The 144,179-nt window shown below is 45.7% G+C and overlaps 1 protein-coding gene and 2 long non-coding RNA genes across 5 annotated transcripts; 1 reads left to right on the top strand and 2 right to left on the bottom strand.

Moving 5' to 3' along the window:
* Window positions 1-18,455: 18,455 nt before the first annotated feature.
* LOC131480193 (uncharacterized) lies at window positions 18,456-115,347 on the bottom strand. 3 transcript variants are annotated; one of them, XR_009245319.1, is made up of 3 exons: window positions 114,877-115,347; window positions 112,876-112,967; window positions 18,456-18,492 (listed from the first exon to the last, which is right to left on the bottom strand). It is a non-coding gene; the product is annotated as an uncharacterized LOC131480193 (long non-coding RNA). The 3 variants fall into 3 exon arrangements; XR_009245318.1 differs by lacking the exon at window positions 18,456-18,492 and adding an exon at window positions 19,299-19,334; XR_009245317.1 differs by lacking the exon at window positions 18,456-18,492 and adding an exon at window positions 108,277-108,392.
* Window positions 115,348-122,597: 7,250 nt separating this feature from the next.
* On the top strand, window positions 122,598-123,265 carry LOC131480191 (splicing factor 3B subunit 6-like). The gene has a single exon (XM_058663384.1). It carries the CDS (start codon window positions 122,718-122,720, stop codon window positions 123,093-123,095), a length of 378 nt encoding a protein of 125 aa, XP_058519367.1. The 5' UTR covers window positions 122,598-122,717; the 3' UTR covers window positions 123,096-123,265.
* A 17,051-nt stretch (window positions 123,266-140,316) lies between these two features.
* Window positions 140,317-141,640, bottom strand: LOC131480192 (uncharacterized). The gene is made up of 2 exons (XR_009245316.1): window positions 141,552-141,640; window positions 140,317-140,545 (listed from the first exon to the last, which is right to left on the bottom strand). It is a non-coding gene; the product is annotated as an uncharacterized LOC131480192 (long non-coding RNA).
* Window positions 141,641-144,179: the final 2,539 nt, after the last annotated feature.

A 144,179-nucleotide genomic window follows, 5' to 3' on the forward strand; every position in this document is an offset into this window, starting at 1 on the left:
TGGATTAATGGATACTTATTCCAGCTGGCTACATTGACTGCACACAAATAATAGAGAAATAAAAGGATATTTATGTACATACTGAATATTGAGATTCCCAGCCTCTTTCCCCATATGATTTCTATTAAGCCAGGCTCATACCCTTAAGGCAGGAGACAAGAATATTTTCCAGGAAATTAGACTAGTCCAAGAGAGAGGCCAAAAACTAGGATATTAAGGGATCCAATTAACTAGCTAGCACAACTACCCTATCCTGAGGCCCAGAGTTGGTGAGTCCAAACCATGAACAGAGAGACAAGAATCTCCAAATATGTGAGGAATGCCTGTGGTCTGGAGACAGATAGGGAAAGAGGAACTTAGAAGAGACTATACAGGACAAGGAAAACATTCAAATATCTATTGATAATCACCCTACCATGGCATCTGAAGATTTTGGATTCACTGGATTAGAATAGACTGCTACTAAAAAAAAAAAAAAAAAAAAGACAGGCCAAGTATTTAGTACAGTAGTTAAATCACCACTTCTGGTGTCCATACCCCATACTGCAGGGTCTGGTGTGAATCCCAGCAACTCTGCTTCTGATCCTTCCTCCCAGGAAGCAGTAAACCATGGCTCAAGTGTCTGTGCCTGCCACCCACCCATCAGGCAGATCCTCGCTTTGGTCTAGCCCAAAACTGGCTGATAAGGACATTTGGGTGAAGAATCAGAGGATGGAAGATCTCTGTCTCTCAGTATCTCAAATACAATTAAAATAAATATTTTTTTAAAAGAAGTAAATGGTAACAAAAAAGAACTTTTGGAAAATGGCAAACAATAAATGAGTGTGTGGTGTCAGAGTTCTCGCCTTGGTCTCATGACAATAATCCTTCTTCCCCACACGCCCACTCAACGCAGCAACCTGATATGGGCCATGCTGGGAACTCCCGCACGTCCACATCGGCTGTCTTTGTTGTGAAATCTTTACAACAATGACATATGGTAGATGTCATCATCCTCATTTTATAGATGTGGAAACCAAGGATCAGAGAGATAAACTGCTTTGCCCAAGGACATATTGCCAATAAATGATGGAGTTAGGATTCAAGCCCAGACTCTGTATGGTATAGAACTTTTTTTACCATAATATTTCGCATTTTCTCCCTCGGAAATGCAGACTTGCTGTTGGGAGATGGGATGGAGGTAAGAGGCGGGTGGTAGTCGTTTTTTTCAGCTGGTTCCAGGCAGAAGGAACTCCTCCTAATGGCATTTCCATAATTAGAAAGCATTTTTTTCTGATTGTTATAATTTAGGCAATTGCAGTGACATTCAGCTGAAACCTGGCATGCAAGATGTTCGTTTCTCTCAAAAGTTCACTTCTAATTGGCCTCAGTTCTTTCCAAGTCAGGAAGAAGTACGGAATGTGTGCTGCTGACATGCCTAACGTTGAAGTCTCCATGACACACGGACTCAGTCCCTGGAGTTCATTCTGGACTCTCAGAGGAGGGACAGGGGATAAAGTAGAAAAGGAAGAGAACCAGAGAGGGGGCAAATAAAGGGGGGAGGGGAGACACTTGACAGGCAAAGGAACAACTCCTACAGAAAACACTAGACTTCTGACTACATTCCTTAAGCCACATGAAGTGGGAAAACATCAAAAATTGTTCATTTCCTCCTCCACCACAGGCCTTCAAGGACACCTGGGCTATAACTGTGAAATCCACTTTATCCATTTGGATGGTCCTATTGGGTAATCCACCTTAACAGACATGGGCACTCCTAGCAAAATCTCAACACTTCTGACAAGTGAGGGCAGAATTAAAGCCAGACTCATCTGGAAATTTCAAAACACTTCAAGGCTTCGGGAATAGCCCAAAGAGTCCTAGAAATAACTGGAAGAGAGAAAATCCAGAGAACCAGAGTAGCAGTGGTGAGACCACAAAGCATGAGAAGGGATTCAAAAGGTGGAGACTTAGTCCCATCTCTGCTCCATCAGTTGCTGTTTAGGTACCTTCTTATTTAAAATATATATATATATATATATATATATATATATATATATATATATATATATTTTATGGAAAGGCAGATATACAAAGAGGAGAAGAGACAAAGAGGAAGATCTTCAGTTCAATGGTTCACTCCCCAAGCAACTGCAATGGCTGGAGCTGAGCCAATCCAAAGCCAGGAACCAGGAGACTCTTCCGGGTCGCCAATGCGGATGCAGGGTCCCAAGGCTTTGGGCAGTCCTCGACTGCTTTCCCAGGCCACTAGCAGGGAGCAGGGCTGGAACAGGGACCGCTGGGATTAGAACCAGTGCCTATATGGAATCCAGGCAAGCGCAGGATGAAGACTTTAGCCACTAGGCTATAACACCAGGTCCACAAATGCCATTTTACTATTATTGTTAGCCAGTATGAAGCAGAGAGGGCACACTCCAAAAAATAGGAGAAGACAAAATGACAGCAGAGGGACACTTGGAGACTGACAGACACAGGAGAGCAGCAAAAACAACGATGTGGTGTTGCAGTGACTGCTACCCCAGCACCATTCAGCAAACGGCAATCTGAACTCCACCAGCAACAGATGGGAAGGGAAGTTTACTGGGAGCTCCGGAGGTAAACTCAGACAAATAACTGCCCATCCTGCTCATCTGTTTGATTGGACCAGGAGCAAAGAAAGAAAGAGCAGCAAGTCCCAGACGGGCAGTGTGGGAACAGGGTGGATTTCACAGCCCAGTCCACACCCTAGAGAGGAATTAGGTGCCATTTTGTTTAAAGAGTCAAGGGCTATGGGACAGGACTGAGCATGCATGGAGCTGGCAGTGAACTCACTTCTGGCTCAGTGAACTGCAACAATGTGAAATCCTACAGGTTCCACCCAAGACAGGTCCAAACAACCCTCAGACCTGACAGCCAAAAGATCAAGAATGCTAGTAGTGGCACATCTGGTGCCATTTTGTACAGTGTGACAAAGAATTTAAGACTGCAGAGACAACAGTGAGCTGCGCATGTGCTGAGCCAGCAAGAACTCACTGAACTCAGTGCATTACACTGGTCCCACAAGAAAATAATACTGACTTTGGCATTGTACAGGTCAAAGTAGGTCTGTGTGGCCCTCAAAACGAATGGCCAATGGGTTCCTGCAAGATTACCATCAACAACAACCTAACTATATGGGACACCTGGTGTCTTCCTAATCCTGGGAACTGTTCCAAACAGAAGTGGGAGAAAGGTTGTACAGACAATGGTGCAGCCTCAGCAGTGTGTCACAGGAGGTAAAGAGTGGTGAGCCAGGAGCTGGGGCTACCGAGACCATGGTGAAAATCTAACATAAGAACCTAGACCTGGAACTCGCTGGAGGGGGTGGCACCACTGACTGCAGACAAAGAGCTGTGTACCAACTGCATTAACTAAAATCAAACTGTAGACCTGTGGGTGACACAGCTTAGAACCTGACCCAAGGAGAAGATTCTGATAACCAGAAGTACAATGACCAAGAGTAAAAGCAGAGACAAAGGCACAATGAATATTACTGAAGACTTGCCTGCAAAGGAGCAAAAACCCGTTAACAAACTCAGAGGAAGACATCGAGAAAATGGGAGACACAGAATTCAAAACTCTTGTTACAAAACTTCTTCTCAACAACGAGAAGCACGTAAAGCAGGCATTCAAGGAATTTAAAGAATATGTCACACTGGAAACGCATCAAATGAAAGCTGATATATCAGAAATGAAGAGTACAGTGGAGCAAATTAAAAGTACATTGGAGACTATCCAAAATAAAATGAAGGAAACAGAAGAAAGAAAGAATCTCAGAATTAGAAGATATTTCCTGTCAAAATGGGAAAACAAACAAAAAGCTGGAAGCAGAGCTGGATCAAGCTAAAAAATGTATTCAAGAATTGAAAGACACTATTAAGAGGCCAAATATAAGAGTTATGAAAGTCCCAGAAGGTGCAGAAAGAGAAATTGGGATTAAAGGTGTGTTTTATGAAATAATAAGGGGAAATTTCCCTAATCTAGAGAAAGAATTGGGAAACAACATCCAGCAGGGGCACAGAACTCCCAACAGGCTTGACCAACATGGTTGCGATCTTCACCAAGAAACATGATCATCAAGCTCTCTTCATTCGAACATAAGGAAAAGAGCCTTAAATGTGCACGTGAAAATAGTCAATTGACATATAAAGGAATGCCAATCCAACTCACAGGAGACCTTTCACTGGAAACTCTACAGGCAAAAAGGGAATGGAATGACATATTCCAGATTCTAGAAGAAAAAAAATTCAGCCCAGGATAACATATCCAGCAAAGCTTGCTTTGTCTTTGAAAATGAAATAAAATTTTTCCACATTCAAGAAAAGTTAAAAGAATATGTCTCTTCCAAATCTGCCCTACAAAGGATACTTAAAGATGTTCTTTTGACAGAAGAGAATTAGCACCCACCAAAACCAAAGGCAAATGTGAAGAACATCCCAGTAAAATGACAGCAGAAGACCAAATCAATGAACAACCAATTGCTAAAATGACAGGGCCAAATTACTACCCGTTCGTTTAACCCTGAATGTACATGGCTTAAGCTCAATCAAACATCATGGATAGGCAGACTGGATTAAAAGGCAAAACACATCTCTTTGTTGCCTACAGGAGACATAGCTCACCAACAAAGACCTGTGGGAAGTATATTTCATGGATTTTGATAGTTTTTTTTTTTTTAGTTTCATCTCTTCAAACATTTTTCTCATTAAATTCTTCATTGACTCATAGATCATAGAGTAGCATCATGTTCTTCAAGAAGATTCTTGATTTTCTTTTTCACTTCTTCAGCGACACATTAGTCACTCAGTAGCATGTTATTTAACTTCATGATGTTATAAGTCTCTGTTTTTCCTCTTGTTCTTGATTTTGTATTGTGGCTTTTCATTTAAGGGGATCTATAGTAAGTGTGTAATGGAGACTGTCATATCCAGATGTCAGGATACAATGCAGTATGCATCTGTACTTCCAGATGAAAGATGGACTCCCAATGAAATTGTTTACTATATCTTGACAATAAGATGCTGGAGTCTCTGTCATATGACTGTTCATGAAGAACTATACTATAGTAATAATACACGGGAATTCAGTGACGGAGCGAGGGGACTTGGGGAGGGGGAAGGAAATCCCAGGGCATATGGAACTGTGTCATAAAATGATAATAATAATTTTCAAAAGAAGCAAGAAAAAGAAATCAAATGTCTTAAGAAACATGTGGAAGGCATAAAGGAGAACCCAAAGAAATTATCTACAACCAAAAATTTAAATGAGAAAATACAAACCCCAATGAATGGGCTCAACAGCAGAATTGAATGGACAGATGGGAGGAATCAGTGAGATGGAGGACAGAAAAATACAAATTATCCAATCTTCTAATAGACAGAAAATTGACTGAAAAACAGAAGACAACAGAGGAGGAAGACAATAAGGACAATGTTGAAGAAGATTAGAAAATAGGAAAGGGAGAATGACGAGCAGAGGGAGGAAAAGCAGGAGACAGAAAAGAAGGTGGACGGAAAGAATTGGAAGTGAGAGTAGATGGAAGAGGAGAAACAACTCAGGAACCTCGTATCACTGGAGTCTCAGAAAGAGATGAAAACAGGGAGAGAGATCTAAGACACGCTTACTTCAGTAATGGCTGAAAATTTCCCGAATTTGACATAAGACATAAATCTGCAGATTGAAGAAACTAAATACAGCTCAAACTGGAAAAAAATAAGTAAAAATAATAAATAATTTTAAAAAATATTTTAATGTTGGTTAAAAATTCATTGTAGACAGTATAATAAAATATTTAACCATTCTAAAAAAAAAAAATTACATAAACTCTGATATTAGATCTCTCCTCCAAAACCATGTAGGCCAAATGGAAGTGGGACAACGTTTCTAAAAGGTTGCTTTTAAAAAAACACTTACATCCAGGATCCTTCACACTGTGAAAATATCCTTCAAGAATAAAGAGGAAATTGGGCTTGGCGGCGTGGCCTAGTGGCTAAGGTCCTCACCTTGATCCCATATGGCCGCTGGTTCTAATCCCAGCAGCTCCACTTCCTCTCTATCTCTCCTCCTCTCAGTATATCTGACTTTGTAATGAAAATAAAAAATAAATCTTAAAAAAAAAAAAAAGAATAAAGAGGAAACCAATACATCCTTAGATTAAATAAGGTTAAGAGCATTTGTCACCAGCTTATCTATCCTTTAAAAATAATGAAAATATATTTTAAACTAGCAGGAATTCATAAAAGCATAAATTCTGGACTTAAAGGATAAAAAAAGGAACATCAAATATAAAAATATAGATTAGTACACTTGAGTTTCTTTCTCCTCGAGTGTTCTAGATTATATCTGAGTTCTGAATACACATGGAAATAATATCTATAGACAATCATATTGTAAATAAGAGAAGGAAAAGGGACATAAAGACCAGTAAGCTTTCTATACTTCTTTCAAAGTAGTAAAACAGGGATACCAGTAGACCATGGTAGTTACATAGATATAGTACGGTTTATAATAAATCATTTAAAATAGCCACCACATGGAAATACACTAAAAACAATGTAAATAAATAAAGCACAGGGCCCGGCACGATAGCTCAGTGGCTAAATCATCCCCTTGCACACTGGGATCCCATGGGGAGCTGGTTTATGTCCTGGCTGCTCCACTTCCCTTCCAGCTTATTGCTTGTGACCTGGGAAAGTAGTATAGAATGGCCCAAAGCCTTGGAACCCTACCTCTGAGTCTCCCAAAAAAGCACTGGGAGACCCAGAGGAGGCCCCTGGTTCCTGTCTTCAGAGCAGCTCAGTTCTGGTTGTTGCAGATACTTGGGGAGTGAACCAGCAGGTGCAAGATCTTTTTCCGGGCCCGGCAGCATGGCCTAGTGGCTAAAGTCCTCGCCTTGAACGCCCCGGGATCCCATATGGGCACTGGTTCTAATCCCAGCAGCTCCACTTCCCATCCAGCTCCCTGCTTGTGGCCTGGGAAAGCAGTCGAGGACAGCCCAATGCTTTGGGACCCTGCACCCACGTGGGAGACCTGGAAGAGGTTCCTGGTTCCCGGCTTCGAATTGGCGCGCACTGGCCGTTGCGGCTCATTTGGGGAGTGAATCATCGGACGGAAGATCTTCCTCTCTGTCTCTCCTCCTCTCTGTATATCTGACTGTAATAAAAAATAAAATAAATCTTCAAAAAAAAATAAAAGAGCTTTTTCCATGTCTCTCCTTCTCTCTGTAAATCTGCCTTTCCCATAAAAATAAAAAAAAATCTCTTTTGTAAAAGTATAATTTTAAATATTCAAGAAACCATGAGGAAGGGAAAAAAGATGAAAAATGGGTAAAAATAAGTAAAGCAAAGTAACAATAGACTTAAATTTTAACATAACAGTAATTACAGTGTAAATGGTTGAGATGCATAAATTAACAGACACAGATTATCAGAATGGATTAAAATGGCTCCTATGCTATCTGTGAGAGATTACTTCATGCAAAGGTGTTTGGCAAGGCCAGTAAGAGACCACTGCGAATGTCAACATCCCACATAGCAGAGTCAAGTCCCTGCTGCTTTACTGCAGATCCAACTTCCTTTCGGTGCACACCATAGAAGGCTGCAGGTGATGGTTCCAGTACTAGCTTGAGTTCACACCACCCACAAGGGAGACTGAATTCCAAGCTCCTAGATTCAGCCTAGCCCAGCCTAGATTTTGCAGACATTTGGGGAGTGAACCAGCAAATAGAAGATCTCTCCATAGTTGTGTGTGTGTGTGTGTGTGTGTGTGTGTGTGTGAGCCTTTCAAATAAAGGAAAAATAAATAAATATTTTAGTGAAGAAAACCACTTCTAGTATAATGATATAAATGGGGGTAGAGAAAAATAAAATAACCAGAAAAGATATGTGGCAGTATATTTTTAAAGTTCATGGGAAATGAAATTAAAAGATAATTTTCAAAAACGTCTCGAATTCTATGCATAGTTTTCTATAATGCATATTTTCCCATTTAATTTTTTAATATATTTGTATTATACAAATATAAAGTAAAGGAAAGCAAATATTGATTTTACATAGAGTAGCTATGTAATATGATAAAAATGAATTATTAGAGATATTTAATGATAAAAGGATTGATCTATTAGGAAGATAGAATCATTATAAATGTGTGCACAGCAGAATAGAGCTACAAAATATGTAAAGCAAATGATAAAACAATTGAAAGTAGAAAAAGACAAATCCATTATTACAGTTGTACATTTCAATACTTTCTTTTCAACCATAAACAGAAGTAGACAAAAAAGTCATGAAAAACAAATAAAAACTCAAGAATATCAGCAGCCAAAGGGATCCAATCAAAAATCACTTATCATGACTCCATGAAATGTATACTAAAAGTGACCCTACACTGGACCACATAACAAGCATAACAAAATTTTTTTTGAATTTTTAAATGATACAAAGAATCTTCTCTGACCACATTTGAATAAAATTTGAAATCAATAACAGGAAGGTAACAGGAAAATCTCAACACTTGGGAAACAACACTTTTCTAAATACTTCTTTGCCAAAGAGGAACTCTCAAAGAAAAGTTTTAAAGGAAACTGAATCAAATGAAAACAAAATTCATGGATCACAAATAAAATAGTGCTCAGTTAAAAATGCAGAGCACAAAGTATTACATCAGAGCAAAATTCTCCCATGAATCCTTTAAACTTTGATATTAAAAACCTAGAAAAATAAGGCAAAACAAACCCAAACTAAGCCTAGGAAGGAAATCATAACAGTAATACTTAAAATCATTAAAAACAAAAATACAATAAGAGTAAAATTAATGAAACAAAGAGATGATATTTTGAAAAGATTAATATCACTGGCAAATTTTGAGCAAGAATAACTAAGGAAAAAAGAGAAAGAGGACACAAATTATCAGTACTGGAAATTAAACAAAAGACATTACTACAGATCCTGTGTACATCCAGGAATAACGCGAGGACACCAAGAACAACACTAACAGACTGATTTGATAAATTAGGCAAACATAATCAATTCTCTGAAAAACATTCGTTTCTACACCTGACTCAATAAAAATTAAAATAGACAAATGAAATAAAATTATGATCATCAAGAAAACATCCAGACCAGTGAAAGACAGTACAAAAAGAAAATTAAAGAACCAGTATCCTTTAGTCAAGGGATACATAAAAGATTCATACATCATGACCAACCATAATTTATTCCAGGGATGTCAGCTTCAATATTGAAAATTAACCAACATAATCTACAATATTAAAGGGCAAAAATAAAAAAAAATGCATGATCATATCAATCAGTACAGAAAAAAATATTGAACAAAGAAAATTCAACATCCATTCATGAATATAAAGAAAAAACAATGGAGGCTGGGATTGTGGTATAGTAAGTTAAGCTGTCACCTTTAATACTAGCATCTCATGTGGGCACAGGTTCAAGTCCCGGCTGCTCCACTTTTGATCCAACTCCCTGTTAATGGCCTAGGAAACGAGCAGAAAACGGCAGACATGTCTGGGCCCCTGCACCTATGTGGGAGACTGGGGAGCAGCTCTTGGTTCTTGGCTTCAGCCTGACCTAGCACCCACCACTGCAGCCATTTAGGGAGTGAACCAGCAGATGGAAGATCACTCTGGAAGACCTCTCTTCCTCTGCCTCTGTAATGCTGCCTTCCGAATGAATAAAATAAATTTATTTTTAAAAAGACTCTCAGGAAAATAATAAAAGCAGAAATTTCTCAACTTGATACAGTACAACGACCAAAAACCTATAGCTAGCATAGTATTTAGTGCTTAAAAGTAATAATAATAATAACCTAATACTTTCTTCCTAAATTGGGAACATGGCAAGAATATCTACTGTTAGCCTGGTTATTTAACATAAGGGCATTAAAAAAAATCGGTCCTGACAGTTCTTGTAGTTCAACAAGGCAAGCACAGGGAAAGAAAAAGCAGAGGGAGGAGCAAGAGGGGCGGGATAAAGAAGGCTTCTGGCGTGAGGATAGCATAATTGCCTAGACATAAGAAATCTGTAAATAACCCCTAAACTGACAAGTGAGTTCAGCAAGAACTCAAGGTGAACATAAAAATCACTGTATTTCTATAGAAATAATGAACCCATGGATATAGAAATTTAAGGCATAACATTCAGTCATTCAAAACTGAAATATTTAGGCAAAAATCCAATAGAACATGTGCAGGAGGTACATACTAAAAACTACTGATGAAAAAAACCAAAGATGAAGTAAATAAATGGAGAGCTCTTTCATATTCATAGATTGGAAAACTAGCAAAGATGTCAATTCTTCCCCAGCTGGTATACAGGTATAATGAGATTCTTACCAAAATTCCAACAAGGTTTGTAAAAGATACATGTATAAAAGATAAAAGGATTGTCAGAGGGATGAGAAAATGGAAGGAATCAGTGTTATTTAATTTTAAAACTTATTCTCTCACAGCAAAGAATGGTCCAAAGCCTCAGGACCCTACACCCGTGTGGGAGACCCAGAGGAAGCTCCTGGCTCCTGGCTTTGGATTGACCCAGCAGCAGTCACTGGAGCCGTTTGGGGAGTAAAAACGTGAATGGAAGATCTTTCTGTCTCTCCTATTCTCTATAAACCCACATTTCAAACAAAAATAAATCTTTTTTTGAAAAGATTTATTTATTTTTTTTATTACAAAGTCAGATATACAGAGAGGAAGATCTTCCATCCGATGGTTCACTCCCCAAGTTAGCACAACGGCCAGTGCTGCACCAATCTGAAGCCAGGAGCCAGGAGCTTTTCCAGGTCTCCCATCCGGGTGCAGGGTCCCAAGGCTTTGAGCCATCCTCGACTGCTTTCCCAGGCCACAAGCTGGATGGGAAGCAGGGCTGCCAGGATTAGAACCAGCGACCATATGGGATCCTGGCACGGGCAAGGCAAGGACTTTAACCACTACGCTATTGCACCGGTCCCAAAAATAAATCTTTAAAGGACAAAAAAACTATGGTATGGCATGGCAGAGGGTTAGACACAGAGATCAATGAAACACAATAGGAACCCAATACAAGACCCACACAAAATGCCCCATTGATTTTTTCTTACAAAAGAAACAAAACAATGAAATGACAGCAAGATTATCTTTTCAAAAATGGAGCTGATGTAATAACATACCTACAGACCAAGAAAAAGAAACTGTTGATTGACATCTTACAGGTCACACAAAAACTATCTCAAAATGAATCATGGATGTGACTTTAAATCAAAAAACCACAAAACTTATTTTAAGAGAAAGAAACACCCTTGAAGGTTTGGGAGATCAAGGGCAGACAACAGGTCAAACCATAAAAGGAAGCCTGTCGCAAGTGTTTGGCCTAAAGACCGACACAGTCCACTTAACTACTGGATCAGTCTCCAGATTCTAGCTCCCTGCTAGCGCAGACCCTTTCCAGGCAGCAATGATTTCTCAAAATTATTGAGGTCCTGTCATCCACAGGGAGACCTGAATTGAATTCCCATTTCCCATCTTCAACCCCATGGACATTTGGGGAGTGAACCACAAATGGAAAACTTCTCTCTGTTTCTCTCTCTATGCTTCTCAAATACACACATTAATTTTTAATAAATTAGTCTTCATCCACATTAAAAATGTCTGTTCTGTGAAACTTCTATTAAGAAGGTTAGGGGAGAAAAACTATGAACTAGGAGACCAGGAGAAAATATTTGCCAGTCTTTGCCAGTCATCGCCAGTCTTTTGTTTAACAGATTGTATGTGGAAAAATTAAATAAAGAAAGAACTCTCAAACTCAGCAGTATTCAAACAACCCAATTGGAAAATGGGTAAAAGACATTGAAGAGTTATGACACCAAAGAGAATATAGTAAATACGTTTTATTAACATCATTACCCATTAGAGAAAAGCAAATCAAAACCACAATAAGCTATCACTACACACCCATCAGAGTATCTTAGAACAATTAGGAGTGACCACACCAAATGTTAGTGATAAACCACATCACTCAAACATTGTTGGTGGGGATGCACAATGGCTCACATATGATGGGCAAGTCTGGCAGCACCTTTCAAAAGCCAATGCATAGGGCCCGGCAGCGTGGCCTAGCGGCTAAAGTCCTCACCTTGAAAGCCCCGGGATCCCATATGGGCGCCGGTTCTAATCCTGGCAGCTCCACTTCCCATCCAGCTCCCCACTTGTGGCCTGGGAAAGCAGTCGAGGACGGCCCAATGCATTGGGACCCTGCACCCGCGTGGGAGACCCGGAAGAGGTTCCAGGTTCCCGGCATCGGATCGGCGCGCACCGGCCCGTTGCAGCTCACTTGGGGAGTGAATCATCGGATGGAAAATCTTCCTCTCTGTCTCTCTTGCTCTCTGTATATCCGGCTTTCCAATAACAATAAAATCTTTAAAAAAAAAAAAGCCAATGCATAATCATCATGCGTTTGTTACTGCACTGCTGTACATTTATCCCAGAGAAAAGGAGACTTACACTCACACAAAAACCTGGATGCGAATGTTTATATAGTAGCTTTATCCAGGACAGCCCCAACTGGCAACGGCTCGAATGTCCTGCAATGAGTGAATAATTACATCATTTATGGTACATCTGTGCATGGAACCCTGTTCAACAATAGTAAGAGATAAACTATTGATACACACAACAGCCTGGATGATTCTCCATAGAATTATGCTGAACGGGGGAAAAATCAATTCCCACAAGTTACAGACTGTGTGATTCCATTTATACAGCATTCTTAAAGTGAAAAAATTACAGGAGAGCAAAGGAGTGGTTGCCGTGAGTATAGCAGTGTGATAGAAAGAGGGCAGCTAGAGTGACTGTAAAATGAAAACTCAAGGGACCCTCGTGGACAGGAAGCTGGCTGTTACCTTGACAGCAACATCCATGTCCTAGCCTTGACACCACCCTGTAGTTTTGAGAGCTGTTACCATTGATCACAGTAAAGAAGACATGAGAATTCTGTGTATTATTTCTTTGCACGGGAATCTACAGATATGCCACCACAGAAATTCAAACTAAAAGATAAAAACAACCATCCCCATTTCTAGTACCGCCTACATGTGGTCATTGCCCAGCCTTTCCTGCTAAGCTCAAGCTAGACAGCTGGAAGGCAGCCCTAAATTCGTCCTCTTGGCACATTTTTCATCAATGAGGCCAAGGGCAGCCAGCTGACAACAGGTCTGTCACAAAAGACTGACTTCAACAAGGCAGAGTGCAGGGGAGGAAGTCAGCAAGCCTAGCAGGGCATCTTGGAGCAGTAGATTCTCCATCCCTGGCATTTTCTAGTGCTTACCAGAAAGGCAGCAGGTCCTTGGTGGCATGAAACAGGGCACTGCCTGATCTTCCAGCTTTGTCCCAACAGCCAAATGCAAAATGAGGCCTTGACACCTTGGGCCTGTATTTTATGGATGTCTAGAATAGTGGAGTGTCTTGGCATTGTCTGTTTCTTTGCCATCCAGCTGGGGACAGATGCATAGCAAAGTCCCTCCTCAAAGGGTTAAAAGTTGGAGAGGTAACTGAGTGATAGTTAGATGTGGTCTAAGTTTTTTTAATCCCCTGAAGCTCATTAACACTGTCAGCACCGGATTCTCTGGGGGCACCTAGCACTTCCCTTTGCCACGTGTTCTTATGGTATGTTTCATCTAAGTGAGCCTAGTGTGGCTGCAGACCCTGGAGTCCAGGGAGTCTTTCTCTGTCGGTGGTTGGGGTTGGAGTTGCTCCCCAGACAATATCTGCTGGCCGTTCATGGTGTCTGGACCCAAGTCCTAGCACTCCTAAGGCATCATGGGGAGTCTTCTACCCTGAGTAGAAGGCTGACAGGCAGCTGTACATCCAGAAATACCTGCAGATCAGAGAGAGGTGACGTAACTGTGGCTATCTAACCTGGGTGGATGCCTTGGGGCCACGCTTAATCTACCTTCAGAAATCTGAGGGTGACTTTGGAGAAAGGGCCTTGTTTTCTGATGTGTTCCCTAATGGACAGCTGGCACAGCTTGAAAGAGACTGCATTTTGTTTTTTTTAATAGCTGAGTAGTATTCCATGGAGTAGATGAACCATAGCTTTCTTATCCAATCTTTGTGGCCAAATGGGCCAAACTGGAAACCATAATGCTAAGGGAAATGAGCCAATCACAAAAGGTTAAATACCACATGTTTGCCTTAATTTAAGATGATATGATGTTATGTATAACATGTTATGTTTTGAATGTTATATGTTGTGTATAAACTAAAATTGAAGTATAGGTGAGGTGGTCACAGAAGGTGGCTGGGAACTCGCATTTACTTTTAACATATTAGTTACTCATTACTATGTCAATTAATTCCATAATGATGTAAATTTTTGCTGATGGTATGTTGGAGCTTTCAATTGACTGGGATGATACTCTGCTGGCTCTGTCATCAGACCAGAGAGGGTATACCTAAGAAGCCGTTGAACTTGACGGGACAATAAGATGCTGGACTCTATGTTTGGTATACGCTTGCAATGGGGGAATCTCAGCTGAACTTGAGCTGTGGTTGTGCAACAAGGTGGAGGAGTCCACCATGGTGGGAGGGTTTGGGGAGGGGTGGGGAGAACCCAAGTATCTATGTAACTGTGTCACATAATACAATGTAATTACTGAAGTTAAATAATAAATAATTAAAAAAAAAAAAAAAGAAAGAGACTGAAAACCTTTCCGTGGATCCTCAAAGTGGTGGAATGAGCAATAGCAAGATCTCACAGTTAAGGGAGGGAGGTTTAAGATTTCAGATGATGTAAAGATTTTCAGAGGAAGAGTCAAGCTAGAATAGTTCATTCTTGGATCCTTCCAGCACTAATTCTATGACGCCAAGAACCTAGACCAGGGATCAGGCTGTTGGGAAGTCGGGATTCACGCAGCAGGGAGGAGGGGTATACCTTTAGCCATGCGTCTTGACAACTCTCAGGATCCACCACAGAGAACGCCTAGGGTCAGATCTTTGCTTTCTCCAGACCCAGGTACTGTGCTGACAACCCCTGGGGTCATGCTTGGCACAGCACGCTAAACTTCAATCTGCAGTGCTGGCATCCCATATCGATGTTGGTTCGTGTCCCAGCTGCTCCACTTCCCATCCAGCTCCCTGTTGATGGCCTGGGAAGGCAGCAGAGGATGGCCCAAGTGTTTCAGCTACTGTCCCCACATGTAAGACCCAGAAAAAAAATCCAGGATCCCGGTTCCAGACCAACCCAGTTCTAGCTGTTGCAGCCATTTGGGGAGTGAAACAGTGGATGGAAGATCTCTTTCTTTCTCTCTCTCTCTCTCTCTCTCTCTCTCTCTCTCTCTATGGACTTAAAAAAAAAAATTTTTTTTAATTTTTTTTTTAGAAGGAGAAAACTTCACTTGAGGAAAGTCCTTGTTGCTCTCCCACAACAGAGGACCCAGGTGCCTGGGGATTTAAAGATATCCAAAATAAGGGCCTCTGTCATCACGCTATAAGGGCAAGCTCTCTGGAGCTCCATTCAGTATTTCAACAGGCAGGCTAAGGCCAGGGACCAATAAAGTCTGCTCAGCTGACTCCAAATCCAGCTTGACCCACACTAACCTGGGCAAAGACTGCCCTGTAAGTTCCCCTACAGAACATACATGCTAGCCAGCCTGGCCACCTGACCTCCTAACCCTGACATCCGCTGGGCAATATGTGTGCCTAGTACCCAGTCCTGGGCTGGGTGGGTGCCAGCAATGACAAAGAGGACAGTTTGATAATGAGTCGATCAATGGCTGGACCACAACTCCTGGCCTCCTGCAGGGAGGGGCTGTGCTCGGCATGTGTCTCTCCTGCACATGACCCTGGAGCATTGAATAATCATCCCCCCCACAGCCTCTCTGCAAGTCTCTCTTCACATGTGGCTCTCTCTTGGTAAGAGTGGGAAAATCACTTGGCTTGGCCCTGTCAAAGCAGGACTTGAGAGTCAATAAATCCATAGCAGACTTCCCGTACCGCCTGTAACTGATGTATAAATACCCAGATAGCCCTTAGCAGGAAAAAAAAAAGGAGGGCAGGGGGATTCTTCACCCCTGCTACATCATGGAAGCTATGTGCATCTCCTTCCTCTCTGGGCTTCAGGAAATCCCTATCCCTCTGCCACCTCAGCCCCTCCTCAGAGGCGAGCCTTTCTCTTTGCAGAGATGATCAGAGCTCAAACATTGCTTCTCTGAGAATAAATAAGAACTTGCCACATCTGGGAGCACCATCACCATGAAGAAGATGCTCTGTTGAGTCCAATCAGGAGAGCCTGTGGGTGCCAAGAGGCTGGCAGAGAAAGAAGGAAAATTTGAGTCAAGATTCCTACCACACAGCACAGTGCTTAAGAGGCAGACAGAAATAGCAGAGCCAGTTAGAGAGTTGACCGGCCTGGGCCAGCCCCTCCCAGCTGTAGGCACACGAGCAAGACAGATGCACATCAAGCCCAGGACAGTCCTTGAGCTTTCCCAAATCAGGATGCGAAGGGCAGAAGGCTCAGCCTCAAAATCAACTGGGCCTAGATCTCTCTAGAACCCAGCCTCCCCCAAAACTTGTGAACTACCCCCCGAACTCCTATCACGTTAACACAAGCCATATGACTGTACTTCTGCCTCTGTCTCTTTCCCAACGTGTCAAGTCTCAGGCTGTGTCCTGAGCCCTGGTCTCTTAGGTTACAGTAAAGCTTCTGGCCTGTCTCCTGCCAATACTTTCATGGGGTCCAGGCTCGTCCTCCTGCACTCTTTGCTGTTGTCATTCATCTGACATAGACAGCAATGCCAGCACATACAAAGGACTCTTTGCAGGGCCATTTTGATCCTCTCAAGCTTACCGCTTCCACAAGATGCCTGCTGACTTTTTCACTCAGCCCTGAAGAGTTCACTTCATACAGATCTCTGGCAGCCACCACAGACGGCAGTTCCACACCCATGCCATGTCAGTCCTGAGCTGTCCTGGCACCTGTTCTGCTCACAGGCCAGTCGTCCTATGCATCCAGGGTCCTCCTGCCAAGCTATCAGTTATACTAGCCAGGTGCTCTGCTGAAGAAGGACGAGCAAGTAGGTAGTATCCCTCTTAAAGTTTTTTTAAGGGTGGAAAGTGGCTCTTTCGGGAGAAGATATAACTCTTTGAGCCCTGAAACTGTACCCTGCAGCCCATTCCACTTGCTCCCAGGGCCTGTAGCTCCTCTGGATTTGACCACGCCCTACCCCACCAAGGGCAGAGGGAGGTAACTGTCAGGTCTTTAGGGAACAACCCCCTGACAGAAACCCCAACAGTACCAACCTAATGGTCTGAGACATCAATGGAACAGCATTGATCCCACCATGCACCATGTACCAACTACACACTGAGCTACATCCATTGCCCTCAGACTGGAAGCAGGGTGAGAAGATGTTGAAGATTATGGAGTGGATTGGAAGCTATCAAGATCCAGGCAGGGTTTGTGTAGGAGGCTGCCCTTCCAGCCATCCCCTAACCCCATGCCTCTTCTCAGCCCAGAGCAGTTAGCTGAGATGTAAGGATGAGAAAGGATGGGACACCCAAGCCTGTAATCAGAGCAAATGTGATCTGTAGGCCAGGTTGCAGAGGAACACAAGACAGAAACAGCCTGGCCGCGAAGAGCCAAGGCATCTTCCAACCCAGACCAAGCTGCTTCTTTGGGCCTGCCACTGTACTAGGAGATCTCTGGCCTTCCTGTCGTCCACAACAAATTGAATTTCTTTTTTTATTATTATTTATTTTTAAAATAAGATTTATTTATTTGAAGGGCAGAGCCAGGGTGAGTAATAGAGAGATCTCCATTCTCTGTCGATGCCCCAAATGGCCACAATGGCCACTGCTGGACCCATTCAAAGCCAGAAGCCAGGAGCTTCTTCCAGGTTTTCCACATGGGTGCAAGGACCCAAACACTTGGGGCATCCCCCATTACTTTCCCAGGTCATTAGCAGGGAGCTGGATCAGATGTGGAGCAATTAAGACTCAAACCAGCACGCAAATGGGATGCCACCATTGCAGACAGAGGTTTAACCTGTTACAGCATGGTACTAGCTCCCTCACCTCCCACCACTTCCCAATTTAATTTCTGACTCCTGACTTCAGTTTGACCCAACCTGGCTGTTGTGGGAATTTAGAAAGTGAACTAAGAGATAAATGACCTCCCCACCTCTTGGGCAAAAATTCAAGATTGACAGCAAATTTTAGTGGTGAAACTAAGGAGGAACAGGCCTCCTTATACATTCCTGATGAGAATATAAAAGGTTATGCATAGCTCCCATGGAGGGGGATTAGGGAATGTTCAGAAAAATTATATATTCAATTATAAGCCAGAATCTATTCTAGAGGAACACTGGAAAATATAAAGGGTAAAATGATTGAATGGGTTTATCCCAACAGCTTTTATAAAGGCAAAAGATTAAACCCCTTCTTACCTCCTGGAGGGACTGGCCCCATATTGTGGGGAGGAATGTCAGCACCTGCGAAAAGAAAGGAAAAACATCACTAGCTGCTAATACGGAATGGAGTTCTCGCTAAGACAACAGGTTAAGTCAAGAAAGCAAACTTGAGGGAGTTGGCATTATGGTACAGGTGAGTACAGGTTTGATTCTTGTCTGCTCCACTTCTGATCCAGCTCCCTAATGCATTTAGGAAAGCAGTGGGATGAGGCCCACGTACTTGGCCCCTGCCTCTCACATGGGAAGCACAGATGGAGTTCCTGGCTCCTGAACCTGCAGCTGGTACCTGCTTTGGCTCAGAAGCAGACAACAGGTTACCTGCCCTCCCCTGCCCCTGGGATGGGGCAATCCTTAGCCAATGACAAGAGCACAGGGGTCAAAGATAATACTGTCATGAGCAGACAGCTCTGAACACATCACTCACTGTCCCCTAGAGGTCCCGTGGGTCTGAACCCACGGCCCTAATAGGCACCAGCTCAGTAACTCACACTGGCTCTCCTCCCTCTGTTCTCTCTTCCTTCATCTCTCATCACTGCCCCCCTGGAGTCATGTCCTAGAATGAATTATCGATGCAAAGCCATTACCTCAGACTCTATAAAAACCCAAACTAGAGCAAAAGGTAAATCATCAGAAAGGAATATAGAAAGAAGGCAGAAGAAATACAAATAGAAACTTAGCCTAGTGGTTAAGACACCCACATCCAAATTTGCTTGCTGGGGCTCAACACCCAGTTCCTGACTCCAGCTTCCTGCCAATGAAGTCCCTGAGAGGAGCAGTGATGGGTCAAGGACATGGGCCCCTGCACCCAAGGGGGAGAGCAGACTCAGCTCCCAGTCCCTGACTTCTGCCTCGCTCAGCCCTTGCTGTGGTGGAGCATTTGGGGACTGAACCAGAGGAAAGGAGGTATTTCATGCATTTAAATATTTTATCTAACTATAAAATAAAGTTCAGAAGGTAACCCTTTAAACAAAGTAAAATTAAACAAATTTAAATGTATATCACCTTGGGCATAATCACTATTCCAAATGTCTTCAAAATATATTATTTAAATTAAAACTTTATTTCAGTACTTTTTGCATTAGTGTTGAGATTTCAACCAGCATTCTGAAATTGTTTCATGCAAATGCTATAGGACAAAACTATAGGCATTTATACTGAGATGTCACTAAGGGCCTATATTTTTATACATGTGGGAGGAGATATAGATGTGAGATTAATAATACTTTTAAAAATTGAGCACACTTGTAATTATTTATTTTTAAATATTTATTTATTTTTATTTAAAAGGCAGAGTTACAGAGAGAGTAGGAGACAGAGAGGTTGCCAGTCCCGCCTGGATAGACAGCTGGACAGAATTCAGACAACCCCCTGTGCTTTCTGTGTGGGCTAGCTGGCCTGTAGGAACTGGGACTCACACTGGCCTCTAAGCCTTGGCGGAACTCAGGACCTAGATCTGAAGGCACAGGCAGACAACTGCTACAGGCATTGAGCTCAGGCAAGTCCACCCCAGAATAGGGCACAGAGACCTTTGGAAAGACAACCAGCCCCTGGATGGAAACAGCCAACTGTCTGGACTAGACGTCTTGCACTTAAGTGTTCTGTTTCCCTTTCTTAGCAAATGGTGAAATGCAGCTGAAAAGATGTCTACACAGATTCGGGGAAAACAGAGGCAGACACCAACAGGCACAAAGCAGCACCAAATGCCAGCTGGCTGCACCTGCCCCACCCACACTCTTCCTCCTGCAATGACAGGAAAGTCGAAAGACAGAAGTTAATCCTTGGGTAGCTGCATGAGCTGGAGATGTTGTGTGCTGGGTAGCAAGTGTGTCTGTCTCCATTTTACCATCCAGGAGCTGCAGCTGGCCTGGCTCAGTACTGCTTGGTGAAATGGGAGGAGCCCGCCTGTGAACCCAGGACCTATCTGGCTCCCATGCCCAGGCGGGGTATTCAGGTCTCCACTGCTGATTCTCTTCCACCCCCAGCGACCCATTCCCAGTTCCCACAAGAGCCCTCACATCTTGAAAAGCCACCACAGTTGCCCAGGGAACTTTTGCTCCCAAGTACAACGCAGCCACACATCTTCGCAACTTTCTTTTTTTTTTTTTTTTTACTTTTTTTTTATTAATTATTATGCATTATGTGACAGTTTCATAGGCTCTGGGAATCCCCCCACCCCTCGCACGCCCCTTCCCCCCGGTGGATTCCTCCACCTTGGTGCAGTATTACAGTTCAAATTCAATCAAGATTCTTTCCTTGCAAACATATACCAAACATAGAGTCCAGCTACTTATTGTCCAGATGGGTTGAACAGTTTCTTGGGGAGACCATTTCTGGTCCAAAGTTAGAGCTGGTAGAATATCATCCCAGTCAATTAAGAGTCCCAATATAACATTAACAGCAATTTGTAACATTATGGAATTGACATGGTTTTGCGTAACCAGTATGTTAAAAAAAAAAAAAAAGCAAGTTATTAACCACAACCTATGATTTGCTCATTGACATTTCAATTTTAGTTTGTATACAGGACCGGCTGCTATATACCTTAAAATGGCTATAAGGTACCATTCAGCTGTCTCGTGTCTATTTCATTTTAGTATTTAGCCATTTGTTGTGTTGAAGTATAATTTTACTGATCTTGGCAGATTTTAGGATAATCTAGACTGGCTTGTAACTCTAACAAGACATTTGTCAACAATTAAGGTGCAGAACATTTTTTGGGGGGGGTGCAGGAAAGTCCCCAACACCACGGTGAAGAGTGACTAATCTTCGTGTCCCACCCAGCGAGGCATGAGCAAATCCATGCCAGCTCTTTCCTGTCAGATTCCAAGCTCTACTTTTTGTTGTTTGTCTATTTATTTGGACCCCCACCCTCCCTTGCAATGACCATCAGGATCGCTCCGAAAACCCCTCATAGCAAACAAACAATCATACAAACTAAAAAAACCTAAAATAAATAGACAAACAACAAAAAGTAGAGCTTCGCAATTTTCTTGCCTATGTTCCAATTTGCCCAAATCTGCGTAAACAACACGTCAGACCTCGCAGTGGACAGAGATTTCTCAGATCGGAGCTGATGGGCTGACCAAAGCGCAGCCCGCGGGGGATTATCTCCGGCTTTGATCTGGAACGGAACTGCCAGCACACTGCTCAGGAGGGGTTCATTAGCTCTGTTGCCAGCCTGGTGCAGAGCTGGCCGGTAATGAGCGTCCCCTCCGCTCGCACTCCCCGGAGTTGCGCCCTGGCCTCCGCTAAACCAGTCTTCCTCTTCCTACACTGCAGCAACGTGCTGTTTTGAATCTCGATTCCGGATTTTTCCATCACTGCTTTCAGTTCCTTTGAACCAACAGCCACTGAGCCAGGCACAAGTGCTGGTTGCTAGGGGAGCTAGGCGGTCCAGGAATGCCGGGGAGTTCTCTGCAACCCATTTTCCAGAGGAGTCTCTGCTCAGACCATCCCCATCTCCCTTGCCTCCTCTGGAGACCTGGTTCCCACCGTGCCTTTCTGCTGCACTTTCCTCAAGTGCAAAGCCATGCCATGGCCATCGCCAGGGCTAGGCAAGGGCTTTGGGGTGGCTAGGGCTGTGCCAAGCAGGGCGCTGTGTGAATGAGTGAGCCAGCGAGCAGCTGCTCAGAACATTCCAAGGAGGATTTTTCTCCTTCTCCAGGGGATGTTTACATAGGCCTGTCTGTTCCCTCTCCGAAAAACCTGTCACTGTGATCAGAGAAGCCTGTTTGTCTGAAGGAAGAAACTTGCATCTTATTTTGCCACACGGGAAATGTTTTCCCACTTGCCCAGGGGACATGTTCCAAGGACTGGAACTGGAGATGGAGGTGGAGGCACAGGGGGTCTTGCAATGACCCAGACCTAGACCCTATGCAGAGGTCACATATAACCTGAGGTGCCATTTGTTACCCGTGAATCCCACCAAGTTGGTGGGCCTGGGCCTGAAATGTTTACCCGCCCCCCCTTTCAAATTAGCCAGCTTGCAGTTTGAGTTGGAGCAAAAACATCTTAAGACTTATTTTGATGTACATGGTGCCACATGGGATTGTGACAAGAGCTCTGAGCTGGGAGGCAGAAAACCTGGATCTGGGTTTAAACTCTACCTCCATCCAGCCACATGGCCTTGTCCAAGTCATTAACACCACTGGGGCTTCAGTCTTTACCTGCCACACCCAGAGGGAGGGCTCATAGCCAGGATTCCCAAGGGTCCTCAAATGATGATACCCTAGAGCACCATGGGTTATGTGCCTGAGCACCTGGGTTTACACCAAGCAAGTCTCTCGGGCTCTTTAAATCTTAGTTTCCTCTTCTGGGGATCATCCTAGCACTTGAGTCACAGGATTGAACAGGCACCATGGTGCTAAGAATGGGGCCTGACATGCACATAGATGTTCCATAGCTGGGGGTGATGCCTTGGTTCTTGCTCTTACTGTGAATTCCCACTCTGATCCCAGCCTCACATGTGTAGACCTTGACAGGCAACAGCAGAGGCTTTATGCATGCAGATGTTCCTGCGACACAGGTTCCTGGCAGGGTGAAACCAAGAGAGAAGATGGCGCCTATAACTCTGGAAGCCCCAGGATGGACAAGGCACCACACCTTTGTACAGGATCTGGGATCCCCGAAGTTTGCTCAACCAAGTATAGCAGGACCAGGGAAAGCCCACAGTCCCAGACTCAGCTTGGTGATCAGCTGGATTAGGACACACGCCAGTTTCAAGAGGACTCTTCTCCAAATGTCTGTGCTGGGCCAGAGAGGCAGCTTCCCCCAGGCATATCCCAAAGTGGATCCCATTCCACAGGGATCTCTGCGGGAGGCAAGAGGCTGTTTCCTCCCCCTTGAAAAGATGGTAGCAAGATAGAGCAAAGAGCTTCCCCGTTGCTGGCCTGGCCACTGCTGGCCAGCTGCACTCTGGACACACCAGGAAGACCTTGCAATTCACCATCATGGCCTTCCTTGACACTCAGGTCTGCCCCTAGGGCTACTTCCAGGACGGCGCCTGGGATGCTAATGGGCATAGTCGCTCCAATCTTGCTGATTTTTGCCTACATCAGATTCAAGGGAGACCCGTACTCACCAGGGCTGATTTCCAAGCTAAAGCCTCAGCTGAGAGAGAGGGAACAGGATGTGGAGAACTAGAGAGATGAAGACGCCAACACAGGCAATCCAGGCTTGAGCAAGCAGCCACAAAGGGCTTCACAAGCCAGATGGGGCCTCTGTCCAGTTACAAGCAACACTGGCCATCCTTGGGCCCCCTTCGTGAGGAAGAGCTTACTATCCAAGGCAACATAGCCAGATTCATGATTCTCACGGGCAGCGCACCCATGTCCTTGTTGTACCTACAACAGGTAAGATGGAAACCAGGAGTTGTGCTGAGTAGTCCTGCACACAGAAGCCAGCATCACCTGGGCAGAGGAAGTGCTCCCTCCAACACCACTTCCTCCCGTGCCACATCCTCTCACCCTCACCCTGTGACTCTGGACCATCACAAACCTGTGCCCCACTGAAGAGTAAGACCTGGAGAGCTGCTAGGACCTCTATCTCCACAGCATCACCTGCTGACTGGGCCAGCACAAGCTGGCGGCTTTGCACAAATCACTCCACCACATCCTGGGCTAACACAAGAGGATCTGGATTCCTCTGGAATCATCTTCAGCTCTGACTCCAGCCTCCTGCAGTCACAGACCCTGGGAGGCTGCACTGCTGGCATGAGTAGCTGGGTGTTTACCACCATGTGGGAGACCAGGAGTTGGCCACAGGCACTTTGGAGGTTTGGAGAATGAACCAGTGGATGGAGCATTCTCTCTGATGCTCAAATAGATAAATAAGTTTAAAAATATGTGGGGGCCAGCACTGTGGCATAACAGGCAAAGCCACAGCATGGCGTCAGCATCCCATACGTGTGCAGGTTCGAGCCCGGTTGCTCCACTTCTAGGCCAGATACCTGTTAATATTCCTGGGAAATCACTGGAGGGTGGTTCAAGTGTTTTCACCCCTGTAACCATGTGGGAGACCTGGAAAAAGCTCCTGGCTTCAGCCTGATTAAGCCCCAGCCTTTGTGGCCATGTGGGATAAATTAGTACTTGAAAGATCTCTTAAGACCTCTTTCTCTCCCTCTCTCTATGTAACTCTGCCTTTCAAGTAAATATACAGATCTTTAAAAATATATGTTAACATCTGTTAAACCAAGTGATGCCTGCCCCCCCACTCCGTACAAGTCCCAGTGCTCCTGGCTCCCAGAGCTCTCAAAAGGATTCCCACGTGCTGGGAAACAGACCTTCAGGGCAATTAAAGATTCAGACCTCTGGAAGGACACTGCACTCAAGCAGCCCCCCTGACCAAGGCCTTTAGGACTTCCTCGAATCAAACAAAGGGTACAAGAGGACCTGGGATCCTGTCACCCATGGGTGATGAGGTTGGCTGAGATAGACACCCCCAGCACTCACCCTCCAGTCTCAGCCTGTTCCCTGCTGAGAAGCCAAGGGTCTGAGCATGGTGATAACTTAAAACAAACCTGACCACCTGACCCACAGCTTGGGAGACGGGAATATGGGCGGGGGGGGGGGGTGTTGTTTCCTGCAAAAACAGCCATCCTGGCAGCATCCTGTCTTCTCTTCTGAACAAAATCTGTGAAACTGAGGACAACAGGAAAGCCAGTAACTGAGGTCCAAGGTCAAGTGGGGACTCTCTGGGACCAGAACAAACCCAGCCCTGGACATGCCCCAAGGCTGAGGCTCCTCACCCCAGCACCAAGCTCTCCTCACCCCAAACTTAGGCAGCCTCCTGGGCTCAAGGAGTGGCCAGGTACATCTGGGCAACCCCCCAAACCCAGACCCCAAGCCCCTAGTCACCAGGCAATTTTACTTGCCTTTGATTGTGGCCCTGAGGGTTATAAACAAGCGGCCTGCCAGACGGGTCATTCCTTAGACTACTGCTTCATTGGCTTTAAGGGACCCTTGGCAGTCAAGAATTTCAAAGCTGCTAACTCCATAGTATATTAAAGTGGAATAAATTCCTCAGAATGGTCCTCAGGTGAGAACCACCGCTTAGCAAACACCTGCCTTCCTCTAGCAGGACCCAAGACTGACCCCTGGTGGCCTCTGAGGCCAGCTGGAGGCCAGCACTCTGTGCCCTTGTGCTGTGCTGCCCTGCCTCTGTCTGTCTCTTTCTGTGCATCTCCGTATGTCTGTCTTTCCATGTCTGTCTCTCCCAAGAGGCTCCACATCCCTTAGAAATACAGATGAATTCAAGCCTTATTGAAAAATAACAAGGAAAAAAAAGAGACTTTTCAGGGAAAGAAGATTCACTATATATTTGATTTGTTTAAAGAATGAACTTTAAAATGTAATGTTTCTATGGCTACATTTTTCTTTTATAATAGACTCTACCATCTTTTTCTGTTAATTCAGTTAATAAGCACTACATCCATGAAATCTAGTTAACAAGTTCATCAGCATAAGGGTTCAGGTTAAATAAAGAGAATGAGATCAACCTTCTGCAGAAAATATGGTTTATAGCTTTAAGGAAAGAAAAAAAGCAAGTGCCCACAAAAAATGCAATAAATCTTTATTATGATAAAGCCATTCTAATCAGGTTTGTTTCCTATAATAGAATTTTAGACTGAGGCTCTAAAACAATCCTTGGAAGCCCCTTTGTCCATTTTAATAAACTTAGCAACTTGGCTTCACGCTGACAAAACCTGGAGGAAGCGCAGACCTGAACTGACGGGTGCAGAACGTGGGAGTAGCTGCTGAGAGCGCCACCAGCTCGCCCGCTGCATCTTGCTGCGTGAGAACATTCTTGCCGTGCAGCACAAGAGAGTTAGCACTCTCATCCCATCCTCTAAGTATCAGGGACACCCCAGCCCCTTGTTCAGTCTAATTAATGACCAAGGACATTCCCACACACTTTCAAATACACCCTAATACAGAGTCCAGGTCTTACATTAGCCATGCCCAAACTTTTCTTTCATTGTCATTTTGAGGAGCCCTTGTAGAAGAGTTCATTTCCTTCTAACCCCACTCTGGTGACATTTTAATATCATAGATGGGGCATTTATCTACCTACTGTAAGTACATATGCCTATCTGCATAGGCCTATCTGTATGACTAAATGCTGCAGCCCTTTGGAGACCCAGCAGCAAAATATTGAAGAGCTTTTTCCACCTGCACAGTATTGCTCCCTGAGGCACTTAAAATGTCAGCATTGCCTGTCCGAGTCAGTCTGAGTTTCAGCTGCTCTGCCTCCAACTTGACTTCTTGTTAATACACATGGGAAAGCATGGGGAGTCTCAAGTTCTCCATGTAGGAGACCGACCCTGCATGGTGTTCTAGAATCCTGTAACTCAACCTGACCCAGCTTTGACTGTTGTAGCCATTTGGGGAGTGAACCAGCAGATGGAAGATCTCTCTCTCTCTCTCTCTCTCTCTCTCTCTCTCTCTCTCTCATTCTGTTTATCTCTCTTGTTCACTATTGCTCCAGAGTTCAAATAAATCTTTTTTGGGCCCAGCATCATAACCTAGTGGTTGGATCCTCGCCTTGCACATGCCAGAATCCCATATGGGCACCGATTCATGTCCTGTCCGCTCCACTTCCCTTCCAGCTCCTTGCTTGTCACCTGGGAAAGCAGTAGAGGATGGCCTAACACCTTAGGACCCTGCACCTGTGTAGGAGACCTGGAAGAAGCTCCTGGCCCCTGGCTTCGGATCAGCTCAATTCAAGCTGCTGCAGCCACTTGAAGAGTGAACAAGAAAATGGAAGATCTCTCTGTCTCTCCTCTCCGTAAATCTGGCTTCCCAATTTAAAAAAAAATCAATAAATAAATCTCTTTAAAACATCACTAATCTAAACAAAGTTTAGCTCTTACCCAGGGCTCTGTGTTCTCAGTGCAGGGCAACAGATAGCTCTTTAAAGTTTCTCTCGTGGTTTTTGCCAAGAAAAAAGCATCTTGGGGTCTGGGGATTTAATTTAATTTAACTTTTACGGCGTTAAAAGTTATTGCAAGACCACCTGCACTTGCAGGTAATCAGAGATATGCTTTGGGTACTTTGCCCAGTTTCCCACAGTAATAACACTTTAGGTTTCATTTTTGCTAAACTGCACACACCACCATTACATGACACTGAGTCAATCCGCTCATCATATTCTGCTTTTCATAGAGTTCCAGTCAGGTGTGTTACGTGTCTTGAGCTCAACACAACGTTGTAACCTGTTTGGGATTACATATCCATCACCTGTCAGGAGTAGTGTGTCAAAACATAACAGCGCAAAGATCTCTCAGTCCCCCTTTCCTTTTTTTTTTAGACTTTTTTTTTTTTTTTTTTTTATTGGAAAGCCAGATATACAGAGAGGAGGAGAGACAGAGGGGAAGATCTTCCGTCCGATGTTTCACTCCCCAAGTGAGCCGCAACGGGCCGGTACGCGCCAATCCGAAGCCGGGAACCAGGAACCTCTTCCGGGTCTCCCACGCGGGTGCAGGGTCCCAATGCATTGGGCCGTCCTCGACTGCTTTCCCAGGCTACAAGCAGGGAGCTGGATGGGAAGTGGAGCTGCCGGGATTAGAACCGGCGCCCATATGGGATCCCGGGGCATTCAAGGCGAGGACTTTAGCCGCTAGGCCACACCGCCGGGCCCAGTCCCCCTTTCCTAACCACACTGCCCTCCTCCCTTACCTTTCCCTCTCCCCACCCCCAATGCCTAGCCCTGGTAGCCACTCATTTGTCTCCACATATGAAGTTTTCTCACTACAGTCATGTTATACAAGTGGAATCATGTGACATGCAACTTTTGGGGAGTGGTGTCTTCCACTCAACAAAATTCCTGCAGAATCAGCCAAGCTGTTATGTGCATCAAGAGTTTGGTCTTGGGACCAGCATGGTGGCACATCAGGTTAATCCTCCACAAGCAATGCCAGTTCGAGCTCCAGCGACTCTACTTCTAATCCAGCTCCATGCTAATGGCCTGGAAAAACAGCAAAGAACAGTCTAAGTCCTTGGGCCCCTGAACCCGTGTGGGAGATCCAGAGGAATCTTCTGCTTTCTGGCTTGGGACCTGCCCAGCAGCCATTGCAGCCATTTGGGGGCGGGGAGTGAATCAGTGGATAGAGGATCCCTCTCTGTATCTCCTTCTTTCTTGGTAACTCTTTCAAATAAAAATAAATAAACCTTTAAAAAATAGTAAAGTTTGGCCCTTTCATGGTTGGCCAGTATTCCCGATGTGTAGGTACCACAGCTAGCTTAACCTATCACCTGTAGAAGTATATCGTTTCACACACAGAAGAAAACAGCATCATCACTCAAAACAAGCTCACACATTTACAGCCAGTTACTCACCATGTAAAACACTGTTAGTAAATCTTTTTTTCAGGAGAAACATTTACAACACACATCGCAGTTAAAGGTCTAATATCCATAATATACAAGAAACTCTTAAAAGCTGAATAAACAGGGTCTAAGCACCTGATAAAAAAATGAGCAAAAATCAAGAGCAGACAATTCACCCCTACACACAAAAGAAGGATTCAAACTGGCCCTTCTATTTACAAGAAGTTGTTCAACTCATAATAAGAGACGTACATATTAAAACTATTCTTAAACGTTGTTTACCACCTATGAAAGTGGCAAAGATTTTTTTTTTCCCTAGGGAAAAAAATGCACTCTCATGCATTGCTGGTAGGAATGCAAAATGCCACGGACTATGCAGGAGAAGCTGCAGGAGTTAGCAAATATCTACCTTTTGCTGCACAAGCCCCACTTTTAAGGATTCAATCTGAAAATACACCGCGACAATGCCAGAGAGAAGGAGAGACAAAGAGAGGGAGAGAGCTCTTCCATCTGCTGGTTCACTCTCCCAGATGAATGAAATACCAGGGCTGGGGCAGGCCCAAGACAGGAGCCAAGAGCCAGGAACTTCTTCCAGGTATCCCACGCATGCAGAGGCCAAAGTGCCTGGGCCATCTTCCACTGTTTTTCTGAGGCCATTGGCAGGGAGCTGAGTCGAAAGTAGAAGAGCCAGGACTCAAACCAAATGCCAGCAACACAAGTGGTGGCTTTAGCTGCTACCTACAGTGCTTGCCCTGATTTTATAAAGTGATGTGAAATGATATAAATATATATAAACAAGCAAAATTTAAAAGAGTGTATACAATATTCTATCTTTTGTGTGGGAGGAAATAAGAAGATTGTGTGTACTCATTTACTTAATTTCTCCCATCCAAGTACTAACCAGGCCCAACCCTGCTTAGCTTCTGAGATCAGACGAGATCAGGCGCGTTGAGGGTGGTATGGCTGTAGACTCAGGTACTGATGAGAATGGTTCTCCGCAGGAGTGGAAGGAACAGTAGAGAGGCAAGGGACATTTCAGTGAGAATGACTTTACCTTTGATTGGAATTTGAAATCATGCTTGTGTTTTAAATACTTAATAAGGATGTCAGTTTTAAAATTCTAAGATGGAATCTACACAGAAAAAATGAACTTGGTCAGGATTTGACATTACTATCATAAAGGGGAAAGCAAAAGAACCAACCCAACTAATTTTTGAACCCTGTACTTCGACAGGAACCTCAATCAAAAGACAAAAGGAATTGTAAAGTAAATCTACCCACTGGTTCAGTGCTATGGGTTAGCCAAGTCTAAAACCGCTTTCTGTGAAAAATAAGATTGGCAAAAATGAATAAATGTATTGAAATAATGGTGATGCAGCTATTGTAAATATGGAATGGGAAACACTTAGGATAAACCCTGTAGTGTAGGATTAAAATTCAAGGTTATCAGACAGACAGAAAGATGCAAGTGTATGTGTGTGCTCGTGTGTATTTTCCCCATTCATAAGTTGAAAAGACATCGAAGTTATAATATTCATGGGGCCAGCACTGTGGCTCAACAGCCTAGTCCTCTGCCTACAAGCACCAGCATCCTATGTGGACACCAGTCCTAGTCCCAACTTTCAATGAAGAAGAAATCTGGAAGACAGCAACTTAACCACAAATGGTTCTACCTCCACCAGAAAAGAGGCACAGTAGCTTCACTTGCCTTCTAATTCCAGGCTCACATCTGTGATATTCAAGCTAAAAAAGAAGAAAGAAATATGACTTAATCTCATCATAAGGAAACAACAGACAAGCCCAAATTCAGAGGAAATTGATAAAACATTGGCCTATACACTTCAAAAATGTCAAGGCCAAAAGATGAGGAAAGGCTCCAAAATCAAGAGAACAGAAGAAACATGACAACTAAATGTGAGGTGCGGACCTGGATCAGATCCTGAAGCAGAAGAGAGAAAAACTACACTAAAGACATTGGATAATATCTGCACTTGGGCTGTGCATTAGATGACAGCATTTTGTCAATGTTAAATTTCCTGATTTTCATGATTACACTGTGGTTAAGTAATAAAATGCCCTTGTTCTTATAAATCATGCACTGGCACATTGAGAGATAAGCGGATATGATGCCTTCTCATGCTCCAAGCTTGAGAAAAAAATTGATTTTTACTTAGACAAAATCGTGTTGGGGCCCAGCCCAGCACAATAGCCTAGTGGCTACATCCTCGCCTTGCATCCAATGGGATCCAATATGAGTACTGATTCATGCCTCAGCTACTCCACTTCCCATCCAGCATCCTGCTTACAGCCTAGGAAAACAACAGAGGGTGCCTCAAAGCCTTGGGACCTTGCACCCACACGGAAAACAAGGAAGAAGCTCCTGAATCCTAGCTTCAGATCAGCTCAGTTCTGGGCATTGCAACCACCTGGGGAGCAAACCAGTGGATGAAAGACTTTTTCTCTTTCCATCTCCCTCTCTCTGTATACCTGCTTTTCTAAATAAATAAATAAATAAATAAATAAGAGTAAATGACCTGCCAAACTGGGCCACAGCACCCACCAGATCAAGATCCCAGGCTGGGAGTAAGTCTAATGGGGGAGCCACTGTGGGGGCTCCCCAGCTGAGCCATGAGAACTAGGGTTGTGGGTGAACCACACTAGGCAGGGCTGAAATAACTGCCAGCCTGCATAGAAGCTGTATATCAGGGAGGGACGGACTGGGTTGGACTGGGCCAGGCTACCACATCCACTGATGCATGCAAAGACCAGGATAAGTGCTTAGTGACCAGGCTTTGCTGGTAGCACCCACTGGCAAGTGCCAGGGCAGACGCTAATCAAGTTGTATTAGACTGGCCCACAGTACTCCTTGGAAAATGAAATATTCGGGACTGGGAGTGGGCTTAGTAGGAAAACTGTGGACATCTTTTGCTGATTTGCAACTCTCACTGTTGGGTATGAGAGCCAGGGCTGGAGGCAGACCAGGTTACACAAGGAACAGCATCTGTTGGCATACGTATGGACTGGCTCATATGATGGGGTAAGCTGAGCTAAGTTGCAACACCCATAGATGTATACAAGAGCTCGAATGGGCTACAGCACAGACCAGACTAATGTGCTGCTCATACTGGCATGTGCAGGAACCAGAGTTGAAGGCACATCTGGTGAGGGTTTTTGGGGGTCACCCCAACAAGGCTACAGTTCATTCTGACAAGTGCAAGGGCCAGGTCTGTGATATGCTGGGTTGGGCCACAGCTCCCGTTGGTTTGCATGGGATGTGGAACTGGGGATGGAACTGACCAGTGTGTGGGAGGCTGATTCAGGAAACAGACCGAACCTGACCCTGTGCTGGCCAGCACATGCAAGAGTTAGGTCTGGGGTCACAGGTGAGGTTTCCTGAGGTAATATCCGACTGAACCACTGGACTCAAAACTCCAGACACAGGAAGAATCACAGAATTTGTGGTCTAACCTTGGAATGTATTTATTGGGACTTAAAGCATTTTCCTATCTACCTTCCCCCATGCCTCAATCCTCCACATCCTATTCAGTGGTCCTCACTGTTGTGCATTCTTTTTTTTTCCAATATCTGCTTTTTTGGTTTTTTTAATTTTTGATGATGTTTCATACTCGGTTAGGGCACAAAAGGTCAAGGGCTTGAGGAAAGTAGATAAGAACATTGTTTCTACATTCCCTTTTTTCCTTCCTGTATCTGGCAGAAGGGGGAAGATAAAGGGAGAAGCCACACCTAGCCTCCCACCCATGCCCTGAGAGTCCTGCTCAAGTGGCCTTGATAGTTCAACAGTTCTGAATTGATGCCAATTGATGCCGATCTTGCCACTCCAATCTCTGCTTCAATCACCACATTGCTTTCTCCTGTCTGATCTCTCTCTCTGATACCTTTCTATAAAGATATCTGTGATTACATTTAGGAGATACCTACATACTACAGAATAATCTTCCTCTCAAGATGATTAATTTTATCCCATCTGTAAAGTCCATTTTTGACATATAATTAACTGTGTTTGGAGGCCACTCTTCAGCCCACCAGAGCCCAAAATTGATTGCTGCCCAAATGTTTTTCTGTATTACTCAAACACCCAAGGCTTCATGATTATTTGTTATCATTTACTTAATTATCCACTGCCTCCCCCCACACACACCAAGTATATTAATTTGAGTTCAAAACTGTTCATTTAAGGGCTGGGATTGTGGCACAGTGGGTTAAGCCCTTGTCTACAATGCCGGTATCTCGTTATAAGTGTTTATTTCAGTGGTGGCTGATCCATTTCTGATCCAGCTCTCTGCTAATGCACCAGAAAAGCAGAAGGTGATCCAAGTTTTTGGGACCCTGGCACCTACACGGGAGACCCAAATGCAATTCCAGGTTCCTGGCTTCAGCCAGGCTGCTGTGACCATCTCTCTCCCTCCCTCTCTCTGAAATAAATGCTTTTTTGAAAGGACCATTCATTTGAGGATGCCGTTTTCCTTTGCTGCTCTGCTCTATGATGCCTCCTGCTGGCAGGTATCGTTACAGGGCTTGTGTCTGCATAGCTATCACCTGAATGGATGGATTGCATTGATCTTGCCCAGCCCCGGCCCTGGATTGAAGCCTGCAAATGCAACAGAAAGAAGGCTGGCTGCTTCCTGTGGCTGGAGTGGACTAAGGCCTCCTGGGAGCACTCATCAGCAACCAGTTGACAGTATTTCCTCCCATGCATTAGGAGGGAGTGAGTCACAGTGGTTTAGGCTGATTCCAAAACCTAAGGGAAGGAAAGCTTTAGTGGTGACGAATTTCCCTTTAATGCTGTCGGCATCTGTGGTCCTGGAGGTTTCACCTCTGGTTTCAAGCCATAAAACCAACATTATTTCTGCAAACTTGACAGCAGATGCCGCAGGGGAAGGACAGCTAAAGTGATAAAAATCTATTTAACAGATTTAGCCAAGCAAATACAAACTAACTAACAATTTTAGAATTGGGATTAAACACTAATTCTTTTAAACATAAAAACTGAAATGAACAAAAGCGGGGGAAATGTTCTTCCTCTGAGTAACTCAAAGGAGCCATCTGTTTGTCATTGAGGAATTGGGCCAACTGATAAATTTTGAACAAATTCTGGCCCTTTTTTTTTCTGGGTTTGAATGCATTATGGACAATCACCCCAGAAAAGGGAATAGAATTTCCTGATTAATGTGTCAATCTGCACTTCCCCCAGAACACAACACTTAGAATGAAGAGAGAATGCAATGGTGCTGCAGCCACATGGTTCTGGGCATCCTCAAGCAAAGGCAGCCTGCTACTCTCAGGTGACAGCTCCTCCACTGAGTCTCCCAGGTGGGCTCCCACCGTGGGTTAAACGGCCTGGATAACTGTCCCTCGGACACTCACCGAGTTTGTGAGTTGATGGTGGGAAATGGACTTGCCCAGCAGGAAGTCTGGTTCTGGAACACAGGCACGAATCATCCTGATCATGATGGAGACAGATTCTACCTGTGATGGCCCCAGATTCAGTGGATTTGGCATCAGATCAGTCTGTTGGTCCCACTCTGAGTGACTGGCAAGAAGACTTATGATCTGCTGTAAACTGCTTGAGAATAGGGATTCTGATTTCCACGGTGCCTCGCCCAAAGGTCTGTGTATATTAGTTCTCAACCAATAATTATAAATTACCACATATTAAGTGTTGCTTATTGTTAGACACTGCTACCTCATCTAGTCCTCCCCACATTACAAAATAGATATGATTATGATCCCTAAATTACGGATAATAAGGAAAAGCCTAAAAAGATGTAATCTAAGATTATATAGCTCCAAAAGGCAAGACAAAGTTTAAAACTCAGGCATAATTCCAGAACTGATCCTGTTAGGGTCTGAAATCGTCCCTCTGTTGGACAGCAAAGAACCAGACACGGATGCAATCAGCAAGCAGAGTTTATTGAGCTAGCTAGCCAGGGTCAAGCTCCTCACACGGACACACAGGACCAGTGGATGAAGAAAGACCCTGAGCTAGGGACAAGTCAGATTTTTATAGGCCAGTATGGCTGTTACAGCAAAGCCTGCGCCCGCGAAAAACACTCCAATCATTTTAAAGCAAATATGAAACACTCCAATCAAATACAGGCAAGACCAAAGGCCTGCTAAATGCCTCAAGTTCCTATTCATCATGACAAGACAAAACTATTCTAAGCTAAGGGGTTACAGATGCAAAGCAATAGGTAACACATCTGTGAAATACAGACCATGGGGCTATTTTATTTTTACCCTTATCAGGGCCACTGACCCTTACATCCTGAGCCTGGATTCGGTGAACAATGGGCTCTTGCTCTTATTCTTATCAGTGCCTGCAAAAGACCCACTGATCCTTACATCCTGAGTCTGGGTGAAGGGTCCAAGTTAGCCTGAATTATTATGAAACTTCTCTTTTTACATTAAGCTGCATCTGGCTTATTTAAACTACTTCTAGTAATTAGGCCTTTTAACATTTTGGTTGCCTCTAACAATCCCTAACCACTACACAGATCCTACCCTAGGTGGATACAAAGTCATTCATTTACAACATACATTAAATACATTTGCAAGTACTTTACAGATATATAGCCAGCATATCTTAGTTGAGAGTGTTTCTGGGGAAGGTAAGAATAGAAAGTTCAGATTGTTCAGTGATTCCTCAGTCCAGATGGGGTAGGTGGAAGCACTCTAGGAACATCTGGAAGCAGTTTTGAGGCTTGTTACCTGGGCTCCTGAGGCATCAGGCCTGGAGACAATGGGCTCCAGGAAGCAAGAAGTCCATTATAGGCTCTGGTCACTGCTTATAGACTGACAAACACCATGGACGATGTTGCAGGTAAACCAAGCCTGACCAGGCAACAGGGACCCAGAAAACTGCCTCCACAAACCCCAAATAGACCTAAATATAGAAGCTGAGGACACCTGGAACCACAACAGAGGACAGAACAAATTGATCAACTATCTCAGCCTAGTAATGGCAGTGAATATCTAGGCAAATGGAGACTCTAAGATGGACTATGTCAACCAGTGGATTCTGGAGAGATTTCATCGTGCTTGGAGTGATGAGATCGGCAGCAATTCAGAACTGTTGAACTATCAACGCCACTTGGAGCATGGACCCTCAGAGCATGTCCACATCGGGGACCCTGGGATGATTGGGAGGCTGGGTGTGGCCTCTTCCCTTATCTTCCCTCTTCCCCAGATACAGGAAGGAAAAAAAGAGAATGTGAAAATGGTGATTTCACCCACCTTTCTGTAGGCCTTGACTCTTGTTATCCTAATCAAATATGCAAAAATCATCAAAAATGAAAAATAAAATGTAGAGGCTAAAATCAAGTTTCAACAGCCAATCACAATTCTTTATTGGGTTTACAGATTATCACTGCCAATCAAAGAACAGTCTACCTTCCCAACCTGTCAAAAGCAGCCAAGCTCATGGGTTTCCTTGGTCCCTAGTTCTTAACTCTGAAAGTTCCTTTCCAATCAGAAATGTATGCCAGGATCTCAGTGCAATGGCCAATTAGCTAATCCTCCCCCTTACAAAGTGTCTGAATCCTATATGGGCACTAATTTGTGTCCCGGCTGCTCCACTCCTCGTCCAGCTCCCTGCTTACAGCCTAGGAAAACAACAGAGAGTGGCTCAAAGCCTTGGGACCCTGCACCTGCGTGGGAGACTTACAGGAGGCTCCTAGCTTCAGATTGGCTCAGCTCCAACCATTGCAGTCACTTGGGGAGTGAACCAGCAGATGGAAGATCTTTGTCTCTCCTTCTCTCTGTAAATCTTCCTTTCCAATAAAAGTAAATGTCTTAAAAGAAAGAAATCTATGCCATTATCTTGAGTCCCCCTAATGGCTATTATTTAAAATCCTACTGATAACAAACATAGACATTCAATCATTAAAATAGCATGACGATGAATGACCAGATGCCACCATGTGGCATCTCCCCTTATCCCCCTGGGTCACCATTAGTACACTCAGCATAAGACACCAAGGCCAGTAAGTACCATCAGGGAAGGATGGCAGCACAAAGCCAGACCCAGGACACTAGCTGAGGAGCACAATTCGAGGAGTTGAGCCGCCTCAGTTTCCCTAGTAACTCATAGAACAGATCAGTACTGAGGAGTTGTAGATTTGGGTAGATAAAACATGACGCGGTGACCGCCTGAATGAGAAGCCTCTAGTCCTTCTTCCCATTTTCCCTGTCCATGCCAAGGGCTGATGCGTCCTTTCATGCTAGGACAGCTCAAACTGTACTCTTGGCATGTTTTATCCGAGTTTATGAGCTTTAGACAGTTTTTTTTTTTTTTTTCATTTTTGTGGCTTTTTGCGGACCAACTCAATGACCATCTCAAACTACAGAATTCCTGTTACCATGTAGGTTTGTGTTTCTGGTAGCACTGGGGCCCAACAGAATGGCTTAGCGTCTCGGGCTCAAAAAAGTCAATGGAATGCACTTCGACACGAATGACATGGTCATTGGCAGCCAAACAGTGACCTCACAACATCCTGTACAAGCAAAGGTGTCACAATACTTAGAGTGGAGGAAAATGGTAGCTATGCTGAGTCATCCATCGATGCAGCACATCCAGCAGAATTGTGGCCAGCTCACAAGGACCTGTTCCTTGGCTGTCAGGCCATGTTCACGTGGCCATAATGATTTTGTTTTAGCAAATGACCATTATTCATCATAGTAAATAAAGATGAGTCTGAATAGTATTGATTTTGTAAATTTGTATTTTATACATTTGTAAAAGTTTATCTAAATGTTAATGATTGCATAGTATTGTTTATGCTTATATTTATACATCTGCTTTTATTTTAAAGAGATTACACTTAGCCTGATGCATGCGCATATTTAAGGGTGATAATACTTTTTTTTTAGCATTTTCCATTTAAGAAGAGCCTCTACATCATTCAAGCTTGAAGTACTAATGCTCCTGGAACATTACATCATCAATTTCTCTCCTACAAGGGCATATCAACAAGTCTATTTTGATACAAAAAAAAAAAAAACCTTTGAAATCCATGCACAATTTTTCCCCACAATATACATCTTCCACTTTTTTATGACCCCTCATAAGTGGAATTTGGCTTCTATGGGTAAGTATGGTTAAAATATTTTATTGTTCAGGCTACTTTTTTATGATGTCCTTGTTTAGAATCTGTTCCTTTTTGTTGAAAGGACCCATGACCTGATTTGAAAAACTGTCCATCTGACCACATTAACTGTCTAAACAGGAAGAAAACAGGTTCTAGAAGGTCCCTGGGCAAGTCCTCAAGGGCTAGCAGTTGGTCAGAGGCACAAAGCGGAAGTCCACTCCAGATGTGAGTAGAATTAGATCCAGCAGAGAAGTCCAAAGGTCTATCCCCAGAGATTCTCCTCCTCCTCCTACCTGCCCACCTAGGACAGGATGGGCTCCAGGCCCTGGAGTGGCCACAACCACAGCTGAGAAGTTCATTGTCCCCAGCCAGGAAGAGTTGAAGGCTGAGGGGAAGAGGCCAGGCTGATAAACTCACAAATCAACTGGTTGTCTACAGAGAAAATAATTTATTTTACACATAATTGACTGTAGACAATAAACACCAAAACCACTCAAATAAAACATCTAATTACTTCTGACTTGAGTTAGATGCTTTCATCAGAAGGAAGTGTTGACCGATGAAGGCTTTGCCCTCACAGCCCATCTATGTCCTGTTAAGTTGGTCCAGGCTGTTTAGAGGGCAGAGCTGAGATCTGGGAAAGGATAAAAATCAAGGTCAATAATGCCTGCTCTGGAACACTGCTTACCAGTCAACTCTAGAACAAATTACTCACAAAGTCCTAGATGTGAATGAAGGAGAGAGACAAGCTCGAAGACACAACCATGTGGTATATGTATTGACAGGCAGGAAGACTGTGTAATCCCACAGGAAATGCAATGATCACCCATTCCCATCACCTTCCACCATTTTTCTTGAAACATGGAACCCCTTTCAGTCGACCTTTTTGTTCATTGTAGTGTTGCTGAAAGCATGGAAACAGACTCTATCACAATGAAAACAATAGTACAAGGATAACAAAGAGAAGGAGGCACAATTTAAACTCAAGAGATGTTAGAGCAGCAGGAAACCATGCTGAACTGAAGATCACTCACTCTGAAAACAGCAAGCCCACCTTAGGCCTGCCACAATCACTTTATTCTTTGCTAAGACAAACATCAGTTCTGCCCAACATTAATCCCAAGCAACTGCGAAGAGAATGAATGACTACTGTTAAAAGGCTTTCCGTCCTTCACTTTGAGCGAAGCACCAACCAATTTAAGCAGATTTTTTGCTGGGCATGTTTTCCTATAATCCATATACCAATTAGCAAACTGTAACAGGTAATAGAGCTGGAGTCCCAGTGCAGAATACCATTATGGGTCTGGACACATGTAATGAGGCCATTCCCACATCTTGGCCAACGGCCCACATTAACTCGGCTCTGCTGATGCAGGCATAACAGATTCTATTAAGTGAAAAACCCAACATAATGACAGCTATGAATACTTTCTAGTATTGATGGGAAGCATTAATCTCATGTAATAGAATCTGTCTACACAGCAGGCACTTCATTTCACAGCTCTTCTCAGTCCTTACATGGTCTTCTCTCCACCCTGATGAAAGTCTACTAGACATTCTTAGGTTGGTCATCACCACAAATGTAAGAGCTACGGAGACAGCACAGGAAAAAGAGCCCTCATCAGGGCTGAAGGGCTCACCTCTTCTCTCACCTACATCTAGCCTGAGAAGAGGATGAACAAGAGACATTATTTCATTTGGTATAACATACTCTTACTGTCTGTCCTGCTGACCTCAGCTGTGTGCCACTGCCTTCAGAACTCTTTGCTGGCTGTGTTCTCCACCTCAACAAGCACCACCTGATTAAGTGCACTCGGACAAGAGCCCCAACACCACGGCTTTCACTGTATTTACTGGCACTTTCTGGGAGCTCATTCCAAAAACAGGGCTGGCATCTCACAGACCAATCATAGAAGGCACTCAATGAATGTTGAGTAAGCAAATGATTGGTTATTGGATGAATAAATGGATAGGTAGGTGGGTGGAAGGAGGAAGGGCTGGCTGGATGGCTGGATGGGCAGAGGGAGGGTGTGTGAGCAGGAAGATGGGAGTGGGGGAGGTAGGGGTGGAGCTTCTCCAGGTCTGTAGAGGTTCTATGGGAGGAGTACTCCCTAGTTAAGGGAGCTCTCTCCACAAGATGGCGCTCATTGTTTTCTTAATTTATGATTTATACAGGAAATTTCCATACGTCAAATTTGAAACTTAGAGTCACTACATATGTTTCACAGTTGTTTCACCAGCTGTCCTTACTTCATGTTCCATCACATTTCACACAATTACAAACATGTTCTTTCCCCTGCAGCGTTCTGCTTTGATGTTGAGAAGCTTGCTTTGTGGTTTGTACAGCTGTTGCAGGTACAGGGGACAACATCAGGCCTGGAGAGCACAGGAAATGAAAGTGCTGTCCTACCACTGCATCCCCAGCAACAGAGTCAGCAGGAAGACAAAACCCTGCAGCAGTCGCTAACCTTTGGAACTGTGAATCTTAATAAAAGAACAGCCTCTTACTGTCGTGTGGTGCTTTATGTTACACAAAGCAATTTCGCATCACAAGGACAGTTTCAAAGTACCTAAGATTGATGCCAGGTCCTTCCAATTTAATGTCACCATATAATTCTCATGCCGCCCCTGTGAGTTAGAACTTAACACCTCCCATTTTAGAGACAATAAAATGGAGGATCTGAGAGAGGTGACTGACCAGAACTGTCTGGTTTGTACCCAGGTTTCTTCCTGTTATTTGCTGTGATAAAAGCCAAGTTTGTGTGAAGAAGACAGTAGCATGCAGAGGAGTGAGAAGAACTTCTGTCGACTGATGCTCTTTTGTAGCTGTTATGTGCCTGTATTTATGTGTTCTCATGCATGCTAGCATGCACACACAGCCCCAAGCAGCTCTACAAGGGGATTAGCAATGACTGTATTCAAAGAATCCCAGCCTGTTAGGCACAAGTGATTTCCCATACATCCTTTCATTGCATCCTCATCGACTTCTTTGAGGAAGATGCTACTATCCCCCATTTCACAGATGAGAGCATTATTCCTCAGAAAAGTTAAATGCCCTAGGCTCTATCAGAGGACTCCAGAGCCAGGATTCAGAATCATATTCAGTTCCACCTGACATTAGCTCTGGACCTTTCTTTGGTACCCTGGGATGTTGCCAGGGGCTCTTGGATGGGGTTAACCTGGGGAATTCTGGACAGGATTCCTCGAGTTGCAACTCTACTCTTTCTGCTCCTAACTGCCCACAGTGACTATACATTCTTCTGGGCCCTGGCACATCCAGTTCCTCTGCCAAGGATGCCCCTCCTCATATAGGCTGCCAACACCTTTCAAAACCCAAGCCAGGCCAATCCTCCGACGGTCCCCACAAATCTACACACACACTCATTGTCCATCTTCGCGTTCTCACTACATGGTATCAAGAACTGTAAAGGGATTGAGATGCTGCTTCAAGGCCAAGGCCACATGGAGAGAGGCTGGGGAAAGTCAAGGGGAGAGAGAAGAGAGAACACAGGAGAGCTTTTGCTGTTCCAGCCCAGCTGCCTTTGTCTTCCCAGCCCTGATTCTCATCTCAGCGGAAACCTTCGAGATGATGCCAGCACCCACCACCACCAGGAGAAATCCTAAGAACTGACCACCCAGTTGAACTCAGGCAACTCCCATATTCACGAGCAAAACAGACAGTTTCAGGTCAGTGTTCTGAAACGGTTTGCTGGGCCACAATTAGAGATGACTGACCTAAGTTGGCTTTCCTGTTTGGTGCTGGTGCCATGGTTGGTCCAGAGCCCAAGCCCTCAACCACTGCTCTGATCCGCCTCTCCACTTAGCCTATAAAATGAAACCAAGCAGACAATCCTGGACCTATGCCAGCCTCCCAAGTCACAACAGCCTGCTAATGATGCCCGTGTGTCACCGAACTGTCTGCTGATGTTCTGTGGCTGTTTGCAGTGTATGGAGCCAAGAAACAGCCATTCTAGCATTGCAGTACATTCACCTCTTCCAAAGCATGAACCCAGACAGGCTGAGTGAAGCCCGTAAAGGTCTATACAGCTCACAGTTAAACAAAAATGGAAGCAGACAGAAGGCCACTGGTCAGGCATCAGCCTCAACTGATAGCAACCAGAAGCCTTCACAATACAGTGCACTCCAGAGCAAAGCAAGCCTGTGGAGTAGATTCTCTATCAGAGATACAGTCTTGTTTTTACAGTGTTAATTATGAGTTCTTAAAATCTACAGAAGGAGCCAGTGTGTTGGCGGTGTCATAGGTTTTAAGCCAGTTCCTGCAATGTCAGTATCACTGGTACAAGTTCTGGCTGTCCCACTTCTAATCCAGCTCCCTGATAATTGTGCCTGAGAAAGCAATGGGGGTGACCTGAGTGCTTGAGTAACTACAACCCACATGATAGACCTAGCTGGAGCTCCAAGTTCCTGGCTTCAGCCTGGCCCAGGCCTGGTCATCACAATCATTTAGGGAATAAATTAGTTGATAGTAAGTCAATAAACCTCCCCTTGTTTCTCTCTCTCTCTCTGTGTGTGTTTCTTTCTCTCTCTCTCTCTCTCTCTCTCTCTCTCTCTCTCTCTCTCCATCCCTCTGTAACTCTTCCTTTCAAAATAACAAATAAATAATCTTTTTTTTTAAGCCTACAGAAGATAAGGCTGAATAGTAACTCCTTTATGCAAGAGAGCATCTAGGTTCATGGAAACTTTGCAATTTTGTAAAGGTTTATTTATTTTTGTTGGAAAGACAGATATACAGATAGAAGGAGAGACAAAAAGAATAATCTTTCATCCGCTGGGTCACTCCCCAAGTGGCCACAACAGCCAAAGCTAAGCCAATCCAAAGCCAGGAGCCAGGAACCACCTCTGGTTCTCCCAAACGGGTGCAGGGTCTCAAGACTTTGGACCATTCTCTGCTGCGTTCCCAGGCCTCAACTCCCTTTCCCAGGGAGTTGAAAGGGAAATGGAGCAGCCAGGGTATGAACTGGTGCCCACCTGGGATCCCAGTGCACACAAGGCAAGGATCCAGCCACTAGGCCATCATGCCAGGCTCCGCATTATCTTTTAATTCCATTTTTAGGAGCTTTCAGAATCCCCCTCATATGGTGAACCGCTTGAACAGGTATTAGTTAACATTGTGCTGTATTTGCTCCAACTCAGCTCAGAGATGAAAAACAAAGCATAAATACACATGCAGCTAGAGTTTCCCTAACCCTTTCCTTCCCTCTGGGGAGGTTATTTGAAGTTGGAGTACTTTATACTATCTGTACTCCTACTACAAACTTACACACCTGCTACAGGCTTGAGTGCTTTGGACATAAGCACTATCATACAGACTGTCTTTTGGCAGCACTGCTCCATTCTATGCTACATTCTGATATTTATGGATATTGATACATGTGTGAATTGCATTATGGCATTCCATTCCAGGAACAAATCAGCTTCTATAACACAGTAGTGCTACAGCCTAATGAGGGACAATTTGCTTCTTCTTTTTCTGTTATTCACAGTGTTGCAATAAACATCTTCATAGTCTTCCCTCTTGGTGTGTGACAGTTTCCCTAGGGTATGCTCCTCAGACAGCAATAACCCAAGTGGAATTAACTCTTTCCCATTCACCCTTCCAGAGTCCACTTGACTCCTTTACCATCTTGCTCTGGGTCCCAGGAGGCTGAATTCTGTGCACTAACTACCAGGTGGGTGTTGAGGGGTAGCTAGTGAAGCCACCACTCAAGACACCTACATCCCATATCCAAGTGTCTTAGTCCATGCTTTGTCTCTGTTGATGACCCACCCTCTTGCCAATGCATCCTCTGGGAGGCAGCAGGTAACAGTGCCAGTAAATAGTTCCCTGTCAGCCACTGGGTGGAGTTCCAATCTCCTGGTTTCAGCCTGACCCAGCTCTGGCTATTACAGAGTGAACCAGTGGATGGAAGAGAAGAGTCCTCACACTTGTATTCTCTCTCTGTCTGTCTGTCTCTCTCTCTCTCTGTTTCTCTCCCTTTCAAATAAAGGAATGTAGATAGAGACAAATAAATTTGAAAAAGTCACCAGCAGGCTCCCTGGCCTTCCATTTCTTCTCATGTTTAGACAGTGAAAAGGCCCAATGAGAAATTGGATAGGGAAGGATACTATATGTCACAGACAGCCTACCTGGGGGATTATAGAGGCGGCTAGCCCCCTCCACGGATGGCCACAGGTCACCTACCCCTCTGGCCATGTCTGTCTCTGGCTTCCAGTGGCTAGCATCTGAGCTTTGCCTCTCAGGCTTCAGTAATGCTGATTCCCCTGGTGCTTTCCCTGCACCTCATCCATACCTTTCTAAAGTGTCCCACCATTAAACTCTTCCTGCGACCAGATTCGAAAGGCCCACCAGAACTCTGGCTGGTGCAGCATACACCTTCCAATTCAAAGCCCTGGTAACTTGTTCCCCCAAATTAGTGCACAGTCTACTTGTCCGCAGATCTGTGTGTGAGACCCACTGCCCCCATATGAGCCCCAGAACCTGATGTGATCTGCCTCCTCAGGCTTGCCAAGGAGGCCAAGGAGGGTCACATCTCTTTATCTTTGAGTTGATCACCTGATCATCTGTTGACTGCCACTCAGACTCCCAATTCTCTGATTTCTTCTGTTCTGACTTGTTATGTTTCTTATTTGTTTAATGGGTCCTCTTTGTAAACTAATGTTAAATCTTATCAGACTGGACAGGCAGGTGGGGTGGGTGGGGGGCGGTGAGGAAAAAGAAAAATAACCTTCTAATCCAGGTCTGGTCACTTCCTGTGGCTTATGGTTGTGACTTTAGTTTTAAGATGGTCAACAAAGTCCATCTTGTTCTGATTTTGCTTTCTGTAACTTTCTTAAGAAATTCTTTCCAAACCCTCTATCTTAAAGAGATTTTCTTATATTCTCTTTTGAAAGTTCTACACATTTTTGCACCCCCCCCTCCATTAGATCTTTGGCCTATCTGCACCAGGCTTTTGCACTTGTATGTACAGTCATTGATGGATGGCTAGTCCCTCCCGTCTTCACCAATTTGTAATGCTCCATCCGCTGTAGTTTGTGACATCCTGTGAATCCAGCTCTGGGCTGAGTTTGTTCCATGACTCTTATTTATATTATTTTTCTAAATAAATGTCTGGTTTAATCTAGATTTTGTGTATTCATGTTATTAAGCGAGATTGCTGTAAAAGCGACTTCTTATATTATCTGTGTCTACTTTTGGTTAAACAGCTGTCAAGTAATAGGTCTCCCTCCCATTGTCTAAATAAGTTGAACAGGTTATCTGAATATTTTTGAAGATTCATTAAAACTGCCATGTAAAGAGCCCAGCACAATAGTCTAGTGACTGGATCCTCACTTTGTATGTGCCAGGATCCCATGTGGGTGCCAATTCAAGTCCCAGCAGTCCCGCTTCCCATTCAGCTGCCTGCTTGTGGTCTGGGAAAGCAGTCGAGAACAGCCCAAAGCCTTGGGACCCTGCACCTGCGTGGGAGTCCTGGAAGAAGCTCCTAACTCCTGGCTCCGGATCAGCTCAGCTCCAGCCATCGCAGCCACTTGGGGAGTGAACCAGTGGACAGAAGATCTTTGTATCTCCGTCTCTATGTAAATCTGTTTCTGCTTTTCCAATAAAAAATGAACAAATCTTTAAAAACAAACAAAAAACTGTCCTATAAAAGCACCTGCATCTGGTGGCATTTGAATTAGAGTATTCATTAGAGTATTCATTATTTATTTGTATTCATTATTGTTTTAATTGTTATAAATCTCATCAATTTCCTGATTCTTGATTCGTTTTTAGCAGCATCCATCTTTCTTTGTATCCCTTTCACTAAAGTCATCAAACACGCTGAGAGGAGAAGAGTAGTTTGGCCATGGCACCAACATGGCCTCACCCACATCCGTATAGGTCACAAAGCACAAACACCTTCTGACCTGAATCCTGGACGAATCCTTGTCATCCTCCCTGAAATTTGGCATGCTGGGCCGCCCTTTGAGGAGCTGTCACCAGGGTGCTGAGCGCCCACTCCTCTAAAAGGCCCCCAATTTTGCCAGAGGTTTCCATGAAACGGTTCCCCATCCGCCTGTCTAGCTCTGGTGAAGTTGGAGCTCTCAACCTCAACACTCCACCCTCTCCCTCAGACCCAGCTACAGGCTATGAAATGGCCTAGTTGTAACTTAGCATTAGTGCCCCTGTATAGGCGCAGCCTGGCCCTCCTGTCACCTGCCATCTGGCCCCTTTTGTTTCGGTGTCATCTGGTCGGACCGGTGCCCAGAAAGCTGACACTGCACTGACCTTGATTTTGCTGACTAACTACGAAGTCACACTTGCCTGTGTCTGTGCAGGCTTGTCCTTAACAACTCAATTCCAACAGAGTTCAAGTCCTCCCAGCCACTACAGAGGTCACCGCTGCTTGATACATTGGCCTGATATTGCAAAAACACACATCTTGATTTTTAAAGCCAAAACTCCATCTATATTCTAATATCACCTTGAGACTTTCAGTTCTTGTCCTCTTATTCAATCATGTTAAAAGTGTGTCTATTTGATTATCTTTTTCAAAAACCAGTTTTGGTTTTATAGATCTTCCTTTTTTTTTTTTTTTTTTTGGTGTTTGTAATTTATGATTTTCAGGTCTTATCTGTATTTTTTTCTTTTTATTTTCTTTAGACTTGTTTGATTCCTTTTCATATTTCTTGCAGTGGAAATTTAATGCATTATTTTTTAATATTCCTTTCCCTAATATTTGTTCACAGGCTATGAAAGTCTCTAAAGCACTTTTTTACTTCCATCTCACAAGCTTGAATTTCTATAGGATTTTTTTCTCATTTTGTTCTTTAAAAATGCTCATTTGGGCTCTTTCCTCAGGGTAACTACACCATGAGGGAACTTGGGAACTGGGTTAAAATTCCTAGCTCCACCCAGCTGCTAATATCTTGCAGCTAGGTGAGTTTGGGAGGGGTTCGGGCCTTGGGTTTGGGGGCAAGTGCCGCTCCTCACAGTGTGGCGGCTGTGGGGGGTGCCCCTGCTGGGTCGGACCCAATGCTGGGGGCTCACGCCAAAGACACTGCCGCAAGGCAGTGAACGAGTCCTCGGCCTCACCCAGGGCGGCCAGTGCACCATGTGGTGCCAGGCTTTGCCTGCTGGCGGCCCAGCGGCCTGCTCTGGGGTTTTTTAAGATATGTTTGCTGCCTGGGGACACCCATGACTAAGTCCAATTTTAGTGTAGGTGAGTAGTGAATCTTGGGTGATTCCCAGTGACAGGGTCATGGAAGTTTTAGACATGTGTGGGGACTGAGACCTGGTGGTTTGGAGGGAAGTACCCAGGAGACAATTACAGTTAGTCAGATACACCAACCCAATTCGGAATACAGAAATGGCCTGTTTGCCTAGAATATTGCTGATCGTCACACACCAGCCCACACCAATACTATGGATGGGGGCCTCTTTGGCAGTGATGGGTACCATTACCCAACTGTTTGGTGGAGTGGTGGAGTGGTCACATTTGGCAGGGTCAAGACTGTATCCAGCACGCGAGAGAACTTGGTCTGGGGGTAGACTCTATGGGGTTGTGTGGGCCCAACCCTATGGAAATACAAGTTCCCCTAGTTGGACACCTTAACAGGGTTGAGGTTCCCACCAAGGGGCACGTGTGCTGGAATGGGGGCTGCATTCTATCTAGGAAACAGTTGCAGTCACCCGAGGCACTAGTGTGGGCTGGGATTGGATGCACCAGGCCAGTTCAGACCCCAACACCATCTGGTGTCATGGAGAACCAGGGTAGATGTGGGACTGACTAGGCTGGGTCTCAATCCCCTACTGAGCCATGTGTGAGCTCTATGTGGGTATGGACGAGCCATGGCTGGGCTGAAACATCCAACAACAAGTCCTCGCCTTGAAAGCCCCGGGATCCCATATGGGCGCCAGTTCTAATCCCCAGCAGCTCCACTTCCCATCCAGGTCCCTGCTTGTGGCCTGGGAAAGTAGTCGAGGACAGCCCAAAGCCTTGGGACCCTGCACCCACATGGGAGACCCGGAAGAGGTTCCTGGTTCCCGGCTTCGGATCGGCACGCATCGGCCCGTTGCGGCTCACTTGGGGAGTGAATCATTGAACGGAAGATCTTCCTCTCTGTCTCTCTTCCTCTCTGTACATCTGGCTTTGTAATAAAATAGATAAATCTTTAAAAAAAAATTTAAAAACACTTATTTCAACCATTTTGAATTACGAATTACTAATGAGCTTTAAATTTACTACTGAGAGGCAAATTGCTATTCATCTTTCCATTAATGTTGTCTAATTTTATTAAATCGGAGATGAAAAAAGTAACTGTTTTAGACCAAATTTTACTTTGTAAAATAGTGAGTGATCAAACTGTAGAACTATTCCAGGTGTTCTTGAAAAGAATTTGTGCTTGTAGACGATGATATTTAAGGTTCTATATATTGCCGCTGAATTAAGTTCATTAATTTTGTTAAATCTTCCATATGTTGAATTTTACCTTTCTAATCCACAAATTACTGAGAAAAATGTTAGTTTACCACTGTGAATGTTGGCTACTTTGCTCTTTAATGCTATCGCTGTTGCTTTATGTATTTTACGGCTGCAAATAAATTTATAATCATTTTATCATCTTTATTTATTGTTTTGTCATTACATAGCAACCTCTCTAATAAGAATATTATCTGGTATTAAAGTATCTTTCTTATTACTAGCATTTTCATCATACATTTTTCTTTCACTTTTTTGTATTCCTTTAGTTCTCTTCTTTTAACAAGGTCTATTCATTTTTATTGGAAAGACAGATCAGATTTATGAAGAGAGAGAGACACAGAGAAAGATCTTCCATTTGCTGGTTCATTCCTCAAATGACCACAACAACCAGAGCTGAGCAGATCCAAAGCCAGGAGTCTAAAGTCTCCTATGTAGGTGCAGGGGCCTGGAGCTTTGGGTCATCCTCTACTGCTTTTCCAGCAGGAAGTTGGAAGAAGTAGAGCAGCTGGGACTCAAATCAGCACCCATATGGGATCCTGGCACTTGCAAGTTGAAGATTTAGTTATTGAGCCATTGTCCCGAGACCTATTCCCGTTGGTTCTGATCATTCTCAGCTCTGAAGTTTTAGAACTGACTCTTAAAATAGAGGGTATATATATATATATCCAGCATTAGAGTTTAGTGGGTTTGGGTTCATTTATAATTATTTCATTTTCTGATATATTGATATTGATGCCAATCTCCCTTCATGACAAAAACTCTGAACAAACTGAATGTGGAAGGAAAACACTCTAACAAAACCAAAACTATAAATAACAATACCAACAGCTCATGTGATGAATGGGGGAAGGCTGAGCACTTCCTAAGAAGTAAAACAAGACAAGGGTGCCCATTTTCATGACTTCCTTTCAACCTAATACTGGAAGTCCTAACCAGACAATTATGCAAGAGAAAGAAAAAGGGTGTTTAAATTGAAAAGGAAGAAGTCACTCTTTGCAAATGACACAAGAAAACTAAAACAACACCACCCAAAAAAAAAAAACTATCAGAATTAACAAACCAATTTAGCAGAGTGGCTAGATACTCAGGAGTGTGGTTACCCACTAATAGTGAATCATCTGAAAAATAAATCAAGAAAGTTATTCTATTTCCAATAGCTACAAAATAAGTAAATAAACAAAATATCTAGGAATAAATTTAATCAAAGAGGTGAAAGAACTCTATAATGAACACTACAAATCACTGATGAAAATAATTGAATAGGACACAAAGAAATCGAGAGACATCCATGTTCATTGATGAGAAGAATCAATACTATTAAAATGCCTATACCACCCAATGTGATTTACAGATTCGATGCAAGCCTTCTCAAAATCCTAATGACATTTTTTCCATATAACTAGGAAAAAATGACTATAATGTGTAAAGAATCACAAAAGACTGCAAATTGTCAAACAAATCTTGAACAAAAAGAGCAAAGCAAGAGTGATGAAACTACCACAGACATTTGAGAAGTCCAAGAACAAGACTTTCTTCAACACGGCAGCATCCCAGCTCCACCAGACAGAATTAGTCTCACCTCCTCAGCATCCTGAGATATTTTGTGCTTATCAGATACAGCGTGATCAACACTGGGTTGAATGTTTGGTTTAGTATCGACCCCTGCATCTGGAATTTCTTGAGAGCATTAACCAACTTGTATTCATCTCGGATCCCCAGCTCTGGGACTAGGCGGGCCTAACAAAGCTCCACAAAGTAAAGGAAAGTTAGAACTCCCCCTTCGTTCCAGTTCCCAAATCCTGTCTGTTTTTTTCCTGTTCCCCATCACAGGTTGGACCACTACCTGCCAGCTAGGAATAGTCCCACACCCAAGTGCACCTGAGCCCATGTTTTCTTCCCTCAAGGTCAGGGGTCCAGCTGAGGCTTTTGCCTTGAGTAGCAGGGACTACAGTCAGATCCATTGCTGTGTCCTTGTGTAGGCTGGGCACAGTGTCCGCATGGGGCAGTTACATCTTAGGTGACAGCAATTGATGGGCCTTTTGATTTGAGGAGCCGTGGACACAGAGCAGCGTTGACTTGGAGCTTTGCAGCTACCAAAATGACTCATACATCAGGACCTCTTTAAAGGTGAATTATGGAAATGCGCTGCATGCAGCTGACTTAATGAGGAACAACCCAATCTTGATTGCAGCTTCTGAGCGAACTCCTCTCTCCTTTTCTCCTTGATATCTAGAGGCACAATGTGGCTCTTTTGCCAGGCACTCCTTCTCCCAGTAGCACTACTGACAGGCCTGCCTTGGTAACAGTGGAGCTAGTTGGGGATGGCAGCCGTTCGACCAGCAGGAGTCCCCCTAAATCAATGAATAATAAAGATCTAGCTTGTTGCGCCTGCCTGGCTGGGGCTCAGCTTGGAAACTGGTGAAAAATAATCTGATTAGATATTCCAGCTTCCACTCTCTCCGACTCTCTCCTAAAGCTAGTTTATCCTGAAGACTAGAGAACAACAAGGGACTTTCTCAACTTTCTACCTCTTCCATCCTTTGGCCCCCAACCTAAGGGCAAGCAAGACCTGGGCCCCGGCAGGAAGAGCACATCCATGCTCTCTCTAGTGCAAGGACATCATGTGCTCAGGAGCCACAAAATGGAACTGAGCTCTTTTGGCTTCCCAAGTCAAGATTCTAAACCCCTAGAGACAGTCATCAGGCTAATGACCTCCTGTCAGTACCGACTCCTCACCCATGTCACCCCTAGGTTCTCCATCATACGCCCTATGTACTTGCCACAGCTTCATTCAGCAAAGATTCACTAACATATTTCTAAGCTGAGGTTCTGATGCTTTGTGGCTCCGTTTCCTTCTAATCACCCACCAATCCAAAACACACACACACACACACACACACACTCACACACACATTGTAATGTGTAGACAAATATCTGTTGAATACAGTCTTTTCAAAGAGGCTTTATCATCTTGTATGACTCAGCTTCCAGTTGATAACTTTAGGTTGCCCTGGTGCCCAGCTTCTTCAGGGAGTAATTAACAAAGTATAAACAAACATTGAACTCATTAGGGAACTCATTATTGAAAAGATCTAGCAGTGAGGTGCTTGTTGTGATATGGCCAGTCCTTAAACTATGTTTGGACGCAATCGGAACAGAAACACCTTTAGGTAGACTCTTGCTTCAATAAATGGAGCTACTAAACTTTACCCAACCAGAGGACAAGTTGAATGATGATGTGTAGTCACTTTCCTTAATATATTTAGCCATCTGACCTACACCACAAGAAATGTCAAAAACCCTAATCCCAGAGAACAGATCCTTCTTACCTGAGGATCAGCTAGGCTACTGCTGCCTGAGCCTTTCCAACAGCTTTCTGGCACCCAGGTGAGTATTTGCAATGTGGTCCCTAAGCCAGCAGGAGTAGCATCACACAGTAATGTCAAAGAAAGGAAAATTCTCAGACCTTCATCTAGATCTTCGGGATCAAAAACAGTAAGGCTAAAGCCAGGGATCTGTGTTTGAACCCAACCTTTCAAATGATTCTAACACACAGTTTGAAGACCTCTGTCCTAGACAAAGGTACAGCCCTAGCAGGCCCTCTCCTAGACACTGCTGGCCCATGGGAGCCCTGTGTGTTACAAATAGAACCTCCTCTGGGAGGACTTGTTGATCAGAGCATGTTTGCCACATGGAGTGGAGTTCAAGTTGAGCCTGACTCAGTCCCTCAGCTGGGTGGGTAGGAAGGCCAACAGCCTTCACAGCCACATGGGGACCAGACTCTCCAGCCATATACCCTTTCCACTTGCCTCCTTACCCTCTAGATCTCAAACATTCGACACTCCCCAAACTACTTTCTACCTGCAATGCCTTTCCCTGCACTCCCACCTGGAAGACTCCTGCGGCCTTTACCACTCAGCTCAGCTGCCCCCTTTTCCAAGAAATACTTGCTGATTACAGGAGAGTCACATTGCACTCCTCCCTGCTCCCTATTCACTTGTGTTCACCTCTCACGTTGCCTTTACCTTGCTATATACTAATTGATTTCTTTGTCCACTTCGAGGACACGATCTCTGTATGACTCACATTGGTGCCACAGTTATCAGATCCAGACAGTACCTGGCAACACGTGTGCAATAGCAACATCTACTGAGGATCAACTCCCTGCCAACCTCTTGGGACCAGAGACATAGTAAAGACCAGGCCAGAAGAGTCAGCCTGAAGAGAGAATAGTAAAAAAAAGAGGAAGGAGGAACTAAGAAGTAAGATCCTTGCGGAAGTGGCAGGATTCGACTATGTTTGTGACTCAGAAGAGTTCAGAACTATTGTAAATGTACAAGGACTTCCTTTCCTGTGAGGCCCTCTCCAGATTCATTTGCAAAGCTGAAAAAGTCAAGATCAATCCCAAGAAGAAAAATCATCTCTAAACAGGAGATCTGGTTTCTCCTGACCCTGGCTCAGCCCCAGTTATTGAAAAGCCACCTTGCCAGGCAGAATACTCAGTGCCTTCGTTACCTCAGCTGCCAGCAGATGCAACAAGGACAAAACCAGATTAGGAGTCTTGATGCCTTGCCTTATGTGATTAAGGCCTAATCAAGTTGGCATGCCCTTCTCAATCAGCAGCTTATCTCATTATAAGACGTGAACTGCAAGCTTCATCTCACTGCACTGATGCAATAATGGGGGGGGAGGTGGGAGCAGATCCTGGTGGAAGCCATCTGATTTCCGGACTCATTTCCAGGCCTAGTGAACAACACAAGCTAACAAAACTGGGATTCTATTTATATGCAGACCTCAATTTTCTCAAAGTAAAATAGGTTGGAAGGTGAAAGGGGAGGTGATGCTAGGAAAGTAGAAAGTGCCTGCCTGAAAGCAGAGCACGGGAATGGAGAGATGGTTCTAGAAGGGCATCAAGGATGGTTGGTTATAGAAGTGAGTGACAGAGAAAGAGAACAAGCGGAACCGAGAGAGAGAGGAAGGGCAGAGTGCGTCTCAGCTGGGTCGTGAAGGGGCTGTGGAAATAGCTGGGTCAGACTTTCTAACAGCATAGATTTAATGAGTGCACTCTCCAGGCTGAACCCAGGCTTACATATCCACATGCACTTGCACATCCTCTCACTCAGAAACTCCCATACAAACATGGAACAAACATTCAGCTGCATACACAGACTAATCCATCAAACAAATACATACTCATTGACGGGTGCACATATGTAAGTTCACTTAAAACAGCCTTGAAATAGTTGCGTAGAAAATAAAATAAAAAAACTGAAATGTCAGTCATCTGGATTGTTGTTTTCTTTCAGAAAACCATGAATTATTTCATTGAATGTCCTGCCTGTGATCATGAGCCCTCTCCAGTCAGAAAGCATCTTAAATTGTCAAGGCAAATCCATGTGTTGACATCTTAAAAATGCAATGGCAGGGTTGGGGGGTGTTTGCAGGAGGTAGGAGGGAGTTGTGATCATTTTCATACACATTTTGTGCTAGATTCTGACTGTTAGCACTCAGAATCACCCCCAGGAACTCTGAGCTCTTCTTGTGTTGTCAGGCACTAGAAACAAAAAGACTATATTTCCCAGGTGTCCTTGCTGCAGAGTTCTGGTTTTGATTTCATTAGTAAGAAATGCTCTTGTGCGATTTGAACCATAGAAGGGACACAAGCCTCTATGGTTCTCAGATATTGATGTGCAGGAAATGCTGCCCTGGTTCTTGTACGTCATGCTGTGATGCCACCACATCAGCCCTCCTTGAAACTGAAATCAGGGATGGTGGCATGTGATTTTTATGACTTCCTGACTTTCGGAGACTATCAGCAACTTTTTTCTTCCTTGGCCATTCCAGCCCTTTCAGATATGTTGTAAGCATCACATTCCCTGAACCAAGTCCTTCTATAATACTTGCAGCAGTTATTCTGATTGACACAAATGTATCTATTACACACATTATAAACATGTATGCTTATTTATCAGGTTAAACATCTTCACAGTAATTTACTCATCGTAACCTTGTACTTTTCTAGAGCATGTTCAGATTTGTTCGTTTGCTTATGCTGTCTGTGTTTGCAGGCCAGAGCCATGATAATGAAGGACCACAAACCAAGTATGCCATAGCTCCAGCGGCTAAGGTCTAAGACCAAGGTGTTAGCAGAACGAACTTCTTCTGAGGGACTGAGGGATAACTGATGCACACATCTTACTGCCTGGTGGTCCTCTGACAGTCTTTGAAATTCCTTGGGCACTGCCACACCACCTGCTTCCCTGCCTTCATCTTCCACAACACCTTCCATGTGCACACGTGTCTCTATGTCCAGTGTTCGCTAAAGTCATGGGACATACTAGGTTAGGGCCCACCAACTGACCTTCTTTTATCTCTATTAACTCTGTAAAGACTCTACTTCTGAAGAAAGTCACATTCTAAAGTCCTGGGATTTGGACTTCAGCAGATTTTGGGGAGACAGAATACAGGATTGCTTCAATTTTGAACAGCAACCAATTGGGTGTGTAGCCTAAAGAGGCAGGGGAAATCTGATTTTAAACACAGAATTAGAAGTATCAACAGCAACCAAAAAAAAAAAAAAATGGATATTTGCCTTTCTCCTCCCACAGATTCCTCTAGTACCCCGTGGCTGGAGGTGGTGAGCCTGCTGCCCGCCATCCAGCCTCCCAGCACACGAGAGACAAAAGATGTGACACAGGTTCCCTCTAAGCAGTTCCGACTTATTTGGGAAAATCAGTTCTTATATAGGGTAGTAAATAGCCTCAGGCCAGGAATCCCAGGAATTCCAGGAAGGGAGAACTAGGAGCAGGACTGTGGAAGCCAACTTCCATAGGCCAGAGGCAGGTGTGTGAAATGGCCCTGGCCAATCAGTCTTTCCTTGAAACAACTTGACCCCCGCCCTGGTTCACACCCAGGCTTTGCCCTTGGCCACCATCTTGTTCGCCACACTGGCCTTGACTGTTAGTCACCATCTGTTGAATCAGTGACCTATTCACCCTTTGAGCCCCACAGATATTGAAACCACTGGGAATTTCAACCAGAGAGGATGTTTTAAACAAAAGATCTGGACATAAAATCCAGGGGCACACTGATACATAAGTTGGAGTAGCAGAACACCAGACTGAGAGCTCCTGATGAGGTAGATAGAAAGGCAAGGCAAACAGTGTCCCAAGTGAAAGAGGAGATGGTATGAGGACTGAGGATGGATAACTAGAATCTGGGGTAGACTGGACTCTAGGCTGCCCCAGAGCTTCCAGTAGCATGCTGTCAGCTGGAATGCCAGGCACCCTAGTCAGCTTGACCTCTTGCACCAACACCAGCTCAGACCATGCGTCCACCCAAGGAAAAGACCCTTTGCCCATCTTATACCAAAGGCTCCCACCTAGATCAAACCTGAAGCCCTGGGTATGAGGTTCTATGCTTGACTTTGTCTTTGACCAAATAGACCAGATTTGCCATCAAAAGGAAATGGGACACAGGGGAGGGGGATGCTGAACAGAAAAAGGAATTAGGCCTGCCACCCATTGTTTTGCCAATCATTTGCTCAGCTTTCAGTGGCTCACCAGCTATGTGACATCAAGCCAATCACTTCCCCTTCCCCCACTCTGAGCCTAACTCTTCCATCTGTCAAGAGGAAATTAGTGCAGTTGTAGGGGAAATAAATGAGATAATGCATGCAATGACCTACCAAAGTGGACATGTAGTACACCTCTAATAAAAGACAGCATCTGTTCCTGGTATTATCTGAATATTGCTGGAAGAAAACAAATTTCTCTTCTCCAACTCCTGAGCCAATTCCCAAAGCATGGATAAAAAGTAAAACTTCAGTTCTCCAGCTACGGTTAATTATATTCATCCCAAGTCCAAAAAGTTATAAAGCCACTTGGGATATGAATTTTGCAGATACAGAAACTAAAGCTCAGGAAAGTAAATAACTGGTCAGAGACCCAACGAAGAGGAGAGATGGGACTGGAATCAAGAACACCAAACTCCATTATTCCTAGGTTCCACTGAAGCCAGATGTCAGTCCCACACTGTTGTGTCCATTTCTACCTCGAGCCCAGTGCCTGACTCACCCCAGCCCAGGGCTGCAGCCTCTCCTTTGTTCTCCCAGACACCCAGACTCTGTGGTCAAGCCCAGAGCTCCCCAGTAGGCATTGTGGTGATGGAATTGAAACCCAGTGGGGTATCTGGGAAGCAAGCAGGATGTCTGGAAGTAATAAACTTCTGGCTGCTTGCTCATTTGGCCCCCCAGTGGGGGTAGCACAGATTTCTCTCATTTCTCTGAAGAATCAATAAAAAGTCAGTGATGCATTTAGCCGAGATTAAATAAATGAAATTAGCTTCTTTCTTTAACCTTTTATAGGACTGATACTTTGATCACATTCTTTAAAAATCACTCTGGATCAATCCAGTACATCATTTGGTAATTACAGCACTAATTTTTTAAATGGAGTCTTAATGTCTGGGGAAGAAAGAGAAGCATTTGACCAGCCAGGGGAGAAGGGGGCATACCTGAACCTTGAAGGATGACTAAGTAGGGTTGGGCATCCCAGGCAGGAAGAACTAGTGTGAGCAGGAAAGTGGAAATGAGACAGAGTGTGCTTGGGACTGGCAGGGTCTGATGGGAAGCTCAGAGACCACTTTAGCAAGCATCAGAGGATGGCTCAGGGGGAGGGAAGCCCAATCCCAGGTCCGGAGAAGTTCATCACCTGTCCCTGCACCATCTATGAGCCAAAGTAGACAGTGAGTTTGCAGACAAGAATTGCAGCCTAAGGAATTCCAGGGTTGGAAACAGAATTTGGGACAAACTTGGCTTTTCTTATCCTAACTTAGGCACATTGGAGGATGGCAACATTGTGTTCAAATCCCACTGCTGTAGTTCCCATGATATGAGAATTTGCACCTGCATTTTCTCAGGTGCTGCAGATAATAACAAGGCTCCCTTAGAGGATGCAAATACAAGAACTACAGAAGCCAGACAAGTGAAAGCAAGACTTCACACCAGGATGTGAAAGAGCAAGGAGAAATAAGGATTGCATCCAACTTCTGATGCTGAAAATACTCAACTCAAAATGTCTTAAAACATCATGCAGGCTAACCAGGACACACTCAGCTAGCATACAGCCATCATGTGAATATCGTAAGATTGCCACAAGAATTGAGATAATGTGTATGAAGTGCTTTGCATGACAGAAAAGCCAGGCAGAAAGAGTGCATTTTTGAGCCTTACGTAAAAAAGTTCAAGAAAGGCAAAAATTGATGTATGTTGAGGGAAATGAGAATTGTGTTTGCCTACAAGGAGCAGAGGGGATTGGCAATAAAGAAACTTGGAAATCTTCAGCATTTGGTTTTAGGTTTGTTACATGGCTGTAATACACATAAAATTCAGTAAGCTGTAGGCTTAAGCCTTGTGAACTTTATTGCATTCAAGTTATACCTGCAATGAAAAGGAAATTTTAAAAGAAGTTCTTCACAGTGTAATATGTGCTTAAGTGGTTATTGTAGCAGTTATTACCATTAGTATTTTTATTTTTACTACTCCTATTATTATGTTTTACTACTATTATTAAACACAAGGTCAATAAGCAAATCAAATAAGCAATAAGCACTCACCAAAGACCCATTGCTTGTAGGTTGCATATATTGAGGTTATAGGTTCCAGAGTCTCTCTCTCTCTCTCTCTCACACACACACACACACAATGTATTCTTATTCTAACATGTTCTTGCTACAGTGTGAGTTTCAGTTCTCCCAGTAAAAGATATAGTCTATATGCATTATCCTTGCGCCTAGATGGACCTTGAAATTACTCTCACCAGTGGAGTATGGTAGGTGTGATGCTAGGTGACGTCTGAGATTGAGCCATTGAATGCATATGGCTCTATTAGAACACATGGTGTAGACAAAGGAAAAGTCTGGCTGCCCTGCAAGTGCCATATGGGGAAGCCATCCTGGAAGATACCACAGAGAAAACATCTGAGAAGCCCTGGTCGCCCCACCCCTTGCTGTTCTCATCTTCTTAGCCCAGGCAGCAGACACATGACTTAGCAATGCCTTTGAAATGGTCCAAGAGATTGAATCCCTTCCATCCATGTGGGAAATCCAGAAGCAGTTCCTGCATTCTGGCTTCAGCCAGGTCCAGCCCTGGCTGTCGTGGCCATGGGGAACCAGCAGATAAAAGTCTCCCTCTCTGTCTCCCTCTCTGTCACTCTGATTTTCACATAAATAAACCTTATCAAGAAACAGAAAATATGGGCCTGGCGCGATAGCGTAATGGTTAATGTCCTTTGCCTTGAATGCGCCAGGATCCCATATGGACACCAGTTCTAATCCCGCCAGCTCCACTTCCCATCCAGCACCCTGCTTGTGGCCTGGGAAAGCAGTCGAGGATGGCCCAAAGCATTGGGACCCTGCACCTGCATGGGAGACCCGGAAAGAAGATCCTGGCTCCCGGCTTTGGATCGGCCCAGCACCGGCCATTGCGGCCACTTGGGGAGTGAATCATCAGACAGAAGATCTTCCTCTGTCTCTCCTCCTCTCTGTACATCTGCCTTTCCAGTGAAATAAATAAATCTTTAAAAAAGAAAAAAAGAAAGAAACAGAAAGATAACCCCAGACACTGAGTACATCTTCGCAAGAGATCCTGAGACTGAAACATTCAAACTCCTCCAAAATCTCAGAAAACATGAGGCAGTAAATGATCATTATTGCTTTAATCCAATACAACTGGGGGTGTTTTGTCAGCAGTAACAGCTAAGTAACATATGTTAGGAGTTGGGGACTGTGGTGATGTTGTAATTTTTTTTAAATATATTTTTAAAAAAAGGAGAATTGACTTTGAGAGCTCTGCTCACCAGGAGGACTTCATGGAAAGCAAAAGAGAGAATCTTAGACCCACAGAAAAGGAGACATTCGCTGTCTGATGTACATTCTGCTTGAACTATCATAAAAAGTACTACAGATTGCATGAGCCAAGCATCTCTTCTCCAAGAAGTAAATAAAAACAATAAGGAATAAAACAAAGTTGTTGTTTTCCAGACTAGAGCCTTGAAGGCTCAAGAGCAAAGTATCATCCAATTTGATTCATGGTGAGAGCTGTCTTCCAGGCTTGTAGACAACAACCTTCTTACATGGGCATCCGAGAACATTCCAGAGCAGAAAGAACTCAGGCTGCTCCTCTCCTTCTAAGGGCATCAGCTCCACCTTATGCCCTCATCCAATCTTCATTGCCCTGTCAACAGCTCAATTTCAAAATACGGTTCCATGGAGATGCACAGTCCCTGTTGTAGAGTGAGGCTATTTGATCTTCTGGGGGTGAAATAAAAAACAGAACATGTATCTACAAAATCAGATGTCCCAGCAAAAGAAATTTCTAGGTAGAATGGTAATGGTGGCACCTGCTTTCTCTTTATTCATCACAAAACATGCAATGAGAGCAGACATCTTAAAGACAGAACCATTGAGAATAAAGGAACCAGTACTTGCTGAGTTTGAAAATGAAAACATCGGGCCCAGCAGCGTGGCCTAGCGGCTAAAGTCCTCGCCTTGAAAGCCCCAGGATCCCATATGGGCACCGGTTCTAACCCAGCTCACTTCCCATCCAGCTCCCTGCTTGTGGCCTGGGAAAGCAGTCGAGGACGGCCCAAAGCTTTGGAACCCTTCACCCGCATGGGAGACCCGGAAGAGGTTCCAGGTTCCCGGCTTTGGATCGGCGCAATGCCGACAGTTGCGCTCACTTGGGGAGTGAATCATCGAACAGAAGATCTTCCTCTCTGGCTCTCCTCCTCTCTGTATATCTGACTTTGTAATAAAAAAAATAAATCTTTAAAAAAAAGAAAAATGAAAATGAAAACATCTTCTTACTAGATGGAAATCAATCCTAAAAGTTTAAAATGTTCTCTGGGGCAAAAATTAAATCCAGGCACTGCCAGGGAAAATGTGCTCTAAAGATAAAGCCGGGGGGATGAACAGAATCCCCCTTTCTGGGACCCCAGAGATATGTAAGGCATGCTTCCAACTGGAGAAAGAGCCTCACATAGACTCCACCAGGGAACAGGAGGCACACAGCCTCACGGGGAACTCGTCAGGAAGGGAGCCCGTCCACTGGTGTCTGTGGCTGTGACTTCCATCTCAGAAGCATGCCAGTAAGCCTCATGGACTCTTCCAGAGCCTGCGAGATGGCTGTGCTGACAATGACATGCCCTGCAAGGACTATAGGACAACCAAGTTGCACAAACACGACAACAAGCTGAGATAGCCATCCGCAGCAAAGGCTATTTCTTTTGGAAAAGAAAAGAGAGTGAAACCAAGTGCTATGGACAGCCATTCTCAGGCGGTGGGACTATTTGATGCACACAACACAACACAACTCCAGCTTTGCTAAGGACCTCTCTGCACCTCCCATTTCCCCAGCGCGCGCGCGCACACACACACACACACACACACACACACACACACACACTTTCTTCCCCTTTAATAGGAGAATCTATAGTGATTAGCCTGTGCTGGTGTCATCATTGCATATTGGGCGGAAAGAAGATGGCAGGAGCCTTTTGTTCACTGGCCAATCTGCCCACAAGACAAGACACTTATCTGAGCCTGACCCTGATCAGATGGCAAGGGTCAAGTTGATGCCTTAAACTGAAGGGACATTATGGGGCTTGGAAGTGGTGAGCACATTTTCACATGAAAAGGAGCCAGCAGGTGGACCAAGGTAGTCTCCTGGTGGTTCTTGTCTCCTGGTACTCCTTGTCCTCCTTTAACTCTTTCCCACACTAAGTCACGGCTGGCCCTCTGTGATCAGTGCAATAGAGAAGTACGGCTGGGCTACCAAAGGCCTTACAGCCTCTGCCTGAGGCTCTCAATTTCTTTTCTGTGGGAGAGGCAGCAGCCATGAGACCCCATGCTGCACAGTAAACAGGACCTGAAAGCCCCTGCAGTAGCCAAACCAGATGGCTGCTGCTGCAAGTGCATCACCTCCCGAGTGGATCTCCAGCCCCAGGTGAGCTTTCAGGTGGCCATAGCCCTTATTGCTGTGTAACCGCACACTCAGGGGAGACCCTGGCCCAGAACCACTGGCTAACCTGCTGCAGAGTCCCTGTCCCCAGAAAGTCCATGAGAAAGAAACAAATGATTTTGTGGCTTAAAGCCACTTCATTATGAGGGAGGGAGAGGGTCGTGCCCCATGACAATAGATCAGAAACACGAGTCAGCAGGGGTATACGAGAGTGAGATGTGGGCCTTGGCCACAAGGAACCAGCAACTGAACAGGTAACTCTTCAGGGCCACCTGAGGTTGGCCTGGCCTCTCTCTCTTGCCCCAGTGTTGGCCTTGGGATCCCAGGGGAGGCACCCAAGGCTGTGTCACTGCAGAGAGAAGGTTCGCTTTTCCATTGCTTGTGTTTCTCTGTCCTCACTCTGTCACTCTGTGGCACTGGCAGGTTTATCATACCCTGAAATGCAAAGAGTGCAACCAAAGGCCCCATTTGAACAATTGGCTTCCTAGGGTCTTGGGCTCCTTCTGCTCCCTGAAACAGCTCTCAGCTGCTCACAGCTGCCTCAGCTGCCAAAAGGAATAAGGAGTTTAAATGCCCCAAGGCAGGGCCATCAGCACATGGTAAAGAACATCACAGAAGGCGAATGCAACCTGATTGCTGTTATGGGTCCCTCCCCAAGTTAGGACCAACAGACTGCCTTCAAACAATCTCTTACACCTGTTCAGACCTGTACCTCCAGATGCTAAAGTTGAACTAATCTCATTGCCAAGGCTGTCTCCCCCTTTGCTGTGAGACCCCAGGCCTTTCTCGTTTTCTGAGCCTCGTCTCTGTTTCAGAAGACGGGCTTGTGTCTAAGGATGGAAGATTCTCTCTTTCTCTCTCTCTCTCTCTCTCTGTCTCTTTCTCTCTGTGTGTGTGTGTGTGTGTCCTTGCTTGACATCGGAGGATTCATGAGGAATTTCTGGAAACTTCAACACTGATCTGGGTATAATAATACCCAGCCAGTGCCATCTTGAGTCCCCAGTCTACAAGATCAATGCCAAACAGGAAATTGCAAGCAGTAATTTATTCTGAACTCTCACACCCTGGGACTTGCTTTATATGCACTGCTGCATGGACTCTAATAAAACATGAAGCAGACAAAGGTCTGTGCCAGCTTCCCCAGCCTCCTGACATATGCTTCCCTTTCTGCCAGACCCCCCAGGAGAGGGGGCCACCCTGGGACTGCAGCTGAGATCAAAATAACTATAGAGAGCCAGGCAGGAGTCAGGTTGAAAAAAAACCCATAAGATGATATAGAAATAAAATAAAACACTTTTTAAAAATATGACTCAGTGGGCTAATGCCAAAAGACCCTCTCTAATCAATACCCACCCTTACTGTATATATTTAAAGGAGACACACTGGAGCATGCACCACCCAGCTGTGCCCAACTGACTAAGCCCTATCGTATTAGTCTGGATTCTCCAGAAAAACAAAGCCAGTAGTGGAGATACAGATAAGAGACAGAAAGATAGCAATGAGAGGTGGATCTAGAGATGCTAGAGATAGAATAAAGATGAAGACAGAGAATTAGAGATGACACACAGAGAGAAATGCTATATTTTTAATAACAATTTGCCTCACACAATTATGGATCTTAAGCTACTCCAGAGCAGGTCCAGCATTGTGATGTGCTTTAAAAAGTTGAATCTGCAGTGCTAGCATCCCATAAAAGCATAGATTCAAGTCCCAGGTGCTTTACTTCTGATCCAGCTCCCTGCTAGTGTGCCTGGGAAGACAGCAGAAGACATCCTAATTCCCTGGGCCACTGCACCCATGTGGGAAACCAGGATGAAGATTCTGGCTACTGGCTTTAGGCTGGCCCATCTCTGGCCATTATGATCAACAGGGGACTGAACCAAAGGATGAAAAATTGCCTCTCTACATATTAGTCTGCCACTCAAATAAATAAAACAAATCTGGCAAGGGGGTGGAGAATAGTCCAAGATATGCAATCAGCCATCTGGCACCCAAGAGCTGTTGGTGCCAGTTCCAGTTCAGTTCTGAGTCCAAAGGCAGAAAACTGATCTGGCTCAAAGGCAGTAAGGCAAAGAGCACAAATTCTCTTACTCAGCCTTATATTCCATCCAGCCTTCCATTAGAGAGGGCACTCTGCCTTGCTGGGTCTACCAGTACAAATGTCAATGTCACCCAAAAACACCCTTAAAGGCATACTTAGAAACAAGCTTCAATCCAACATCTGGGAGTCTGGTGGCCCAGTCAAGTTGGACTGGCATTGTGGTATATCAGGCTAAAACTCTGCCCGCAGCTCCAGTATCCCATATGGAGACACTCAGCTGCTCCACTTTCCAGCCAGCTCCCTGCTAACGCACATGGGAAAGCAGGAGCACATCAACCAAGTGCTTAGGCCTCCACACCTAAGTGGGAGATCTGGAAGAAGTGCTTGGCCCATTGCTTTGTATGACTTAGCCCTGGCCATTATAGTCATCTGGGGAGTGAGCCAGCATGTGGGAGATTATCTCTCCTCTGTAACTCCACCTTTCAAGTAATTTTTTTAATGAAAGTAACTATCAGTTACCAGGGGTAACTCAATGTGGCAGTGAGGATCATCTGGCAGAGCAGAAAGACAAAGTGAGGTCTGGAAACCGACCATACTAATGCTGGCATTGGCTCCTCTGGACTTGGCCCTGTGGCTCTAAGTTAAGACTGCATTTGTAGCAGCCACAATCTTCTCAGTGTGGGAGAACAGTGGATCTCCAATCTTACCCTATTACATCCATTTTTGCAGCAGCATCTGGGGCCAGAAATAGCTAGAAATTCAGACACACAGCAATGAAAAGAGAAATGTGATGACTCAACTGTAGTGATCCCAAAAAAGAATGCCTGAGAGCTTTAGGAAAATGCTATGTCCACTCTGACCAAGAAAATGAGTGGCGTGGAGCTGTCCAGGTCAGGGACCGCCATGGGAAGCAGAAATGGTTTGGCAGAATGTGCAGAATCAGGACAAGGACAGAGACATGGGAGCTGGATGATGCTTAAACGGCTTCAGTCTAAAGAGGTCAATGTTACCATGGGGAGCTAGCGTTGGCACTTAGCACATGGCCCCTCTAACTGTGGCTTCATATAGCATGTGGCTGACCTAAGTACAATTACAGATGGGTTCACTGTTGAGTAAACACAAGCTAATCTTTTTGTTGCATTTGCAAATTCCTAAATAAGAATGCTTTCTGTGGCACCTGCCAGCATGTGTGCAGGATGGATAGTAGGGCTGGTTGAGTTGAACTAGGCTTCAATGCCCATAGACATGTAAGACAGCTGAATGGGATGTGGGACAGAATGGACCAGACTACCATACATACTGGCAAGCACAGGAACCAGGGCAGGGGGCAGGCTTGGTGGGGGTTATTGGGAATCACCCTGACTAGGCTGCAGCTCCCATTGGTTTGTGTGAAGGGCAAGTGTGGTGGGCAGAATCAGACTGGACTGCAACATCTATTTGTTCCAGTGGAAGACAGGGCTGGAAACAGAACTGACCCAGCAATTGTAACCACCAGCATATGCATGAGCTAATTGGGGCGATGGACTGTGCTAGACCCTGTATTGGCAAGCACACACAAGAATCAGGTCTGAGATCACCTCAGACAATGTTTCTTTGGGGATCCCTCCAACTGACCTGCTGATCTCAGAACCCCAACCATGAAGAGAAATGCAGGTTCCATGGTCTAACCATGGAGTGCAAGTGTCAAAGGTGAGCCTTCTCAGAGGCTCAGACAGAGCAGTGGACAGCACATCCAGGTGCACATAGAGGATATGGCAGTACGATGGAGTACCACAACAGAGGATGGAAGACACAACAAATCAATCAACTATCCCAGTCATGTGTTGGCAGCGAATATCTGGGCAAACGGAGACTCTAAGATGAACTATTTCAGTCAGTGGATTCTGGAAAGATTTCATCATGCTTGGAATGGCAAGACTGGCAGCAATTCAGAACTGTTGCTCTATCAAAACCACTTGAACAGGACCCTCGGAGCAGGCCCCATGTCGGGGACCTGCGATGAATGGGAGGTTGGGTAGGGTGTCTCCCTTTATCTTCCCCCTTACCCCAGACACAGAAAAAAAATAATAATGATGTGGAAACAATGGTCTTACCCCCCCAAAAAAAAGAAATATAAGACACAAAAAATTTAAAAAGAAAAGAATGCTTTCTGCTCCTGGAAGTAAGACTAAATTGCCAGGGCATAGACCGTGGTTATGGCAACTACCATAACACTCAGCAGCGATAGATTCAGAGAGCAGGACATCCATCCCTGATGACATTTTAATCCCATCTTCATCTGGTAAGATGTTGATCCAAAATGCGGTCTTCCATGGCTTAACTCATAGCCCAGTGCTCCTTCTGCTGTACCCAGCAGTGAGTGGGCTTGTGAATATGTGCAGATGAACGTATGTCTGTACGCGTGTATGTAACTACTCCAACTGATATTTGTATACCCAAGTTCTTAGCAGCGACACTCATAGCAGCCAAAAAATAGAAACATCCATTGTTAGATGAAGGGATAAACAAAATGCAGTATGGGCACACAATGGAACACTAGCTAGCCCTAAACAAAGAGAAATCCTGGTACATGCTAATGTAGAAGGTTCTTGAAAAGAACAAGCTTAAGGAAATAAGCCAAACACAAAAGAACGGACATTACATATTCCTACTTGCATAAAGTACCTAGTGTAGGCAGGTGCGTGGAGACAGAATGTTGAAGGGTGGCTGCCACAGACTGATGGGAAATGGCATGAGAGTTTTTATTCTGACAGGCACAAAGTTCCTATTTGGGACAACATGAAAGCTCTGGAAAGATGGGGGTGATGGTTACACCACATTGTAAAGATGCTTAGCACTACTGAACTGTAAACAGAAAAGTCAATGAAATGGTAAATTTTGTTATTTCTACTTCATCATAATGAAAGTTACTAGTGTGCCTCATTATTTAAATGAAATATAGGAAAAAGTATAGGTTGACTTCCTCTTGACCCTGAACTAAAGGGGTTAAGAAAACAAACTCTAACTCTGTTCCCAGGGCCCAGACTGGAGCACTTGTAGGGTGGAGACTCGGGGCATGATGGCTCAGCCGAGGCTCTGTTCCAGGCAGTGAGCAGGTCTGTGAGCAGACGATGATAGGTACTCTTTAGGATAGAAAGGGGATGAATGAGCTAATTGAGCTTACAGTGGGCTGCAGGTTTAAATTAAGACCCCAAATGCTGTTAGAGTGGCTCAGATTTTGGTATCACATTGGCCTGAGTTCAAATCCTGTTGCTCACCAAGGCCTTAGCTTTGATAAGGCTCAGGCTCCCTGTTGTAAAAATAAATAAAAATAAGGACAGTGTCACAGTTTGGATATGTTGGAGGATGTCTCCTAAAGTATCATGTACTGGAAGCTTGGTCCCCAGTATGATGGTTTTGGGGTAATGGAACCTTTAAAGAGGGGGGCCTAGTGGAAGGGCCACTGAGACACCATCCTCGTAGGTGGAGTCAGGTTGGCTTTGTGGCATGGGTGGGTCTCTTGCTTCCAGGCTTGCTGGGTGAACGCTCCCTCTCCAGGGCATTGGTGCCATCTGCCATGCAGTCAGTCATGTATCCACAGGGCCCTCACCTCCATGTCACACAGGGTCAGAGAGGTTTACTTCTTTCTTTCTATTTTGTTGTAGTAACACAGAATTCACTCAGGTGAATAGTAATGCCCGCCTCCCAGAATTGCTGTGAGGCTAAAAAATAAACCCCCATTATATGCCAGATACAGTCCTCTCAACAACCCTGCAAGGAAGACACTACTGTCAACCTTCATTTATGAATGAAGGAACTAAGGCACACAGGAGCAAAGTAACTTCATTACTCACATATCACACTTTCTAAAATTAAGATTTATTTTATTTTTATTGGAAATAGATTTATAGGGAGAAGGAGAGACAGAAAAGGAAAGATTTTATATCTACTGGTTCGCTCCCCAAATGGCTGCAATGGCCGGAGCTGAGCTAGTCCAAAGCCAGGGGCTAGAAGCTTCTTCCAGGTCTCCCACACAGGTGCAGGGTCTCACAGACTTAGGCCAGCCTCTACTGCTTTCCCAGGCATAAGCAGGGAGCTGGAAGAGAAGTGAAGCATGCAGGACACAAACCAGTGCCCATATGGTGGGCTGGCACTTGGAAGTTAAGGATTAGCCTGTTGAGCCTTGGAATCAGCCCTTACACTTTTGTTTTAAGTTGTCCACAATTCCTAGCCCTGAGGAAATAGTAGTGAACCAGCTGGACACAGTCTACCCTCAAGCAACACCCAACCAAGAAGGAAAGCCTGACAACGTGCAGGGTGATCTTGCCGTGTTTTTCTAAGTGCAGGGATCAGGATTTGCTGGACTTTGGACTCAGCAAAGAGGCTGATCCAACTCTGCTTCCCCGGGCAAAGTGTTCCAGAGGCTGTCATAACCTACCAGAGACCTGAGGCCAAGAGGACTTAGTCATCAGCCAGTGGAGACAGGAAGGAGAGCAGGAGGAAGGAAAGCAGCAGGTCACTGGGCTAGAATGCAGGTAAGGATGAGACAGGGAGGCCCAGCTGCAGCCTGTGCCCAACACAGAGCTGACACTGATGAAGGTCGTCTCTGTCCACCACTGAACTATGAGACTGCTTGCTCCAGAAGCACATATGCTGAAACTGGAGCAACATGGAGATGAGCATGGATGGCGCAAGGATAACACACAAGTCCATGAAGCATTCTGTACTTAAAAAAAACAGCTCAGAGAAAACAAACAGCATTAGGTTGTGATTCCAAGACATGGTTGGCACTCCTTTGGCAAGTCTCGCACTGATTCTAAGTCTCCCAAGACTGAAAAAGCATACTGGGATGTTTGACTGGTCCCACATGAGTTCCTTATTCAACTGCTATTGCCCTGGTTCCTTTTACATGCCTAATACTTTTCTGGACTGTAGGAATTATTAATAACACAATGAATAATAAGGGGTAGGCACTGTGGTACAGCAAGTCAAATTGCCATTTGAGATACTAGCATCCCTTCGGAGTGTCACTTTGAGTCCTGGCTGCTCTGTTTCTGTTTTAGTCCTTTGCACTTAGAAAGCAATGGACAATAGCCCATATACTCAAGTCCCTGCCATCTATGCAAGAGAATTGGATAGAGCTCCTGACTCCTGTTTTTAGCCTGGTAAAGCCCCAGTTATTGTGGGCATTTGAGGAGTAAACCAGTAGCTGGAAGATAAATCTTTATCTCTCTCCCTCTCTTCCTTTCCTCTCTCACTCTCTGTGTCACTCTAGCTTTCAAATAAATAAATCTTAAATCTTAAAAAATATAAATATAATTATCTTTGCCCTAATACAGTTCATACTCTAGGAAACAAAAAGTAGATCCACATTGAAGTTTTCAGGTTAAGCAGAGTGATTAGACTGTATTGAGAAGATGCATTTGGGTGGTGAAGACTCAAAGGAGATGAGACGTCAAGCCACAGACACACGTGTGGAAGGAGCACTAGGGTCAGAGGTCGCCAGTGCCGAGCACCAGCAAGCAGGTGCACATGTCTGTAGCAGAGAGTGAATGGGAACAATAGAAAATTAGGTCAGAGATGCAAGAAGGCAGTCAAGCAAATCACAGGGAAGACTTCAGTTTCCATAAATTTACTCCAGGACCCCAGGGTTCCTAGCCACGGGCAAATCCTTTGACTGACTTGGGTCCTCAGCAGGAACTTCAAGACTCATGCCAGCCCAGCCTGCTCCTGCAGCCGCAGGCTGGTGCACCATCTCAGGCAGGGCCATCCCAGGTCTTGGAACTGAGCTTGGCAGCCTAGACTCAGGTTTGCAGTGTGGCCTTCACACAATCAGACCCCATTCCCAAGACTCCCCCGTGGCATGCCTCTGCAGAACTCACTCTGTACCTCTAGTTCAGCCTTTCCCTCTCATTGCTGGGCACAAAGGAGACAGCAAGGAAGGCACTGGCTGTGCTCTGTGTTGTTGAGTTCTTTTTTCCCTGACAATACCATTACCACTAACTGACCTTTACTGCTCATTTCCATCACTCAGAAGCCCATTTGAGCCCCCAGTTGCTCTCTGTGTCTCTGAAAAGTGAAAAATTACTGGAATAAAGTGAACAATAACTATCCTGGCGACGCAAAGCCAAGAGGGCCCCTCACCCTGGGGCACCACCTCTCTCCTCTCTCCAACTTGAAAAAAAAATACATACATGAATCAATGCAAGACATTTATTCTCCTCTTTATGGGTCACACAACAAATAATTTGTCAACATCTTTGTAAACCACTTTTCACTCTCATATTGTGCTCAGCAAGCTGCTTGGTCTTATCCTCAGCTATTGATTTTTGCATCTCGTTAGGGTTCTTCTATGTACCTAGGGAAGAAATGACAAATTGGCCAAGGTCTACGAGCTATTCTGAGACTTTCTAGTGTGAGCTTATACAAACAAGAGCTGGCCAATCACAGAGAATACATTGCAGTTTCCCTTCCTATCTTCTTACAGGATGAGTCAAAATTCTTTACAATTTTACAAACCCAGGCATCACTTCTTATCCCTCTCTCTCCCACCACCCTCTGGTCATGTCTTCTGTAGTAGATTCACCACATTTCCAGTAACATGACCTGTAGAAAACACACATTTGATCATCCTATCTTGTTGAAACCCTTCCCTCGGGCTTCTCCCATTGTCCACAGCAGTCATTACAATGTTTGGGGGCACAAGCTCTGACGTGCTCCCCCACAAATTCCTGCAGCTGTACGTATTATCATCTCCCCCAACCCAATAATACCAACCTGCCTGTTGTCACCCACACCGTATGCACCTGCACACCCCCACATTCACACACAATCTCTCTCTCTCTCTCTCTCTCTCTGTCTCTCTCACACACACACACACACACACACTCCCTACTATATCTGCTTCATTCTTCATACCCAAAATATCCTCTGAGCCTTCCCTACCCTTCCCATCTCAACAGCTCGACAGTCCCTGCACATTGCTTGGTCAGCTCCTAAGCCCAACTCACACCCAAGACCCAGCTGTCACTTCTTGCTGAAGCTGCCAGTTAGACCTGCATCCATTAGGATAATCCCAGGGGGAAAAAACAGATCTTTAAATTTTGGTAGATTACAAATCAAAAGATCATTTCTCATTCCAGGCAGTGTCCTGTGGGTAGTGCTGTCAGCAAGCAGCTGTCCCCATGTGTCTCCCCAAGAGGTCATGGGGAGAGGTATCTTTGGCTCCCTAACAACTAGGTTTCATCTGTATGCAGCTGATGGCAAAGGTAAGAGGGATTGCAAGAGGCAGAACAGCTCCTTAAAGACCCCAGTCAGAGTGCTACAGCCCATTCCCACTCACATTCCATTGGTGAGGACTGGGCACAGGGAAGCTGGGATAGAAGCTCCACCTGGTTGGAAGGAGATGTGCCATCTGGTGGAGAGTTGGCCCTTGCAGCCCAATCTCTTCTCCACAGCCACCTCAGCATCATCCAAATAAGTGGCTATGACCGATTCATATGCCCCGCCCCCTCCGACACCCAGATGCTGAACTCGGTGCAGGGAGTAGGAGCAGAGGTCTTGCTCCTTTCATCTCCAGGTACTCAGCACTTAGCACCAGGGTTAGGACTGATGGATGAATGGATGATGGAGCCAGGGACAGCTCAGCATCCTGTGTGTAAAAGGTCTTTCCTGCAAGCATCCAAGCCAGACAGGAGAAGGCCTAGGTGTCAAGACAGCGCATGGTGGGAGATATGCCTAGAATCACAAAACACACGAGAGAGAGCTGGACCCTAGGAGGGCTTTGCACCTTCCTCCCCATCATGTTTCTTGGCCCAGGAAGGGCTCTGCTCCAGGGTTCTCCAGCACACCCTCTTTGTAACATGCACCTGTGTGCTGAGCGACACCCAAACACCCTCACAGAAGTCATACTTTATAGATGAGTTCACCTAGGCTGAGACAGGGTAAGTGACATGTGGCATGCTCCACCAAAGGCTTGTCATCCTTCTCCGAGGACCACCTGCCTGCATTTCTGTCCATGAGGATTGAGTTTTGTGGGACCGCAACTGTTGGAGCCTGGGGTGGTTTTCATCCCCTTTCTGGACCTCAGGGCTTGGATAAGCAGCTGGAAGCTGAGAACAAGCTTCTGAGATTATCTTCTCTTTGAACTTGGAGCATCTTTCAAGCTAAGAAAGAACTCTCACAGCTGACATCTTTCGGTCAAAGAACAGTAAGGATCGAAACCAAATCACAAAGCGCAAGCCTAGGAGCCTGTCTCAAGGTGACACATGCACAGGCCTAGCAGTGCTAATATTATGACAGGAGAATGATCTCGCCAGTTCAGCACGGGGGGCTGAGGACCCAGAGGCCAGTCGGGTGGAAACTCAGCTGCATTCAGTCATGCTTCGCGTCCCCAGCTCTGAGCGTTTCCATAATCCTAACTGGATAACAACCACAGCCCCTCCTGGGAAATCAACGACTTCAAAAATATTTCCACATTGATGACAAGAGAAGCAGCTGTAATTTGTCATTATAGATATATCCAATTATCAGGCCACTGAGCGATATCTGCAGCCTCCCACCCTGCCTGCCAGCAGCCTGGCTCTAAACTACACACCAGGCAGGGCCAGGGCCTCCAGGCAACACCCACCAAAGAACCTGGCTTCCCTCTCTCACGGTCACTGAGAGGGTCCAGCAACACCACCACTGGCAGAAGCACGTGCCTCCAAGGTCTCCTCCCATCACCCCTTGGTGATATCAGCGTAGGAAGAACACAGAACTGCTGCCAGCTCCCAGATGCCTATTGGCTATACATGGTCCAAATGGCTCCCATGGGGTAAACATAAGCCACCACCCCCACCCCAGCACGCTCACATGCTGTAACCGGTATCAGAGGACCTCAGGTCAAGTTCCTCCTCTGATTGTAATTCAGCTCCCTGCTCATGTTCATGTACACTCTGGGAGGCAGTAGGTAATAGCTCAGTATGTGAACCCCTGGCACCCACACAGGAGACTCGGATTGAGTTTCCAGCTCCTAGGTTTGGCCTGGCCCAGCCTGGCTGTTATGGCCATTTGGGGAGTGTATCAGTAGATGAGATGAGATATCTCTCTCTCTCTCTCTCTCTCTCTCTCTCTCTCTCTTCCTTTCAATTAGATAAATAAATAAAATCTAAAGGAAAAATAGAAGTTGTTCCTCCCATTCAGTTGTTTTGCCACAGTAGGACAAAGTGAGTTGTGCTAAGTGCTCAGAGTTTGAAACTGACCAAGCAGGTCCAAGTTCAATTCATTTCCCCAGCATATCCTGACTACATGGCCTGTGAAGTACACTCAGGCCAGAATCCTCCACAGAAGGAACACGCCAAGGAAAAAGCAAGTGAATGAGAAACAGCTGGGTCTGGTACAAAAGGGATGCCAAGCCTGCATGGATGCCAAGTGCTAGGTATGGATGCATTCACTTCCCTTCACAACAACTCTGCAAAGTGGGTTCTGCTGGCCTGTCTGCTTTGCAGATGAGGAAACCAAGGCCGAGATGATCAAGCAGAACCCTGGAGTTTATTAAATCATTACTTAGCTCATTTATTTGAAAGGCATGGAGGCAGACATGGTGTTGCATTTCCCCAATACCATAACACTCAGGGCTGAGTCAGGCTAATGGAAGGAGCCCAGAGCACAATCCAGACACACCACATGGGTGGCAAGGCCCCAGGCACTTGGAGATCACCAATACCCCCCAGAGGGCCCATCAGCCGGAAGCAGGAACAGAGAACGGAGCTGGGACTTGCACACAGGCACTCTGGTATGGAATGCAGGCAACCCGAGTCACATTTTAACTGAAACGCCAGAAACCTACATCTGGAACCCTCTGTTTAAACTGGTACACTATAGCAGCCTCCTCCCTTAATTCATTCTCTTCTCACTCACAGGACATTCGCATTTTAATTTATTTGACTGGAAGTACAAATGATCCTCTTAGCACCCTCAAATGCCTCCTGCTCCAAGATGGCCCCCCTCAAGTCCCTGTCTGAAGTCATCGCTTCTGTTTAACCTCTGAGCTGGCTCTTGGACCCACAATGGCACCTGATCACTTTCACAGATAGTTCTGCTCTGATGGAATGAGAGTCCCTGTGTCGAGGAGTTGAGTGTGCCACGCCCACCCCAGGACTCACCATGGGCATTAACAGCAGGGCCAGTGGGAAGAGAAACAGAAGCCATAGATCAGCCACAGCTTACAGCCCAGAATGACAGGCCTCGTGAGAAACAAGAAATACCGGGCAGTAAAAAGAGGCAAGAGACCACAACATTGGAAAAAGGTAAACAATTAGCCAAGTGGACACCCTACATGGCAGAGCTAAAGAAGCCAAATACTAAGTCAACAAGAGAGAAAGTCCAGATTGATACAGTGATAAAAAGGACGGGGATTAGCAGCACTCGTGCCCCTGGGTTGGAAACGGAGGTGGGAAACAAGTCAAGTTGGTAGAGTCCTAGATCTGCTCCATGGCTCTGTGCCGACAGATTACTGTCCAGCTCCATGCCAACAATGACAACTTTATTTCTATGTTTTATACATATATGTGTATATATATATATATATATATATATAACATAGTTGAGAGGGATGTACCCTCAGTTCAGTTAGGGTAGGGAGGGTTGAGGCATAGAGGAAGGTGAGTAGGACACGTTTCAACTTTTTTTCTCCTATGTCCACAAGGAGGGAAGGGGCAGAGCCTGACCCACTCCCAGGACAGGCCAACCCCAATTGCAACTCTCACATTCAGCAGTGGAAGCTGGATCTCACATGTGTAGGCGAGTGCCGCAGTCCTGCTTGGCACGGTCTGCCTTCGGTACTGGCCCTTGCATGTGCCAGCAAGTGCTTCAGCCTGGCCCAGCCTGGCCTCTTCCTAATTCTGGCTCCTGGAAGTGTTAAGTGAGTTCCACAGTCCACCCTGGCTGGGCCTCCATTACCACCCCCTGCTCTCTACACAAATCAGTGAGTGTGTAGCAGTCCCACACAGCCTAGATCCACTTACCTCATATTCTGGTGGGTGCTGCAGCACAGCCTGATGTAGCCCACCACCTGCTCCAATATTTATGGACAGGTACTGTGGCCTAGCACAGCCAGGCATGGTCCCTAGCCCCAGCTTTTGCAAGTGACAGTAGGTAGCAGATGTTTCTACTTAATCCACCTTAGGTCTCCCATGTGGGCAGGTGCCTTGGTCTGACCAGACATGCCCTCCGGTTTCCCCCCTCTAAACCACCCTACCTCAGCTCCCTTGCCTACTGCAAGCATAGTGGCCTGGTCCGTGGAATCCCCCAGAAGTCATTTCTCCCCTGTCAAACATGCCCTCAACCATTCCCGCTCCAATACATCCTCAGAACACCTTCCCTGACAATCCACAACAATCTCTACTCCGGGGTCAGAGTGGCACATCCTAGACCGGTATTTCCCACCTTTCCCATGTATCTTTAAAAAACACAGAATAGATAATTATGCTGGCACACTGGTATAGTTAACACAAATTTGGCATTAACCAGGCTCAGAATGCTTGCCAGCTACTGACTGATTTTCTCCAGCAGTGATACATTTGTCTAGGTTTAAGGCAGGAGGTTCACTCTTTAGAGGGGACAGGATTGAGGTATTTGCATTGAAGACCAAAACAGCCAGCTGACTTAGATGAACTCACACATCCAAGATATCGAAGCTCTGGTCTTGCTTTCTCTACTGGGCTCCAGTGCTACCAGCAGCTAGCTCTATGCCTTCCAGGTAGCACAATGGAAAGATACATGAGAAAAATCTAACTAGTTCAAGAGGAAAGAATTTTAACAGCATAGTTGGGTTACCCTTGAGATCCAGTGAGCAAGTACTCCCTGCAGACTTTTTACTCTCCAACTCCTGCAAAAGAGCTAAGATCTGATGATTACTAGAGACTTTAACCAAGTAGGAAGTCACACAAGCAAACAATTCTTGCTACTTATACATGTAGCCAGAAGGCCGATGCCTCAGGGCTGCTGGCTGCTAGCTTCCTACTTGCCTATGTCTGAGGGCACAACTTGCCTTTTCTTTATCTCAACTTATTTTTCTTTTTCATTTTTAAATTTTACTTCTTTTTATTATTTTCACTTTGTGATACAGTTCCATAGGCCCTGGGATTTCCCTTATCCCCTCCCTAATTTACTCCCCGATCACTGAGTTCCCCTAAATCATTACTATAGTATAGTTCTTCACACACAGTCATATGTCCATCATTGCAAGCATGGACAATGGCAGAGTCCAGCATCATATTGTCAAGATATAGTGAACAGTTCAGTGGAAGTCCTTTGTCTGGAAGTAGAGATGCATACTGCATTGTATCCTCATCTCTGGAAATGACAGTCTACACAAGGATAATAATAAAGCAATTTGAACTGTGAAAAAAATTCTGAGATGATTATTTGTAACCTAAATAAACATAGCCAAAATATCAACCAGGAATGACCAACCCAAAATACATTTTCAGATGGGGAAGAGCCCAACAAAAATCTGTCCCTTATCCCCTTCCTCAGGAAGCTGCTAAGGATGTGTTTCACCCAATTTAGAGTAGTAGCCAAAAAAAGAGGAAGGATGGGTCACAGGAAATAGGAGACCCAGCTCAAGAGAGCGGGCAAAGGAGGCCCTTAAATGGGTGGTGAAAGGATGTCTAAGGGTAATATTGGCACACCACCAGGGAACCCAGCCATCTACTAGCAGTCTAGAAAGTCAGAGAAAAAATCACTCTAAGAAAAAGAATTGACGGGCCCGGCGGCGTGGCCTAGCGGCTAAAAGTCCTCGCCTTGAACGCCCCGGGATCCCATATGGGCGCTCGTTCTAATCCCGGCAGCTCCACTTCCCATCCAGCTCCCTGCTTGTGGCCTGGGAAAGCAGTCGAGGATGGCCCAATGCATTGGGACCCTGCACCCGTGTGGGAGACCCGGAAGAGGTTCCTGGTTCCCGGCATCAGATCGGCGCGCACCGGCCCATTGCGGCTCACTTGGGGAGTGAATCATCGGACGGAAGATCTTCCTCTCTGTCTCTCCTCCTCTCTGTATATCTGGCTCTAATAAAATGAATAAATCTTAAAAAAAAAAAAGAGAAAGAATTGATAGACTCCAGTGGGAATACAAGGAAACGTAGAATGTGAACATGAGGGGTAACAAGCATGCAGACCATCCAATGCACAAAGGGCAGCTAGCCCCAGGAAAACCAAAAGGCTCTTCAGGAAAATAAAAGTCACCACACCTGAACAGCAAAGATGGTCCTCATATTGTACGCATTGAATATTAATCTAGCTAAAACAAGGAGATGGGAAAAATACATGGGCTTGATGGGACAAAAGGAAGAAAGGAAGCTGACACTTCTTGTTCCATAGTGAGGACCTAAGGCAGGAATGTAACAGCATTGTTGGAGATAAGATGGCAGTGATCTGAATATGATGAGAAAGGCTGCTCTTTGGAAGGGGAAGTGGGAAAGTGTTCTGGCCTCCGGTGACCAGATAAACCTTGTAGCACTAGTGGAGTTTTTAAACTCTGTGCATGTGTAATTCTGACAAGAAGTTGAACTGTAGGCAGAAAGTTTTTGCTTTTCACATATTTCCATTCGGAGCCCCTGGGTCCAAATCTCAGCCCTGATTCCAATTCCAGCTTCCTGCTAATGCACACCCTGGGAAGTGCAGGTGGTGGCTCAATACTTGGGTCCCTTGCACCCATGTGAGGTCCAACCACAACTGCTACAGGCATTTGGAGAGTGAACTGGCAAATGCTCTCTTTTTATCTTCTCTCTATATCTCTATTTGCACCAGGGCATGCCATTCACTTCAATAATAATAAAAATAAGAATAAGAATAGTAATAATAAGCTTTCACTAGCTGTTGACTGGGGAAGGAAGGAGACAGGCAGGTGTTCTCCAACTGAACCCAGACCCTTTGAGCCTTTGAGATCAGTAGGAATAATCACATGGCTGCTCCTCCGGCTTCTTGAGGTATATGCATTCATATATTCAACAAATATTGATCAAGGGTCATCTATGTGAAAACAATTTCACATCCATTATCTCTGAAGGTCTGGCTTTTAGACATGACATAGAAGCACTGTGAACTGATGGCTTCTTTTCTCAAGTTTGCAGAAATCACTGCTTCCCCACTGGGGAGAGGGTGCCTGGGAGCAGAAGAAACGGAGGCAGGTCCTCCCCATCCCGTGGGCTGCTTCGGCTGTTCCCCTGGTTCTCCTTAGTCAGACACCTCACCAGCTCATTCCCACATAGTCAACTTACGGCTCCCCTCTGCATGGAGCACATGAGAGATGGAGGCAGGAACTGGAATAGTGTGCATTGCTCCTTCTTTTTCTGGAGTATTTGTGACCCAGGAACAGATGTAAGTGACGTTCTCCCCTCTCCCTAAAGAGTACAGAGAAACCTGTGTGGTATACAGAAGCTTGTCATATAAAGTAAGCCCTCCTAGGGCATGACCTGTTCACTGCAAGTTACAAGAAGTTCGGGATGGCTCTTTCAGTCCCCTCCACTGAGAGTCTGTGTCATCTCCTCACTGGAAAGCACCTCTAATTTCCTGGGTGATGTCATCTTCCTTGGGAGAGGTGTCTGAGCTGTATTCCACAGGCACACCTGAGGCTGCCTGAGGAGCAAGGTGCTGGAAGCCAAGTCCAGTGATCCAGCACACTCAGGGTCACCAGACACCTACCTGCTCCCACTATCAGTGACTCTAGAAGAGGAGAGGAATGAGCAGAGAAAGGGGTAGGGTCAAAACAGAGCAACTAAGAGCTCTCTCTTGCAGTCTATAGAATCACACCTGGCTATCAATCACTCCACCACACTATCGACTGAGTCACAGCTGAGACAGAGGGGGATGGATCAGCACTCAGATGGTTGTGCTTCCTCATTGTCAAAGGCACATTTCAGTGCCAAGAGTTGAGCTCATATTCTACTTCAATGTCAGCAGTGAAGAGCAAATAACTTGGAGCATGGGAACCAAAGCATAAGAAGGGAGCTTTAATGCTCCCGTAGAGAAGCAAATATTTGCACTTATTAATATCCTGAAACCCATGTTGCCATGAATAGTTCCTTCTCCTTTTATCACTCGTCTTTTGTCTGACACAGTGATATATTGCCATCCTTTCAAAATCCTGACACAGATGACATTGAAGCAAATTATGTACCTCGGCCAGATTTCTCAGTTGAAATGGAGATAGCTGATGTGTACATTTTTCCATCTAATTAACATTCCACAGTTTGAATAGCTGTTATCATGCCCTGGGTCCCCTATGAATGGGTGAATAGATAGAAAGATCCATAAACAGCTTGGCTTGCGCAGAATGAGATTTTTCTTCAGACAAAGGGAAGCTAGAGTGAATCATTGTCATCCGGACAACAGCAATCATCAGAGGCTGGGGTTCCGATCGCAGGCAGGTTGCCTAGCACCAGCAGCCCTCCAAGAGAACTCTTACCCACTCTGTGTCTCTGCATTTAGCCACACAATTTTTTTTTAACCCAAGTCTTTGTTTATACTGTGTGTGATGTTTTCAAAAATATGTCCCACATTGTTCAATACTCCTCCGGCTCAAGAGGTATAGATCAGTTCTCCTCCCCTAGTGATTCACCTCATGAGTCACTTTCAACAAATACAATATGGTGGAAATGATGGTGTGTCACTTCCGAAACTAAGTTTTAAAAACAAAATTGCATCTCTCCCCCTTCCCGTCCGTCCCCCTCCCCGCAGTCACTCCAAAGATCAGCTGCCATTTTGCAAGGCCACACAAGCCATGGCCTCCTGTCAATGGCCACAAGAGTAAACCATCCTGGAAGCAGAGTCAACAGCCCCAGGCAAGTCTTCAAATGAGACCACCTTCCTAGCTAATACCATGCTTGCCATGTAGTGAGACACTCCCCCATCCAAAGCCAGACTCACCCAGCTAAACTACTCCTGAATTCAAGACCCTAAAAACTGTATGAGCTGGTGAAGAGTTGGCACTAGCCAACTCTCCAAAGCTTTAAGGCAATCTACTGTGCAGCCGTAGATATCCGACACATACTGAAATTTCTCTTAACCCTCTGCATCACATTTATGGAGACAAAAAATTTATTCTTTGCTCCCAAGTATTCAAGAGTCAAGATGACAACTTGCTCCACAGCAAGACTCCAGAAGCACTGAGAAGTGAGTATGAGGTGATCAGAAACCTGGTAAGATCTTCCACAAGCTAGCCAGGTTTTTGAGAAATGCACATCCTACTGTCAACGAAGAAAGAAATTGAAGAAAAATGTCAAGCTTGTGCCTCAAGCCACTCATTACTCATTTTCTTTCCCTGGCACATCTTCCAAGCCCTTTGTTGCCTCCCATAGAACCTGTCCTGTTCTACAGCCCCTTGCATTAGTGATATGCATGATAATGGCCTCTGCTTACCTCCATAAACACTGGTTCCACCCCACCACCCACCACCCAAACACCTGTAGAATCATATACCTACAGACAACAGCCCACAAACCCTGAGCAAACGGGCCAGGTCAGTCAGTGTCAAAGATCCCCTGGGACTTTCACAACAAATTGGACAGCTGAAACTCCACAACTGGAACAACTACAACTTAGCAGGTTAGCTAGAAGTCTCAGTTTGGGGGCCCAGCACCATGGTCTAGCGGCTAAAGTCCTCGCTTTGAACACGCCGGGATCCCACATGGACGCCAGTTCTAATCTCGGCAGCCCTGCTTCCCATCCAGTTGCCTGCTTGTGGCCTGGGACCCTGCACCCACGTGAGAGGCCCGGAGGAGCTCCTGGCTCCTGGCTTCGGATCAGCACAGCACTGGCCACTGCGATCACTTGGAGAGTGAATCATCGGGCGGAAGATATTTCTGTCTTTCCTCCTCTCTATATACATCTGACTTTGCAAATAAATCTTTAAAAACAAAAGAAGTCTCAGTTTTAAAATTAAGCCCATTGTTGATCAGCTTTTTAACCATCAACAAGTTCAATAAACAACTCTTGGGTTCTTTCTATGTAAAATAATAGCATTGATGCTGCATGTCTTTTTTTTATTTATTCATTAATTACATTGTATTATGTGACACAGTTTCATAGGTACTGGGATTCTCCCCGCCCCTCCCCAAACCCTCCCACCATGGTGGATTCCTCCACCTTGTTGCATAACCACAGTTCAAGTTCAGTTGAGATTCCCTCATTGCAAGCATATACCAAACACAGAGTCCAGCATCTTATTGTCCAATCAAGTTCAACGGCTTCTTAGGTATACCCTCTCTGGTCTGAAGACAGGACGCTGCATGTCTTAAACGGAATTATAGGAAGTCTCTGGAAACATCTAATACAGGGCCTGGCAACTGACTCCATAAGGGTTTCTGCTAGTAGGAGGAGTAGAATGTTTGATACCAAAAGCTTAGAACCTCCCCTCGCCTGTGTGGTTACACCATTCCATCTCATCGTGAATTCTGCTGATTCCTGAGTCTTCACATGGCCTAATTTTCTGTACTGTTGTGCCCCTTCTCTGGTTTTTAGAAACTCTGATTTTGCCTCCTGAATCCTGCCCTGACTCCCAACTTCTGCCTAAACCTCAATCATGCCTTGGTAGTGTCTGCCTCTCTCCATCCTTTCATACTCCCCTGGTCTCATCCAAGCAGCCACAACCACTCTGCAGGTGTAAAGTATTGGGTATTGGGTGTAATACCTAATTGAGGTTAAAGGTATCAATCTTTCTGTGTCTCAGTTTCCTCTTTATAAAACAAGAGGATTAATATACCCCCGACATGACTGGCATCAGGACAAACTCAGAATGTGCTCATCACGGGGCACACAGTACATATTCAGCTCTGGACTCCAGGGAGGAAATGACAGTCACCTTCTCGATAGCTATGTGGCAGTGCCAGCTGGCCTGGCTGGCACATCACTATGAAGTGTGGAGAGGCTGCCTCTGGGCTTACACACTCCTCCCATCATCTTGCTGCCTAGTGCCCAGAGCTGCCATCCAACCCCTGTTCTTTTCCCACTCCCATCACAATGTGATCTCCATGAGGGCATAAACTTTTGTCTGCTTTGCCTAAAACCCTACTTGACACATGACAGGTGTCCATTCTGTTTGTCTGGTGAGCACATGTTTGCAGATTATTGTCTTGTGCACACAAGCTCCCTTAAGAATGTCAAGTACTGGGCCCAGCGCAGTGGCCTAGTGGCTAAAGTCCTCGCCTTGAATGCGCCAGGATCCCATATGAGTGCTAGTTCTGATCCCGGCAGCTCCACTTCCCATCCAGCTCTCTGCTTGTGGCCTGGGAAAGCAGTCGAGGATGGCCAAAGGCTCTGGGACCCTGCACCCGTGTGGGAGACCTGGAGGAAGCTCCTGGTTCCCGGCTTCGGATCGGCACAGCACCGGCTGTTGCGGCTCACTTGGGGAGTGAATCATTGGACGGAAGATCTTCCCCTCCGTCTCTCCTCCTCTCTGTATATCTGACTTTATAATAAAAAAATAAAATCTTTAAAAAAAAAAGAAAAAAGAATGTCAAGTACTAGGTCAGGGGAATGAATTCCTGAATCCCGGCATTGTACATGTAATAACATACTAACCCCAAGAGTTCCACACTTGGTCTTTGTATAAAGTTAATTCTACTCACCTCTGAAACAGAAGAACAGTAAACTTCCTTCAGGACTTGGGAGGGGAGCTTTCTCTGGTCCTTACTTAGTTCCAACTTTGGATCCCCACCCTCTCTTGCAATGACCATCAGGGTCGCTCCGGAGCCCCCCCCAAAAAATTAGATTAGATAGACAGAGACCAATAAGGAAAGCTTAGAACTAGACAGGAAACTGTCAGCTTGGACTCACATATACCTTACTAGGTACGACACAAAGATCAGTCACTCTTCACTAAGGTATTGAAGATTTCTCTGCACACCCCTCCTAAAACAGTTCTGCACCTCATCTGTCGACATATCCCTTGTTAGAGTTATAAGCCAGCTCAGAGTAGCTTAAATGTGCCAAGTTCAGTAAAAATAATACTTCAATACTATAAACTGCTACATATAAAAATGAAAATATACACGAGACAGCTGAATAGCACCCTATAGCCATTTTAAGGTATATAGCTGCTGGTTATATATAAACTAAAATTGAAATGTCAATGAAGTAGTCACGGGATGTGGATAAGAACTTGCATTTTTTAACATATTGGTCACTCAATACCATGTCAATTAACTCCATAATGTTGTAAATTGTTTTGTGGACATTATGTTGTGGCTTTTCATTGGACGGGATGATATTCTGCCAGCTCTGCTTTCAGACCAGAGATGGTCTCCCAGGAAACTGCTGAATTGATCTGGACAATAAGATGTTGGACTCTGTGCATGGTACATGCTTGCAATGAAGGAATCATAACTAAATTTGAACTGTAATACTGCAACAAGATGCCCACCATGGGAGGAGGGCATGGGGAGGGGTTGGGGAAATCCCAGAGACTATGAAATTGTGTCACAAAATGAAACGAAATTTTTTTAAAAAGTGAATTCTACTCACAACCTCCACATGTTACATCTGACTCTAAGCGGTCATCTCAATTCATGACCACCAGGTCAAAACAAAAATAATGTCAAACCCTCCAGACCTGGTGTGAAGCAGAAGGCAGAGGTGACAAGAGCCATTCCCAACCTGGCCCAGCTCTAACTTCTTTCTTCAACCCTGTGGATCAGTCCCAACCAGGGAACTGAACAGCAGAGCGGGAAGGAAGTCCAAATCAAGAGGAAAGAATCAGTGTGGGGTAAGAAGAAGTGGCAGGAGTGTGAAATCGAGGGCTGCATTTGCTAGCACCGGCAACAGGAGCCAGGATTTTTAAGGGACCCAGAGAAATCTCAGTTGTGTGTTTGGAGCAAGCAGGAAGGAAGCCACACGGGGAGGTGGCAAGGGATCACTGCCCAGCCGTCTGGGAAGTGGGAGAGGCTGCCTCCAGCTGAGTTCGAGGCTCTCCCAAAAGCAGATGCCTTGGAGGGCCCAGGTTCTGCCCCACCCTCAACCTGGTTCTAGTGCAGTAAGTCAGCAGAGCTTTCCAAACACAGAGGGAGCATCTGATACTGTGTCCCATTCCTCACGAACAACTCACAGCCTTTCATTGTAGAAACAAAGCTGAGAGTGCCAGAGTGGCACATTACCAAGACTGCCAGAGCCCCTATGTCACCTGAGATTGACTCTCCCTGATCTATGCTCAGGGTCCTGACCTAGAGGGCAAGTTTGCTCTGTCATTGCCAGTGCCTGGTCCCCTTTGACGTGGCCCAGGAAGCAGCCTGTCTCTGCCAAGGGCAGAGTGAGGACCCGCAGCTGGAACTCTCAGGTGAGGCAGGGGGAGGAAACTGAACGGCACAGACTCACAGCCTTCGTCCTGCATGCATTTCACGCCTGTCTTTCCTTGTTAGTCTGTTAGAAAGTAGGCTCTATCTCCTAGAGTCATGGCCGATGTCACCATCCAAAAGAAACCTTTCTTTACTCATTGTGAGGGTGAGGTTGAGAAGGGTACCTGATTCCACATCACACATGGAATCCTTGGGCAGGCTGAGACTGGCACCCTACACTCCGCAATCTAGGCCAATTTTCCTCCCATTACTTCCACATACCCTGGGCAGTCTCCTCTGCTGTGACAACCAAGAGTGCATTTGGTTCTCTTCTCCTGCCATCCCAGCCTCCAGGCACAGCCAAGGGTAGTAGGGAAAGCTTGGGGTTAGATGTCTGAAGACCTGACCCCACACCCAGCACCACCTCAGGACGCCTGTGTGGTGTAGGCAGCTCATTGAACCTCTCTGAGCTACCACAGGGAATGATGGCAGAGTGAGGACCGTGCTTTATGACCACACCTCATGAAACTGCTTGAAGAACGAACGCAAGGGAAAATGTGCAAAAAATGCCCTGAATACACCAAAGTTGTATGGGTGTGATTTGGATTGTTTTTCTTATTCTTGTGTTTTCCACATGTTTACAAATTTTAAAATAACAAATTATGCTTTCTTTTAAAAAAAAAGTAAAGATACACACATTCAAGCTCACAGTGGGGCCAGCATTGTGGCATAGCACGTAAAGCTACCACCTGTGAGACCAGTAACCCACATGGGCTCTGGTTTGTGTCCTGACTGCTCTGCTTTCTGATCCATCTCCCTGCGAGGGGCCTGGGACAAGCACCGAAGAAAACTCAGGCACTAGGGCTTCTGCCAGCCACCTGGGAGACCTGGATGAGGCTTTTGGCTCCTGGCTTCACGCTAAGCCAATGCCGGCCACTGCCACCACCCAGGGAGTAAACCAGCAGATAAAGGATTTTTCTTTCCGTCTCTCTCAAACTCAGTCTCTCTCTCTCTTCCCTCTCTCTCTGTAACTCTGACTTTCAAAAGCAATCAGTCAATCTTTCAAAAATGGAGCACAGTAAGCAGAACAGTCCCACATACTGCTAGTGGTAGAATAAATCGAAGCTAAAGTTCTGGAAAATTATTTGGCGATAGATATAGAAGCTTAAAAATGTTATACGTCTTAACTCAGTCATTCTCAGGCTTTGTATCTTAAAATTCATCATCAATGCTGTTAAAATAAATTGAATTTTTTCTTAGATATACCAAAAAGCAGAGACAGAAATATCCCCAAATGAGAAACAGTTATGTAAGTTAAGGTGCCTCTTATTAAAAAAATCATGAAACCCCTAAAGTTGACTTTTTAAAAGTTATTTAATGAACTAAGTAAATATTCATAATGTAATGTGAAGTAAAATCAATATTAAACTACATTTTTAAAATACGAAGAGCCAGAAAGAGAGAAAACTCCATAAAACATTAACAATGCTGCCTTTGGTCAATGCATTTATGAGTTATATTCTCTTCCTTACAATTTTTTCTGCGTTTGTAAATTAATAACATTGGACTTGCATTCTTCTACAACCAGGAAACTACCAAAAATAAATATATAGGGATCTGGCACAGTAGCCTAGTAGCGAAAGTCCTTGCCTTGCAAGCACCAGGATCCCATATGGGCACTGGTTTATGTCCCAGCTGCTCCACTTCCAATTCAGCTGCCTGCTTGTAGTCTGGGAAAGCAGTAGAGAGGACAGCCCAAAGCCTTGGGACCTTGCACCTGCGTGGGAGACCTGGAAGAGCTCCTGGCTCCTGGCTTCAGATTGACTCAGCTCCATCCATTGCAGCCACTTGGGGAGTGAACCAGAAGATGGAAGATTTTTCTCTCTGTATCTCCTCTCTGTGGATCTGATTTTCCAATAAAAAATGAATAAATGTTTGCAAATAAATAAAGATGTAAATAAATATTGAAGGTTGTATTTCTTGCATCCCATTTTGTTTCCATGGTAGCAATTATTTTTTCCACTAATGACAAACAACTGACAAATAAAAATTATATGTAATTACAATGTACAACCTGGTGTTTTGATATGTGTATGCCTTGTGAAATGTGACCACAAACAAGCTAATTAGCATATCCATCACCTTGCATAATCACTGTTTTGTGCACATGTAGTAAAATCATTTTAGATTAATTCTCCTAGAAATTTCTAATGATAACAGTACATTATTAATTAAAGACATCATGATGTACAACATATTTCTAAAACTTAGCACACATAACTGAAACATTAGACTCCTTAATCAGTGTTTTCCCATTTCTGACCCCCACATACACAAACACACACAGCCCAAGGCACGCATTACTCTTGTTTTTGAGTTCAACTTTTTAAAATTCAGCATATCAGTGACATCACATACACAGTGTTGGTGTTTCTGTGCCTAGTTTATTTCACTCATCATATTATCTTCCAGGTTCATCAATGTTGGTAGAAATTAGAGGATTTTCTCCTTTTTAAGGTTAAAGATATTCCGTTCCGTATATGCATTTGTGCGTGTGCACAAAGGCTCTTCAAAAAGTTCATGGGAAATGCACATTATCAAAAAACTCTGTGGCACAATTTTTCTTTTACATTTACTTATTTATTTTATTTTTAATGATGTCTAGACAGTTGATCAGGGTATGAAGGCTCAAGGGTCAGAGGACGGTGGGTGTGACCATTGTCCCTACATTCTTTTTTTTGTTGCTCTCCTGTAAGGGGGAAAGGGGAGGAAGGGCAGAGACAAGGGGAGAAGCCACACCAGCCACCAAACCACCCCTGCACTCCAGAATGGGGGACAGCCAGCCAACATCCAAGGATCCCCGATGCGGGGTATGTTGTGAGGGTCCTGCCCAAGTGGTCTTGATATTTCAACAGTTCTGAATTGCTGTCGATCTCGCTGCTCCAATCACAATGAAATCCCTCCCAGATCCACTGGCTGACATAGTCCATCTTACAGTCTCCGTTTGCCCAGGTATTCATGCCAACATTTGGCCAGGGTAGTTGATCAGCCTGTTTTGCCCTCCTTCCTCTGCTAGGGCACCAGGTGTCCCCTGCAGGCTTCAATGGACTGTTATTATCTTTCATGTGCATCTGGATATGCTGTCTAATGAGGAGGCCCAGTTCTGACACATCACTCCATGGTCAGACCATGGAACCTGAAATTCTCACCATGGTTGGAGTTCTGAGTCCAACGGTTCAGTTGGAGGGATCCCCAAGAAACCTCGTCTGAGGTGATCCCAGACCTGATTCTTGTGTGTGCCTGCCAATACAGGGTCCAGAACAGTCTGTCATCCAAATCAGCCTACACACACACTGGTGGTTGCATTTGCTCGGTCAGATTTGTCTCCAGCCCTGTCTTCTACACAAACCAATAGGTATTGGAGCCCAGCCTGATTCTGCCCACTACACACTTGCCCTTCACATAAACCAGCAGAAGCTTCAGTCTAGTCAGAGTGACCCCCAATAATAACCACCTACCAGGCTCACACCCTGCCCTGCTTCCCATACTTGACAATATGTACAACAGAATGCTCCAGTCTGTCCCACATCCCATTCAGCTCTCATACACATCAATGGGCACTGAAACCTAGTTCAACCCAACCTGCCCCACGATCCAGCCCACACTGGTACCGGCAGGTGCCACTCTGTCTAGACATGTCTGCCCCTAGTCCTGGTTCTCATGCTCACCAGGGGGAGTGGCAACCCAAGAGGGAGGTGCCCACTGTTTCCCTAATGGGCCCACTCCCAGTCCCAGATCTTGCACTCTCCAGGTGGTTCTGCAGTTTAGCTTGACAGAATTTGCCTCCAATGCCAGCATCTGCCAGCTGATGTGGTGGCAAAGCCCAACCAACCCGCACCCACTCTGGCTTATGCATGCACCAGTAGGAACAGTCAACACAGCCTGACTTTCCCCAGATCCAAATCATATGCAGGCCAACAAGTATTGTAGCCCTGTCTGGTCTGGTCTGCCCCCGGTCCCAGCTCTCACACTCACCTCACTCAGGACCAAGCACATGGAGAAAGCCCCAGACTCACTCCACTTGACTAGACACAAGCTCCCAACTCTCCACATGCCCCGCCCGTGCTATACCCCCAGCTTCCCTGCAAGCCTGCATCCTCAGGCCCCCGCAAACTGGCACTGCCTCTTGGCCAACTGGGTGCTGGAATGGTGGCGATTGCTCCCTTTTACCCTGACTGGCTCAGACCTGGTGTGGTGCAAATTTTTGCACTGAAATAAAATTACCATTCATTCCATTTTCACAACACTGAGGGCTGGGCCAGGCTAAAGCTGGAAGTCAGGAGTTCTTCCAAGTTTCCCACTTAGGTGGCAGGGGCCCAGGCACTTGGTTCACCCTCCACTGCCCTTCCTAGGCCATTCTCAAGGAGTTAGATCAGATGTGGAGCAGCCAGGACTGGAACCAGTGCCTCACAGACATTGGCTTTATCCACTACCACACCATCTTCCCTATTTTGTATTTCCAATAACATTCATTCTAATAGATGTGAAATGATACCTAAGGTTTTTTTTAAAGATTTATTTTTTTTAATTGGAAAGTCAGATATACATAGAGGAGGAGAGACAAAGAGGAAGATCTTCCATCTGATGATTCACTCCCCAAGTGAGCGCAACGGCCGCTGCAATACCGATCCGGAGCCAGGAGCCAGGAACTTCTTCCAGGTCTCCCACATTTATTTTTATTGGAAAGTCAGATACACAGAGAGGAGTAGAGACAGAGAGGAAGATCTTCTGTCCACTGATTCACTTCCCAAGTGGCTGCAATGGCCGGAACTGAACTGATCTGAAGCCAGGAGCCCAGAACCTTTTCCGGGTCTCCCATGCAGGTGCAGGGTCCCAAGGACTGGGCTGTCCTCGAATGCTTTCCCATGCCACAAGCAGGGAGCTGGATGGGGAGTGGGGCTGCCTGGATTAGAACTGGCACCCATATGGGATCCTGGTGCACGCAAGGCAAGGACTTCAGCCGCTAGGCTATGGTGCTGGGCCCCTTACTGAGGTTTTAATTTATATTTCCCTCATGACTAATGGTGTTGAGCATTTTTTCTGATACCTGCTGCCTATGTCTTCTTTTCAGAAAGTCAATCTGGTCTTTCACCCATTTTTAAATTGGGTTGTTTCCTTGCTGTTGAGTCATTTGAGTTCCCTCCAAATTTTGGACATTGGTCCCTTAAATAATGTAGAGTATGCAAGCATTTTCCTATTCCGTCTGATGTCTCTTCACATTGTTGACTCTCTCCCTGGCTGAGCAAAAGTTCTTTAATTTGATGCAATGCCATTTACCCATTTTTGGATTTGTTCCCTGATCCTTGGTAACATATCTTAAAAAACTGTTGCTTTTACCAACAAAAACGTGTTTTTCCTTACATTTTCTTCAAGTGGTTTCATAGTTCTTATTCTTTCATGTAATTCTTTAATCCATTTGAAGAAGACTTTGTATATTTGTAATTGTATATAGTGTGAGGTTTCTTCAGCTTCATTTTTCTGCATGTGGCTAACCAATTTTTCCTGTTTCTTTTACTTCCCCACTGTATGGTCTTGGTACTTTTCTTGAAAATCAATTGAATTTAAACATGTCAACTGATAAAGATTTAACAACATGAGTTCTGTTAATTGAGTAAACCAATGCCTAAGCATACAGTACATCTCTAAACATTCATGCTTATTGAAAACAAAAAATATTATTGCCACAAAAAAAAATGTTTAAATGAATACACTGATTTCAAGGCTCTCTTCTGTGTCACTCATCTGTATGTGTTTATCCAGTGTCATATTGTTTTCATTACTACAACACTAATGTGTAGTGTCATGTCACTCAGCTTTGTTTCAGCTCAAGAGTGCATTGGTAGGCTCAGCACAGTAGCCTAGTAGCTAAAATTCTCACCTTGCATGCGCCAGGATCCCATGTGGGTGCCAGTTCATATCCTGGATGCTCCACTTCCCTTCCAGCTCCCTGCCAGTTACTTGAGAAAGCAGCAGAGGACAGCCCAAAGCCTTGGGCCCCTGCACCCGCGTGGCCGACCAGAAGGAGCTCCTGCTCCTGGCTTCGGATTGGCTCAGCTCCAGCCATCACAACCAAGCTCTTTATCTCTGTCTCTCCTTCTCTCTGTAAATCTACCTTTCCAATAAAAATAAAATCAGTTTTTAAAAATTAAAAATTAAAAAAAGAGAGAGTTCATTGGCTATTTGGTATCTTACATGGTCCCACACAAATTTTGGATTTTTTCTTTCTATTTCTGTTAGAAACTATCACTGGAATTTGGGATTACATGGACTCTGTAGGTCACTCTTAGTATTGACATTTACAATGTTAATTTTTCCATTCCGTGAGTACAAGATATATTCCCATTTATTTCTGTGTCTGTGCCTCCTTGAGTTTCTTTCATCTTTTTTTTTGCCTTCCTTCCTTACCAATACTGGTTAGAACTTTGGAACTACATTGAAAAGAATTGGAAATCCTTGTATTTTGCGTCACATTACGGTTTTGACCACTGAGAACGATGCTAGCTGTGACCTTGTTGTATATGGGCTTTATTATGTTTGTGTAATCTTTCCACATCTAATTTGTTGAGAGTATGTATCATAAAAGATTTCTTAATTTTTCAGATTTTTTTTCAGCATGGATTATGATGATCACATGATTCCTCCTTCCCTTTGGCAGTGTGGTATGCCACATTTATTGATTTCCATAGGTTGAACCATATTCACATCCCGGGGAGAAAACACTTGATCTGCACAAACTGTTAAACATGCTATTGAATTGTTTGCTAATATTTTCTGAGGATTTTGTCATATGAGTTTTTTTTCTTTATTGTTTCTCTGTCTTCTCTTGCATTTTTAATTCCACTGAAGTTCTGGAACCTCTTGGCTAGATTCTGGAACTCCCACAAACATGCTGTCATTGGAGGGTGCTTATCAAATGGGTGCTTCTTCGGAGTAAGTGGGCTGGAAGCCTCTATTATGTCATCTTGCTGACACTGTCCTTGTTTTCTGCAACTTTCAGTGGGCTTAGTGCTCACAACTTCTTCCCAACCTCAAACTCTCCATCTCAAGTTCTTGTTTTGATTTATTTTCATGTTATTGGGAGAACATTATTGAGTCATTTGTACTTTTCATAACCTTGGGACAACTTTTCATAACCTTGGGATATCAGAGAATGCCACTACTGTTGTCATAAACTGATGACAATACAGCTGGGTAAAATTTCTCTTGCATATCCTTGCTCCATTAATTTATGTAGAGGCTGGCACTCTTCCTGCAGTGCTAACATCCCATATGGATAATAATATGAATCCTGGCTATTCCACTTTCAATCCAGCTCCCTGGTAATGAGCCTGGGAAAGTTATATGCCCACATGAAAAACCCAGGCGAAGCTCGTGGTTCCTGGCTTTAGACTGGCCCAGCCGTTTGGGGATCAAACCAGTGGGTGAAACATCTCTTTCTCTCTCTTTAAAATAAGTTAAATAAATTTTAAAAATAAAGTTATATAGAGGAGCTTGCATCATGGCATATCAGATTGTCACCACATACAACACCAGCATCCCAAAGGAATGCCAGTTCAAGTCCTGATTGTTGCATTCCCAATCCAGCTCCCTGCTGAGTGCCTGAGAAAAGAGTGAAGATGGCCTAAGTCATTGGGCTGCTATTATTCACGTGGGAGACCCAGACAGAGTCAGACTCCTGGTCTTGGCCTGGTCCAGCCCAGGCCACTACAGCCGTTTGGGGCATGAATTAGCAGATATAGCATCCATTACTTTCTCCTTTTCTTTGTAATTCTGCATTTCAAATAAGTTTCTATTCATATTCTTCCAGTGTTTATACAATTTGTTGCTTCAGAGACTAAAACTAACGTTAGTGAGATGCTAATTCTTCTGAAAGTATCCTTAGTTTTTTGGTTCATTTGCTTTCAGGTGTTCTACCTTATTGAAATTACATTATACTATGCTTGTCACTGATCCTGAACCCAAGAGTCAGGAGCTGGAGTAACAGTCAAAACTCAGCTCACAACAGTAAGCTTTAGAAAGGTCTTAGAGGGCCCAGCGCAGTGGCCTAGCAGCTAAAGTCCTCGCCTTGAAAGCCCCAGGATCACTCTCAACAACATCTGTGAGGGCTGGATGGTTGAGTCGATTAGATAGAACTAAGCTTTAATACCCATTGACAAGTACCAGAGCCAAATGGGATGGGGGACAGACTGGTCTTCTGCTACACAAATTGGCAAACCAGGGTAGGGGGCAGGCTTGGTGGGGGTTATTGTGGGTCGCCCCGACTAGGCTGCAGCTCCCACTGGTTGATGTAAGGGCCGAACCAGACTGGACTGCAACACCCATTGGTTCCAGTGCAACTCGGGACTGAAAACAGAACCAACACAGCAATTGCAACCACCAGCTGATCAGGGTGATGGACTGTGCCGGGCCCTGTGCTTGCTAGAACATACAAGAATCTGGTCTGGGAATACCTCAAAGTATCTTTGGAGATCTCCCCACTTGAACTGCTGGACTCAGAATTCTAACCAAGAAAAGACAGAAGACAGAATAGGACAATCATTCATCTCAGCTACATGTTGGCAGCGAAATATGGGACAAATGGAGACTTCATGATGGACCATATCAATCAGTGGACCACCTCATCGAGCGAAACTGGCAGTGACTCATAACTGGAGAACTATTAACTCCACTTGAGCACATATCTCAGAGCATGCCCCACATATGGGACTTGGGGTGGGCGGGAAACCGGGTGGGGCTTCTCCCTCAATATCCCCTTTTACCTCAGATACATGATGGAAACAATATGGACATAATAGCATTGCCCACCTCCCTATCCCCCTGAACCTTTTTTTTTTTTTTTTCCTTCTCTTTCTTGATTTTCCTTCAACTATAGTTAACTATGTAAAGATTGTCAACAACAATACAATAAAATGGATTATATATAAAAAAAAAAAAAAAAAAAAAGAAAGCCCCAGGATCCCATATGGGCGCCCATTCTAATCCCGGCAGCTCCACTTCCCATCCAGCTCCCTGCTTGTGGCCTGGGAAAGCAGTCGAGGACGGCCCAAAGCTTTGGGACCCTGCACCCACGTGGGAGATCCGGAAGAGGTTCCTGGTTCCCGGCTTCGGATCAGCGCGCACCGGCCCGTTGCGGCTCACTTGGGGAGTAAAACATCGGATGGAAGATCTTCCTCTCTGTCTCTCCTCCTCTCTCTATATCCAGCTTTCCAATAATAATAAAATCTTTAAAAAAAAAAAAAAAAGGTCTTAAACACCAAACCAACATTCCATTCCACAACCTCCCACATTTCATTCCAAGTTCAGATCCATTTCCTTCCACCAAAACAACCACCTATGCCTTTACCTACCCTCCAGGGAACCGGCATTGTGGCATAGCACGTTAAGTCACCTGTTGTCACTGTCCCACAGCGATGGACTTAGTGCACGGAGCCAATGATAACACGCATGAACCCTGACTGATGGTCAAAGCTGAAGTTTAGGGCCCGGCGGCGTGGTCTAGCGGCTAAAGTCCTCGCCTTGAATGCCCCAGGATCCCATATGGGTGCCCGTTCTAATCCCAGCAGCTCCACTTCCCATCCAGCTCCCTGCTTGTGGCCTGGGAAAGCAGTGGAGGACGGCCCAAAGCTTTGGGACCCTGCACCCGCGTGGGAGATCCGGAAGGGGTTCCTGGTTCCCGGCTCCAGATTGGCGCATTGCCGGCCATTGCAGCTCACTTGGGGAGTGAATCATCAAATGGAAGATCTTCCTCTCTGTCTCTCCTCCTCTCTCTATATCTGACTTTATAATGAAATAAAAATGTTATAAAAAAAAAAAGCCGAAGTTTATTAGTGGCATCAGACTTTGTACACTGAGGGTCATATGGGATAAGAGAAGAAGTATTGAGCTTATCAACAAAACCCAACAACTGTTTCTATGCTTTTGTTTGGAACTCCTTTTGTCTTGCATATTCCACCAAGTGTTCTCATACACATGAGGTCCACTCAACTGTTCTTACACAAATGATGTCCAGTCAGATATATAAAAGGTAGCCATTCAGTTGTTTTCATACAAATATTATCCAATCAACTGTAATCCTGTGTTCCCTGACCTTCTAGGGTCACAATGTCCTCCTACAACCTGCACCACCAGCATCCCACATGAGCAGTGCTTCAAGTCCTGGCTGCTCTACTTTCAATCCAGATCCCTACATGGCCTGCGGAAACAGCAGAGGACTGACCCCCTGCCATCCATGTGGGAGACCTGGATGGAACTTTTCACTCCTGACTTCAGCCTGGTTCAGCCCTGGATGTTACGAACATTAAAGGAGTGAACCAGGGGATGAAAGACTCCTCGTGTCTCTCCTTCTCTTTGTGTAACTCTGCCTTTCAAATAAACAAATCTGCAAAACAAACAAACAAAAAAATCCAGGTTCAAAAACTGAAATGTGATTTCCCATTTTGCTATGCTATCACACATTTTGCAGTCATGTGTAAACATATGTTATATATAAGGAGATACACTATATGCAGAGTTTGGGGATTTAGGCACTATTTTTCACTAAAAATGTGAGTTTATTTATACATGTATATCTATATCATACTTCCCTTATCTAACTGGCAGTGTCTCAAAGTCAGTTTAAAAAGATGTAACTCACTTTTTTCTGAGGGCTACATAATGACTCAAGTCATCCACAAACTAAAATTAATTCAACCGTCTCTGTACTGTTGGCTATTTAGTTTATTTTTCATTATTCTTTTTTTCAAGATTTATTTATTTTTATTGGAAAGGCAGATATACAGAAATGAGAAGAGACAGAGAGGAAGATCTTCTGTCTGATGGTTCACTCCCCAAGCAGCTACAATGGCCAGAGCTGAGCCAATCTGAAGCCAGGAGCCCAGAGCCTCCTCTGGGTCCCCTACATGGATGCAGGGTCCCAAGGTCTTGTCTCTACTGCTTTCCCAGGCCACAGCGGGGAGTTGGATGTTAAGTGCAGCTGCCAGGATTAGAACCGGCATCCATATGGGATCCTGGCACGTCCAAGGACTTTAGCCACTAGGCTATCGTGCCAGGCCCTATTTTTCATTACTCTTATGCCTTTGTTTGTTGGGCTTTTCACACTGAAAGTACTTTTCCTTTCTATAAGTTCTGTGACAATCACATTGCCACCCAAACTGTGAGTCACTTTTCCCCACCAAAAACCTCTACCACTATCCCTTCAATGCTTCCCAACATGATATATGGAAAGTGTTACTCAGTATGCCTTTGATTTACATTTCCCTAACACCTTTGCACACAATATTATTTTTTTTCTCTTGGAAAATGCTCATATCCTTTGGATAATTTCCATCTAAGGAATCTATTCATTTGTAGAGCTTTTTAAGTGCTTTAAACATTTTTGTTTTATCTGCTGCAGCTCTTTCCAAGTTTATCATTTGTCTTTTGGCTTCTTTTACGGAATATTTTCCATACGATATAAAAGGCTATGCGTGAAAATGTGGCAATCTTTTCCTTTAGAATATCTGTTTATTGTCCTGTTTTAAAAAGATGACTCTTGGGCTAGGCAGCGTGGTCTAGTGGCTAAGGCCCTCGCCTTGATCCCATATGGCTGCTGGTTCTAGTCTCGGCAGCTCTACTTCCTCTCTGTCTCTCCTCCTCTCAGTATATCTGACTTTGTAATAAAAATAAAATAAATCTTAAAAAAATAAAAATAAAAAGATGACTCTTACTATCAGATGCCACTCATGTTCCCTCAAGTATGCTCTTGTACTACTGTTTTGTCCATTTTTCACATTGTTTTAATTCAAGAGGACATTTTTATTAGGTGAGAGTTTTGTCTCTTGGTTTTCTTACAGATGCAAAGGGCCAACTGGAGATCACAGCTCCATTCATAAGCCCTGCTCTCCTGCCTGGACCAGCCTAACAGGTGTACAACAGCATTTTGCACACAGCCCCACTCTCAGAAAGGATCCCAGTGCTCTGCTAACAGCATTCTGAAACTCTTCAGGATTTCATCCTTTCCTTTGTGTTTTGTCAGAAATTCCAACAGAACCCTGAGCAAATGGCTTGAAGTCTCAGCTCAGTCTCACCTCTCCTTGCCTCTTTGCCTTGCTAACTCAGGTTCTCAGCCTCCAGCTGCCCAGACCCCTTATGTCCTGGGCCTGCTCGGCTTCCTCGTCTCTACACAAACCTCTTTTCAGATAGGTTCAGATAAGCAAGGTCACAAAAAAACAACTCCTGTACCCTTTCTGAACAATAAACTCCGGGATATACTCTGCCAGAACAAGAGTAAAACCAGAGGAAGATCCTGAATTCCAGATGCAGAGAAATCCAGCAAGGGAGAGAGTCTGGAAAAGGGGCTGCACAGAAACACATGGTCTTGGGGCCCTAAGAATAATTCCTGGGCCCAAAAGGAACCAAGAGGGCAGAGGCTGTGTGAGGGGGCACCCAGGAAGGATGTGGGACTGCTAAACTTTACGGGGTGCTCACCGGACCACATCAAGAGGGGCTTTACAGTTCTGTGGACAATAACAGGGAAGCTGGGAATGAATCCATGTAAAAAGAGAAATTCCCTAACAATGGAACTTGGAAAGAAGACAAGCATTGTCTCCAAGAAACAAAGGAAACATAGTCACAGGTTACATCTTGGCTAGTAAATGTAAAGTAATTATATGGTAATAACAAGATAAATATTGACTGTTCATGATGCATGAAAATGTAGCTATAATAGCCGACTGATGAAGGAAGGAAGTTTGAGGAGAGCAGGAAAAGGAGCTAAGATAATGTCTTTATCTTCCATAACAGGTCATGAATACAGAAGGTCTGCAACTGAAATTTTTAAACATGCTACTTAGACATATAGTATGTAGTCTAGTAGAAACAGCTTCAGAGTGAAAGATTTCTCTGAGGTATTGAGGTTTAGATAAAAATTTGCTGTCATCTTCACACTACTCTTTGGCTTTTAAAACTACCTATTTAGGGCCTGGCGTTGTGGCCTAGCGGCTAAGGTCCTCGCCTTGAACGTGCCAGGATCCCATATGGTCGCCGGTTCTAATCCTGGCAACTCCACTTCCTCTCTGTCTCTCCTCCTCTCTGTATATCTGACTTTGTAATAAAAATAAAATAAATCAAAAAAAAATATAGAGACATTTATTTTTAAAAAAACTACCTATTTATGGCACTTTTATAAAATGGAAATTAAACTTTTAAGATATCATGCATGGGCCACAGAAATCCAGACTGTGCCTCACTTTCCCAGGGGCAGGGAGGGTGGCTCTGGTCAGTACCGGCCCAGTGCATGCTGACATTGAAGTGGATCAATTTTGCTGCAGTTCTGCAAAACCATCAAAGAACTGCATGGCCTACCAATAGTTAATCTCTAATACCAGGATTTTGTTTTAATTAATACAAGGTTCTTTGTGTACTTTTCATAACAAATCCTGATCTACTTCTGGGTCTTGGGGCTTCATATCTATTATCATCTTCTCTTCCAACTCCAGATAGTTCCTTTAAATTCCAGGAGCAGGATCAACATTGTGGTACACTGAGTTAGGCCACCACTTGTGATATCAGTGTCCCATAACATTACCAGTTCAAGTGCCACTTCTGGCCTGGCTCCTTGCTAACGTACTTGGAAAAGCACTAAAAGATGGCCCAAGTACTTGGGCTCCCGGCACGCACATGAGAAACTCAAATAGAATTTCTGCCACCTGGCCTAGCCCAGGTCATATGGGGAGTGGACCAGCAAATGAAAAATAACCTTTCACTCTCAACCTCTGTAACTATCTTTAAATAAGTATATAAACAAATATTTTTGAAAACATCCCAGAAGTATTTTTCAAATGTACGTTCTGCTCTAAGAGGTGGAATGTTTCCGAAGTCCCCAGCACTTCCCAGTGTGGGCTCAGAATCTGTCACCAGTGAAAGCAAAAGTTAAAGAAATGTCAGGGTTTTCCTGAGAACAAAAAAATCAGAAGTCCAGAGATAAGTAGTCAGTAGCTACTGAAATTTAGCTCAATTCTGCTGTGAGTTAGATAGTTACGCCAATTTAGATGTTAATTCTGAATTGTTATCACTTGGGAATACATTGAGTACCCATTCAGATTATTTTTTTTTTAAGATTTATTTTTATTGGACAGTCAGATATAGAGAGGAGGAAAGACAGAGAGGAAGATCTTCCATACGCTCATTGACTCCCCAAACAGCTGCAATGGCGGGAGCTGAGCCAATCCGAAGCCAGGAGCCAGGAGCCCTTTCAGGATTTCTCACATGGGTACAGAGTCCCAAGGCTCCAGGCTGTCCTTGACCGCTTTCCCAGGACACAAGCAGGGAGCAGAATGGAAAGCAGGGCGGCCAAGATTAAAACCAGTGCCCATATGGAATCCCAGCACGTTCAAGGCAATGACTTAAGCTGCTAGGCTACCACGGAACACCACCCACACACACCCCCTGCCCAGTTTTTTGAAGTAGTTTCTAACTGGGAGGCACGAAACTGAGCCCACAGGAGGCCCCTCTCATTAGTTCCTCTGCCAAGCCTGGTAGCAACAGCTGATGAGCCACCACAATCCTCTCCCTTAAATGACAACACATCATTTCCGGGTACAGCCTCCCTCATGAGTCTGGATGGCAAAGCCAGGAGATCACTCGGTCTGCTGTCCTCCGTGAACAGAACACGTGGACTCCCTAGGGCTGCACGGTTTCTGACTGCTCCATGAACTCAGCCAGTCTGTATGCTGCACACTCATGTTGCTTAGTGGCTGCGACTGTGCTACAGCCTAGGGGCTGCACACTCGTGCTGCTTAGTGGTTGTAGTCTAGGGGCGCAGTACCAAGGCTGTAGGTGGGCGCTGACAATACAGACCAAACCTCCCTCTCCTGCAGCCTTAGTTCCCTCATCTGTGAAGTCCACAGAGGCCTTTCATAACTTACAGTGACTGCCAAGTGGGCCCAAATCAGACGTCTATTCAAATTCACAGTTAATTCCATGACCATTCAAGTGAGTGTTCTTTGAGAACTGCAGAACCCGGGAGAATCAAGATGGCGGAATAGGGTAAGGACATGTTTAAATGGACGGAAAAACATTTAATCAGGATGAAGCAGAGAGGACATATTCCAGGAAATAGGAGAGAACAGAACAACAGCAGAGGGATACCTGGAGACTGACAGACACAGGAAAGCAGTGGACACAACGGTGTGGTGTTGCAGTGACTGATACTCCAGCAGCATTCAGCTAACGGGCAATCTGAACTCCACCAGCAGCCGGAACTCCACCAGCACCAGGTGGGAAGGGACTTTCACTGGGAGCTTGGGAGGTAAACCCAGACAAAGAACTCTCCGTCCTGCTGGTCTGTTTGATTTGACCAGGAGCAGAGACAGAGCAGCAGATCACAGACAGGCAGTGCGAGAACAGGGTGGATTTCACAGCCCTCTCAGCCCTCTCAGCCCTCTAGAGCTGAATTGGGTGCCATTTTGCATAAGGAGACAAAGGCAAGGGAAAGGACTGAGCATATGCTGAGCTGGGAGTGAGCTCATTTCTGACTCAGTGAACTGCAGCAACGTGGCATTCTACAGGTTCCACCCAAGACAGGTCTGGGTAGCCCTCAGACCTGATGGCCAGCAGATCAAGAACTCTAGTAGTGGTACGTCAGGCGCCATTTTGTATACTGTGGCAATTTAGGACTGCAGGGGACAACAGTGAACTGCACATGTGCTGATCTCGCGAGAACTGAGTTCAGCGAATTGAACTGGTCCCAAAGGAAAATAATGCCAACTGTGGCATTATATGGGTCAAAATAGGTCCGTGTGGCACCCAGACCTAATGTCCAACAGGTTCCTGCAAGATCAGCGTCACCAATAACCTAACTATATAGGACACCTGGTGTCTCTCTAATCCTGGGACCTGCTCCAACCGAAAGTGGGAGAAAGGTTGCAGAGACAACAGTGCAGCCTCAGCATGGTATCACAGGAGGTGGAGAGTGGTGAGCTAGGAGCTGGGGCTGTGGAGACCACGGTGGAAATCTAACATAAGAACCCAGACCTGGAACTTGCTGGAGGGAGTGGCACAGTGGCTGCAAGCAAAAAGTTGTGTACCAACTGCAATAAGTAAAATCGCATTGTAGACCTGTGGGTGACACAGCTTAGAAACCTGCCACAAGGAGAAGAATCTGCTAACCAGAAGTACAATGACCAAGAGCAAAAGAAGAGACAAAGGCACAATGAATATTACTGAAGACTTGCCTGCAAAGGAGCAAAACCCTATGCCAACTTCAGAGTTCACTGAGGAAGACATCGAGAAAATGGGGCATACAGAATTCATAAAACTCATTTTAAAGCTTCTGATCAAAAATGAGAAACACATACAAGAGTTCAAAGAATTTAAGGAAGCAATAAAGCAAATCAAGGCTGATATATCAGAAATTAAGAACACAGCAAAACAAACTAAAAGTACAATGGAGAGTCTCCAACATAGTATGAAGCAAGCAAAGAAAGAATCTCAGAATTGGCAGATATTTCCTGTCATCAGGGGGAAACAAACAAAAAACTGGAAGCAGAGCTGGATCAGGAGAACTGCAGAACCCCTCTCCCACCCACCACAGGCCTGCAATTCTGATGGACAGACTTGGTGCCGAGATCACAAATGTTGGTGCTCTCCTATCCCAGGGAGCCAGGGACCTGCATGCCAACAGAATGTCTGGACCCCCTACCCAGAGACTTCCCTTCACATACAACACAAATCATGGTGCATCAGACAGAGCAGGACAAAATGGATGAATTTTTTTTTAGTGTTGTGGGAAAGACTATTATTTCCACATTGTTTTTCTGTATCTGGAGTAAACGGGTAGGTCAGTCTCCCACCCATCCCAGGTCCCTGATGTGGGGCATGCTCCTAGGGTCTTGCTCAAGTGGTTTTGATAGTTCAACAGTTTTGAATTGTTGCCAGTCTCACTATTCCAAGCACGATGAAATTGCTCCAGAATCCACTGATTGACATAGTCCACCTTAGAATCTCCATTTGCCCAGTTTTTCACTGCCAACATATGCCTGGGGTAGTTGATTGATATGTTCTGTCCTCTGTTGTGGTGCCAGGTATCCTCTGCAGGTTCTGATAGACTGCCATATCCTCCATGTGCACCTGGTTATGCTCTCCACTGCTCTGTCTGAGCCTCTGGCATTTGCACTCCACGGCAGGTCACAGAACCTGCACTTTTTTTCATGGTTAGGGCTCTGAGTTCGGCAGTTCGATTGGGAAGATCCCAAAAGCAACTTTGTCTGAGGTGATCCCAGACCAGATTCTTGTGTGTACTTGCAAGTACAGGGCCCAGTACAGTCCATCGCCCCAATCAGCTGGTGGTTGCAGTTGCTGGGTCGGTTCTGTTTCCACACCTGTCTTCCACTGGAACCAATGGGTGTTGTAGCCCAGCCTGATTCTGCCCACCATACACTCGGCCTTCACATAAACCAGTGGGAGCTGCAGCCTAGTTGGAGCAACCCACAATAACCCCCACCAGGCCGGTACCCTACCCTGATTCCCATGCTTGCCAGTATGTACAGCAGACTAGTCCATTCTGTCCCACATCCCATTCTGCTCTCATGCATGTCAATGGGCATTGAAGCCTAGTGCAACCTAACCAGCTCCACTATCCAGCCCACACACATGCTGGCGGGTGCCTTTCAGTCCAGCCACCCCTGCTCTAATCCTGCTTTTTGTGCTCGCCAGTGGGAGTGGTAAAACAAGAGGGAGATGCCCAAATTTTCCTTCCTAGGCCACTCCCATTCCTGGATCATGCACTTTCTAGATGGTTCTGTAGTTTAACTTCACAGATTAGTGACTGGTGTCAGCATCTGCTATCTGATGCTGCAGCAAAGCCCAACCAACTCTCACCCATTCTGCTTTATGTCTGCACCAGCAGGAAAAATGGACAAATTATAACAGAGCTGGGCTAGCTCACTCTGCAGAGTCCCTCAACAGCCAGCGTTCTCTTGGTCTCAACTTGGCAGCAACACTGAAGCTGAATAGCAAGCTTTTTCTGCAGCAGAAAAGAAAAAAATGTGGCCTAGAGGAACAGACACTAGGGCAGTCAGCGGCTACGGAGGCCTGCGAGGGTCAGCAGGGCTGTCCCAGGATCATATCCAAAGGCCCTGAGACCCTTTCAGGCAGCCACTGCCAGCTAGCCCAGCAATCACCAAGGAGTCCTGCAGGACAGCCCTGCCAAGGACTGGGGAGCAGAACAGGACCCAGCTCAAAGGAAGGAGCCCTGGGCAGATACAGAAGAAACTCAGGATGCAGTCCTGGGACTGAGTTATGCCAGGGCAGGGCTCCTAGCCAGCCTGGAATTGTCACACCCTGCAAAGAATCTGATGTGGTAAATGTTAATTAAATAACAGACAACTGAATGGAGGTCAGGGGTCTGGAGTAGGGGAGGTCGGAGGAAGGGAAGAGGAGGATGAATGGGAACAGCAGGTGTAGGAAGGGAAATCTGGGAATAGTCATGTAGGGCAGAGAGGAGAATCCTCCACCTTGGCGGATGCTGGAGATAGGGCTCCCCAGACCTGTCATGCAATTCCAGACCATTGACTGGTGGGCCAAGGTTCCAGGGATCTCCTTGCCCTGGGTCAGATGGGCTTAGAGTCCAGCCAGGCCTGGAAGACAGTGAGAGGCCTGGCTATGCATGTGTACACCTGTTCCTCGGGATCCTCTAGAGGGCGCCCTTGCCCCACCCCTGCAACTCAAGGAGCCCATCTGTTGCGAAAAGGCAGTGGAGTAAGAACAAGGTGCCATCTCCCACTCGTTGAACCTTGAATCCAAACTCTACCCCTTACCAGCTCTTTAACTCTCGATCCAGGAAACAGTCTGGCTAAGCCACCATCTCTTCACCTGTGAAATGCATCCCAGGGAAAGTGAGAAGGGAAGGCATGTGTGTAGTGTGTGGGATTAACTAGCACACACAATAAACACTACATACTTGTGTATACAGGTGAGCACATTCTTCATATGTAAAACTCAGCAGGGCTTTGAGTGCACTCAGCAATGTCTGCAGGAGTCATTCTGAAATCCCTTCAAATTGGCAGTTAAAATTCCATGTAGGAGGAAAAAAATCCATGTAGCCAATGCAGCTGGAGCCTTCCAAGGCACTGCTTCCGTAGAAACTGGACGGTGAAATGGCAAAATGGCCTTTTCTCAGGCCCTAGGAAGCTCCTGGTCCAAGGAACCGTCTTGGAAAACTCCAAAGTGGAGTAAAGATACCCCCTTGTGGCCTGACTCACACATACCCCAATAATAAAGTTCCCTGGCTTCCATTCCTCCCCCTCCTTGGGACATGGAGGGCACTGGACAGGCCAGACAGGGCTGCCTCTGCTTGCCCATGGTGAACACAGACAGAGAGCCACCCTGTTGCAGAGTCTGACTCCCCAAGGACATGTGTCCAGAGGCCTGGCATAGCCTCTTCATGGGAGAGTTTATAAAGTCGACTCTTGCAAGCAGTCTTGTTCAATCCAGTGCACCTCAAGAAGCTCCTATCAGGCAATTGTCCTGGGCTCAAACAGGGGCCAGAGGAACAGAAGGGAGAATAGCCCTTGGTTCTATGGACACAAAGCCACAAAGACACCTACACTTCGCCATGGCCGTGAGTCCATTCCAGCTCTTACACACACTGGGCTCCTTTCCTCCAGGCTTCCCATAGATGGGCCCAAATCTGCAGATTCCAGTCTCTATTGCATCACAATCACCAGGGGAACGTTAGCAAAACAACATGCCTGGATTGCAGGTCAGCCTGAGTGGCTCAGAGCCTCTGGGGAATGGAGAGGCTGGGTGACTTTGAGAAGCTCCTGGGGCAGGAACCGGGATCAGCATTCTGACAGCAAGAAGGGCAGCAAGCTCCAGCCATGGACCCTCTATCCAAAGATTCCCCAGGCCTTTCTGAAGGAAGGGAGCTGCTATGTGGGTAACTGGCCACCTGACCTCCTGTGCAGCCACAATCCAAGCATGGGAAAGAGACGGGGTCACAGGCAGAGGCACCTGATCCATCCACCCAGCTGAGCATGAAGGCAATGAGCAGAATGTGCACAGGCCCTCACCACTGACCTCCTTGGAGGCAGGAGGGCTGCCTGTGAGCAGTTAATATGTCCAGCTTGTGGATGAGGAACTTGAGGCCTGAACAGAATAACAGTGGCTCCTTCAAAAATCCCCCACCCTAAACCCTAGATCAACTGGTTCTAAAAACCGAAATAAACTCCTGGACAAGCATTTTCTGTGACGAGTCTTTGACCTCAGACCTCCACAGTTGAGAATCTACTCCAAGGAAAACCTTATAAACACAAAAACACCTATGAGCAGAAACATTTATCCCATGGGCCGGCACCATGGCCTAGTGCATTCATTAAGCCACCACCTGCAACAGTGGCATACCATATAAGTACCAGTTCATGCTCCACTTCCAATGCAGCTTCCTACTAGTACAGCTAGGAAAGCAGAGAAACATGGCCCAGTTCTTGGACCCTGCACCCATGTGAGAGACCTAAATGAAGACCTGGCTTCATCCTGGCCCAGACCTGGTCACTGCAGCCATTTAGGGAGTAAACCACTAGATACAAGAGCTCTCTTTCTCTCTTTCTGTTTCTCCCTGTATATAACTCTGCCTTTCAAGGAAAAATTTTTCAGAAAATATATCTATCACATATTTGTTTATATTTCAAAATAACTTTTTCAAACAAGGAAGGCCTAAGTAAATCACTATCCACTCAACAGAATTCTATTCAGTGAATAAAAATGCTTTCTCAGACTATTATTAGCATGGAATATAGCTATGACACACTGTTTGGTAAACAGGGCGCTTCCAATTGTATACAAAGAAAGACAACTGTGAGGAAACCATCCGCGTGTTTGCAACAGGAGAAAATGTTCATCACCCTTCTCTGTCAGAAGTGGAGCCAGCGTTCTATTTCTAGTATTCCTGTTTATCTGAACCCAGTGGGTTCCTGCTTTATGAGTATCATGACAGATCCCATGCAAATACCCACCTCCTCCCGCCCAGACCTACAAATACCCTAATGCTGTGTGGACAAAGGGGATTTGTAGATGGTCAAGTAGAGGATGTTGCACAGGAAGAGAATCTGGGATTATCCAGAGGAGCCCAGGGCATCACAAGGGGGAGCGTGGGAGACAGGCAGGAGGGCCAGAGCCAGCAGAGCAGCAGCGATGTTGTGACAAACACGGAGCTCAGGGACATGTCCAGAAGCCATGGGATGCATGCGGCCTCAGTGAGCTGGAAAGGTGAGGAGTAGGTTCCCTGCTGCCCTTTGACATCAGCCCCAGAAGACCCATTTCAGATGTCTCAATTCCAGACCACTAAGCCACAACTGCGATTTTATGCATTGGAGTGTGTGCTCAGCTGTGACAGCAGCCCTAGGCACTGCTCCACCGCCCACGGAGGGGAGGCTACATGCTTGCAGGAGCTGGGCCCAGGTGTTGTTACCCTCCCACTCCGCAAGCACTGGGGACAGCTTGGCTCAGGGCAAGCACTCCTGCCCTGCAGGGCTGCGCACTGAGGATGCCAGCACCAGTCCCAGCTGCTGAGTTCTCCTCCTTCCCAGGGGTGGCAGCAGGGGTGCAGTGAGGACCACGGGGCCCTACTCAAGTACAACCTGGGTACAAGAGTGTTTTTCCTTGGGGCTGCTCTGTTGCCCGGCTACCACTTTATATATATATATATATATCACTCTCCATGGAACAAGGTCAAATTTCCAAAATACATGAAAGCTGATGATAAATATCCCAAAACAGACCATGAGTTCTGCCATTTTTTAAACTACCTGCAATTGCAGAAACAGCAGAATCTTTTTCTCTTTTATTAAGAGAAACATTAGTCATGGAAGTGTGTCACCTTAAGACTGCAATCTTTAATTGAGTGTCTCTGTTTGATTTTATTTATGTTTGCATGTGCTACATATTTCAAAAAGCTGTAATGCAGCAAACACTTTTCCGAGCAGGGCTGTGCGCTGGGTACAGAGGTGGGGCCTGTACAGGCAGAGGGAAGAATCCTCAGCTAGGAGGTAGGGTTCAAGATTGGGTTCTTAATTGCACTGCTAATTAGGTGTGGTCTTGGTAAGCCTTGGTGCCCTCCGTGCTGCTATGGTGGGAGTCAGGACAGCAGAGATGTCAACTGTAAGCCAGAGCAATGACTGGCCAAGGTAAGAAGAGAAACCATTTCAAGGCTGCTGGCAAGGAATCAAGGACAGCTGCCCCACCGGGCACAGGGTCTGGTAGGATGCACACAGCCAGGCCACAGAAAGTTCAGAGCCCACCGATACTTGACTTCCAATGAACAAAAAGCTGTCCTTTCCACCAACAATCTCTCACCCATCCAGCTCAGCCTCGTTAAATCTAGTCCAGACTTAAAAGATACCACTGCTAGAGCTAAGGTTCCAGTCTGCTCTTGAGCTTAAGTGGGCATCCAATGAGAATATTTGACTCTCTAGTTTTTGGCTTTTAAAACAGGCAGAGAGACCGATGATGTGGCAGAGTGTATTGAGTCATCACTCAAGATGCCAGCATCCCATATGGGAGTATCGGTTCAAGTCCCAGCTGTTCTGCTTCACATCCGGCTCCCTGCTATTGCACCAGAGAAATCAAGTTCTGCAAGTGCAAGATGGTCCAAGTACTAAGAGCTCTGCCATCCGTATGGGAGACCCATAGGGAGTTCCTGGCTGCTGGTTTCAGCCAAGCCCAGACCTGGCTTTTGTAGCCATTTGGGGGTTGGACCAGCAGATAGAAGATGATCGTTCCCAAAAAGCTCAGGAGCTAATAAATAAAACAGAGGGAACCCTGGCAGGTCACATGAAGAAAGCCATTCCTTTACATTGGTAATTTGCTAAGCCAGCAGCATCAGCATCCAAATCCTGTGAGAACATTTTTAGAAATATACAAACTTGGGCCTCACCTGAGCCCACTGGGCTAGGGCCTAGCTATTGACCTTAACAGGCCCTCTGGGTGCTTCTGATACACAGCAGGTGAAGGACCACTGGCCTACACAAAATTCACACACTTCTACCAAACCAAAAGTGTGGAGGGGGGAGAGGGGACAGCTGACCTGTGTGGAAGTTAAAAGCTAGGGTTTGGATTGAGACATGTAAGAAAACTCAGGTAAAAGACTGAGGGGGAAGGACCTCTTTTTTTTTTTTTTTTTTTTAAAGATTTGTTATTATTGGAAAGCCGGATATAGAGAGAGGAGGAGAGACAGAGAGGAAGATCTTCCATCCGATGTTTCACTCCCCAAGTGAGCCACAACGGGCCGGTGCTGCGCCGATCTGATGCCGGGAACCAGGAACCTCTTCCGGGTCTCCCACGCGGGTGCAGGGTCCCAAAGCTTTGGGCCGTCCTCAACTGCTTTCCCAGGATACAGGCAGGGAGCTGGATGGGAAGTGGAGCTGCTGGGATTAGAACCGGCGCCCATATGGGATCCCGGGGCGTTCAAGGAGAGGACTTTAGCCGCTAGGCCACGCCGCTGGGCCCGGGAAGGACCTCTTTAAAAACATTTCTTCTTAGATATGTGTAAGTGTGCTTGGGACACACTTCCCCACCCCTCCTTCCAATCGCATTGCTGCCCTTTGCACCCTCCTACCAAAACCCTCAAGCCTCCAGTTTCTCCAGCTTCTCTCTGCCCTCCTGCCGGGCACCCTCCACCTCTATGCCCACCTCAAAGCTGCCCTCCTATCCAGCAAGTCTCTGGAGCAGGCGTCCCACACTGCAGTGCTGGCTTCAGCTTCTAACTGCAGCTTCCTGCTAATGCAGACCCCGGAAGACAGTGGGGATGACTTCACATAATTGGGTTCCTGCCACCTATTCAAGAAGAGCAGCTCCCAGCTTTGGCACCAACCGGGTACCTCCCCAGCCCCAGCCACTGTGGCAAGTATTTATGGAGAGAATCAATGGGAAGCGCTCTAAAAGAAGTAGGGGGAGAAATTTAACCTTTCTTCAGACAGTCCTAAAGTCCCCTACAGGATGAATTTTCAACGTCAGAACTGCCCACTGGGGCCCCTAGAAATAAATACGGTGTTTTCTTCTGGCTTGACAAATGTTCCTCTGTCCCCTGTCCCCCCTGGGGCTATCCTGGCTGTGCCTGTTCTAATGCTCAGGGCTCTGTCCAATCCGAGCAGCCCATGCAACTCCGCTCAGAGCTGGAAGGTCTACACTGAGCTGAAAGGTTTACCCTGAGCTGCAGCGGCACCATGTGGCCAGAGCTGTGACACATCACACTAGGGAGCCTCGTTCTTTCTGTAGTGATGTGAAACAATGACATTATTCTGTGCTGTGAAACAATGACATTAAAAATGTTTTCAGACCAGCACTACAGCCTAGTAGCTAAAATCCTCACCTTGCACGCGCTGGGATCTCTTATGGGCGACAGTTCGTGTCCCAGATGCTTCATTTCCCCACCACTCTTGGCCTGTGGCCTGGGAAAGCAGTTGAGAATGGCCCAAAGCCTTAGGACCCTGCACCCATTTGGGAGACCTGGAAGAAGCTCCTGGCTCCTAGCTTCGGATCAGCTTAGCTCCAGCCATTGCAGCCACTTGGGGAGTGAACCAACGAATGGAAGATCTTTTTATCTGTATTTCCTTTTCTCTGTAAATCTGTCTTTCCAATAAAAATAAATAAATCTTTTTTTTAATGTTTTCAAGACTTTTAAAAAGCACACTTATGATCACACACATTTATGCTAACAAGTCCATTTTATTTCTGTTCCTTCTCTTCAGTAATTTCCAACAATGACAGTCATGGTACCTGTGCCACGGAGCACTCTTTTTTATGGCCACCTGGCCACCAGCTGTCTCTGTGCTCATTCATAGATTTGCAATCCTTCTTCCCCGTCAACAGTAAAGCCTTGGTAAATGCCAGTGCAGTAACGTGCAATGAAAAGGCACCAGCCAGTAGGCAGGTGTGGTGCCTGACAGCTCCATCTCCAGAGGCACAGGCAGGGGTTCCAAACTCAGCTCTGTTAAGACCATGCGCTGGCACTCAAAACTGGTCAACTGTGCCAAAACCCCATCCCTGAGGAAGCCCTGAGGCCTCTACCACCCACAGCTAGAGCCTCCAGCTATCCCCGCATCAGGCAGACACCTGTACTCCATCCAGTAGGTTGGACTCCTTTTGGCTTGAGTCACTACCAGCCCTAGGTGGACATGGAGGATATCCCCAGAACCTCGTGGAGGCAGGGACTAAAGGGCACAGGTGTGGTCAGCGTAGGGCCAATCTAGGGGGCCAGAAGACTGCTACCTTGATCACTCTCCTCCAACCTTGAGACACCAGTATGGGATTGTGTCTTGATAGTTCGTGCTGTGCTGATAAAGCCCAGTGCTGAGCAAACCCACAGAGTCTGTGGACAGTATCTGGAACATGTCCGAAAATCAAATACAGTCCTGCACCCTGGTAAGATAAACTTGCCTTGGCATGAATACCAGCAGCTCCTTGCAGGCCTAGTGTGCACCCCAGGATGGTGCAGGGCCTGGTAACTGTCGCAGCCAGCTGTGATCCACCTCGGGCCTGGCTGAGTGGCTGAAGAACCCCCTCTTTCACCTGAACCTCCATTACCTTGAACAGACAGCCAGGGATCACAGGCCTAGTGTGGAAGTCAGTGCCAGACTGGGAACAAAAACAAACAAACAAACAAACAAAAAAACGATGCCGCATAGAGCAGATTCTGCTGGGACCTGCGTTGGAGCCCACAGGAGTTGTGCATACCTGGCTGAACAGCCTTAAGGCCCTAGCCTGCCTCAAAAGAGGCTGACAGGTGCAGCTCTGGGAAGTGAGCCCACCTCAGCAGCACAGAATTTCTAGAAACACCATCACAAATGAAGCCAGATTGCTGAAACATCCTTCAACGCACAGATGACGTCAAGTTTGAGCAATTATCAGGAACCTGCAGGGAGCCACAATTTCTCCTACAGAGCAAACTGAAGTGGCAGAAAGCAGCCATCTAGGAATTCACATGTCCAAATGTTCACGTAAGAGGTTCAAAATAGCTTTTTAAAAGAAACTCCATGAAATTCACAATACAGAGAAATGATTCAATATTCCTACAGAGAAAGCTGACAGAAAGATGGAAGTAATTAAACCAAATCAAGCCAAAATCGTTCAACTGAAAAGTACACTAAGTGAAATTTAAAATGCAATAGAAGGCAGAATATATCTGCCCTCAATAGTAGAGCAGAACAGACAGAAGAAAGACTCAGCCCCAGGGCAGGTTATTTAAAATTATGCAGTTGGAAGCAAAAGAAGAAAAAAGAACCAACAGGAAGGGAGAAAGTTTATGTGAAATATGGTTTAGCATGAAAAAAGAAAATGTTCAAGTTGTTGGGATTCCAGAGAGACTTGAGAATGCCAGAGTGGTAGAAAGTATATTCAAAGACAGAATGAAATTTCTCAACCCTACAAAAGGACTCAACTGTCAGGTCCAGGAAGGCTAAAGGTCACCAGGAAGACCTGACTCAATCATGTTATTCTTTGAGGTCAGTATGACCAATGTACCAAAACCAGACAAGGATGCAACAAGAGGAAAGCAAGCTGTGAGCCAATATCCTTGATGAATACAGATGCAAGAATCCTCAGCAAAATACTAGAAAGTGGGGGGGAATCCCAGTGCCTATAAAACTGTGTCACATAATGCAATGTAATCAATTAAAAAAAGTTGGACAATAAAAAAAATACTAGAAAGTGTAACCCAATAGCTTCTTAAAAAGAGATAAAGGGGCCTAGCGGCGTGGCCTAGCGGCTAAAGTCCTCGCCTTGAATGCACCAGGATCCCATATGGGCGCCGGTTCTAATCCCAGCTGCTCCACTTCCCATCCAGCTCCCTGCTTGTGGCCTGGGAAAGCAGTCGAGGATGGCCCAAAGCTTTGGGACCCTGCACCCGCATGGGAGACCAGGAGGAAGTTCCTGGCTCCTGGCTTTAGACTGGCACAGCACCGGCCCATTGTGCATGCCTGGGGTGTGAATCATCGGACGGAAGATCTTCCTCTCTGTCTCTCTTCCTCTCTGAATATCTGACTTTGTAATAAGAATAAATAAATCTTTAAAAAAGGGAAAGAGAGAGAGAGATAGGAAGAAGAAAACAATGGTCTCACCCACTTTCCCCTAATCCTTCACCCTTCCTACTCTAACAAATAGTAAACATCATCAAAAACAAAATACAATAAAAAAGAACATTCACCATTATCAAATGGATTCATCTCAGCAATGCAAGATTTTGTCAAAAATCATAGCACATCTCCATAGACACAGAAAAAGATGTCTAATAACATTCAACACTGCTTTATGATTTTAAAAATTGACCAACTTAGGTGCAGAAGGAACACACTTCACATAGTAAAGGTCATAAATAAGAAGACAAGAGCTAGCACCATATTCAGTGGAACAAAATGTTCTCTCGAGGGTCCCAAACAGAACAATGCAGTACTGCAGGTTCATAGCTAGAGCAATTAGGCAAGAAAAAAAATTAAAGTGCATCCAAACTGGAAAGGAAGAAGTCAAATTGTCACTGCAGATGGCAAACATTTTCTATTTTAAAAAAAAAGATGGCATCTTTTTTAAAAAGATTTATTTTTATTGGGCCCAGCACAATGACTCAGCCACTAAAGTGCTCGCCTTGAACACGGTGGGATCCCATATGGGTACCAGTTCGTGTCCCAGCTGCCCTACTTTCCATCCAGCTCCCTGCTTGTGGCCTAGAGAAGCTGTGGGTGTTGGCCCAAAGCCTTGGGACCCTGCACCCACATAGGAGACCTGAAAGAAGTTCCTGGCTCCTGGCTTCAGATTGGCTCAGCTCCAGCCATTGGAACCACTTGGGGAGTGAATCAGAAAACAGATCTTTCTCTCTGTATTTCCTTCTTTCTGTAAATCATTCTTTCCAATAAAAAATATTTTTCAAAAGATTTTATTAGTGTTATTATTATTATATTTTTAAAAGCAAAGTTAGAGAAGAGACAAAGAAGTGTTCCATCAAAATCCCAATGATATTTTTCACAGGACTAGAATAAACGTTACTAAAAGTTGAATGAAACCATATAATAGTTAAAGCAATCTTATTCAAAAAGAGCATAGTAGAAGGCATTCATTATATTACCTGACTTAAAAATAGATTTAAAAGCTACAATAGTTTTTTTTAAAAAGCTACAGAAATTAAGACAGCACTGGAGTGGCATAAACACAGAGCCATAGACCAATGGAACAGAATCCCACACATCCACAAGCAACTGACTTCTGACAAAGGTGCTAAGAACACGCATTAGAGAAAGAATAGTCTTTATAAGCAATGGTGCTGGGAAAATTGGGTATATACATACAGAAGGATGAAAGTATACCCTGGTTTATCACCATTTATAAAATATCAGGTCAAAGTGGATTAAAGATACAAACATGAAATCTGAAACTTTGTGATTATATGAAAACACTTCAAAACATTGACATGAGCAAAGATTTCAGGAAATACAAGCGAAAGCTGACAAGTGGAATTCCAATAAACAGAATAGCTTTTGCACGGCAAAGGAAACAATCAACAGAGAAACAGCCTACAGTACAGGACAGAATATCTGCAAGCTATACAGGTGACAAGCTGTTAATATCCAGCATATACAGGGAACCCAAACAACAAGTCAATAACAACAACAAAATCCAATTAAAAAGCACATTTCTCAAAGGAAGGCATACAAATGGCCCAAATGTACATGACAAGATGCTGAAACCACAAACCACTAATCATCAGGGAACTGCAGTAAAGACTGAGTTTCTGCCAAAAAAGCCAAAGACAGCAAGTGTCGGTGAGGACATGCGCAAAGGGGAACCTTTGTACACTGTTGTTGGGAATGTAAACTAACACAACCATGTGGAAAACAATATAGCAGCACCTCAAAAAACTAGAAACCAAACAACCACAGAACCCAGCACTTCCTTTTCTGGGTGTATACCCAAGACAAATGGAATCTATCCGCCAAAGAGATGCTTTCAGGAGGTGGAAACAATCTAAGTGTCTCCAACAACCAATGAACAATAAAGGATGGTCCCCATGCACACTGGAATATTACTCAGCCATACAAAGGATGAAATCCTGCCACTTACAACAACAAGGGTGGAACTGGAGGTCGGCATGTTCAGTGAAATAAGCCAAGCACAGTGAGACAAACAGCACATGTTCTCTCAGTTACATGTGGAGTCTAAAAAAGAGAGAGAGAGAGAGAGAGATGAACCCATAGACATTTAGAATATAAATATGGTTACCCAAGACTAGAGAGGGAAGGGAAAGGGAGGAATTAGGACAATTCCCCTGGCAGGTACTAGGTGATAACTAGATGGGAGTTCTGGGGTTTTATGGCACAGTAGAGTGAAGATGGATAATACAAATGTACTGTATATTTCTCTATTGAAAAAAAAAAAAAAAAACAGAAGATGTCATTGCTGGATGTTTTCACCATAAAGTAATGTGAAACGTTTGAAAGTATAAACATATTTATCTTGATTTGGACATTACACAATGTATACACAAAATAAGACATCACATTAATATGTACAATTTTTACATGTCTGTTACATTTTTTATTTAAAAAAAAAGTTTAGAAGAGAGCACTGTGGCCCAGTGTGTATGATTGCCACCTACAATGCCAGCATCCTACAATGGGTGCCAGTTTGTGTCTTGCCTGCTCCACTTCTGATCCAGCTCCTTGCTAACGGCCTGAGTAAAGGGAGGATGGCCTAGGCTGGCTCCTAGCTTTAGCCTGGCTCAGCCCTGGCCCTTGCAGCCCCTTGGGGAGTGAACCAGCTGATGAAAGATCTCTCCCTCTTCTCCCATCCTCTTGTATGTGTAACCATTTCAAATAAATATGAAAATATTCTCTTCAAATAAACTGCGAAAAGTTTGTCAATTCTGCTACTTACTGGCTGTGGGTTCTTGGACGTTTTTTAACCCTTCTGTGTTTGTTTCCTCATCTGTAAAGTTGGGAGAAGGGAAATACTGCCTATCCTACAGGGTTGTTCTGAGAACTAAATAATGTATGAAGGTATAGTTAGCACAGAGCCTGGCCAGAACCCTAACATCAGCATCATTATTAGACTTTATAAACACAACCCCACAGGAACCTGGACACATAACCCAACCCCACCTGCTACCCCTTCTTACGAGCTAGAATACACAGGTGTCTGAGGTGCAGTAGGAACAGACAAGTGAATGGCTCTTACTCTGGGCAGTCACAGAAAGCTTCCCAGAGAGGTCGCTTGAGAGGAGAAAGCAGTTTATTACACTACAGCTCAACTGGTAAGACCTGACCAAGGGCTGAAAAAGCCCTCGGTCCTCAGCAGAGGGAAGAAGGGTGACAGAACTCCCTGGGGAGCAGGTTGGAATACACACTCCCAGGCTGGCACAGAGATGAGCCGGCTGAAGCAGGTCTGGTAGGAAGCCCCCCTCCAGAGAACCCCTCCTACAGACTGAGGCTTTAAGTGCCCCCCCCCCCCCCCACCGTCCTGGCTGCACCTCTCGCTTTTTCCTGACGCCAGCCTAAAGAAAGCACTTCCCGTTCGGCTCCCATGTGGCCACTGCCACCCTTTAGGCTCAAACACTGAAACAAACCCCTTCAGAATACTCGCTTCACTATTATTTCATTTAAAGCCCTTTCTCCCCCAAAACCACCCCATAGCATGGGTCTCCTGAAGAAACCCCACTTGACAGATGAGAACCATTACGCCCAGCGCCCACAAAGCCTTCCAGGTGGGCTGTGTGTGTATGTGTGCCGGGGATATGCCTTCCTCTGGGATCCTGGAAGACCTAAGGCAGTGCCCAGCCCTCTGTAGGTGCTTGGGGATATTGGAGGACCGAAGAACAAACCAACACCGCCTCCCCGCCGCCTTGGCTCGCCTCCCTTTCTCCTCTCCTCCCTGGGGCCTGGCACCGGCAGGAAGTCCTCAGCGGCCCGCCTGCTGACGGGCCAGGGCCTGGAGCTAGGGAAATGGAGCGCTCCGAGGAGGCGAGCTTCCCCACTTGGCAACAGCACAGGGCAGGCTCGGCGGCCGCTCCTGCCGCCGCCTCCTTCTCCTCCTCCCAGGCTCGGCCGGGAGCCGCTCACAGCCGCTCACCGGTGCTCGCGCGCTCCCTCGGGCCGCTCCGCACCGGGTATTCCTCCTACCCGCTCCCTCTCGCCGCCGCCTCCCTCAGGGTTCCCGCTCGCTCCTGCGCTCCCCTCCCGGTCTCCGTCGCCTCCCGCCGCCCCCCACCTCCGGCTGTTTGATGAGCTTCTCTTCCCCCCTCCTTCCACTCTCCTCCCCACGCCCGCGCCTCCCTGCTCCTTGGGCTCCTGGCGCCCCCACATTCCCTGCGGTTTCCCGGGGCCTCGCCCTCCCACGCTCCCGGTGGAGGTCACTCGGCCCTCCTTGCGTCAGAGCCTGCAGGACCCCTGGGCACTGCCCTCCGGCCTCCGGGACTCGGCTCCCCTGGGTCCCTTCCTCCGGAGGCCTTATTACCGCCTCCTGCCCGGGGCCGCTTTTGCCCAACGCGTCCCCGCGGCCCGGCCTGCCCGGGAAGAGCTCGCTCTGAGCCGGGAGCTGGGAGGTGGGCGCTGGGCCTGCCCAGCCGAGCTCGCCGGGAAGCGAATCCAGCAGGAGGCGGGGATCAGGCGTGAGGGGCTCCTCCGCTCCAAGTCGCCAGAGCCCCGGTCGGCCCCGCGGCCCCGAGCGAGTGTCACCCGAACTGCGTTCGCACCCAGGCCCGGAACAGGACCTGAGGTGCACACGAGGCCACCATCTCCGGGTTATGAACGGGAGGGCCAGGCCCAGTGGGGCCTGAGCGGTATATAGGAGCTCCTGAAGTAGGGAAGAACCCTAGGCAGCAAGGAGGTATGCCTTCCTTTTTGTTTAAGATTTGAAAGGCAGAGTGACTGGAGAGAAGGAAGAGACACATCGCCCACCCCCAAATGGCCCGAACAAAATCTGCAGTCTGGAACTCCATCCCTGTCTCCCACATGGCAAGCACTTGGCCAATCTTCCACTGTTTTCCCAGGCCACTAGTAGGGATCCGATGGAAAGTATAGCAGCTGGGACTCCCACGGGTGCCCCATAAGGAGTGCCAGCCTCACAGGCAGTAGCTTAACTGGCTATACCTCAGTGCCAGACTCAGATATTTTTCTTAAAAAAAATTTTTTTTAATATGAAATATTTTGTGATCAAGTAGTTTAAGTCCTATTCAAATCATTATTTCTGACTGTCCCAACATGTTTCAGTTCATTTAAAAAAAAAAAAGAAAAAAAGACCTCGGGCCTGGCACAAAATGGCCTAGTGGCTAAATCATTACTCTTCAATCACCAGGATCCCATATGGGCGCCAGTTCTAATCCCAGCAGTCCCACTTCCCATCCAGCTCCCTACTTGTGGCCTGGGAAAGCAGTGGAAGACGACCCAAAGCCTTGGGACCCTGCACCTGTGTGGAAGACCCGCAGGAAACCCCTAGCTCCTGGCTTCGGATCAGCTCAGCTCCAGCTGTTGCAGCTACTTGGGGAGTAAACAGCAAACAGAAAATCTTTGTCTCTCCTTCTTTCTGTAAATCTGCCTTTACAATAAAAATAAGTAAATCTTTTTTTTAAAAAAAATCAAAATATATATTGGGCCCGGCGGCGTGGCCTAGCGGCTAAAGTCCTCGCCTTGAACGCACCAGGATCCCATATGGGCGCCGGTTCTAATCCCGGCAGCTCCACTTCCCATCCAGCTCCCTGCTTGTGGCCTGGGAAAGCAGTTGAGGACGGCCCAATGCATTGGGACCCTGCACCCGCGTGGGAGACCTGGAAGAGGTTCCTGGTTCCCGGCTTCGGATCGGCGCGCACCGGCCCATTGCGGCTCACTTGGGGAGTGAATCATCGGATGGAAGATCTTCCTTTCTGTCTCTCCTCCTCTGTGTATATCTGGCTGTAATAAAATGAATAAATCTTTAAAAAAAAATCAAAATATAAAATTAATTTTAAAAACAGCAACAAAAATTATTCGTTGTGAGGATTTGAACATCCCATCTTGGACCCTGCTTCCCCTTCCCCACAGCTCGTGGAATTCGCATCATTCCGGTTATCCACCAATCAGATGTAATCTGGTCCCTTACCTGATAATCCCACTCCCCAATCTCTGGCCCCTCCCCAGACCAGCTACCTACCTGTGGCTCAGATCATCCCAGTCCCCAGGGCCAGCACACAGCCCCCTCTCTCTTCACTTCTCTTCTGACTCTTCCCTGTCCTCCTCCATGTTGTACCTTCCCCTGCAAGGGCAGTCCCCATCCTGCCCCCACGGTAGGAGACGTGTCCCTTCCAGTTTTCTCCCCCTCCACTCCTGCTCCTGTTCCTATCCTGCCGGAATAAAGGATGTACTAAGCACCTTACTGTGTCTGGGATTTGGGCTTGTGGTAAATGAACCGTGAAAAGAGGACTTGGGTGTGGGAACTAGCTGCGTGTAACAGCATAACACGTATTTACTCCCAGTTCATTTATTTATTTATTTTAACTTCTTACGAAAAAGCAAAGAGATGGGGAGAAATCCCTTCCCAGATGCCCACAGCCACTAGGGCTGGGCTAGGCCAAGACAAGCCTGGAGTTCTGTGTGGGTCTCCCATGTGGGCAGCAGGATTCCGAGGGCTCCAGCCAGCACCTGCTGCCCTCCAGCTGCATGAGACTGCCTGAGAAGCCGGGAGAGCTCAGACACCACCCACAGAGTGTGGGCATTCCAGGGGACAGCTTGGCTGCTGCACCAAATGCCCATCCCAAGTTCCCTCACAGTTCTGTGGGTAAATGCATTAGCACTTAGCCTGGCTGGTATGGAAGGCAGCTGTGTCCATGTGCCCAAGCAAATGTTAGAGTGTTGGGTGGAATTTACAAATGTTCTCTGAGTGGCTGGTTGTTTGTTTTTCATCACCAAAACTTCTCTATCTGAATCACTATCTTATGTAGGGGAAACAAATCTGCCCTCTATAGTAGGCATTCACTCTGGCTTTAAAAAGACCCACCCTGGGCCCGGCGGCGTGGCCTAGCGGCTAAAGTCCTCGCCTTGAATGCGCCGGGATCCCATATGGGCGTCGGAAATAATCCCGGCAGCTCCACTTCCCATCCAGCTCCCTGTTGTGGCCTGGGAAAGCAGTTGAGGACGGCCCAAAGCTTTGGCACCCTGCACCCATGTGGGAGACCCGGAAGAGGTTCCTGGTTCCCACCGGCCGTTGCGCTCACTTGGGGAGTGAATCATCGGATGGAAGATCTTCCTCTCTGTCTCTCCTCCTATCTGTATATCTGACTTTGTAATAAAAATAAAATCTTTAAAAAAAAAAAAAAAAAGACCCACCCTATGTGTAAATACCTGCTGGGTTCTTACTTGGGAGATGGTGTCCTTTTCCGGTACTTCAAAAATTCTCTCCTCATGTCTAGCAGCCCTTCCTGCTTCCTTAGGGGTTTCCCTGCCAGTTCTCACTATGAATAGCATTCATTCTTGTGTGCTGTAACATTTATGCACAGGCTCTGTCTCCCAGATTTGAGGTATCTCTTCTGCCATCTGCTTGGCAAATGTGTGTTAATGATGGTGGTGGTGGTGGTGGTGGTCAGGAGTGATACAAAACACTAGAATTTCAAGCCATAAAGGAAGAGTTCAGACTTGGAGGTCAGACACTGAGCCTCCAAGTTCTAATGATGTGACCATGGGAAAGTCTCTGGGCCTCCTTTTTCTCATCTGTGGAATAGGAATAATAACAGGCCAATGGCCTGGTTCTAAAGAGGCAACACTCAGCACAGTGAAAAAAAACTGCTCCCCACATTGTATGCCTTGAGCAAACAGTTGGAGCTGCTTGTTGACTAATCACAATAATGGAGACTAGAGTTTGATCATTATGGATTTCACAGAGCATGTGTTTTCTAAAAACATCACCATCCACCAATATGATGAGATTATCTGTCAAAGAATTTCACATTGAGAACGAGTGATCGGGGAGTGGTTCAGAAGACTGAGTGAAATTCCATAGAGCTGAGGTCTTGTTCCCTAGCACCGAATGTCTGTGATCCCTGTTCAGCGATCCAACGGAGATGCAAAGTTAAACAGCCTTTCCTTTTGTTTTCCAGCATTGGGACTGACACTCAAAGTTAAGTCAGGCTCCTAGAATGTTGGAGTTGGGAGTCCTCTAGGCACAGTCTCTGTTCCATATACAAGAAAACAGCAACCCTGAAGGGGTCACCTGGCAGGTCAATCGCAGAGCTGGAATACTGAGCCTTAGTGTCTTCACCTCCAGCTCCAAGTTCAGCATTGCCACACTCTGCTGACTTGGACAAAGTGCAGCTCTGGGTGGCTCACACCGCGGGTGCCAGGATCATGGAGAGCTGATCTCCTCCCTGGGTGCTTAGTGCCCATGGGCAGAAAAGAAGAGCGTGACTTCTTGAGTGGCTGTTCCTGTTACTCGAGCCTTTGGCCTCCTCCAGTGGCGTCTCTCCAAAACCTTCCTTTTCTGAGGCAGCCTGCACCTTCTCTCAAGTGTTTGTGCCCAGCCTGGGAATCCGGTCTCTGTGCAACTGCTGGAGCCACCTTGCTGCTTCTAGAGGCAGCCCTGGGGAACAGTTAAAAAACACCCAGCCAGCCTTCTGGGATTCCTATGCGGAGATGCTGCTGTGTGTGGAAGCAAGCAGGATGAAAAAAGCCACGGAGAAGCATGTCACGCTCCTGATACATGCTGAGTCCAAATATATAGACTCTCACTGCTCTGACTTTGCCCAGCAGGCAAAGAAGAGAAACAAACGTCTGTTAAGTGAATGATTACAAAAGATAGAATTCAGCAATCATGTACAACACCATCAGTCATTTCTGAGCAACTAAAACTCAGAAGACGGAACCATCACCCACTTGGCTTACAGGGCAGAGCTTGGCTCCTATCTCAACATTCAGGGGCTTTCTCGGTTGCGGGAGTTCCTGGCATGTAGAACTCGTAATAAAATTTGCCCAGTGGTGCATTTTGTCTGGATTCAATGTAATAGTCATGATGGCTCCCTGAAAGTCATAGCCGGCAGCAAGGGGGCATCCCTGCTAAGCAGAAACAAACCTTGATGGATGACGAAGCCTCATCCAATGAGAAACCTCCTTTGCTCCCCCCTCGGCTCCCCCTCTTTTGCTCCCCCTCCCCTGGGTCTGCCACTAGCTCAGTGTGACATCATCACAGCCTTGCCCAGGCCCTTATCATCTGCTTAGGATTCATGGCCTACACACCTGCCTGCCTAATGCTGAGCTATGCCCATTGCACTTGCCTGCAGCATGTTCCAGAATGCATGATGCCGCCAGTCTTAGACACGGTGTGGAGTGCTGCTGCCTCCCAAGCCAGCTCAGAGACCAAAGCACTGCACTGACTCCAGTGCTTGGGTTCCTGACACCCAAGTGGGAGAGCTGGAATGAGCTCCAGGCTCCTGGCTCTGCTGCTGAGGGCATCTGCTGGGGGTGAACCAGCGGGTCAAAGATCTCAATCTCTATCTCTATTTGCCTTTCAAATAAAGAATTTATTTTTTAAAAATTTAAGGCATTGCATCTGTACATCTATGGAATCCCAGCTAAGCTTATCTGTTGAGCACTGACCATGTACTGAGGACTTTGCTTAACAGTTTAGAGGTATTAACGTGATTTTATTATCTTGACAACTAAATATATCCCATTTCATTGCACCCATTTTATCTGTGAGGAATAGAAGCACAGATCAAGTGACTGTCTTAAGGCTCCACAACTAACAAGTGCCAGAGTAAAGTCAGCACCCAGACATGTCTGACTCCCAAGTTGGTAGCCCCTGCCATCTCAGGCAGCCTCTGTCACACTGTCCTTCAGGGCTGGGGCCGCAGCCCTGGGTTTGCATGACCCTCAGGCGTGCAGGAACTGGTCATTAACCCAGCCCAATCTGTCCATCTGTTCTTCCTCCCAGCAGATGTTGGCACCCACTATGGGCCAGGACTGCAGCAGGTGCTGAGTGTTCTAAATAAATAGCACAGAGGTCCTGCCCTACTCATGAGGACTCCCAAGGTAAACAAGGACCTATCATGGGCTTGCCAGTCTGTGCCTTATGTATACTCGCTTTTACCAACAACGCCCATCTTTGCCAGAGCTCTGGGTTACTGAGCTGGCTCTGAGGACCTCGGTTACCCAAAGCCCAGAACACAAGGCCAGGTGGCACTGAGTTGACCCAAGCTAGATAAGTATCCCTGCTAGGGGCTTCCTACACAGGGTAGTGTTCAGCTTCTCTTCCGAACCTGTCCAGGTCACTTTTGGCTATAGTCCTGAAGCTCCCACTAGAAGCAATACAGTTCCAATGAAGCTATCTCACATTTCTTTACTGACTGGCTTATGCTGACACCAAAGGGCTTGGAGAGGGCAGCTGTTGGGCACAGCTATCACATTCCCACCAGGGATGTCTGCATCCCAAGGTAGAATGCATGGGTCTTGACTCTGCTTCTGACTCCGTCTTCCTGCTAATGTGCACCTTGGGAGGCAACAAGTGAAAGCACAAGTACTTGGGTCTCATCTTCCAAATAAGTAATAAGTTTTTAAAAGAAGGGTCTGGATAAATTTTGCTGAATGGATCAAATATCCTCTAGCACTCCCCATCCAGATAGTGTGATTTTTTTTTCCTTTCCAAGGAAACCTTGAGTGACCCTTGTCCTGGCCAGAGCAAGTCTATATACATTCTTCTGGTAGAACATCCTCACTTCCTATAGCAAGCAGAAGAGATTTCTGTTATAAGAACCCTGTGTGCAGCAACTCCATTCTCTGGCACTTGAAGTATTTTGTTAGGAATGGAGGAAGCCTGTCTCTCGTGCTCCTCCACTCCCTGAACAGAAATGCTCCTGTTGCTTCCCCAGGAAGAAAAGCAAAGGAGCTGGAGGTGTTCATACTGCCCCAGGAAGGCCTCGAAATCCAGGCAGTGGACTTCTGCCTTTACCCACTAAGGACCCCTGGACCATTTGAACTTGGGAAACCACCCAAGCTTCAGTACCAAACTGCCAAACAATGCAGTCTGTATCAAATATTACCAGGCAGTGCTTTCCATAGAGAATGAAAGTAAACAAAAGATGGGCCTTTGACTTGTCTGATTTTTCGTGTTCTCAAATAGTCATCTCCTTCATTAAAAAAAAAAATCAAGGCCAGCACAGCCCAGAGAAGGCACATCCCCGAAATTGGCAAGAGCCTGCTCTAGGCTTCTTGTAGAGAGAGTTCCTGTTGGACAGAGCAGCTCCACATTCACTGAGGGAAAATAGTGTCATAAATGCTGTGGGTAACAGGTTTTCCATGTTACTGACATTATCCCTTTTGTGTTCCAATGGCTTTATACTGTTTTGATTTAAAACAAGTTGCCCAAGATGCATTTTGCCCCTACCAAGTAGGTACTCTCTGTTCAACCCCTGCCTGCCTAATAGTACCCAAATAGGCTTCCCACCAAAGCTGCTTCCTCCAGGAAGTCCACCCTGACTGTATTCTGGGTATGTTCGCAGAGCGGTCCCTCTGAGCCTTAGACATGACATCAGTGACCTGCTATGATTCTGAAACCGAGCAGTAATCATCATCGGGCTGGAAGGGCTGCTGGAGTACTTTTTTGCTCTTAGATGAGAAAGCAAATAGAATCTCACAACTATCAAATGATTCTTCAGGAACAGCTCAACTGTCAATCAGATGACCTTTCCCAGGAAACCACTCAGTGCATAAAGCATAACATGGCCATTCAAGGTAATAAAATACCACTGACAGTTCTACTGCTACTCTGCCAGCTCTTTTTAAAAGTGTATGTGGTGAAAAAAAAAAAAAAAAAAAAAAAAAAAAGCGGCAGGACCGGGACGCGCCTGCGGGTCCCCGGGTTTCGTGTTGTGCTTCAGGGCGAGCCGGCCCCGGAGGCGTGTGATCGGTCGGAGTTCTCGGTGTCGGCTACAGTAACCTCTTCAGCCCGCCAAAATGGCGATGCAAGCAGCCAAGAGGACGAACATTCGCCTTCCACCTGAAGTAAATCGGATTTTGTACATAAGAAATCTGCCCTACAAAATCACAGCTGAAGAAATGTATGATATATTTGGGAAATATGGACCCATCCGTCAAATCAGAGTGGGGAACACACCCGAGACGAGAGGAACAGCTTATGTGGTCTATGAAGACATCTTTGATGCCAAGAATGCCTGTGATCACCTGTCAGGGTTCAATGTTTGCAACAGATACCTGGTGGTTTTGTATTACAATGCCAACAGGGCATTTCAGAAGATGGACACAAAAAAGAAGGAGGAACAGCTAAAGCTCCTCAAGGAAAAATACGGCATCAACACCGATCCACCAAAGTGAAGGCTGCAGCCTACATTTTCATTTTGGACTAAAACCCACAAATGTGCCCACCACATTTTTTTTCTTTTTAATTAATACTTAATATTGCAATTCTAATTTGACATTTAAAATAGCCTGCTTAAAACTTGCATGCTTGGATGTATGTTGGAATCTATTGTATTAATAAACTTGTAGCTTTTGTAAAACAAACAAACAAAAAAAAAGTGTATGTGGTGGTATAATCTTTCTGGGCCTCAAAACCCACTTCTAAAATTTATTCTGAAGAATGAACTGCAGCTGAACACAAAGATGTTCATTGCTGTGTCACTGTCCTGCAGCGATGGACTTGGTGCACGGAGCCGATAATAATACACGTGGACCCTGACTGATGGTCAAAGCCGTAGTTTATTAGTAGCATCAGACTTCATACACTGAGGGTTATACAGGATTAGGGTAGAGATACTTAGTTCATCAACAAAACCATCAACTGTTTCTATGCCTTTGTTTGGAAGTCCTTTTGTCTTGTATATTACTTTCCACTCAACTGTTCTTATACAAATGATATCAGGTATACAAAAGGTAGCCATTCAGTTGTTCCAACCAGTCACACCCATTCAGTTGTTTATCATATAAATATTGTCCAATCAACTGTAATCCTGTGCTCACTGACCTTCTAGGGTCACAATGTCCTCCTACATTGCTGTATTATTTTTTGAATAATAGAAAAATGTAGGGATATGTGGAAGTCAATTTTGGTATGTGCCACTTGTGATCCAGCTCTCTGCTAAATATCCTGGGAAAGCAGTGGAGGATGGCCCAAAGCCTTGGGACCCTGTAAGCATGTGGGAGACCCAGAAGAAGCTCCTGGCTCCCGGCATCGGATCAGCCTAGCTGTTAGGTTGTGGTCACTTGGGGAGTGAATCACTGGATGGAAGATCTTTGTCTCTCTTACTCTCTGTAAATCTGCCTTTCCAATAAAACAAAAAATGAATGTTTTAAAAAAACATGTATTTGAAAGGAAGAGCTAGTGAGAGAGAAAGATCTATCTGCTGGTTAAATCCCGCACGTCCACAATGACCAGAAATGGGCCAGACTGAAGCCAGGAGCTTTTTCTGTTTCCCATGTAGGGGCAGGGGCCCAAGTACTTGGGCCATCCTCCACTGCTCTCCCAGGCCACAAGCAGAGAGTTGGAAGAGAAGTGGAGCAGTTGGGATACAACCCGGTGCCCACATGGGATCCCAGCAGTTGCAAGGCAAGGATTTAGCCACTAGGCCACCAGACTGGGCCCATGAAGTAACTATTCTTAAAGATAGATTTTAAGGTGCTGGATATGCCTTGGCATAATAGGCTAAGTCTCTGCCTGTGGCATTGGCATCCCTGTTTTTGAGCTGAGAAAGTAGTGAAAGATGGTCTAAGTCCTTGGGTGCCTGTACCCACGTAGGAAACCTAGCAAAAACTTTGGATCAGCTCAGCTCCAGCCATTGTAGACATTTCAGGAGTGAACCAGTGATGAAATACCTCTCTCTTTCTCTCTCATTCTGTGTAGTTCCGCCTTTCAAATAAAAGTTTTAAATCTTTTAAAAAATATGTTTTGAGTTGTTCCTTCTTGGACGCTTTCAAGCCGTCCTATTTAATACACCAGGCAGATCCTCCTACAAATCTGAAATTGGTTAGAGGTATTTGGTAAATAATTCACTCAAAACTTGGAACATCTCCATGTATTTAATTGGATGTGGAGATGTTTCTAGAATATTAAAAGCACAATTAGGAAGATTCAAAGTAAGCTAAGTGTGAGTAAAAAGGATTGCTGATATGCAATGCCAAACAAGAGGTCAGATGACAATCTCTTCCCCTGTTGTGTGGAAAGTAAAGTGCAGGAGCTCCTGAAGAATGACGGAGCCCTGGCCGTCAAAACGTCAAAACGTGGCCTGCTGTAGAAACGCCTTCTTAGAAGACAATGAGATCCCATGCAGAGAAGCATGTATGAAAAGCATGTGCTGGTGATTCAGAGAGAAAAACAGGACACAGCCTGAATATCTGACAATAAGAGGCTGGTTTTAAAAAACATGGAATGGTTGGTGTTGTGATCCAGTGGGGAAGGCCACCTCCCGTGATGCAAGCAGCCCATACCAGCGTCCGGCTGCTCCGTCTCCCAACCAACGCCCTGCTGATGTGTCTTGGAAAGCAGCAGCTTAACAGCCCAAGTGCTTGTGTTCCTTCCACCCACATGGCAGCTGTGGATGGAATTCCTGATTGGCCCAGGCCCCACCACGGTGCTCCTTTGGGAAGTGATCCAGCAGAGGAGAGAGCTCTCTTGTCTCTTCCTTCTTTCTGGCACTCTGTCTTCCAAATAAATAAGTATTATCTTTTTTAAAAAGCATTGGAAATGCATCTAGGGAACATCAGGCAGAGAATCCAAGTTCTATGCTAATATGAATGTGTGTATTGATTTGTGAAAGACAAAGAGAAAATGACACACATCGTATGAATCTGTTTTCCTAAGTATATGTGTGCAATACTGAAAGAACTGGTGATTGTCTAATAAGCTACAGTTGATTTCCATTTTATTTGTTTCCTTTTCTAAGCACACATTATTATTTTTCTAATCAGATCAAAAAGCAACAAAACTACTTTTATCTGAAAAGGGAAGGAAATGAGTGGGAGGCGAAAGGTAGAGATGGAGAGTCGGAGTGAGGGAGAGTGACACAGTGATCACCCACACAAGCCGCCAGGGAGGCACGCTCCGTCAGCTGGAAACTGTGGCTTTGGACACTAGGGCACACCCACGCTCTGGCAAGACAAACCATGGTTAAAGGGATGGCAACCAGGCAACACCCAAAGCAAGTCAACCATTAGACCCTGCAAAAAGGCACTTCTGGAAGTTTGCTGAGCGCGGATCTGGGAAAAACTGGAGATAAGCAGCCCAGATACGTTACGTCACTGTGCCTGCAGCTGCTCCATTCCACAGGCAGCCCAGAGCCACAGGTGAGCACTGAGCATCCAGATTGAGATGTGCCTTAAACACCACACACACACACACACACACTTCAAATAATTAATATGAAAGGATGTAAAATTTTTTAATAATTTTAACAGCTGGGCCTGGAACGATAGCGTAATGGCTAAATTCTTCCCTTGCACATTCCAGAACCCATGTGGACGCCAGTTCTTGTCCTGGCTACTCCACTTCCCTTCCAGCTCCCTGCTTGTGGCCTGGGAGAGCAATGGAGGACAGCCCAAAGCATTTGGGACCCTGCACCCATTGGGGGCCCAGAGGAAGCTCCTGGCTCCTGGCTTTGGATCAGTTCAGTTCTGGCCATTGCTGCCATTTGGGGAGTGAACCAGTGTACAGAAGATTTTTCTCTATATATCTCCTTCTCTCTGTATATCTGCCTTTCCAATAAAAACAAATAAATCTTTAAATAATAATAATAATTGTAACAGCTTGTGTTGAATAATGGTAGTTTTGATCTAATGGGTTAAATCACTTTATGTTTTCTAATGTAACTGTCCTTAACAAATTTTGTTTAAAAAAATAAGAGATTTATTTTTATTTGGAAAGCAGATTTTACAGAGAGAAGATAGATAAAAAGATCTTTCATCTAACATCCGCTGGTTCACTCTTCAAATGGCTGCAACAGGCGGAACTGAACTGATCCAAAGCTAGGAGCTTCTTCCAGGTCTCCCAGGGCTTAGGCCATCCTCTGCTGCTTTCCCTGGCCATAAGTAAAAAGCTGGATCAGAACTGGATCAGCCAGGACACTAATTGACATCCATATTGGGATGAGGCACCACAGGTCACAGGATTAGCTACAGCACCACTGTACCAGCCCCAACTATCAACGTTTCCAACAAGGCTAACAGAAAGCTGAAAATCCCATACATAGCTCATATTTTACTTAAAGTAGACAGTGCTGGTGTAGATTATCATCCTGAAGCTCTTACCTAAACCAAATCCTCCAGAAAACACATCTACCAAATGAACAGGATTTTACATCTAATAGAATGGTTTGCCAGACTTTCTCAACTTTGGGCCTTTCTTTTTTCTACCTTATCTCTTGGAATCACATTCATTTTAAGCTAATTTATCTCAAGCGACTTCTACTTCAACTTAATTTTTAAATTTTTGATACTTTTTACATATAGGCTGCGAAGGGTAAAGGGCTAGAGGAAAGTAGGCTGAGAGCATTGTTACCACATCCTTTTTTTCTTTCTTCCTGTATCTGGGGGAAGAGAAGAGACAAGGGGAGAAGCCACACTCAGCCTCCCAACCATCCAGGGTCCCGATGTGGAGCATACTCCAAGCATTCCACTCAACAGATTTTGATAGTCTAACACTTCTGAATTGCTGTCGATCTCGCTGCTCCAATCACAATGAAATCCCTCCAGCATCCACTGGCTGACATAGTCCATCTTACAGTCTCCATTTGCCCAGGTATTCATGCCAACACTTGGCTGGGGTAGTTGATCAACCTGTTCTGTCCTCCATCCTCTGTTATGGTAATATGTGTCCTCTGCAGGCTCCAATGGACTACCATATCCTTCAAGTGCATCTGGATATGCTGTCCACTGCTCCATCGAAACACTGAGGAGGCCCAGTTCTGACACATCACTCCATGGTCAGACCATGGAACCTGAAATTCTCACCATGGTTGGAGTTCTGAGTCCAACGGTTCAGTTGGAGGGATCCCCAAGAAACCTCGTCTGAGGTGATCCCAGACCTGATTCTTGTGTGTGCCTGCCAATACAGGGTCCAGCACAGTCTGTCATCCAAATCAGCCTACACACACACTGGTGGTTGCATTTGCTCGGTCAGATTTGTCTCCTGCCCTGTCTTCTACACAAACCAATGGGTATTGGAACCCAGCCCGATCCTGCCCACCCCACACTTGCCCTTCACATAAACCAGCAGAAGCTTCAGTCTAGTCAAAGTGACCCCCAATAACCACCTACCAGGCTCACACCCTGCCCTACTTCCCATACTTGACAATATGTACAACAGAATGCTCCAGTCTGTCCCACATCCCATTCAGCTCTCATACACATCAATGGGCACTGAAGCCTAGTTCAACCCAACCAGCCCCACGACCCAGTCCAAACTGATACCGGCAGGTGCCACTCTGTCTAGACATGTCTGCCCCTAGTCCTGGTTCTCATGCTCACCAGGGGGAGTGGCAACCCAAGAGGGAGGTGCCCACTGTTTCCCTAATGGGCCCACTTCCAGTCCCAGATCTTGCACTCTCCAGGTGGTACTGCAGTTTAGCTTGACAGAATTTGCCTCCAGTGCCAACATCTGCCAGCTGATGTTGTGGCAAAGCCCAACCAACCCGCACCCACTCTGGTTTATGCATGCACCAGTAGGAACAATCAACACAGCCTGACTTTCCCCAGATCCAAATCACATGCAGGCCAACAAGTATTGTAGCCCTGCCTGGTCTGGTCTGCCCCCGGTCCCAGCTCTCACACTCACCAGTGGGAATAGTGGCCCAGCAGGGGAATCCCCCACACACCCCGATGTCCCCTTAATGGGTTCGCCTCCTCCACCCCAGACTCACGTGTACTGGTTGGGTGCTGCAGCCCAGTCTGGCATGGCCTGCCTCACCTCAGCATTTGCCAGTGAGTGCTGTAGCCTGGCCTGGCCCAGCCCACCCCCAGTTCCAGCTCATGCAGGTCAGGGCTACAGCCTAGCCCAGCCCGGCCCAGCCTCAAGTCCCAATCCTCATGTAAACTGGCTGGTATTGTGGCCCTACCTGGCATGACCCACACGCCATTCTTGCTCTCAGATTTGTCAGCAGGTGATAGGAGCTGGCCCAGTCTGGCTCACACCTGACCTGAACCAAATGTATGCTAATAGGTATCATAACCTCACCTGGTCTGGGCTGCTCCCTGTCTTGGTTCTTGAGCTCACCTGTAGGGACTGTGTCCCAACAGAGGAGTTCCCCAAGCTCCTCCATCAGCTCTTTCACACACAGGTGGGTCCATGGCCCAGCCCAACTCCACCTCTTGTCCTAGCAAGAATAGTGGCCTTTCCTGACCAGCCTACACCCATTCCTGTTTTTACTGTTGGTTTCTACAGTCCAGCCAAGTCTGGTCCACAATCAGACACAGCACACACATGGCTCAGCAGGGACAGAGACCTAGCCTAGCCCATCCTACACCCACCCTGGCTCTCATGAGCACCAGATGGTGCTGGTGTCTAGCCCAGTCTGGCACATTCCAGAACCAGTACACGCCCGTGCCGAGGGACACTGCAGTCATGTCCAGTCCAGATCACAGACCCCACTCTGGCCCTTGTACTCACCAGTGTGAACCACTACCCAGTCGAAGCATCCCCTCAGCTCCCCAACCAGGCCTGTTCCCAGACACAGATTTTGCACATGCCAGTAGTCTGAACCAGCTTGGCATAGTCCCTCACCTGTCTTGACCTTTGCCATCAGATGCAGCCTGGCCTGACCCAGTCTGCCTCCCCCAGTTCCAACTCTCGCTGGCGGGTACTAAAACCTGGCCCTGCAGGTTGAGTCTGCTCTAATCCCTGGCTCATGCAAACTGGTAGGTGTGATAGCCTAGACCTGCACTCCAGCCTGGTTCATGCACTTGCCAGCAGGCTAAGGTTTGCTCAGCCCTGTCTTGTCCACTTGTCTTCCAAAACCAACCCACACACTTGCCAACAAGTGGATCTACCTTACCCAGCCTGCCCTCCACCCAGGCCTGGACCACCTGTTCATTAGTGGGAGCTATGACTCACTAAGGGAATTTCCCATGTTCCAGCCCCCTCCCACCAGCCCACTCCCAGACCCAGATCTCACACATGCATGCCATCAGGTGCTAGGTCCTTACCTGACATAGCCTGCCCCCTCCATTCTAGACTTTGTATGAGCTGGTGGATACTGTGGGCCAGCAACCCCACACCCTGTTTTAGGGTGACCATATGCATGCTGCAGCCTGGACCTGCCCAGACCATTCTTGGTCCCTGTACCCATGAGTGTCAACAGGATTCATGGTCACACCTAGCTCAGTCTGTCACCACCCCAACTCTTAAACAGCACTATTTAAGCACTATTTAAGGTTAGGCCCACATATCCCCCACAGAATCTACCCCCAGACCTGGTTATCTTGTGTGTGGTTAGTATCATGCCCCAGCCTAATGTGATCCTTCCCCTATTCCAACACTCACTGTCAGGTACTGGGATCTAGCCCTGCCAGACACGCCCACAGGCCTATATTTTCATGTCGCTGGCTTGTGCTGCTCAGCAGTGTTCCCTGCTAACAAGCCCAGCTCAGGTCTCCTATGTGGACTGGTACATCAGTCTGATGTACCAATCTCTCCCCTCCAAACAGCCAGGTCTCAGTCCCCACTTACCTGCAAGTACAGTGGTCTTGTCGTTGGGAGTCCCTCAGCCATCATTCCTCACCTGCAATGCACTCCCACAGCAGTGCTCCCTCCCCATATCCCCTTGCTGCTTCCCCTAATCAATCCATATTCCTTATGCCCAGGAGTGCATGGGTTTTCTAATCCAGCCTTCAGAAGTCCAGTGGGTGGTGTGCTGAGCTCAGAGTCCCAATCTCCTGGCACATGAGCTGATGCCTTAACCCTTCATACACCAACATCCAGGCCCATTGATGTTTTCCAGGTCTGGTCCCTCAGTACCCCATGCCAGCATGCTGACCTGGGGCTCTCCCCTTCCTTCACCCTGCCCACGACCGAGCACATGGGGAAAGCCCCAGGTTCATTCCACTTTCCTAGAGGTGAGCTTCCAGGTTCCCACATGCCCACCAGTGCTATGTCCCTACCTCTCCCCCGACCCAAGCCCGCATCCTCAGACCGCCAGAGGCTGCAGCCACCTTCCGGCTGGTGTGCCAGCATGAAAGAATGGCCTTCTACTCCAACTTTGAGCTAAAATACTAATGAGGGGCTGAGGCTATGCAGAGGCTTTATTTGCTAAAAGGAACTTTAAAAATAATGTGTGTGAGTCAGGCATTTGACTTAGTGGCTAAGATGCCCACCTTCTGGGCCCAGCATGGTGGCCTAGTGGCTAAATTCCTTGCCTTGCACATTCTGGGATTCCATATGGGCACCAGTTTATGTACCAGCTGCTCCACTTCCCATCCAGCTCCCTGCTTGTGGCATGGGAAAGCAGTAGAGGACAGCCGGATGCCTTGGAACCCAGCACCCAGGTGGGAGACCCAGAAGAAGTTCCCGGCTCCTGCCTTCGGATCAGCTCCAGCCATTGCAGCTACTTAGGGAGTGAACCAGTGAATGGGAGATCTTTGTCTATGCTTCTCTCTGTAAATCTGACTTCCAATAAAAATAAAAAAATCTTAAAAAAAAAAAAAAGATGCCCACATTCCAGAAGATCTGGGCCCAGCACCTGACTCTGGCTCCTAACTCCAGCTTCCCTGTTAATGCAGACCGTGAAGGTAGCCAAGATGACTCATGTGGTTATATCCCTGCCTGCCATGCCCACAAGGGAGACCTGCACCAAGCCCTTGGCTCCTGGCTTTGGTCTGATCTAGTCTTGCCATTGCAGGCATTTGAGGAGTGATTTAATATTTTGGAATTATTTCTTCCATTCTCTGTTCTCTCTCTTTCTCTCTGTCTCTCCTCCTACACAGAAATACATACTTTTAAGAATTAGGGCCCGGAGCTGTGGTTATGCAACTAGGTGGAGGAATCCACCATGGTGGGGGGGTTTGGGGAGGGGTGGGGAGAACCCAAGTATCTATGTAATTGTGTCACATAATACAATGTAATTACTGAAGTTAAATAATAAACAATTAAAAAAAAAAAAAAAGAATTAGGGCCCGGAGCGATAGCGTAATGGCTAAGGTCCTCACCTTGAACGTGCCAGGATCCCATATGGGCGCTGGTTCTAATCCCGGCAGCTCCACTTCCCATCCAGCTCTCTGCTTGTGGCCTGGGAAAGCAGTTGAGGACAGTCCAAAGCCTTGGGACCCTGCACCCACATGCGAGACCCAGAAAGAAGTTTCTGCTTCCTGGCTTCAGATGGGTGCAGCACCGGCAGTTGCGGCCACTTGGGGAGTGAATCATCGGATGGAAGATCTTCCTCTCTGTCTCTCCTCCTCTCTGTACATCTGTCTTTCCAATAAAATAATAAAATAAATCTTAAAAAAAAAGTTATCTTAGGGCCCAGTACAGTAGCCTAGTGGCTAAATCCCTTCCTTGCATGTACAGTGATCCCATATGGGCATTGGCTAGTATGCTGGCTGTTCCACTTCCCATACAGCTCCCTGCATGAGGCCTGGGAGAGCAGTAGAGGATGGCCTTGGACCCTGCACCTGCATGGGAGACCCGGAAGAAGCTCCTGGCTCCTGGTTGCAGAGTAGCTCAGCTCCAGCCACTGCAGCAACTTGGGGAGTGAATCAGAGGATGGAAGATCTTCCTCTCTGTATCTCCTTCTCTCTGTAGTTCTACCTTTCCAATAAAAATAAACAAAATAAATCTTTTAAAAATGTTAATTCTGTTTAATCTAGTTAATATTTTCATCATTTAGTTGTCACAAAATTTGAAGAAGCACAGAGCTTAGAATGTTTCCAACGAGTGTGTCTCATCTTTTCACTAAAACCACAGAGCCATAAACTGGATTTAGAGTAATCTGCTAAATAGTGACATTCAGTACACAAAAGTCTGAGAAGCAGACAGCAAGCAATTGAAAGGAAAGCTGAAAAAAAATACAGAAAAGTTGATGAATCATAAGTAAAACACAACCCCTGAATTGAGCAACTCTTGATTTAAGCTAATTCAATGTTGCATAAATTTTTCCAGAAAGCGCACACTGCAGTTTTAGGTTCACAGAAAATGTTAAGATAGTTCATGAGCAATGAAAATACGAAATAACTGACTGCCTACTTGCTTCGGATAGTTGGATTGTCCTCTCCTTGGGCTCAACCTGGACTCCTGGTGTGCCTTACAGGTGATGACCTTACTCTTGCCGCTTTGGCCTTGCTGTTCCAAGTTATCTGGAGGTTCTGACTCCTGGCAGCTCCCCCTAGACCCACCATGTTCCCCCAACTCCAGTTCAGATTGGCTCCATCCACTGCACTCATGGGGCACTTCATGGTTTAGGGCTGCCCTAGTTCAGCTTTCTCAAGGCCCAATTGCCAGTCTTCAGCTCTAGGCAGACTTTGGTGGTAGTGAGAGGTGGGGGGGAGGGAGTGTAAGAGGCCAACAAAAGAGCAAGAATGTCTTTGAAGTGGAAGGGAGGAGAGTGAGGGCGCAAGAGAAAAACAAAACAAAAAGAGCTGCATGACATAAAACAGCCACCAGTCACCTTAGGGGGGAAACACGCAGAACACTATGGAAACCACTCCATCACACATGAAATATTTTGACAAATACTAAGTTTAGCTAAATGGCTCATTAGCTGGCTTGGCTTACGGGTGAACTGATTTGAGGGGTCTGGCTTTCCAAGGATGCCCTAGCACAGGCACATGTGCATCCCACTTGGCAGGTTCAGTGCATCCTGAAAGGGAGGCAAGCGCCTGCAGCCATACCAGCTTGGAGACTGGCTGCTTATATCCCCTAATTATCTGGTTCTGTCTGCATTCATCAAGCAACCTTCTCATTATCATTTGGCTTCCTGGGAAGATTTTCCTACTGCAACAGAAGAGACTGACGTGTGGGCAAGCAGTATTCTGGTCTCAGTGGCGGCTGCTCAGCATAAAAATTCATCAATCAGTGGGCGCCAGGCCGGGATCCTCTCCATGCTTGGAGCCTGGGCCTGCCCAAACTCCAGAGACTGCTCCCTTCACGGTAAGAACACCGAAGGGGGAAGTTTGGAAGGCTGGGCGGGCCCAGGCCCCACCCACCGCCATCTCAGCGCGGTGGATGGGATTGGGAAGGGGGCGGGCTTGGGACCTGGGGATTTAAACTTCCAGCAGCCTTTTGACTGCTGGTGGGTGCCAGGCGGGGATCCTCTGCATGCTTGGAGTCCAGATTCCAGCCACCACGTGCACGAGGTGACCTGTCCCTGGGCAGCCAGTGTGCCATTTGGCGCCATGCTTCGCCTGCTGGCCACCCTGTGGCCAGCTCTGGGGTTTTGGAGCTTTGAATTACTGCTTAGGTAGCTCCATGTTAAGCCCGCTGGACGTCGGGCATGTGAATCAATCCTAAAGACTCCCAAGGACAGAGTAACTTTCCCTTTGAAGGTAAGCGAGCTTCATGAGACCTAGTAGGTTGGAGGAGAGGGACCAGAAATTAAAAAAAAAAAAAAAAAAAAAAAGTTAATCAGCACTCACCTGCGAGCTTGATTTGCATATCCATTTTGCAGGGTTTGAAAACCAATTCTCACGCTCGGCAGTGTGGCCTAATGGCTAAGGTCCTTGCCTTGATCCCATATGGCCACTGGTTCTAATCCTGGCAGCTCCACTTCCTCTCTGTCTCTCCTCCTCTCAGTATATTTGACTTTGCAATAAAAATAAAATAAAATAAATCTTTAAAAAAAAAAAAAAAGAAAGAAAACCAATTCTCCACTTAAAATTATGTTATTGGTTTTTGTTTGGTCCTTGGTGTTGCAAAGCAGAGGCATCCGCTTCATCTAGTGCTCACAAAGGTAGGAATTTATTTTAAGATGGCAGAACTCAAGGATAGAAAGGGCAGTGACTAAACACACAGATTAGAAAGCCATGGGATTGAAGAAGCTTCTGCCCTTGCCCTCAGTCCGTGTGAGGGGAAACATTCTCAAACACTTCCAAAGTCAAATGGACCAGTTTCCCACAAGAAGCAATTCTCCAAGTTTCTACTGATGCAACTAGCTGAACATTCTATAATTCAATCCAACTCTAACACTACCCAAGGAAACAGACGAAGGGCTCAGATGAAGGGCTCAGTGCCCACAAGACTGCACCCACCTCATTTTCAAGTAGTGTGTGGCCAGGCTACCCACTTTTCAGATTGACTTGGTCACTAGCCCCTCCCCAGATTCAGGACTGATGATAATAACTCCCAGAATGCACAAAAATTGTGGTTTTTTTTTTCTTAAAAAGGATCTATTTTTAGTTGAAAGGCAGACTTGCAGAGAAGAAGAGACAGAGAAAGCACTAGATGCTCCATCTTCTAGTTTGCTCCCCAAATGATTGCAATGACCAGAGCCGGGTCAGACCTAAGCCATTGGCCAAGAACTACTTCTGTGTCTCCCACCTGGCTGCAAGGGCCCAAGGACCTGGGCCTTCTTCCTCTGCTTTCTCAGGCACATTAGCATGAAGCTGGATGAGAAGTGGAGCAACCAGAACTTAAACCAGCACCCATATGGAATATGTTGCCACAAGCAGAGACTTTGCTTGCGACAAGAAAAGTCTCTAGAGTGGTTCCTCAGGAGGATGACTCTAGGATCCCATGGGTGCCAAAATCCTAGAGCATTCCAGTTGCTTACATAAAACTGCATAGTATTTGCAAAGCATTCCTTATACTCTTAATTATGTCTACATTGCTTAACATATCTAGTATAATGGAAAAACTGTGTGAATAATTGTTATACTGTATTTAGAGGATAACAAGAGGAAAACACATTCTGTACATGGTCAGTGCTATTTCCCAAATGTGATCTGTGGTTGGTTGAATTTAAGGCCATGGAACAGAGCAATGCAGAGGACTTGTTTTCATTAGTTTATGATAAAGACTATCATAAAGGACACCCAGGAACAGCCAATTAGGAAGTAAGTAGAGTCAGGTCAGAAGTGTCTGGAGTGGCAGGGCTTCCTCCCCATGGAGGTGAGGTGTGTTCTCTTCCCATGGTTCAGGATTCTCACAGATGTTCCATTCCATAAGTATGGTTGATTAAATCATTGGCCATTGATGGATTAGCTCCATCCCCAACCCTTCTCTCCTTCCACAGATCTAGAAGGGATGAAAAATTCCAAACCCTATAAGCACATAGTTGGAACTATGGCAACCAGTCTCCCTCCTCCAAAAATCTATCCAGTAAGCATACTGGAATACATTCAGGCATAATTAGAATGGACTTTTGATCAACAACAGGAGGTTCCACTCACACCCTCACTAGGAAAATCCCAAGGGTAGCAGGACCCAGGGACAAAGACCAAATAAGTACTTCTGGTTCTCCCATCACATTCCAAGCTACATCTCACACTACGGCTTATGTGTTCTGATCTCATCTGAGGCTAGACAGACTGCCATCTTCTTCCCTTCTTTATACCTGCTTTGTCTTCTGCTCTTCCTGCACACCAGTCCTCATGGCTTCTCAGGTTGATTTCTACCTGCTCAGTGCCAGCAACCACAACAGCAAAACATCCATGAGCCTCAACTCTGCATGCCCACAGACAGAGTCAGATTGGCCCAGTTTGGGTCAGGACTCCAATTCATGATCAAACCCAGTTCCCTGAAGTTGAAAACAATTCCCAGGCAAAGGAAGATGGTGGAGAGGTGACCATTTAAAACATCATTACAAGTCCACAAACTTTGAGTCTCAGGTATTTCAGAATTTAGAATATTTTTATTTACTTATTTTTATTTTACTTGAGATAGACAACCAGACAGAAATCTTCTATACCCTGGCTTATACCCTAGATATCCCCAAAAGATGGGGCTGGGCCAGGACAAAGTCAGAATCACGGAACTCAATCCAGGCCTCCTACGAGGTTAGCACAGAGTCAACCACCTGTGTCATCACCACTGCCCCCCAGGAAGCTGGGGTAAAACAGGGAGCTGGAGCTCAAACCCAGGGATTCTGATGTGGGATGCAGACTGCCAAACATCTGCTCCAGAACTCACAACTCTTTGATTTCAGAATGTGATTATAGATCACACCTAAAAGTCCATGCTAGCAGTCAAAGGCAGCTTTCTGTAATGAAATACATCAGTATCTTTGCAATAAAAACATGAATACTCTGACAAAACAGAAAGTGATGGATAGTGAGTTCAAACTAGTCACTGCCTTCCAAGGAGTCACGAAACGACTCTTGCTTTTCATCATTCATGAATTTTAAAATTGTAGATAAACAACCCAGATGGCATTCCTCCCATCTTACAGAGTTCCAGACGATAATGCCATCAGCGGACTCCTTCAAGAGGCTCCCCCAATTCTGACGTCACTAAGAACAAGTGCTGGACCAGCAGGAGCAGCGTCACTTGGGGCCCCGTTACAAGTGCTGCTTTCCAGGCTTCATCCAGCTTCACAGACTCATACCTGTATTATAAAAATATGTCCAGCTAACTGACATGCATATTAAATCTTCTGGAACATCCCACTGTACAATAGTTCCTTCTTATGTGACTTTTTAAAATAGCTGCAAGCACAATTTGTACAATTACAATGAAGAAATAACTTGAACTCCAAAGCAGTGCCAAGTCCCTCACCACACTGCTCTGTTGATGACTCCACAGGGTGCTTCCCTGCAACCATGGATCACTTCAGGAATGCTTCTTCCTGAACCGGCACTCCAGCTCTGCACCCTAAGCTGAGGCTTCTTTTTGTGAAACTATTTCTACCAGAAAAGATTTGTACAGCCCTTCATAAGACCAGATCAAATAGTGTATAAAACAGCTGGAGGTATAATTAAGAAATTGTTCAATAAAGAATGCAAGCAAGCAGCAAGATGTAGAGCAGAAGCCAGAGCATTAATTCTCTTCACTGCCTGCATAAACAAAGGAATTTTCTAGAAGAAATAATACAGAGCACATACTCAGAATGCTTTTGCAATATGGTAACAACCTTTTGACTTAAAAGTTGTTTTGGAATTCATGAGAGTAATAAAAGAGGTGTAAGTAGATAGTTTTCTCAGTTTTATTCAGTGACTGTAATTTTTGCTTTTTAGTTGTTTGGGAATTCATGAGAGTAATAAAAGAAGGAGTAAGTAGATATTTATTCAGTGACTTTACTTTTTGCTTTTTATTTTAGAAAGAGAGAGAAGTGCTCGCTTTGGCAGCACATACACTAAAATTGGAACATGAGCAAGGCAAAAGACATAAACAGACTGCCCACCTGCTGGTTCATTCCCCCAAACCCACACTATGTGAGGCTCAGCTGGGCTGAAGTCAGGATTGAGGATCTAAGCCAAATTCTCCCGTGTGGGTGTCAAGGACCCAATCACTTGAACCATCACCTGCTACCTCCCAGGTAGACAGTAGCAGGAAGCTAGACATGGGGCGGAACTGGAACTCAAGCCCAGACACTCTGCTACGGGATGTAGACATTCCAAGCAATGCTCCTAACCTCTACATCAAATACCCCCTACATTTACTTTTAAGATCTTTGGGAACAGAAGAAATCTGAAAAAAAAAAAAAAAAGTTATGAGAACAGAAACACTTCTCAGACCAGAACTTTCATCTGCCAGAAGCAGCAAGAGAAAACAATTGAAAGACCTGGGCAGCTTTTAGGAAAACCAACCATAGTGGAGAAAACCCAGGGATCTTATAGAAACAGGTCTTTCTTCAGCAAAGTAACATCAGTAGGTGGTGACTGACCAGGCAGTAGGTCCAATAACCCCATCAGTGGCTGCTTACCCAGAGTCCTTTGCTGTAAGCATGACTTCGCCGCTCCACATGCTTGGTTGCAGCTCAGATTAGAGCTGTATTTGATTCTTCATGGTGACCTCCCATGCACCACATTCCCAGTAGTCTTGTCACCCAGAATGTCAATAAGCTTTTCCTCTTGCGCCTCCTCTGACCAGCATCCCAGCATCCCACCACCACCACCATTGCATTGGGTTTCCTGGAGTCTGTGGCCAACAAAATTCTACTCCGTTTCTGAATTCTCCGTGTTTTCTTTCTTTTTTTTTTTAAGATTTATTTATTTTTATTACAAAGTCAGATATACAGAGAGGAGGAGAGACAGAGAGGAAGATCTTCCATCCGATGATTCACTCCCCAAGTGACTGCAACGGCTGGTGCGCACCAGTCCGAAGCCGGAGCCAGGAACTTCCTCCAGGTCTCCCACAAGGGTGCAGTGTTCCAAGGCTTTGGGCCGTCCTCCACTGCTTTCCCAGGACACAAGCAGGGAGATGGATGGGAAGTGGAGCTGCCGGGATTAGAACTGGCGCCCATATGGGATCCTGGCACATTCAAGGCAAGGACTTTAGCCACTAGGCCATGGCGCTGGGCCCTCTCCTTGTTTTCTCCTGGAAGTAAAGACAGTGTCTTCTCTGATAAAGAAATGGTCCCTTCCAAATGATATGTTGAAGCCCTAAACCTCTGGGACCTCAGAATGTGATCTTACTTGGAAACAAGGTCATTGTTGATGTAATACAAACAGGATCAGTGTTCTTCGGACAGGAAGAGATGAGCAGGGAGCATCATACAACAGCCAAGGCAGAGTTTGACATGATGTATTCACCACCAGCTAACTCAAAGATGGCCACCAACCGCCAGAGACTGAGAGCAGACAGGGAAGGACCGTCTGTAGTTTCCAGAGCACAGCAAGGTAGGGATCGGGGAGCATAACTTTACCCATGCCTGCATTTTTTACTTCCAACCTCCAAGAGTGTTAAGTGCTACATCCTTGTTCTGTTAAGGAACTGACTGTGTGGGGGTGTTGTCACGAAAATCCTAGGAAGCCTGTGCGTCTCCTGAAAACCCCTGCCTCTGCAACCAACACTCCTGAAGACGCTGTGCCTCCCCCAACCTTGTTGGAAGATCTGCCTCAGCCTTGGAACCAGGCCCCCACCCTCCTCACTGTCCTATGGGGCTGCTAAAATCCACATCTCTACCCCATTCTCCCATAACCCTCTGGTCTTTTAGGATTTCTGTCATCTCTGCTACTCCTCCACTTCACTCAGATGAACTCATCGTGGTTGAAACTGAATTCCTCACTTCTCCTGCTCCTGGACTCTCCATCAGCCCATTCATAACTCAAAATACATTCACCTGCATTTCCTGTGTCGGTGAGAATCACCACCACCTGCCAAGCCTTCCAAAACAGCAGGAAGTTAACCTTCACTCCTTCCTGCTCCGCAATGTCAAACCCATCAGATGCCAACCAGTTCCTGTTTGACCTCCACCCAGCCACTCTTCTGCATTCTGCAGCCTTATCATAATTCGGGCTATATCACATTTACAAATTTATCCCAGCAATTTCTGAAGGAAATTGCCTCCAATCCCAGCTCCCTCTAACCTAGCCTCCCCGCTATATGTACAAGGGGACCTGTGTTGGTCCCCTACTTCATAATAACATGAATGTGTTGGGTTGTTTTTAATGCCTCACTGTTCTCAGTTCCCACAACAGAGTTTTTTATGATAACCATAAATGGATCATAAGCACTTATTGCTCTTTTTTTAAAGATTTATTTATTTTTATTGCAAAGTTAGATTTACAGAGAGAAGCATAGACAGAGAGAAAGATCTTCCATCCATTGGTTCACTCCGCAATTAGCCATAACCGCCAAAGCTGAGCTGATCTGAAGCCAGGAACCAGGAGCTTCCTCCAGGTCTCCCACACAGGTGCAAAGTACAAGGGCTTTGGGCCATCCTCTACTGCTTCCCCAGGCCACAAGCAGGGAGCTGGAAGGAAAGTGGAGCAGCTGGGGTACGAACTGGCATTCGTATAGGATCCCAGCACTTGTAAAGCAAGGACTTTAGTCACTAGTCTACTGCACTGGACCCAACAGAGATTATTAAAGGTGTCAGGGGTTCAGGAATATCTGTGTCCCCTAAAATTTGACAATATGTATATTTTGCTAGAGAGGAGATTTATGTCTTCCACTGGTTTTTCAAAGGCAGCTATGACTCCCTAAGAATTAATCTTTGGTAATTCTGAACATAGTCTTTTGTATATTCATGGCATTTCCTCTGCTGGTACTTGTTGTCTGAATTCATTGTGCTGATGTCTACCATGTGTTGGTTCATGTGTTAGATGCTAGAAAGAACTTAGGAAATGATCTAAGAGAGTTCTTCTTGCTCTCCTTTTGTTATCTTTCAAGTCTTAGCGCAGGCCTCACCTCTTGCAAAAAGCCTGAGTTCTGTCTTTCGTTATCCCTTGATGCTTTGTGCTGATCTCTTCCAGTTTATAATATAAGCATCTGCCTACACTACCTCCTCTTCCCCAGGTAAGCAACACATGGGCTTAAGCTAACTTTCTACTCCCAGGGCCCAACATAGCTCCTGGAATATAATAAAGATTCAATTTGTTTAACTGAAGAAAAAAATTAGAATATTGATTTTTCTCTTCCTATAAAATGGAAACAAATAAATAACCCATTCCCGACTGCATCTATAGTGTAGTGGGAAAAGTCCCACAATGCAGACCATTCCAACAGTCACTCCCAAATCAAGAGGACTTCGTAGCTGAATCATGTGTCCTTCTACCAAGTCTTGAGAGCCGAATCAACAGCAAAACTGTTCAGGGAGATGGCACGGCTAATAAGTGGGGGTAGCTGCAAAAGTGTCTCCTCCTTGGGCCTTGGGAACAGCCACTGGAAAAGGACCCATGCTGCGTGTTTCCATGAGACACGTCTCTGGGTATCCTGTAGAGTGCGTTCCTCCAGTTCCGTGGCATGTGGCACCTTACCTGGTGACTTACTTCCTCTGACTGCTCACCTGCTTCCAAAGCTCCATGCCCTGCAGCAGGGCACTGCTCACAGGTGTGCAGGAATCGCTCAGAGGCTTCTCCCTTTCACTTTTCTTGAAGTCCATCTCCCCTTCAGGGTGAACCTTGCCTTGGGGAGACCAGGACAGTCACAGCTGGACGACATAAAGTCTCAGTGTCAGTTTCTGAGTTTCAAAATAAGTTTGTGAAATAATTCAGCAGTACCAGCTGGGAGTGCAGGGAAACCCACAATCTGCCAAATAAGCTTTTTGAGGGCAAAAGGGAGAAAAACCAAAAGACAAACCTTAAAGGGGTTAAGATATGACCTTTGTCTACTTTTTTAGAAAAATCATATCCTACTGGGGCTGGCACAATATCATAGCCTCAGCCTACAGCACCAGTATCCCATATGGTTGCCAGTTCAAATTCTAGCTGCTCCACTTCCAATCTTGCTCCCTGCTTGTGGCCTGGGAAGGCAGTGGAGGGATGGCCCAAGTCCTTGGGACTCAGCACCCATGTGGGAGACCCAGAAAAAGCTCCCGGCTCCTGGCTTTGGACTAGCCCAGCTCCAGTCATTGCAGCCATTTGGGGAGGGAATCAGCTAATAGGAAAGTTCTCTCTGTGTATCTCTGTTTCTATCTCTGTAACTCTGCCTTTCCAATAAAAATAATTAAATCTTCAAAAAAAAAAAAAGATATCCTGCAAAAACTATTAGCCAAAACTAAATAGGCCTTTAAAATTAGCTCCAAGTTTAGTGAAAAGAGTTATATTTTAAAATGATTTTAAATAAATATTGTTAAATATTTTAACTTTAAATAATATTTAAATTAATATTTAAAATATTTATATTTTAAAAGTTAAGTGAAACTATAAAGCAATGATCCCATATATCAGAAGGTGAGGCATTCTACATGATAGCTGTCTCCAAAGAGGCCAATGCATTATTAATTTAAAATTTAAAAAAGAAGAGGAAAGTATTGTTTGGGGCAAGCATTATGGCACAGCCAATGACACCACAACCTGCGACACTGGCATCCCAAAAGAGAGCACTGGTTTGAGTCCTGGCTGCTCCACTTCCAATCCAACTTCCTGCTCATGTTCCCGGGGAGAGCAGCAAGCAATCACGCAGATACTTGAGTACTTGTCACCTATGTGGGAGACCTAGATGGAGTTGTAGGCTCCTGACATCACCTGGCCCAGCCCTGCCCATTGCAGCCACTGAGACAGTGAACCAGCAGGTAGAGAGTGTCAGCAGTCCAAGCTCTGCTCAGAACAAACACTTTAAATTCAGTGAAATTAATGGCTTGGGCATTTTTCAGAATAAATCAGAGTTTATTCAAATCATATGTACCCCAAAGGCTACTAACCCTCATCAACAAAGAGGTGCAACCTAGGAAGCATCTACATTAATATCCAAATCTCAGTAGCCTAGAATCCCATCCAGTCATCGAAAGTTTGATGTCTCATGAAGGCCCCCCCCACAAGGTTTCTCACTTGGAGCAGGATTTACATATGAACTTGGGTCAGCTCTCGTCTCCACACATTGCTGGTCTGTACCCATGCAAACCAAAATTGCTCAGGCACCCCCTGCCAGGCCCAGGATCTGGGGTCCCTGCCTGCTGTATGGCACATGGTGACCTGGAAGCTCACCACTGTCACTGTGCAGCCTCAGCCTCAACCATGCTAGGTTCAGACCCCACCCCAAAAGCTGTGCCCCTGGCGGCCACATGGGTGCGGCTCACACCCAAGGGGCAGAGGGAGGGGCCCAGCAAGGACCTCGCTCCCAGGTTCATGTTGAGGTATGCACAGTTTTGTTGAGTAGGGCTTCCTCCCAGTGCACTCAGGAGTCAACTTGACCAGGTCCAGCTCCCCGCTATGTCAGCCTGTATCTCCCCTTTCAGTGACTGCTCCCTCAGAAGGATAAATGGCTTTCCTGACATCAGGCTTGGGTTCAAATCCCTCAAACCATCAGCTGGGAGAGTGTATGCCGCATCCCACTTGTGCACACGGGGGAACCTTCCTTCTCAGCTCCCGGGTGAATCAGTAGATAAAACAAACTCCAGGGAGGAGAAATCAACTGCTAGAGTCTCACTCTGTACCTGCCTAGCTGAGACCGCAGATATGGACACACTAGGTATTGTATTTCCTGATTAGGAAAGCAATTTTAAAGCAGCACCATAAACAAACAACTTAGTGTGTAAGTCCATTCAGCCTCCCTGACCACTCCCCCGCACCAAAGTTCCAACAGTTCCTGGGAGAATGTGCTTAGTTCTGTGGGATTCTTATCTTCTGCTTGCATCTATCTGGCAAACTTTATCTTTGTTCTCCAAGAAGTGGGGGCAGAGATTATCCTTAGACATTGCTGAGTGGAATGAGCCAGATGTACAAGGACAAATTACATGCTGAGGCCCACCTAAACGAGGTGCCTGGAGTAGTGAGACCTGAACAGACACAAAGGAAAAGGGAGTGGCTGGGAGCTGGGGCCAAGGAGAGGCAAGTTGTTCAGCAGCTATGGAGCTCCAGTGTGGCAAAAGGAGAAGGGTCCAGTGATGGATAGTGGTGGGTGGCGCACAGCACCCTGAGTGGACATGACACCACAGAAGCAGACCT

Source organism: Ochotona princeps, chromosome 4 (genome assembly GCF_030435755.1).
Source record: "Ochotona princeps isolate mOchPri1 chromosome 4, mOchPri1.hap1, whole genome shotgun sequence".
Classification (NCBI taxonomy): Eukaryota; Metazoa; Chordata; class Mammalia; order Lagomorpha; family Ochotonidae; genus Ochotona; species Ochotona princeps.

Coding starts and splice junctions, on each gene's coding strand:
- LOC131480191 (XM_058663384.1), top strand. CDS start 122,718: ATGGCGATGCAAGCAGCCAAGAGGACGAACATTCGCCTTCCACCTGAA.